Source organism: Python bivittatus, unplaced genomic scaffold (assembly GCF_059951505.1).
Source record: "Python bivittatus isolate LINGU-HERP-01145 unplaced genomic scaffold, Pbiv_v1 ctg000960_np1212, whole genome shotgun sequence".
In the NCBI taxonomy this organism is placed as follows: Eukaryota; Metazoa; Chordata; class Lepidosauria; order Squamata; family Pythonidae; genus Python; species Python bivittatus.
This window is the reverse complement of record NW_028277124.1, coordinates 20,242,094-20,372,196: the sequence shown is the minus strand read 5'-3', so window position 1 is coordinate 20,372,196 and position 130,103 is coordinate 20,242,094. Positions and strand designations below refer to the sequence as shown.

The window sequence follows — 130,103 nt, the reverse complement described above, 5'->3', positions numbered from 1 at the left end:
TCCCGGGGGGTGGGGGGGTGGGGGGGTGCTGAATTCCTGCAAAGAGTCCCAGGAGAAGCTACGGGGGAAATGGACTCAGAAGTCAGGATCGCTGCCGTTCTGCGACGCGACTTACTCAGAAGGATGTTGCAGGAAAGCCATGGGGCAATGCTACCCACTGAATGGCTGCGTAAAATTGGCATTGAGCCGTTGGCTTCGTTTAGGGAGTCGCACAAGACCTGGCTGGGCCATCAGGCCTGGGGGTCTCTGGGAAGCGGAGACATTCTTAGATGGCTCCGCTGTAATTGATACTATATTCCGCTCTCTCCGAGGGGTTTGTCTATTTTAAAATTTGGATAACATTTTTATTTTAGTAATTACTTTTTATCTTTTTATAGTGATTGTTTTTTTATTTACTTGCTGTTTTATTTAATTGTTGCACGCTACTCAGAGTCGCTTTGTGTGAGATGGGCGGCTATAGAAATGTGAGTAATAAATAAATAAATCAACCAACCAACCCTTTCTCGCTGGAAAATCGATATAATATGGCACTCCAACCCTCAGCCTCTCATATTAGCGGGTGTTTAGGGTTCTCTGCTCCTTTTCTCAAATCCTGGTCAACATGCAATTGTGAAATAACAAATCGGGGTGGAAAAACATCATGAAAGCAAGTTCTGTTGCCAAAGAAAACTATATAAGCCTCTGATGAAATGAGCTACAGCTCAGGAAAGCTGATGCCCTTTAATAAATTGTCTTAGTTCTTTAATAAAATGTGTTAGTTGAAAACGTACCCAACTCCTTCTAATAGCTTTTATCACTTTTATAACATTTGTAATTGTTTTTATTTTATTTTAATTCTGTTCGCTGCCCAAAGTCACTTGTTGATATGGGCAGCCATAGAAATTTGATAGATAAATAAAGAAATATTTGTTGTCGGGGCGGCTGATGAGGGAGGGGGTCAAAAAAAGTAAAAATGCATTTAAAGAAGTAACTTTCCCCTTCATCACAACAAGCATAAACAATTTTAACAATTTATATATTCCTTTTCTTTTTCTCTGCTATATTTTTACGTCTTTTCTTTTCCTTCTTCTGCACTATTTTTTCTTTTCTTATTTTTTATAGTTTGTATTGGTTTTTATCCATTTATCTATAATGCTTAATAAAATTACTATAAAAAAATTAAAAAGTAAAAATGCCCACTCTTTTTTACATGCATTGGCACATGTAAAAAAGGAACAAGAGTTCAGTCACATGGACATAGCTGCCATCTTGACTTTTTGACCCCCAGATGCCCCAGTGAGCATCTCCATGAAGTCATCACAGCTGAGCTTAACTATAGAAAGTCTTTTCCTTTATTTATTCCCAGCAATAATGAGGAATGAGGTTACCAAATGGCGAAAGGAAATCTGTTGGCCACTGACAAATTTGTGTGCCGCAGAAAATTATACCATATGTCTTCTCATGCCACGCGGAACCACAAATTGGCTCACCGTCTTTTAGTGTAGTGTGTTTTTGGTTTACAGACCTCTGTGTCCTGCCAATCCAACGAATTAGGTTAATTCCTAAATGTGGATCTTGCAAAGCTTCTCTTACTACAGAGATCGATAATTAGCAGGATATACTTGCTTATTAAGTATCAGTACAAGCAAAGCTACGAGGGATGGATAAGACTTGCAACTTTAAAGAGAACGAGAGCTAGTATTCAAGAGCCAGTTTGATACCATGGTTAAGGCAACAGGCTAGAAACCAGAAGACTGTGAGTTCTAGACCTGTCTTAGGCACAAAGCCAGTTGGGGGACCTTGGGCCAGTCATTCTCTTTCGGTTCTAGAAAGGAGGCAATGGCAAATCTCTCCTGAAAAAAACTTGCCAAGAAAGCTGTAGGGATTATCCGGGCAGTCCCCAAGAATCAAGACTTAAAGGAAGCCCTTCACAGCATGAACCAAACCACTGTTTGCTTTGTTTCACTGATTTCAATCACAGACTCACTTTCAGGTTCAATGGCTGTGAATTTTGCAGCTGGTTTTGCTTGCCTCTGCAATGTGAAGCGGCTGCAGACATTGGAGCTTGATAGGATGTTATGGTGGTCCAAAGCGTGAAGGTTCTTGCTTTGTCCCAAAGGTGCTTTCAAAGCTATGTTTGATCAGGAGGGTCAAGAGCTGGACCCCTTCAGGCTGAACGCTGTGGTCCCTGCGTGGAGGAGAACGAAACCAAGGACTCAGAGTGTAAACTCCTGATTGGGAAGGGCACTCAGGGCTGCAGAATAAGTTGCCATTCAGCTTCCTTTGTTCCAGCACGGAACTGCTCACACTTGGGCTTTTAATGCAAATGGAGCTTCCATTGACTAGAATATTTATTTGCATGACAAATGCTTTGTCTTTGCTGCCTTTTCTACTTGATCAGATGCTAACATTATTAGCACTGATCTCGTACTTTGATCCTAGCTCTCTCCCACCTTAATCATCCCTACTCACCCATCATACTAACTGGAGTTGCAGGAGGTCACTGTCCAAAATAACTGATAGCACCAGGTTGGGGAAGACTGATGTAGAATTTCTTTTACGGGTTTTCCTTCTATATCTCCCTCTCTGTAATCCTTTCATAGTATTTTCCAAACTGTTTTCACAAAGGGTTGTGTTTTCTTTGGTCAAGCTGCATGTCATAATGTTCCAATCCTTTTTGAAAGTATGCTTAAATTGGTCACTTTTGGTATGAAGCAGATCCAGAAGCAGAAATGTGTGTCACTATCTCCAAAAAGGCAGATGCCAGACGTGCCATCTTGCAGATCATGGGTGTCCACAGGGGATCAAATGACAAAGAACACCTCATGATGTAATGACCCCAATACTATGTCTTATGTACTTAAGGGTGAGATTTGAATCATGATGTCACCACCCATCTCAACTTTCTTGCATCATCATAGTTTGCTGTGGATGCCACTGGGGGATGATATGAAACAACCGAAAGGTTTATGGAATGGTATTGGTGTGAACTAGATCTAATTAGATGTCCTTTTTTTCCTTTTCTTCTACTGTTTTGAATCCCAACTTTCTGAATTTCTAGCCAACTTGGCAGATATAATGGGTCATTTGTTATAAAAGGGACTGACAATTAGAGAAAAGGTACTATTCCAAAGAATGTGTTGGGTGTACAGTCTTCATTTATTCAGAAGCCAAGTGAACAATTGTTACCTACATCAAAGCAAAGTAGAATTTTTATGCCTGTGACATTAAGGGACCCCTCCCAAAGTGTTAGATCCAGCCTCCCAAATTCATTCAGCCCTCTAAGTGCTGCAGAAATATTGATTTATTTCAATTTATATGGCCGCCCATCTTACCAGTGCAACTTTGGGCACTAACAGAATTAAAATATAAATACAATATAATAATAATAATAATAATAATAATAATAATAATAATAATAATAAAACATCATTCCCAACTGTCTAACATAAAGTGGCTCCCGAACACACCCATTCACCACTAGTGTGAAATAATTTTCAAGGTGACAAAGGGAGAAAATGATTACTCCCATGAAATATCAATTACTGGACGACTCAAAGGAGATAACACTACACTAGATAAATGACATGAAAAACATATTTAATTTTTGGCCCGGCATACTTTAGGATTGCAACACTTGGAACTCTACCCAGAGGCTAATTAGAGCCCTCTTGCAGAAATGCAAAGGGTTTTTGATACCTTACCATCGTTAACCGATAATCTGCATAACCACCCTGTCTTCCTCTCTTTCCCTCTCCCACCTCTCCCAATTTAAATCCTACACCAGTCTACCTTATGCATCTGATGAAGTGAGCTGAAGCTCACAAAAGCTTATGCTTTTTGATAAAATGTGCTAGTCGCAAAAGGTGTACCAGACTCCTCCTGATTTTTTGCCCCTATAGACCAACACAGAAAAAACAGGTTAGAGAGAGATCCTCATAGAGAAAATCTATCTCTGTGGTCACTAGTAGTCAAAAATGACTTGATGGCACATCATGAATCAATCAAGACTCGTACAGCTGTCCTCCTATAATGTCTATAGAGATAGGAGAATGTGGATTGTAGACCCAAAATCTACAACTGCTTATTGGACAGAAATCTCAGTATGAAAAGTATTCATTGAGAGAAAGTTTTCTGTACCTTACAGGCCTAAGTGGGTGATCCTGGAAAATTAACTCCAGCAGGAACTCAAATGCCCCTTCTCATCTTTCCTTCCTCATATGTAGATAGGAATTGCATCTATTCATGCCAAAGGACTTTTCTCAAGGATGAAAGATGTCCCCAGATGTTGTGGCTGCGTTGGTCATGGTGTAAATAATTTAGTTGTGAACCTCCATTGTTGCTATAATTATACTAGCATTCTGGATTTCACTCACTGCATCTCTGAAAAATAAAATCATGCAAAATCCTGGGAGATGAAAAGCTGTTATAATTTTGATTTTCCATTCTGTTCTATTACAAACTCTTGCAATAGAAAGAAGAGGGTTTCATGTTTTGTTCTCCACTCCCTGTGATTAACAATACACAAATGCCCTGATTGCCATTCTGGAGACTCATTTTCATGACAAGAGGTTGGTAACACCATCAGGGTGCCCTGAGGAGAAAATAGGTGTGCAACACCCGTGCTCCATCTACTGGCCACATCTTGGTGGTACTCTTCCCTTATCTCAAGTTCAAATTGCTAACAACTTCTGGGCTCATGGGGGCTGCAGCCAGGGTTTTTCCATGCGTTCCTGGGACTTCTGCTTCCCATGAAACACGAGGTGTGCAGTCTATCAGCCCTCAGTACAAAACCCGCTGACCAGAGAGAGTTCTCATGTGCGCTCCACATCTTGACCTGCTTAGTGAATTCTTCCCAGGTATTTGTTTCACACTTCCTGTTACTAGTGCTGTCAGCCTAGCCAGGAAGCCAACCTTTTGGCTTTAATGTTCGTTCTGTGGCTAAGCAGCACAAAGTGAGACCTTCTGATGTCATACTTTGGCCTGGCTGTCAAGTTCCCTAGAAGGCTTTAGCCACCAGCCACCCTAAAGTCTTTCTAGGCATGAAAAAAAATTAGCCATGGTAGAGAAATAGAAGTAAAAATGGTAGCCCTGATGTTCCACTCCCAGTTTATCTTGATGGGGAAACTCTAATCAAAAGTATGGATCTTGAATCAGGGAATTTGAATGTTCGAGTTTTTATGGGCTGTGAACATGATCCTCATTTAATGACCACTCAGACTTACGATAGTGCTGAATGAGTGGTAGTTATGACCAGTCCTTGCAATTATGATGTTGAGAATCCTGTGGTCACATGACTGCCTTTTGCGACCTTCTTTGCTGGCTTCCTATACAAGCAAAGTCAATGGGGAAGCTGGCAGGAGGTTACAAATGGTGACCACGTGACATCCTTGCTTAATAAATTGTGGTGATTTGCTTAATGACAGCAACTGGAAGTGCCAGAATTTCCGTTGTTAAGCGTTGCAGTCATGTGAGGTCATGCTTTATGACCATGCTGCTTAGTGACAGAAATTCCAGTCCCAATTGCTGTCGTTAACTGAGGACTACCTGTATACAGTGCTTTGAACATTTAGGACAGTGTTTTTCAAAGCTGGCAACTTTAAGGTGCGCGTATCCCAGAATTCCCATGTTGGTAGTCCTGTAGTATTATATTGTAGTAGTGGGAATTTCCTCTTGCCTTTGTATGACATATGGAATGATAATTTATTATTATATATATAATATTTAGTATGAGAGCTGGTTTGGTGTAGTGATTAAGGCACCAGATTAGAAACTGGGAGACTGTGAGTTCTAGTCCCGCTATAGGGCACAAAACCAAGTGAGTGACCTTGGGCCAGTCGCTCTTTCTCAGCCCTAGGAAGGAGGCAATGGCAAACCAATTCCAAAAAATCTTGCCAAGAAAACTGCTGGGACTTGTCCAAGCAGGCATCAGGAGTCAACACGGACTTTAAGGTGGAGATATAATATTCAGGGTCAGGTTTAGATCCATCACCATTTTTAAGCAGTGGGCATTAGCTAGAGCAGATTTACACAACTTGGCAGTAGTAAGGGCTGAGATTAAATAGGCTAAACTTTTTCCGGCCGCAGATAGGTTTTTAGCGCCTCACTTTCCAAGTAAAGTTATAATAATGGGATCATAATGTTTTTTATTTGCAAAATAGTTTAACCATTAATTGTACTATAATAGTATCATTAACGATTAAACTCTTTTGCAAATAAAACAAACCATATTATAAAAAAGGGAAATTTCAATGATTACACTTATTACTTAAACAAAAATTACTTTGGTAAGGTTGAATATATTTTTAAGGTCTTCTTACCGTTTACATTTCATTAATGGGATGTATCACACTTCTTGTCAGCGATCAGTTGATCGATGTTCTGATTCGATCTTCCGCTTCTTTGGATCATCCATTTTACAAAGGTATTAGTCTTGTAAAATTTACAATGATCAAAATAGCCATTCTCCCAGAGATGCTTCGGTGAGTAATTTTGCCACCCTCGTCACTGTCATAACGTGTCAGCACCGGAAATCGCCCGTGACAGTTCATCGCGGAAACTTTATTTAAAAAAACCCCACATACTGCATTTTTGGACCTCGCGCTCACGAGCAATGCGGGCCACATGAAATCCTTTGGCGGGCTGCAAGTGGCCCGCGGGGCATTTGTTTTGCAGGCCTGAGGTACAGGGAAATGAATGATGTTGCATCAGAAGTAATAAAAATGATGCAAATGAGTTTGGCCTTAGCATATTGCTTGAACAAAGTGTTCTCTGTACTAAATGGACTCAGGGAATTTCCCATCTGAGTAACTTTACCAAATGCAATCAAGATTTTCTATTTCATCTCATAGTGGGAGTAACTAAAAGATGCCTGCTGAGTTCAGTGTTTGCTGTGACGTCAAAAGTTACAGAAGTGGCCTTTATACACATGCTACATGCTAATTTCTGCTAATTTCTTCTGCAAAGCTGCAAACCATGAGCCCGGAGCATAGGATCAGGATGAAAATTGCATCGACATAGTACTTGTATTTACTGGTGGAAAATGTGAATTCCGAGAAAATAATATTAGAAGGCCGTTGATTTTATTATGGAGTTTATATTTATTCATACAAACAATGTGTACACAAGACAATATATTGTTGAAGACAGTAATAGATTTCTAATTTAACAACCCTGTAACAAAATTTAACTAAATTTAACATTTATGAAAATATAAATCTCTGACAGGGGTAATTCTTCCCCGACAATACAAAGTTTACATAAAAACATTCAGTATGATCTATTGGTTGCAAACAATTTAAGAAAAGGCATTGAAGTTAAATATATATATATATATATATATATATATATATATATATATATAATTTCATTCATTTATATTCATATTCCAGACTGGCTTTTACATAGAATAATTATATACCATAGTAATTCTCTAAGTTGAGTATTTGTTTCCTTACAAAAATGGTCACTAAGGTTCAAATTGCAGACAATTTTGGAAGTCCAGTTGGTTAAACCCAGGTCTGCTCCCATCTTGTTCCAGGTCTGTCTAGTGGCAGACAAGTTACTTCTCTCCTAAGGAAAGAAGTGAGCAGCAATTTCTGCCAATCGGTGTGACAGCACAACTGAAGGGAGAACAGGGGACGTTAACAATGCAGATCATACAATATCCTCTGCTCTAACATTTAAGCCGTTTGCTCCCATTTCATACACTGCAACTGACAGAGAACGTGGCACCCCCAGGCTGATGGGTGAAAGGTATTTTAGCTGTGTGACATCTATGCTAGGTGGGAGTATTGACATAAAGTCTTCAGGGTTGGCTCCTTCAGGTATATATCTGCCCACATGGACTCGTGAAACCTGAGAGATCTAGATGCCTCCTCCCCACGTCATCTGAAATCACAGGATCACAGATTTCTGGAGTTGGGATGGACTACAAGGGCCACCCAATCTTTGTAACGTACAGGAAAACCAACTGAACCATCCATGGGGAGAGCAACTCTGCAGAGATGCACCAAAAGCGAGAAGACCCAGCATTTTTTTTTTTGGTGGGGGGGGGAGGGCAAGCTTTGAGAGCCTGAAGTCAGTTTATGATATGCAGCTGTTTTAATTTGGTTTTACTGATGTTTTAACAGTAAATTAATGCGGTCTGACATTTAAGACATTTAAGACTCAGCATGAAATGGCTGGGGTTTGATACGTAAGCAGTATACAATTATTGGGAATAAATAAATTAGGGAGCAGATCCTGGTTTAAACCTGGCAATCATGTGTAGTTTGATCCTTAGAATTTTGTAAAAACAAGGAAATTGTTTTATTCAATTTTTAAATATCTGCCAAGGACATGCCGTTTTTTAAAAAAAAAATTAAATTTCTACTTCACCTTTATGCTTATATAAACACTCAAAACGGCTTGCAATAATAAAAACAGAATAAAATTTATAAAACAAGAGCATCAACCCAACACAACTAAAATCTGTTTTTTAAAAAATCCATATAATGAAAACTGACGAATGATTTTTGAATGTTAAAACATTTGATGAAATAAACTGTAAGGAAACACCACTCCACAGCTCAATTAAAGTAAAGTACAAACATATTTGGTCAACGGGCACGCCTACCCTAATATACAATTTATTTGCTGTAAATTTCAACTTGATTAGATGGGGTCATTGCACCACATAGCTGTTTCCATAGTCCATAGTACACAAGTATCTAGGGCAACTCCTTTGGACTTAGTCACACTCGGACACACATTTTGTTTGCCTCGTGTCATTTAGTGATTCAAGACTTAGTGACTCCCAGGAGGCTCTATGCAAGATTTTATTCAAAAAAGTGAATTGATCCTGAGCGGGTGATGTGAAACTTCCATCTGTGATTAAGTGAATGCGCAAGCCTGTGCAAAACAGCTCGAAGGGCTTCTACTCCTTGGATTTTTAAAAGAATTCTACTTGGAGATGCTAACATAAAATACTGGCTGGCAAAACTGAAGCATGCATGTATTTTTCATATTTCTATTATAAAACACACATGAGCTGGGGTTGGACTAGAGCGAGAACACTGGTCGCCTTTATTTTAAAAGGGGAAACACGCCCACACACACAAGCCATTCACACTCGGGAGGCAGTGCACAAACTCTGTACTTTCGGTAACTAGTGGGAGGAATCGGCCACCTTAAACTTGAGTACTTTATCTTAATTGAGCTGCGCATGTCAAGCGGGGCATCGTTCAAACTCCCCCAGTCAAGGGCTCTCCAAATGTGTTTGGACTCATCATCTCTAACCAGCCTGGCTATCTGGAGGGCTCCAGGTTAGAAAAGGCGAGGATAGAAGGAGCATGATGAAATTCAATGAGATGAGCCAAAGAACCAGAGTGAAGTCACCCTTTTTCATAATCTCAGGCGTCAAAGTGATAAAATCCTATAAAAGGCCATGAACGGTCCCAAAGCAGGAAGCGAAGAGTAAGATACCGTATAGAGAAGTAAGAAATTTATTACAAAGTGTAACAGTAAAGAACCCTTTAGGTAGCCAGATTTTTTTTTCAGCACATATGCAAACGTAACATGAATCCCCGAGTATTTGGTCATCACATCTGTGTTTCACGCCGGAAAGAACAGGAATGACAGTAAGGCAAACACTAAATGCATCGAGAAGAATACCCAGCACGTGTGAATTCTTTCCATTCAGATTTCTGCGAGGACTAGGATAATGTGGACCTTCTTGTGACAGAATTAATCATTAATCATTACGTTATCTTCTGACATAATCATTACGTTGTCTTCTGACATAAAAAGAGAGAATGGAATGGGGTGGACAGTCAGTCCCTAATGCTCTTTTTGCTTGAAAAAGTTATTTCTTAAGCACAGTACTAAAATACACTGTGAATAATATAGGAAACGGCACAATTTCAAGACTTAAGTTCCTTCCTTACGTGATCTAGATAAGCAATTTCTAAAATTTGTACTTTTGAAATAGAAAACTTTAGTAGACATCTAGACTGTTATAGCTTTTGAGTGTTTTTAATTAAGAGACAATTTCCTAGCTCTTTATGTCGCTACTTTTAGATGAACTCACCTTCTACTCTATGTCCATCAGATAAGAGGAAAAACCAAGCAAAATGAAGCAATGCTACATTTCACTGATTTTAGTGAAAAAAGACTTACATTAAACGTTAGTTCTGACTGAAATCTGTGAGAATTAGTGCTATTCGCTGACTGAAATATGCCTCTACCCCCCCCCTTTTCTGGATGTGTGTGGGGGCACTAATAGCTGCTATTTCAAATGCTTATGGAATGCATCAAACTCTTTCAGGGTGACGTGTGTCATCTTGTTTGCACCATCAGAAGGGAAAAAAACCCCAATTTTTTGCAAGTAGTATCAATTCAAAATTGCTTCTGTCACCTGGATTTAAAAATGCTTGATCTGCCTCATTCCAATATGAAATATAGCTTCACTGCTTATTTAAAAGCCCCCTCTCCCCATTTTTAAAATGGCAGAGTCCATATGATGATATTGCTCGAAAGGTTCAGTCAAGCTTGCGGATCAAGCCTCCTATCAGAGTATTTTCTCTTTGCCCCATGAATGATGTTCGTTTTAAGTCAGCTCTTTGAAAACTGGTTTATACCAAAATAGAAATGGAATATCTGCTCTGCAGAAGGGCAAACTCGCTTCTCCTTGATTGATACTCAGTTGTCAGCAGTGAACACTCTGCAGTCTATGGCAGAGCACACTTTGTCATAGCAATAGTTGTGTTTTTTGGTTGGGGTTGCTTCACTCGCTTCGGCATCGGCCACAGTGATGGGACTGTCTCTTGCAAACACTTCTGTTGATTCTCTCCATATGCAGTCGGCGGTCACCTTGAAACTATAATTGTGACACTTCGGTCTAATCACTTGAGTTGCATTGCTGAAAATCTGTCGGCTATTTGAAGTAGCAATTTTAATTTTCAGCGCTGCATCCACTCGATCCACCACCGTGTAAGTGGCAATGCTTCCGTCATCGAAGCCTACAATGATGTTCAGGTGCCTCTGGGAGAGCGTAAGGAAAGTGGGGGTTTTGTAAAGGGAACAAGCACCAATGTTTTTGCCATCTGCCAACCTCATTACAATTAAGATAGAGATTGCACTGTTATCATCATCGTCTTCCCCAGTGCGAAAACAAATGTATACAAGATAGCGGCCATCCTGAGACAGCTTCTGCCTCCAGATAATACCAGAAGCGTGGACCACTCGAAGCTTGCCACTGTGAAGGTCCAGGACATTGATGTTCTCATCCCCACGGGACATAATCCCCAGTTTCCCATTGGGTGATATTTCAAAATCCTCCAGAGTTTTTAAGAAACTGTTAGGCAGCTGTACACGTCTACAAATGACTTCTTCTGTAAGACTACAGATGTTCACAGTTTCAGCAGATGTTATGAAGACCACAATATCGGGGCAGTCTGGGATCAGTTTAACATCCACAACGGCGATGCCATCATCGCAACAAAACTTCTTGGTTATGCTTCCAGTCCACAGGCTCACTGCTAATACTTTATTTTTTGTCATTCCAACGACAAATGTGTTCGCGGTGGTGATAAATGCATTCTGCAAAGCAACAAGAATGTTGCAAACCCGGTGGCCTGTTGCTAGTCTCCAAACCCTCGATGCGTTTTGCTCACAGAGGGAGACCACAAACTGGTCATTGTGGGTTATCAACAGCTGGCATATCCTTTGCCCATTTATGCGGAAGAGATTTTCGCCCGAACCCGTTTGCCACACGTACTGGCTGCATTTGTCATCAGACGTAATCATCAATTTCCCGCTGGAAGTCAGGACACAGTTTTCGACTAGGCTCTCATGCTTAAATACTGCTTCAATGAATCCTGTGCTGAAGTTCCACTTATGTATAGCTTCGGATCCATCCAGCGTGTAAATCGCTTCACCTTTGGCGGGCAAAACCAGTCTTTGGATTGGCTTGCCAGTCTTGTCAATGTTGGACATCGCGGTTATAATATCGATGTCCCATATAGAAAGGACACCACTGGTAGATAAGGAGAGCAGCATGTTATGATGACTTGACTTAATTAATCTGACAATGTTTCCTGAGATTTCTTGTAAGCTCGCCATGCACTGCCCAGTATCTCTCCTCCAAACAAAAATGGCAGAGGTATTTTCAATAGAAGCAACAATACAGTCCCCGTTTTTGGATAACACTGCTGATACAAAACGCTCATTATGTTTCGCTCTAAACTTTTCAGCGACTTTCCACATGCTAGTGTCAAGGAGCTCAATACTGAGAGACTTACATATTAAAATTGCACTTTGGTCTTCAGCAAGTTCAATACTGACAAATTCGCTATCCCCCCTCTTGCAATCAAAGTCATCGGTTAACTGGGGATGGGCGATTTCCTCTGTGTTCCAAATAGAAAGGCCCCCTTCGCTGTCCACCATGACCATTTCTTGAGCTGCATCTAAGACAAGAAGAAACTTGACAAACCCTCCGGAAAATTCAGAGGTCACCGTGGCTAGCTTGTCCCCACTGCCTAAATGGAATATCGATGCAGTATTCAGATATTGTCCACAGAAAGCGTACATCCCATCTCCAGAACACTGGACGCAAGTTACTTCATACCAGCAGTGGAACTGATAAAGTGGCCATCCATAAAGTAGGTCTATCACTGTAATGTCTTTACTAGCTTCTAGCCAGGAGAGTACATGGTTTACCGACAGGGTAAATCCATTTATAAAACTTGAACCAACTCCCATTCCACTATGCTTTGATCCTTTAATTTCCACCTCAGAGAGAAGACAAGAATTTAGATTGTCATATATCAAGAGGGTGTTCTTGGTGGTGGCCACCACAAGATATTTTTCATCGCTCGTCAGCTTCATGCCCAAAATGACTGATTGGGCAGTTGTAATTTGCCTTAATAGCTGGCGAGTCTCTACATCCCAGGTACTGATTGAACCATTTTCTAGAGCAACGATGACTACACTTGGATTAAAGGTAGGCAGGATTTCAGTCACTTGAGAGCAACTGGAGGATAAAGGCAGCCTTTCAGGGCTGTAAGTTACATCCATAGAAGAATGCAGTGGAACAATGGAACAATATTTAGGGCCGTCTTTGTCACATTCCAAAAGAAGCTGTCTCAGTTTGGGCAAGGAACTCACTACCGGAAGAAGCCTCTGTTGTAATTCAGCAGAGAGGGTCCCTGGATACTTTATCACTTTGTATTTTATGCCACGAAGCGTGGTGGCAAGAAACTTCAGCTCTTTTTCTTGGGAGTAGTTATAGGCCAACTCCACATCAGAAAGGGCTTTGTCAAATTGCCCAATTTTGATCATGGTGTAAAGCCAGCTGAAGTTCATAATGACGCCATACAAAATGTCTTCCGTTTTCCCACATTTTGTCAAGTGGTGCAAAAGCTCTGTCATTTTCCTGTGGTTAATGAAAAAAATGTCCGGCTCCAAAGGGTTGCACTGGAATACCCAAGGCTGATCTGGCGACTGCCTATCAAAATTTGTCTGGTCCATCATGTGTTTATCCTCATCACTCATGCTCCTGTTGTCACTGTCCAGGCAGCCATTCAGATACTGGTCTTCACCATAAAGAGATTTCCTTCTGCCTCTGGACCAAACACCTAGAAAATACTCTGCCATTACAGTATGCATTTCATGAACATCTTCTTCATTGTGAAGATACATCTTTTGGGCAATAAGCTGTAGGTGCCGATTAGCCCAAACTAGAAGAGTGACATTTTTAACTTGTCTTTCTATCAGGTATCCACTTAACCCTTCTTTTAGTTTTGCAATATAGATGTAGGGTACTCTTAATGGATTAAGGTTTCTGATGCTTTGACTTAGTTCAAGCATAACAGTATTGTCAAGAGCTAAAATGTCTTCCAATTCCATTTCACTCAATCCAGATTTGGACATTGTGATATAGCCAAGGGCTCGGGATAAAAGTTTTGGCCCACAGCTGTTCTGTAGTGACCAGAACATCTGTTCTATACTGTCATGAACAGTGACACAGAGAGAAGACCCATCAACATCTTTGTGAGATCTCCAATTCCGAACCTCTCGGAAGGTTAAGTTTACAAACATAGGCAGCGTGCATTTGGAAAAAGCTTCATTGACGTAGATTTGTTGACCTGATGTTACTTTTCTCTTCACTTGGAGCAACTGATGTTTGAGGACTTGACTGCACATCTTCCGGTCCCTCGCTGTCACTTCAATGTAATTATCTTCATCATGAATAAGGCTCTTCAGTTTTTGCAGTATTCCATGTTTGTTTGGCAGTGTGGACAAGATAATTCGCACTGAACGGGGCAGGTGAACAGGGAGCCACCATAATTTCCTAGCGTCATCATTATCAGCAAGATGCTCTAGAGCATCAAAAATCAAAACCAGAGGTCGAAGAAACGAAGATTCATTCAAAAGGTTAATGAACAAGTCTCGGAGATCCTGGATCTTCTTCGGGTAGCTTTGCACAAGGCATCGATAGTTAGCGGCTAACTGTTCGCAAATACTTTGAAGCAAGTTTCTAATGTCTGCACTCATTTCTGTGGTTCCTATAAACCTTATAATTACTACAGGATCAGACTCTGGTCCCATTTCTTCCTTCAGCCAAGCGTAAGCCTACAAATGTAGAAGGGCAAATAGGTGAATTGTTCGAACTAGCAGACCTCATCAAGACACACAAGCAAGAAACACATAAGCAAGAGACATAAGCAAGAAAATATATTAAGCAGTTTTACTTAGGGGCTATTTATTAAAATGTTATAGTGTTTATATCTCCTTCAAGTAGGACAAGGTTAACTATTTGAATTTTCTGCATCATGGAAGTAGATACCACAGGCTATTTTATTTTTTTCCCGGTTTTCTACACTTACTGGAATACAGTAATCTCTTTTTCACTGGGCGAACAAAATATTATCATACAACTGTGATTGCCTATTTGTGCTAGCAACAGAGGACAACTCATTTCTTAGTTATCTGTATAATACCCAAAACAATTCTGGGAGCATTACATTAACAAAAAGCATATTCTATAAGTCGGTAGCCTGCTATTTCTAATATAAATGTCACTTTTATTATTTTACTTCTCTTTCTGGTTTGCTTAACAAGTGGAAAGTTAGAGATGTACTAGACAATTCTAGATATTATAGAGATGAATACATTTTGTTAAACTATGCTTGCTTTACAAAATTATGGTTTAAATTCAAGTTTGACCAGTATAAATAATGGTTAGGACTATTCTATAGGAGCTTAAAGCCACATTGGACAGAAAGTTACAATGATATTAAATTATAGCAATTCAAGCATGCAGATATCTTTCAGAAAAAAAATGACCAAATGGTTTGGAAGAAACATTCTAATTTTAGAGTTGGAAGCCTGAACGTGAAATGACTCTCTTAAAGTTGTGTTTCAGTTAGGCCCCCAATCTTGAAAATACATAAATTTATATAATGTCTATGACTTGTCCTTTAGGTCTACTTTTGCAGAACCATCTCCTTTCAGGAAAAGAGAAGATCATAACCAGGTTGCGATAATGATCTGTCAATAAATAGCATAAATGGCATTTATTTATTAACAGTATTTCTAGGTTGCACTACAATAAACTTCTCAAAATATAACAATTACAATTGCAATGCAGTACAGTAAAGCTAAAGAGAGCCCTAAAGCATAATTTTGTAAAAAAAATTGGGTTTCCACTTACTTCCTTGAAATTATGATGTCTTGAAAATCAATTATATAAAGATAATCTATGCTAATGGGAAAAGGGTGTTTGTAGGCCACAAAAATGTCAAAAGCCTAGTCAGAGACGCCAGAGTTGCATGGGACCTTTCTTGTACAAATGAAATAATTTCGACAAATTATTAGCAACATTGCAGCCATTATTTTGCCTTGGAAGATGACCTTCTACAAGCCAAAACAGGTGAATCTTTCAACGTATATGAGGAAGGTGATAAACAGATCCCTTTTCTCACCAATTAGTACTCCAAGGAAGTATTTTTCAGAACCTTAGGCTTAAATCCATCTCTGCTATTGGTTCTGGGTTGCGACAAGCCAAGATTTTATCAAAATGGTGATTTGCCACACTGGTATAGAAGAGGCAAAGCTTGCATCCTGATGTTGTAATGCACCTTTTATCATTTGTCCCCCCTCTCCCCATAGATGCCCAGGATGTTGCATTCCATTATCTCTCTCTCTGTATCTATCTATGGCTGTACATGCTTCGAAATAGATTCAGAAGATTGACGGAAAGAAATGCTTTTTTTTCAGGCTTCTTTGTGAGTCTGAAATAAAGTTGTGCCTGCTTTAAGAGTCCCATTAACTTCAATGAGTCAAATCCTTTCTCCTTTCTGTATTCTACTTTAAGAATAGGACAATTAGGGGAAGTATCTAAAGAAAGCTATAATCATAGGTTGCCATAAATAGACTTAAAATAAAATGGAGACGTGTTTTCCAATTAGGTTTAAAATAGCAGGGAAAAAAAACATTACAGGAGTGCTGATGGTTTTTACCTTCTTTGCCACTTCTGCTAATAAAAATGTTTTTCCAGTGCATGGTCCTCCATAGATGATAAGAGGGTTAATGTGGCCCATTTTCTTAGGTAGGAGGTATTTGCGCATAATATTTCTAGCATCACATCTGTATTCATAGAATGAAGAGTAGGTTTTACATAGGGAAGAATGTTGCAGGACTTCATCATAGATCCAGTCTGTCTCTATGTCAAAATTCTGTTGTACTGTTGCTTGGATAATATCAACCATGTCTTCATAGAACTGTTTCCCAAGCCCTTCAATGTAGTGGTTCTCCACTTCTTGGGTGTACCCATATTTGATGTCACAATGGGTAACGGAAGTGTAGACCCTCAAATTTGATGAAGCAACAATGGTAGGAACAAATTCATCCCTGAGTTTGATAAGTTTCTCAAGTGCTTCTGGGTCCCTCAGAAATTTTCCACCTGCATGAAGTACATCCATATATTTCTCCATCTCGGGAACTTTAACAAAACGTTCAATGTTAGCAATCTTCCGAATATAGCAAACACACTTCTTTAAGAAAGCTGGTGTTTGTTTTCCTAAGGCGAAATCGAATTCATCTTCGATAGCTGGGAGGGGGATAAAAGAATAAGAGAAAATCTAAAGATCGTAGAAAATAAAGTTAAATGTGCTCTCTTGAATCCAAATCTTTACTAGCTCTTCCAACCATTTCCCCATATTCTGTTCTTGGGGTCAGGAAGACAAAGCACTGTGCTCCATGCCTCGCCTTTCCGATCTCTTCATCATTCAGGAGTGGGACTAAGAGTCCGAACGTAGGAACAGTTACACATATGATGAATAATTGCATACAACTAATGCCTACAGTTAAGATGAAATGAAATTGCTTTCCTTTTTTGCACATACTTCACTGATCATGTGCCATCCTATCACTGATCACCAGTATTTATCTGTCTGTGCACTGTGTGCCTGTATTTAATGTTTACCAGAGGAAAGATATCTCTTTGCTTGACTGTGTTTCATTTTCCCCTTTTCATACAGTATCTTCACAGCTGTCTTAAACATCACCTTAATTTCTTCTGATATCTCCTGCCATTTGCTCTCACTGACAGGGTTTGAAGAGGCTTCCATCTTTAAAGCAACAAGAAGAAAAGAAAAAGAAAAAAGATCAGTGCCAGCATTCATACAATTGCAAATAATCAGGGTCAAGCGCAAGATGAATTAACTTAGCGGATCATGCAAGATAAGTTAGCAATATTAAGATAACTGTTAACCGCATAGCACATATTCAGGATAAAGAAAGGCTCGTAGAGGTGAGTTATCCAAGGCTATTATAATGACTGCATGCCATTCTCTCTTGCATACCCACAAGCTAACCTTAATATTGATTTATGTCACTGGAAATGCAGTGTTTTTAGTGGACCTGGTGAACTACTCAGTGCTGAAGATAAACCTCCAAATGCTACTATTAGTATTCTACTCAGCCCCTCTATGCAGAGTTACAGGAGAAAATCCAACTCCTTCCTGTTAGGTTTTCCTATTTAAAGGGGACTTTAATGTAGGGAAAATTTATCCGCAACTCAACTGCACCTCAGCCTTCTACATTACTAGCTTACTTTATTGCGTGCATCTATTACTCTTTATACACATAGGTCTGATTTATACACACATGAATGAAACACATAAAAAGGACACCTTTTCAGTGGAAGATGTGTTTATGTGGAGTTAAATTTCTCCAACTGAAGTCAACCATGTCAAAAAAATGCGCGTTTGGCTACATAGGGCTTCCAATGCCACGTACGCTGTTTATCAAAATGTACAGCCCACCGTTTGGCAAAGGACTCAAGTTGTGATCTCTAACATGAATGAGAAGGGTAAAACATGTAGGCACAACATCAATAATCCTGTCATCTAATCTTTAAATTATAGCAAACTGAAGTAAAAAAGGCAACATTTACAGGAGATGCCCTTCAGCTTTGATGTGCTGCTTTGCCAAAATTATTTCCAAATGCAAGTGTTGCAAGACAGACGGACGTTTAAGAAATGACTACAGCACCGTTTTAAAGTAGCTATTGCATCTTCGGAGAAAGGGGAATTCATGCGACTGCTTCAGGTTCTTGTTTTGTTGAAAAAAATACTTCCGTAACAATATGCACCGATCTGAAGGAAGGAATGTTTTTTAAATGGTGTGCTTATTCAAAGTTGGGCAGTGGTGTAGCTGTGTGATGCACAACAGCATTAAAAAGTAAGGGTTAAGTGTGGATTTCCCAGTGGCCAAAGGAGAAGGTAAGGAAACATGTCTCAAACAGGCTTCTCAATAAAATATCTCACCAACAAGAGCAGAAGTTCATTACACGCCATTAGATTGAGACTGGGTGGCTTAGTGGAATTATATTAAGTAAAAACCCCACAATATATTTTTTAAAAATTTTATTGGATTTATTAGTTTTGGTAGACTCTCAAATGTCTCTGGCCAGCTTATATAGTTAAAAGGGGGTAAGGAAAAGAAAAAACAATTATAAGAGAAAAGGATGTGTATACTGACTACATTACAAAAACCCACCAAGGATTCCAGGCCTGGGAGCAAAGCCCTGTTTTCAAAGATTTGCTGAACCCTTTTTGGGTGGGAAGAAATGGAATTTGAAAAAAAAGAGAAAAAAACAAGAGAGTGGGCCGAGGTAAGCCAGCCATCACAGTACTAGGATAAAATCTTAGTGTGGATTAGATTTAAGCCAGGAATTTCAAACCTTCCCAAAATACTGTAGTTTGTTTCAAACTTGATCTTCATATTCTGTTTTTCATTTGAAAGTCTCAAGACAGCTTATAAAAATATATAACAAAAACTGTTAATGCTGTCTAGTTATGCATCAATGGAAAATATTAGAATATGCATACATGTGTGGGCGTGTGCTTGGGTGTGCACGCCATAGTTTATTTTGCCCGTTAAGAAGAAAATCTAAATTTCTAGCCACTCTCCCATATAAAAATTCTACTCAAAATCTAGGGGATTTACACTACTCTTTGTGCCCCATCTGTTTCCTTTCTGAAAATTGTCTCCATGGCAATCATCAGCAGGGAGGGACATGGCTTTGCACAAGATCTTAATGATGGAAAGTTTCCATGGCAACTTTCCCATGCTGTTATTTCCTCCCCATCTCCCCCCAGGGCTGATAACTTGAAGGACTCCTAAACATAAAACAAGAGTCTTGGATGGGCAGATGAAGGAATGATTAATCTCACTGCACCCAAGGGGAGTGGGAATGTAGACCTGAAAAAGTGTAATTTCTCAAATGCATTCCTCAATTTCTAGGTAAGTTCTCAGGTTTAGCCTTCAGCTTCCTAGATGAATGTTTCTCAACCTTGGCAACTTTAAGATATGTGGACTTCAACTCCCAGAATTCCCCAGCCAGCTTTAATGTACTTCAGCTGAACCAAGTCAGCTACTCTTGCATCAGTGGAAAAGTACAGTAGGAAAAACTACTTTCCTCCTTGTGCTTGACTAAACATTTATGTGATTTCACTTTAAGATGTGTTCAGTTTGAAATACAAAGAAGGTTGTTGGCAGATGATACTAAAATCACTTTTCCAATGAGCTAAAACTCCTCTTGCATTTATTGGTCTTCAGAAGGCAACCTAGCAAGGAATTCTGAATAGCATTGGTTTAGGATCTCATTGTACTGTACCCAAACTCCATAGTTGAGGAGTAGGATAATTAATTCCTATAAATGACTGATTCTTCTCTCGAGTGTCAGGAAGGATGCCAACTAGAATTGGTTGTATATTTTTGTCTGTATTATGGGCCCTTGCCAGCTTAGAACTGGATCGTGATAAACTATTTATTACATTTTACAGTTGATAGGCATAAATCTCCATCAACCAGTGCAGCTTTTGAACACTTTATGTATTTTAGGTCATGCCCATAGCATTGTCCTGGTCATTTAGTAGAAGGAGAAAGAGAAAAAGAGAAAAAGGGAGAAGAAGAAAAAGAGAGAAAAATAAATATGGGGAAAGGCTGTGGAAGTTAGAGCAGATTAGCATGGAAGCCATGATTTGCATCTGAACTACAAAAATGTAAGACCTTGATTTCAATTAAACAATCTTGACTTCCTGCAGTGCTTTTTCATTATCAGTGTTCTCGCTCACAAGGAGGGCCACATGCGTGCAGCTTTATGTATGAAGATGTTCACCAGGTGGACACTGATATCTCTAGGCGGCCCACATCATTTGAGATACGCTGACATGGGGTGAAGCTTAAATGGAGTGCTCACAGGTTCATCAACCTGGCTAACATAATTCCTGAATAAGGTTTATATTTACAGTAATTGATACCAATTTGCCATGGCTTTTCCAAAGGTATCCTGGGAACTGGAGTTTGTTAAGATTTTTGGGTCAGGTATCTTTAGCCTCCTCAGAGAACCTCCATTCCCAAAGAAGATTACTATGAAACAAACCTTCTACATATAGACATATCCTAAATCAACATCACATGAAGAAGATTTACCATATTGGGATTGCTCTTCAGCATTTCAGATTTTGGTTTGAGGTAATAAGCTGGGGGTACTGCATTCTCATCTCGGCAGTACCATTCTTCCAAAATCCTTGTCTCCAGCTTTGCCTCAATAGCTGCGTCCAGAATCATTTCAAATTCTGAGGATTCCACTTCCCCTGGTATTCGGATACCTCCATATTTTTCTCCCAAAAGGCCCTGTTGTACACACAACAGAGAGTAAAGTTTAGTAATGATGCTAAAGACATAGTCCGTAAAAGCTTGGATCCTAAGGGGGAATGTCCCACATGCCATGAATGTATCTGGTATCTATGTACTGTATTTATTGGTGTATAACATGCACAGGTGTATAACACACACCTTAATTTTAAGAAGGACGTTTGAGTAAAAAACCTTAGATTTAAAATAAATGACTTGGAAGCAAAATAAAGGGAGCTCTGAACTTTTTGTTTATTAATATTTATACCACTTATGAAAGGAAAAGCACCTCTTTGAACGAAGAAAACTGGCGCTCCCCATCGCTTGAGTGAGCGCCTGAGCTCTGCAGACCAGGAGGTGAGCGGCGAGTGAGTGTAAACCGGTGCTCCCGGTGCTCTCCAGCGCTTGTGCGAGCAAAAACCTGCGCTCCCCATCTCGTGTGAGCAAAAACCGGCGCTCCCCAGCGCTCGTACGAGTACTGGAGAGTGCTGGTTTTTGCTTGTGCGAGCACTGGGGAGTGCAGGTTTTCGCTTGCACAAGCGCTGGAGAGCACCGGTTTTCCTTCGTGTGAAATGGGGAGCGTTTTCACTCGCTCGCTCCGGAGCTGCCCCGGTTACAGCCCTGGCTCAAATGAAGGCTCTGCTCTCCCAGCCCTGCTGCTTGAGTAACGGCATATAACACGCATCTAGGATTTCAGCCCCAGATTTTAAGGGAAAAAGTGCATATTATACACCAATAAATACGGTACTCTATTTTATTTTTTCCTGGAATCATCAGCAATGCTAAACACGGCTGCAAGAAGAACAACTTCCTTATTTCACTGAGATGGAACGTGCATAGAATCAAGCTCGCTATCATCTTATTCACACTTACTTGCGAATATTAGGACTTCCCACAAAATGCCTATTTCACTCAAATTAAAACTGGGGATGCTCAGAGCTGGGGATGCTCAGAGATAGATTCACATAAAAGGAGAACGCACACGGTGCCCTTCCACACATGTACAGGATGAAATATAACAAAAACCAGAGATCTAGTTTGTTTATGCAAATGCCAAACTGATAGGACTCTGACTCACTCAGAGAAATTCCCTTCATGAAGGAAAACATGTGTGGGTAGAAGGAAGAGAGAAAGGGGGGACTGTTCCATAACTGACAAGCTTAGCTTTACCAGAACTCTTCGTTTTTCACCACTGATCATAGTCCTTTGGTAGGGATGCAAAAAGCATGTTCAGAAGCTCTTTCAGTATTTTCACCTTGCTGATGAGACATATAACAGGTCTTAAACCAGGTCTTTATTGTACACTGCCCAGAGTCAATTTGGAGTTGGGTGGGGTCTAAATTGAATTAATTAAATTAAATTAAATTTGTTATTTCCCTGCTGCCTCTTCAGCTGACATCAGTATTTCCCCAGCATGTCTTTGTTAGCGTTGTTCCTGGATCCCCTCTAAAGGACCAGGTATAGAGTTTGGGAGCTCACCTGGACTAGATGCTTAGATCCAAGTGGATGTATACACCATCAATGCTTTTTTACCAGCTTCAAATGATTCAACAGTTTCAAGCTTACCTAGGAAAAGCTGTCTTCATCTTAACATCACATGTCATATTGCTTCCAATCTTGTTTACTGCAATGCGCTACATATTAGAGGAAACATGGTCCAGAAACTACATCTTGCAACAGTCAGAATGCTACTTCATTTCCATTAGGAATCCTACCTTACATACACTGTTCTTGATCCCATAGTCAACACTGAGCCTCCAAAATTTAACAGCCAAGAGTCTACTGCCAACACAACTCATCCCATTGGTAAAGTGGGGGGTGGGGGGAGTGGACAGCACTCTATAGGGTTCTGCATAGGGGCCCAACTATTTTAATCGCTGATGTATTGCCCTGTGTCAGTGAGGGACTGCTCCATTTGCAGAAACTTATTTCCCAGGATGTGTAGATAAAAGTCGCTCCCCATTTCAGAGCAGATAGTCCTGAAATGAAGATATGCTCCCCCACTCAGAATGGAAGTTCTGCGATATAACACAATGCATCTCACCACTCATTTTCCAGCAGTGGAAAACATTCTTCGTATTCAGGACTGAAATACTACGATGTGGAATAATACTTCTGTAATACAGAGATAGGTGGTTAAAAAAACCACCTCTCATTGAACTGCAGAGTCTTCTCCCCCCAGCCCCTTCTGCAGATTACTTTATCAATTTTGAAAGGCATCAATCCATTACTAACTCAATATATTCAATTATACATTCCCACAATGAGAAAGGGCCTTTTAAAACATTTTCCATGATTTTTTACATCATTTGGGAGGGTTTATACCATGTTTTTTTTTTATTTACAAAATTAATAAACATATTCCATTCATCTACCTTTAAGTCTAATTTTGCCCAATTCTTAATTACCCAAAATGTAACTGTCAGCTTTTCTGATAATGCAATATTCGAAACTGTTGCATACTAATCACACAAATGTGGCCCACTCAAATTGTTCCAAAATCCTGCTGTCACATAGTGATCTGTCATCATAAAATGTTCTACAACAATTTATGTTTTAAACTCACATTTGAAAGGACAAAAATGTTTAATAATGTGAATGGCAGAATCATATCAATTTCCTGATGAGTAATTCAGCTTACTTTCATGAAAACCCCTTTCCATAAAGTTCTTTCCTTATTGCTTGTCCACCATAAATTAAAATATGTTCTTTTAGTTCTGCATCCCCTCCAACAATTTAACGAGATGATTTTACTAATGCTATAATATACAATAATCTAAATGGGGTATAATGAATAATTTTTGATGACAATTCTTTGACTTGACTTGACGAAATGGATTTATGAGGAATTTTGTTAGGCACTATTTGTTCTATTGCCCAATCCAAATGTTATTTCTAAATGTCTGTCCCATATTTTTCTTAATATATTAGAGTTCCCCTTTCCCAGATCAATCTTGGATAATATTTTATAAAATACTGATATTAAACTCAGTTCAGTTTTTGTTTTTCCCATTTAATTTATACTTTTACATTCCTGTTTCTGTTATTTCACCTTTTAAAGGAATCTTCTGATACTGTATCATTCCAACTAAGAAACTGAGATTCCTTTCAGGAACAACCAAAGAGTCTCCTCTCTGATAAGACTTCTCTCTGTCAACTTCCTGCAGTCAGAATAAACCTGCCCTCTTCCATTTATTTAGTGCCTCTGCATTGTTCTGATCCATAATCTGTGTTAGGCAGAAGAACTTCTAGCACTTATATTGTATGTACAAGGGTGGGTCTTGTGTACCCGTTGGAGAGCCTTTCAGGTAGAAAGGAGAAATAACTGGAAATAACCTATTTTCGATAAGCCTTAGGTATCCTATAGTGAATAAATACTCATGTTCTAGTGAAAAGTTTCCATGATGCTTATGTTTGGATTCAACTAATGTTCTGCAGAACCCTCAGGTCTGGAGTCTCCAGATGTTTATTCAGGCATAGAGAAATGGGCATCTGAAAGGTAGAGATGGTAGGTCAGGACCCCCTATACTCTTCCAGCCCCAGTGTCTCTAATCATAATGACTTGAAAAGAGGCTGAATGGTATTCTGCATTCATTTCTCCAAACTGCATGGCTGCTGGTTTCTAGCAGCGCATGTTCTGCCAAATGTCTATTAAGTAGCTCAAAGTTGTGCCAATGTAAAAAAGAAAAGAAAAGAAAAAGAAAAAGAAAAAGAGGAGAATTTATACAATATGGCTGCAGAAAGATGAACTGAAAGAGATCCCCTGCCAATTCTGGCATCTTCAGAGGCAAAGGGAATATATGCAATTAGATTTTGACAGCTGAATTAATGCAGACTTTTCCTGAAATGATGTATGCAAGGAAAATGTATGCCAGTGCTCCTTGGTGACACGGCTACAAGTTATAAATGTGATAATGGTTCAGCCAGAATGTTGAAAGACAGACACAGATATGGCAGTAAAATAATTCTCAAGATTTTGCAATCCAGACTTCAGCAGTACATGGAACAAGAACTCCCAGGTGTACAAGTAGGGTTCAGAAGAGAGAGGAGCATGCAAAATTACACTAGTAAATCTGATAGATAATAGAAAAGGCAAGGGGGTTCGAGAAAGAGAGCTGTTTTTGCTTTATCAATTATACAAATGATTTGATCATAGATCACAACCACTTAAAAACATGGCTGTACTGGGCCACCTCATCTGCTTATGGAATACTTTGTATGCTAACCAGCAAGCAATAATTAGAACGGAGCAACTGAATGGTTCAAAATTAGGAGAGCAATATGCCAAGATGGTGATCTGTCACCTTATTTAAATCACACACAGAATATAACGTGAGAATGCTGGACTAAAAGAAATAGAAATTGGAATTAAAATTAAAATTGCCCAGAGCAACATTGACAACCTGGGATATGCTGATGGCTTTGATGGCTGGAAATGAGGAAGACTTAAGGAATCTCTTGCAGAAGGAGAAAGAAGAGAGTGCATACACTGGTCTGCTGTGCAATATTAAAACAACTAAAGAGCATGTCAACAATGCCAGCCCAATGAAAACAGAGTAAAAGTTGAAACAGTACCAAATATTTATCTTCCTAGTCTCAGAAATTTACAGAAATGGTGACTATACCCATGAAATACAGCCATATGCTATTTGAGTATAGATGCAGATGTAGAGAAAAGATTAAAATGTGCAAATACATCACACTGACAATAAAGGTACATATAGTTAGACCATGGTTTTCCCAACTGTAACATAAGGATTTAAAAACTACAACCTCAGAAAAAAAGCAGTGCCTTTGAATTGTGTTACTGGAACCACAAGAAGAAGAAATCATGCAGTACTAGAAGATGTAGAGTCAGACTGCTCACTGGGAAGATGTTTAATGAAACTAAAGCTTAAATATTTTGAAACTAAGGGGAGAGTCATTGGAGAAGACCCTGATGCTTGGAAAAATCAAAGGCGAACAAAAAGGAGCCAAGAGAAGTTAAGGTGGCTAGATACTAACACTGATGACACAAGATGAACTTAGAAGAACTCAAAGAAGCAATTGCTGAGAAACAGATCGGTGGAATGATATCTGTTTGTTCAGCTGGAAGTGGACTGAACGGAATAAGAACAAGAAATGGGTCAATCGGTATAAAATATGTGTCCTTAAAAGTGTTTTTGATGCATTAGCTCATGAATCCTCTAGATCAGGGTTCCTCAACCGTTGCAACTTTAAGACGGGTGGACTTCAACTCCCAACTTCTGGGAGTTGAAGTCCATCCATCTTAAAGTTGCCACGGTTGAGGAACCCTGATCTAGATGACCTGAACTACAAATCCCAGCAGCCCCCATTAACAAGTTTGAGGCCTGATGTGGGCTATTGCTTGATAACACCTAGGAAGCCATAGGCTTAAGCAAGGTATGTAAAAAGTCTGGGTTTCCCCCCCCTTACATTCTAAAGACAGGAGTGATTAAATGTGATGGTTCCTCTGTTTTTTCTATCTTTTTTTACAATTAGATTTTTAGCAATCCTGTTATTTCAACTTACATGCAAAAGCACTAATTTAAATTGTACTCTTCATCAGAAGTGCTGTGATGGAAAAATCACAAAATATATATGCATATTTTACAGCATAATTTCTTTTCATTTGATTTAACCTCCTTTCAATTTCTAATTGATGTACATAACTCAAACAGAATTAACTCTTTCTTTTCCCAGCTGTCAGTTGCAATGCAAGAGAATCATGAGGCAATATGTAGTATTTTTATTAATTCCTCCATTGTTCACAGTGAATCTCAATATTCCCACCCACACATCCCAACTGAAAGCAATGTGTACATTAAGCACTATGTACAGTAATGCATTCATGGGCCTGGAAATTGTTAGATCTAGCCACCAGATGGCATTATTTGTTCTAATAATTTGTTTTTTTAAACCATCATATTTACAGTAACAGAAAATTAGAATATATGATTATTTATATTAGCAGGTGTTAGACATAAAACGTTGAACAGCTGTTGGACCAATAATTACATATTCTTATACATTCTTAATATAACTCAACACCTGACTTATTGACTTGAAAAATGATTTCTTTTTTTACAATTTTGTTACATATTAAGCCCACTTTTCCTCCAGATGAAATAGAATATAGCCTAAATTAGGCCAGGGCAACGAAATTAACTAGTTCAGTGACTCATGATTGAACAAGGATGTGAACACAAATCCCACTCTATTACCCTCCACTATGTCTTTGAAGGAATCATTTTAAAATGACTTCTAACAACAACAAAGAATTGCCAATGATTATATTCATTTTTTTAAAATAAAATTTTAACAACATTCTGTTTTGGAAATATAAAATTCATTAACCAAAATGTGTCATGTAATGAGAATTAGCTGTGAATAAATAGGATGAATTTGAATCCACCCTCTTAATATTCAATATCCCTTTTGTATCTATTTTATTCCTAAGCATTTAACTAGGAGTTATTTTTCTTTTATTTGAACACTATCTAGCACATTTAGTACTTTACAAATACAGTTGAGTATTTTACAGAAATCCTGTTCAATTGTAAAAGATTTCTCTCTTCATTTTTGGATCCTTAAACAATTTGATGCATATGATTTCTTTGAGGTGGTCTACAGAAAGCCAGAGTATAGTTTTATGACTTTACTTCCTATCAAAATCAGAACAAGTTATTTCTTGTTGTAACCAGGAACTCACAGACATGATCCAACCAGCTATGAATGTTTGCGGGTATGGCTCATAGCTGCGTATTAGAAGCTGTTACATAGGATTTGTTTTATGGAAGTATATCTGGTTTCTAGGTAGCTACTGGGCCACATGGTATCCAGGTGCCAGAAAGTTTTGAGAGCTGCATTCATAAGGGTCAACATATCAGTGCCTTGACATTCTGAAGTAGAATTGGCCCAGTACTCTTCTAACCAAAGATATGACTGTCAGGGCCCTGCGAAGGGAGGAGATTTCTTAGGCCAAGGTCAATGCTTTGCCTCCTTTTGTGGGCAGGCTTGTGAAGACCACAAAGATTCTACCACCAACACGGAAGACAGTGAGAGATGTTAACCTAGATTTGGATTAGCTAAAGACAGAAAACATGGTAGAATGCATTCTTCCCTGTCAGTGTTGTTCAATTGTCTTAACTGATGGCTAATTTGCTTGCAATGAAATCTAGAGCTTGCTGTCATGTCTCCCACTCGCTTCAACAGGAAGACACCTTGCAAACCATTTTTAAGGGACATATTATCATAATGTCATCTTCATCTCTTCCCCTGCCAGCATTTGAGGCAGCTTGAAGTCAGCTTAATGTGTTCCATGGTTGAAGCTGTGCTTCTCCTCTTCTTGTTGCATGAACAATCAACAGTGGTTTGGTAATCAGTCTAGGGAAAGACATGCTCGGGGGAGCAATCTGGCCCAGCTCTTGTTGTTTGCCTTATCATAGGCACGCCTTGTCTCCAACAGTTGCCATTTTTAAACCATTAATATATATCAACAATTTGAATGTATCCCATATTCATACCCATTCATACCCATTCATACCCATATGAAAAAATATGGGTCCAGTGAACATGGGGTGTAGCAAAAAAGGTTACTCTTTGGGATGGATTTACAGTTGTGGACTGATGACAAGTATTTGCTCGGCTTCTGAATTGGGTCTCCAATGATGTAATGGAAGTCTTATCTATACTGCTTTGTGGTGAAGGTTTAATGCTATGACTGAGCTATTTTCTACGTTGATGCTTTTGAACTTTTTCTTTCTCTATTCTTTTTCTTCTGCATGTTTTCTGTTTTCTTTATTTCTGTAATATTGAAAAGCAATTAAAATGATATCAAGAAGTGGCTCGGATTTGTTGGACCGCAGATACACAGCTCTGTATCACAGAAAGAATGTGTGGAAAGGAATTTAGCAGAATAACTTTTGTAGGAAAATATTCTTGGGGCTGGTGCTTAGGTGAAAGAAAATTAAGAAACTTTATTCAGGAAATAACCTACGGATTGGAAATCCTAAGTTATACAAGTCTATCTACAGTTAAGAGCCTTTAGTGTGCTCTACTCCATTATGAAAAGAAAGTGAGTTGGGTGAGAACCTGAACTGCATAGGTTACAACTGGAAGAAGAGGATTTAACTGAGAGAGAAAGGTGATAAATTATGGTAAGCCCTGAGAATATCCATCTAATCAATAGGAGGCACATTATGTAGAGACATGGGAAGCAAATCCCTTTCTGACTTCCCCTCCATCTACTGCCCCCAGTGGTCAGTAGATTTATGGCTACAGAAAGTCAATACTTGCAAAGTTGAATTCCAGTTAAGTTTCACATGCTGCCTAGGTTGTTTTTCATTTAGATGAACATCTGCAGAAGAAATGACCAAACAGTGGAAGGATAAGATGAGAAGGCCTTTTTAAACGAACAATGCAAAGAAATCGAGGAAAACAATAGAAAGGGGAAGACTAGAGATCTCTTCAAGAAAATTAGAGATATCAAGGGAACATTTAGTGCAAAGATGGGCATGATAAAGGACAAAATAAGGCAGGGACCTAACAGAAGCAGAAGAGGTTAGGAATACACAGAAGAACTATACAAGAAAGATCTTAATGTCCCTGATGTCCATGCTGGTGTGATCACTGACCTTGAGCTGGACAGCCTAGAGAGCGAAGTCAAGTGGGCCTTAGGAAGCATTGCTAACAACAAAGCTAGTGGAGATGACAGTATTCCAGCTGAGTTATTTAAAATACTAAAAGATGATGCTGTTAAAGTGCTGCACTCAATATGCCAGCAAGTTTGGAAAACGCAACAGTGGCCACGGGATTGGAAAAGGTCAGTTTATGTTCCAATTCCAAAGAAGGGCAATGCCAAAGAATGCTCAAACTATCGCACAATTGTGCTCATTTCACATGCTAGCAAGGTCATGCTCAAAATCCTACAAGCTAGGCTTCAGCAGTATGTGAATCGAGAACTACTAGATGTACAAGCTGGATTTTGAAGAGGCAGAGGAACTAGAGATCAAATTGCCAACATTCGCTGTATCATGGAGAAAGCATGAGAGTTCCAGAAAAACATCTACTTCTGCTTCATTGACTATGCAAAAGCCTTTGATTGTGTGGATCACAACAAACTGTGGCAAATTCTTAAAGAGATGGGGGTACCAGACCATCTTACCTGTCTCCTGAGAAATCTGTATGCGGGCCAAGAAGCAACAGTTAAAACCGGTCACAGAACAACCGATTGGTTCAAAATAGGGAAAGGAGTACGACAAGGCTGTATACTGTCACCCTGCTTATTTAACCTATATGCAGAGTACATCATGAGAAATGCCAGGCTGGAAGAATCACAAGCCGGAATTAAGATTGCAGGGAGAATCATCAATAACCTCAGATATGCAGACGATACCACCCTAATGGCAGAAAGTGAAGAAGAACTAAAGAGCCTCTTGATGAGGGTGAAAGAGGAGAGTGCGAAAGCTGGCTTGAAACTCAACATTAAAAAAACTAAGATCATGGCATCTGGACCCATCAATTCCTGGCAAATAGAAGGGGTAGAAATGGAAGCAGTAACAGACTTCATTTATTTGGGCTCCAGGATCACCGCAGACGGAGACTGCAGCCATGAAATTAAAAGACGCTTGCTCCTTGGGAGGAAAGCTATGGCAAGCCTAGATAGCATATTAAAAAGCAGAGACGTCACCTTGCCGACAAAGATCCGCATAGTCAAAGCTATGGTTTTTCCAGTAGTAATGTATGGCTGTGAGAGCTGGACCATAAAGAAGGCTGAGTGCCGAAGAATTGATGCCTTTGAACTGTGGTGCTGGAAAAGACTCTTTAAGAGTCCCCTGGACCACTAGGAGGTCAAACCAGTCAATCTTAGAGGAAATCAACCCTGACTGCTCATTGGAAGGACTGATAATGAAGCTCAAGCTCAGATACTTTGGTCGCCTAATGCGAAGAGAGATCTCTTTGGAGAAGACCCTGATCCTGGGAAAGATGGAAGGCCAAAGGAGAAGGGGACGGCAGAGGATGAGATGGTTAGATAGCATCACTGAAGCAATGAGCATGAAACTGAGCAAACTCAGGGAGGCAGTGAAGGACAGGAAGGCCTGGTGCGATGTGGTTCATGGGGCCACGAAGAGTCGGACATGACTTAACGACTGAACAACAACAACAATCATCTTTCTAGTGTGCTCCTTCAAAACTTTTTTTTTTAATTCAGGTGCTATGAATTTTAAACAAACCTTTAATTGCGTTAAATCAACCCCTCCTGAACTATGGAACACAGTCTTTGGAGAAAGGAAAGCCTGCACAATACTATATTAATTATTTCTTAATATCCCTGGACAACGGCAGTAACTACAGTTCTTTCCCCATATTGTCTGGCTGCATGCTTTCTTAATAAAAGGAATCTATTGCTTTTAACCTTATCCAAAATGTCAGATACAGGGAACAATATAAAACACAGAAGAGGCAGTTTTGCATATGACTAAGACAGAAGATTCTCTGAATGTGAATATTTTTAAAACGATCTCTGGATTCAGTCTGCATTATAAATTGTAATGCTTTTAAAATCCAAAATGTGATTAGAAAATTGTTAGAAATGAGCTACAATTCAAACGTGTTGGCAAAACCAGCGATTAGGAGCAAATGGTATGTCTACATAATAGAGAAACTGCCAACAGGAACAAAGACAACATTTTTCTTTTAGGAGTAAAAGCATAGGGAACTTTTTATGGATGCACAAAAAAAATTAGAGAAGTTTTCAATGAATTGACTGAGGAGCATATATTTTAATTGCCCTTGATGTGAGATTTATACTGAAAGGTCAAAAGACCAGACAGTTTTTCAACTTTATAAAGACAGAATTATTTTGTGGAACTGTCTGAAGCATCTTTTTCCAGGTAAGAACCTTATGTTGTTTCCCTTAGCCTATTTGGTGAAAGCAAGGTAAGTTTGCAGAATTCTGCAAAGTTTCTCCTAACCAGAAATGACCAAGATCAACACTGTCTGAAGGTAATGAGTTAGCTATTTCTGCAAGAGAGACACTTGTAGAAATAAGGGAATCTCTCATAAAATAAAACATGCAAAAATGCAAAACACACAAAGAAACCCAAGAAAATGAAGTGACAGAAAGAACAAGTAAATAAGTCGAAAGGAGGAAGGGAGGGAGGGAAGAAGGTGATATTGGCTAGTTCTAAACCAGGGTTTTTCAAACTGTGTTCTGCAGAACCCTAGGCTCCATGAAAACTAGATGGAATTTTGTAACAGACTAAGGGTAAAAAAAGTTAACTTGAATGCAGCCAATTTTCTATCATCAGAACTTTATCTCCTGATCAGGGGTTCTGGAGATTTTTTTTTAAATGAACAGGTTTCCCAGGCTGAAAATGTTTGAAAATCCCCACTGTAGATGAAGGAAGACAACTAAGCTGGCATATGGAAGAGCTCTGTGGACTGATTACATTTAGTCTATTTCAGGAATATTTGCAGTTGGGCCAATGTAAGTTGGGTGCCCTTTGCGGAAGCCAAGCAGATGAAGCTTGCAATTGTAGTTTGAACACTTCTAAAATGGAGCTCATGAAACCATAAGCCTGAAAGAAGAGCCACACATAGGACCATAAAGTAGTACAAGGTGTGATTTCTTATAAACAATCTCCCCGGCTGTAGAAAGTTTCAACTCATTGTTCTCACTGTATATCTGCCGTATGTATGACGCACCAAGACTGCAACTAAGAACTTAATTAGAAGGCTACAAGATTGATTTTGAAGTAGCAGACAAGTTACTTCAAGCAAACATAGATATGGAGCTTCTAACCTTTACTGACTCCCTAATGATGTTTTGAGAGTCTTCTAGATCCCATTGACCTCATTTTCCCTAGCATCTCTCCTACATGAAAACTTTTGCAATGATAAGAATTGATTAAGTAGGTTACTTTAGATGAACCACTCTCTTTCACTGTGAATTCCACTTTCTGCAATACAGCAATAATAATTAAGACTGAATTTAGCTGATTCTTGTAAGGATCGCCCAATAATATGCACTAACTGGGCTTGATGTTCTAAGATTTCCCACTGTCTTGAAAAAATCTACCTCACATTGTGTACTTAATTGCAGATATACAATGGAAACATTTTCTACATAATAGACCTATTCAGATTCAGTCTCCAGAAAGTACTTCCAACCATGAAGGAGGACCAATGTACCACCTGTCTGCAACACTTTAAAGCATCTGTGTCTTTTCCCAGGTTTGTGTGGCTGCTTTAAGGTATCAAAGACAGGTGGCATGTTTGTGCTCCCATGGGTGCTAAAGCACTTTTCCAAGACTGAATCTGAAGCACTGCCCAACCCTATTGTGTTTCATTACATGAAAAGAAGTCAGATCCTACCACTTCACTGAATTTATTTTTTTTAAAATTGGCTTTGCATTAACGTGACATTGCCTCATATCAAGCCCAACCATGTACTGTAACTCTCTACTTCATTATTGTTCCAAGCATCAGTGAAGCTCCAATGTGTCTGCTCTGCACCTTTCTCTGGTCTTCCTCCCAACCTGGCTAGAATTCAACTAAAGTTTTCTGTATGCAAAGCAGATGCTACGATACAGAGCTATTTAAATACTGATGTCTGCAAAGACATTTCCATCTGTTAAACTTAGACTCAGAGTTGTGTTGGAGTCATTCTGGTTTAAACTAACAGTAAGTATAATAAGCTGGGAGAAATGAACTCCCTAGTTTAAAAGGATTATCTCAGCAAAAAGAGGGAGGCAGCCATGTATAGCAAAAATATGAAAAAAAATCAACAGATGAGATTTCCTGCATTCAGTCATTTCTGCTAATGTTAATTCTGAAATCTCACTGTAACCATGAATGTATCAGATGCTTTAGACAAATCACTTCTTAGCTCAATCTCTCCATCTCCTGATCTGCAATATAGAGATGATGATGATGGTGATGGATTACATATTATATAAAATACTGAGAAGCAACTATGGAATCTGTCCCAAAACAACAACAAAATCTCTTAGGAGATATTATGTTAAATACGCATCCTTAAGAAAAGGCCCACAGCTACATTAAAAAGATTAGGTGGATTAGATAAAACTTTATTTTATACCCACAACAAAACATGGACCTGCTGATGTTTTCAGGCAATCTTCTAAGAGCCTCATACGAGTCTTTTGGAGCTCTGGGCTGTCCCATTCTTCTGGTTCTACTCCCCAGTATAGGTCAATGACCTGGAAAGCCAACAAATAATATTATAATGGTGATATATAGTATTATGCAACTCAACATTCTAAAACATAACAATAAAAGCAATAGTTTAAAGGTTGGGTGTGTCACTTCATGTATTTATGGATAATAGCAAAGGATCAATTCTGTCAAAGGTTAGGACCAAATTTGAGAAGATAATGGGAGATCCATTCTTAAAATGTATAGGTTATGGGAGCACGTTTAACTCCAAGTATCACTAGTTTCAGAACAAGCTTGCTTAGTACTTATGGTGCAGGAGAAGTAAAACAATGCAACAGGCTTTAAGAGTAACTTACAGATACACACACACACTACATATACAATACATAACTGATAATATATAATCCCACCAAATGTGGTTGATCTCAAAAAAAAAAAAAACACAAAGTAGGATCGGATTGAGATTGGATTGAGAAGTCAAGAAAGAAATCTGGGTGAAAGCAACAGCAACCACTTCAGTAGTGTTGTCATGAAAACAACATGAATGTGTTTACTTAGCCCCCAGGAATTGAATTTATTATGACTACTATAGGCACAGTAATTTTAGATGCTGAACTGTTTACACCTTTATTTTGAATTTACTCCATTCACATTCTTTTATTTTGGGAATGTGTGTCTAGATGTCTTTCTGTGGAACAGCCTTTAGGCCAATATCAGCCCCTACATCTATGAATACAGTTGCAGTTCCTTAAAGTGTGTGCTTCTTCTTACATTCGCTTATATGACTCTGTACATCCCTGCTTTATTCTTGGGGCACTGAGGAGGACAGCAGGGCACAAGGGCATTGCAGTAGGAAAAGTAAACCCTTTCCCTAATATTCTAGAGATTCTCAGTACGCCGAACTAATTGTCACCATAATTGTAACAGTGAGCACTAGAATATTTTTAAACAAAGCATGCTGTACATTCAGAGTGCCTTCTAAAATTCTATGGGAAAAATAGTCCCGCAGTACGTTTCGCATCGGCCCATGTTGAGAACTGCAAGAAAACAATCTGTGCTGAAATAGATTTATCTTTGAAAACTCTTGGAATAAAAAAAAAAAAGCTATGACTTGGAAGAGGAAGGAATTAAGTTTGTGCGGGTCAAAGTGGGGCAAGTATAGGTCGAAGGGCATTTGGGTCTAGGACTTTTGGACAGGCTGAGAGACTGGATCCAACCATAGCCTATCCATCAAAAGATGGAGCTCTTGGCCCACATGCAGCCCTCCATGGATACCCACAATCCTCTGTCTTCTAAATTTTTTTTTTTTTATCCTGCCTTTATTATTTTTATAAATAACTCAAGGCGGCAAACATACCGAATACTCCTTCCACCTCCTATTTTCCACACAACAACCACCCTGTGAGATGGGCTGGGCTGAGAGAGAGGGACTGGCCCAAAGTCACTCAGCCAGCTTTCATGCCTAAGGCAAGACTAGAACTCCCCGTCTCCTGCTTTCTAGCCTGGTTCCTTAATCACTAGACCAAAGTGGCTGTCTTCTCCCTTCATGATTAAATAATATTAACTGATTGATTGAACTGGGTCATATATTCATAGTGCTATTTTTAAAAACCCTGCTATTTAATATTTTGTTGTTTGGGTTGCCATAGTCTTGATGACTTTAAAATAGCAGGTGTTTAATTGTTCACATTTTCTTTTGTGCCTACAGATCCAATTTGAATAATATTAAAAGATGGAAGAAAAAAAGAGAAAAACTTGATATGTTTATTTAAAGAAATGAAGTGATACTGTGTGGTTTCACATCATTTTTAGGCTTAGGTGGATAGAAATATGTTATGGCAAGGAACTATTTAAAGGAGCAAAATCTAGTGAAGTAATCATTGGACTGAGTTATCTGATATTTTGGGGTTCTGTGCTGCTTTTTTATTGAAATTCTAAGAAACCATTTTATACATTTGGACCCAATTTGAGATTAACCAAAAAGACTTTCCTTTGCAGGGAATGAAAACTAGTGTTACAGAGCATCACGAATGGAGAAATAGAAACATGAGAAAAATAGACTCTACATGCAAAGTTCAGAGAAGTACCATTGCAAATGCCATTATCATGTTATTATTTGTTTGGTGCTGACAATGTCCTATTCAGTGAGTCATGAAAGGAAACATTTCAATCAGGAATAGGTTTCAAACACCTCCAATGAACCTTCCGTCACTCGTGCAACGTTTTAACAGTTTAATTCTATATATGTCAACCGAGCAAAAAGCCCTACTGAATGGAATGGAACTTGCTCCTAGATAAATGGGCATTGGATTGCCACCTAAAAGCCTTGAAAAATATTAGCAATTGAATGTATTTTTGGGGTGTATGGATGAGGATGCTTAAAGCAACACGTAGGTCATTGGATCCTTGGTGGCTCTGGTCTCTTCCTGTTGCTAATAAATGCCAGGTTGGTGTATAATAAATCCATCCTTATCCATGATTTGGTCATGAGGATAACCAAGACCTGGGTAAGCTTGGGGTGGTGGTGTCCCCTCTCAGAGTTGTTTCTACCTGGGTTCATGCTTGGCATCAGCTGTGAGTCCAGGGTAGGTGGGTATAGGTGGCAGTTGTCACCCCAGAAGCTATGATAGTTCTAGAGGATCTGCAATGCAGATAGCCAGGTGTGAGACCTTATGGCTGAAGTTGGGCTCTAGGGAGCAGCTGGGTTTGTTGCTGTTGTACTGCTGTCCCTGCTACTATATGAAGTGACACCTCTGCCTGAATTGCTGAATTCCATTGCCAGACTGGTGGTTGAATCTCCAAGGCTGATAGTCCTTGGGGATTTTAATCTAAACCTGGGTAGTGTTGACTTTGGAGCTGCTCAGGAGTTCATGGCCACCATGGACCTCTTTCAAATTATTGAGGGTATCAAGCATGCTAGAGGCCACACATTTAATCTAGGGGCAGTTGTCTCAACCCAGTGATCTGAAGGTGGAACACATTACCTTAAGCCCTTTGTCACAGGCAGATCAATATCAGATTGCTTTTCAGCTTACTGGTGCTACCCTCCCAGCAGAGAGCTAAGACCTATTAAATCAGTCGCTCCAGGTGCTTAATGTACCTGGAGATATTTGAGAGCGCACGGGGTCTTGTCTGAGGATCTAATGCTTCCCCCCCAGCTGTGGCCTTATATGCTGCCTAGAATGGTAAGGTAATGGCAGGTAAGGAGGGCCTTGGACTGGATTACTCCTATGTGGCCCTCCTGTATGTCAATACCCAGGTGTGTGTGTGTGTGTGTGGCTTGGTTCTCTGAGGAACTTCAGGAAATTGAAAATCAGAACAGACACTTAGAATGTCATTGGAGGAAAATGAAGAGTGAATCCGATTAAGCACAAGTTAGAGCCATGTTAGAGATTACATCAATAAGTGTAGTGAAATATAGTTATTTTTCCAATCTTATTGTGTCCATTGATGGCCAACCAGTGGCCCTTTTTCAGGTGACCAACTTTCTATTGGGCAGGGATGAGCCTCAGGCTGCAATGAATGGTACTCTAAGAATCTAGTAGACAAATTCACTCAGAGTTGGACTTTGACAAGGCAGGTCCAGCTGAAGTGGCAGAGTCGCGGTCTTGCTTGGATGCTTGACCCTCCTAGTTCTTGGGACCTTCCTTCTGGTGGGGTCCCAAATCAGCTACATCCCACCTAGTAACTCAGCACTGGTTCACAGCATACCAGCATATAAATCCATCGTAAGAAGACCGTAACTGAGGAGACAACATTATGAGAAGGCTTAAATATCATCTCTATATGCATTACTCATAACATTTGCTGAGACATGCTGAGTTCATCTGTATTACAACTATATGAGTTTTATAGCTTTCCTCTAATACTCCTGGGAGTTGTGCTTTGAAAAAAATGGGTAAAGATCTTTTCAAGCCTTGCAAAATGGCGGTTTCAAGAATTCCCTGAGGGAAAGGCGATGATTTAATCCACTTTGGCAGTACCCACTGAAACCTTGTTAAGGTTTAGAAAAATCTGTCAAGAAAAGATGATAGAATCTTTGGTATAAATTCTGAATCTAGATATGCAACATTTGACAGACGGGCTGGTACATATCAATGCAGCAAGATTATCAAATCGTATTGCAACCATACAGTATCTATAACTGCCGTTTTATTCTATGTATCAATTTTATTTTCAAACTGAGCTATTCCTTTAAAAAAGAATCTCTCCGAAACCAGTGTTTAGCATAAGCATTCCCTTTCTAAACCTCAAAAAATTAGCTGACCTTTAAAAATCAAGGAACTTACAAAAGAAAGACCTGCCTTCAGCATAAGCTGGCATATTGCTGTCCTACTTCGGATTTTCATGTGCCAGGCATAATCACAGCATTGCAATTCAATATTTTTGGCCACTGAACTGCAATAATTTGATGCCTGATTGGGTATGCACACATTCTGCTGTATAAAATAAGAATATTTCCCAATTACTCTCTTCCTTCCTTCTTTCTTCCCTCCTCTCCCCCACTATTGTGCATAAAATTATGCAAAACTGCCTGTTTTGTATATAACAAAGCATCTTGACTCAAATATTGCCCAGTGCTAGAAGTAGCAATATTGATGGCTAGCACTGGGCAATATTTGAGTCAAGATTCTTTATTGCTAGAAAGTCTGTGCTAACTATGATGATTGAAAGGCTCTGTGGCAGGCAGCCTTCCCACTTCGATACCTGCAGGCAGATGAGCACGTATGGATAGCATGGGCTTGGGAAAGCATTGATAAACCTTAAGGCAGTGTTGTCCAAACTTGGCCACTTTAAGATGAGTGGACTTCAACTCCCAGAATTCCCCAGCCAGCATGGCTGGCTGGGGAATTCTGGGAGTTGAAGTCCACTCATCTTAAAGTGGCCAAGTTTGGACAACACTGCCTTAAGCGCAGCCTAGGAGTTGGTGAATACTCAAAAGATATCACAGGACAAGCAACTCTACCAATGGCATAACAAGAGCAATAAAAAGCCACTGTAAGTTAAGGGTGTCTAGCATTAGAAGGTGATAACAGTACAATGGAAATATCAAGGCTAGAACATTAATGGCATATAATTATCTTTGGCTGTAAAATCTTCTGAGGGCGCTGCCCTGCTGTTTGATTTTGCTCTCTCTTTGCACAGCACAGTAACAGAAACCACCAGATATAATATCAGACAATCTCTTCCTACTGTGATGGTGATTTTAAGTTCGTACCGTGGAGATAGCAGCCAAAACATAACAGTGATGTTCACATATTGATTACGTGGGCGTGCATTTAGCCTTATGACCCAGAAACAAATGTTCTAGGCATCGTATACTTAGTCACAGAAGAGAATCAACAGAGAGGAATTAACTTTCCAGCAGTCCACAAATTCAGCTGCCATCATTGTTCCATCAGCCCTTTCCTCAAGTTGAGAGCAAGGACATCCATGTGGCAAATTAGTTCCTACAAAGGCCATATGGATTATAGTGGTGCTAGATGGTCCTTTCTAACCTCCACATTAAAAAAAGAAAAAAGCCAAAATATTGAGAGGTAACTAAATTTTACAAGATCTCTGAGTTCTCAGATGAAATCAAGCAAGATTTTAGCCATCTAGTTTTATTTAGTTTTTCATTAATCCTTTAATTGGTCCCAATGATATCGTGTGAAATGATGGGGTGGTGGTCAACTGCACAACATGAGGGTGGCCTATCCTGGTTCATCAAGAATGGGAGAAAAGATCTTTGCTGTATTTGTACTATAGCACGCAATCACACTCCAAAGTATACCTTCACATCAGGGGAAAAAATCTGTTCTGCCCCCGAATCAGTCAACATTTGTTGATGCTGAATGATTACTAACACGCAGTTGTTGGGAAACATATTAAGAATTAGATCCTAGGTCCATCTAGGCCAGCATTCTGCTCCCACAGTGCCAACCAGACATACTTAGGAAATTGTATGATCATATTTTCCTACAAACGGTATTGAAAAAGACATTACTGTTTCTGAATACTGGTGGTAAAATGACCAATCATGAGTGATCCTGACTGGCAGCCAATGACTTTATAGTACATAAATTTAGCTAAATCTCTTTCAGAGCTATCTAGTGTTAGGGTCTTCATTACATCTTATGATATCAAATGCTACAGTTTTACTAAGTGTCTATGAAGACGTATTTCCTTTCGTTTGTCATCACTTCCCATTATTCAGCTTGATAGCTGCCTCTTCAGCTAAAAGAGAGACTACTCTGGACATAAAAATCTCCTTGAGGATAGCTCAGTATGCTTAGGTGACATGCCAGCCAGATCAGGCCACTGAGTTAAGGCAAGGAAGCTGTACCTCTATGTAAAACTTTTTGTTTGACAGCAGCTCATTGCTGGAAGCAATATTTATTTCCTGCAAGCTATGTATGCTTTCTGAGCCTTCCTTGCTTGACAGATCTCCCAAGGTATGGATCTTTTTCACCTGGACTTTAACTTCTGTTCTCTTGCTGTCTTTCTAGAATCATTACTGTTTGGGTTTGTGGATTACAGTTCTGTGAATCTCTCCGGCCATGTCTTTTGGGATTAGACCTTGAACTGTATAACTGTGCTGCTAACTTTCCCAGGTCCTAACCCTGTCTTGACAGCCAAGAAAGCAAACCAATGGATCATTGGACAAATCAACCCAGAGTTCTCACTCAAGGCATAAATGACGAGGCTCAGATTGTCCTACTTCAGACATTATGCGAAAACCCAGTTCTCTGGCAAAGGCTCTAATGCTGGGAAAGGGGAAGGAAAGAGAAGAAGAGGGTGACCAGTACAAAGGATGGATTCAATTACAGTGGCAATGAGTGTATTGTTGGCAGACTTGAAAGAACTTGGTTAGGGATAGATCATCATAGAGCAAATCTATCTATGTGGTCTTAAGGAGTCGAAAACGACTTGATAGCACATAATCAATCAATCAATCAATCAGTCAATCAATCAAACAAACCCTGTCTTGGGACAAGCCACAACAAAGGTGCAGAGAGAGCTATAGCTAGAGCTACTAATACCTGTAGTATTTGCTACAGGTGCAGTAGCAGCTGCATAGTGATGAAGTTGTTTGCACAAGTTCTGCATATGATATATCAACATTCATACTACCGACAGATTTTGTTTGGCAGGCTTATGAACATAACAGTTTAAATTTTGAATGTAGAAAACACTACCTGAAATTCCATCCCATAGTTTTCCCTGCAGAATTCACGTAGCTTGGGATACACATGTTCTCGTAAAGCATTTCTTTGTGCAACTGTATCTGTAAGCAAGGAGGTGAAAAAGTTTTAATAAAATTGGTGGCAACGGTATATTTATAGCTCTGTAGTTTTATGTAGAAGAGAACACTTATTTTAAAAATTGTGAACATAAGCGTAATGCAGAAATCTGATTCTATGCTCTAGGGAATAGCTTGCTGAACAGAAACACTTACTGTGACATTTACCCATATTTAGTTGAACAGTTATTCCAATAATTCAGCATAATGTTTATATAAGACACAGATTTTGGATTTTTTTTTAGCTAGCAGTAGCTCTAGAAAGGTAAGACCAGGAGCAATCAAGCCGTCATAAGACACCCTTCAAGACTCTGATTGTGACATAAGATAGGGATAATGAAATGTGATATTTTAAAGTATGTGTATTTTGAACAGTATGCTCTTTTTATTTCTCTTTGTCTCTCTTGAATATTCTGAGGTTGTTGTGTTTCATAGGATTACCATCTTACTCAACAGGAAGCTATTCTGAATCATACAGACCATGAAGTTCTAATGAGACAGAAGCAGATCCCTCTTTGGAAATTAGAGCATCTTCTGACATCACCCAACCTTCAGTGAGATGATGGAAAGTTGTACTCAGTACTATTATTTTGGCACAACAATGGTTGAGTGACTTTAGAAGATGCTACAAGTCCCTAATAGGGTTCCTCATCAAGGACGTTTAGCCACCACAATACTCATCAACCTTGCAGAGCAAGCTGGCTACACTGGATGAAACCTTTTCCTTTTTCCTTTCATGTCCAAGACCTGAGTATGTGACGTTTTGTGACTGAAAATATTTAAAGATGTGGTATATTTTAAACTGTTTTAAAATAAAACAACTGAATTTTAACTGCCAAAAAACAAAGTTCGTCATTATACAGATTTTGCGGTGGCAAGAGGAAGAGCAGTACATAACATTGATTATAACAACACTCAGTTTTGAGATATTTCTGTTATGGAAAGTGAGATAAAACTGAATAAATTTAGTATGATTGAGCAGGAATTAGCTGATAATAAACAAGCAAACAAACAAATACACACACACACACACACACACACACACACACATTGATGATAAGGACTGGCTATGACGCTGTTGAGTGCATTTTTATTTTCTCCAACCCAACATGCTTTGGACAGGATGTATAAGGATTCAGAACTCTGTATGGGTGTCCTTCAGCAGGGAAAGGGTTCATTTCTGGAAACAGAACAAGGCCAAATTTAGTATGGCAGGAAAAGCTGACTGCTCCATTTTAAGCCTCTCTCCAGAGTGGAACATATGCCATTCCTTTGTACTTCCTGAATTGACAATGAAGATATGGAAATGATTGACAGCTTCTGTCTTTTAGGACTGACTATCAACAATAAAGGAACCAGAAGACGAGCACTTGGTAATGAAAGCCTTGGAAAAAATATTCAGAAGCCACAATATGTCTGTATCAACAAAGATCAGAACTATGCAGACAATGGTTTTCCCTGTGAAGGGAAAGTTGGAGCTCAAAGAAGCAGTATGAAAAGAGTATGGACACTTTTGAATTTTCATGCTGGAGAAGATTCCTGAGAATATCATGGATAGCAAAGAAAACAAATAAATGTAAAAGAAAACACTCAATGCACAAACGACCAGGTTCAAATTAAAATACTTTGGACACATTATGCAAAGACCAAGTTCTCTTGAGATGTCTCTAATGCTGGGAAAGGTAGAAGGAAAGAGAAGAAGCTGGCCAGCAGCAAGGTGGATGGACTCGATTACAACAATGTTGGTACACCACTGGAAGATGTGAAAGGCCAGACTGGGGACAGATCATCCTGGAGAATGTCTGTCTGGACAGTTCCTGAGAGCTGGCACTAACTCGATGGCATAATCAATCAATCTTGTGCTCCCCGTAAATACATACACACATTCAGACCCAGCCCAAAGGGAAAATACACACACACACACACACACACACAGAAATACGCACACAATATGAAGCGAATACAGATTCTTTTATGGCCACCCCTGGTAAAAGCATTGAAAAGAATTCAAGAAGCCCCACACTGCTTGCTTTCCCTAATTTGTTAACAACTTACTTAGATTTACCATTAGTGATGCTGGAAAATTCTCAGTTGTAAAATAATGTGGCATGATATAAGAAAGCAAAATAATTTTTCTTTTCATAAGTGAGAGTTTCAAAATGTAGTAACAGATTTGTATTTATCTGATTTCTTTTTCTTCCTAGCATTTTTCCCACAGGTGCAGGGTCTGCTTCTTTTTCAGATCAACCAAATGTTGATTCGTTGGTGGCAAGAGGAACTGACCGACCAGCTTGTCGCCCAAGCCTGACGTCATAGGCTGAGAAAGAGTGACTGGCTCAAAGTCACCAGCCACCTTTCAAGCCTAAAGCGGGACTAGAACTCACAGCCTCCTGTTTTCTAGCCTGGAGCCTTAACCATAGGGAGAAGGGCAGGAGGGCCATTGAGAATGCCATGTTTGAATTCAAATGCAGTGGGAGCAGCTAAGGGGAAGACACTGGGGAAATTGGCAAGGGGGCTGGTAAACAGGCCATGTGGGGAAGGAGGATTCACAGAGGCAAGGTGCACCAGTCTTGCTGTGCAGGTGCAAACTTCAGATTTTTGTCTCTGGAACCACCCAAATGATCTGGGTTTAATTTGGCTGGTGCCATCTGGCTAGACTTCCAGCCATAAGGTGTTTGTGTCCTCATGGAACAGAAGAGTTTATTTTTCATGAACACTCATGAATTTGGCAGTATAGCCTAGATGGCAAGAATATCGGGAGGGGGAAAAGTCTAGCTGGTCACTAAAAGGCAGCATCTCTTCAGTGTCACCTAGTGGCTGTTTGGAGTTTGACAACCACATATGGTGATTATATCACTCTATAATAAAGACACTGTGATCTCTTAATAAATCTTGTGGAATTTGCCTGGGTACTTTAGCGGTAGGATAAGTTTCTTTATAGAACCGTACAGCATGAACAATTATGCCTACTTCCCCATATCTATAGAGACAGATCTGTGGGTCCCCACTCTCTTCCTGTATCATCCTTCTTAAACCATAGATGGCAATATGTCACATCAGGCCAAAATAAAAGCTGGCTTTCTTCCATAGAATTCAGGATGTAACATTAAAGCTGAATCCTTTAGCAGCTGCAAAAATATTTTGACATTCAGTATCTAGTATACTCTGTTCTACAACTGCCTTATAATACTTTGATTTTAGAAGGCCTCCAGGCTTTAAACCAGTTTTCTATAGTGTGATGGAAACAGACTTAAACAGGTCTGGTTTTCAATGATTCTACAGGAGTAAGAGAAATCAAATGCTTTCAAGTAAGTTGTTTTAACCATCAGTTAATAGCTAATACCATATTTTCAATTCAGCTGGTATCATTTCTGCTTTCATGTGTAAATGCATAATATACATATTTAGATACCCCAAAAGTGCCAACAGGTACCTGGATTGGACTTTTCCTCCATGATTAAAGTTTGTGATATCTAGAGAAGGGATCTTTGCCTTCTTTCATGTCGGTTCAGAGATTTATTATTTCTTTAGTACATTTATATCCTGTGTTTTCCACTAAAAATAGTGCTTCTACACTTAACTGCTTCCTCTGTTTGAGTGAGCTATTAAGTCAATTAATGGCACATCTTAACCAGCTTCTCTGGGGATCAAACATTGTGTTGACTGGATGTCTACCCATTGCAGTTAACAATGAACAGAGAAGAATTTATGTAATTCTATTAAATGAAGGAGACAGACTGAAAATTAGCTAGTTAGAGTTCAACAGTTCTTGCTCTACTCCTGTATCCATGGAGTTTCTTCAGCCTTGGAGCTAGATGTGAACTATCTTTACATTCAGATGAATGCAGTTATTTAGGAAACCATTCAAAGAGCAAGAAGACCTCTTTTTGCCTAAATGTGGAAATTTATTTTTACTAGAATAAGTGTGAAACTCAGCAGGTATAATACAGAGTGTGTTAAGAAGGCTAGCAAACCCACTTTACCACGTTCCTCCATATCTTGGAGTGTGTTTGAAAAGGCAGTGACAATAATTAAGAAGGAATAAACTAATTAGGATGAATGACAGGCAATCTATTTTAATTATATAAATTTCTAACCTGCATTTTTGAGGCAGGATCTCTCTAAAATGAGTCTGCTTTATAATGAAATAAAACAATTTAGTTTTTATTTTAACGTAGGAGGGGGTTTTAAATATCAGCCCTTTGAGAAGCAAAATAATGTTTGCTTCTTGTTGCTAAAATTGAAAGGAAGAAGTTATTTTTGTATCGTATGAATTAAATACTCTGATAGCACTCTGTACTAAAGATAATATCTGTAAAAATGCAGAACAAAATAACAATCTTTATTTATTTCAAAGTCATAATGATTATATGATTGTGCGTTCAGAGTCTGGGAGCATAATCTTATTTATTATACAGTATAATATTCAGGGCTATAGATATGGATCCAGATATGTACATTTCTAACTGTTTAAAAGGACTGAGCCACTGTTTTGGGTTTTAAGCAAAAAGGGGAAGTGAGGAAAAATCCTCTCTCTTAATCCAGAATAATTTCCCACAAGCTAAGCTTGCATCAAGATTTATTCCCCCTTCCACAAATACCTACAGTGGAGCCGTGGATTATTAAACTAATGGACTTGGCTCAAATGGCAAAACTAACAGCCTTAATAAGAGATAATACTGTTTCTAAATTTGTCTCCTCATGGCAACCCTTCCTAGATTACATGCTTGGGTTGGGAAAAAATGAAGCTTTGATTGTGGGATTTAATGATTAGATGGTTTGTATTGATAGAAATAATGTGAATTAGGATTAAATAGTGGTAAGAGATTAACTTTTTTCTAATTTATACTTATATCTGTATTGGAGATAGTCGGAAGTCACTTTCTGTTTCATCTTCCTACTTGATCTCACTTTTTAATCTTTTTGTCTTTTTCTTTTAGCTCTATCTTCTCTCTCTTCTATACTTTCTGATTTGTATTTTAATTGTACTTTTTATATATCTTAATAAAAGTTTGGATCAAAAAAAGATTTATTCCCCCTTCCACCATTTTGTTCTTAACCTGGAACATTTCATAAGAACTTTCATAGTGTTTTGTATTATAATGGATCAAAACCCCAAATATTTTTGAATCTCTCTCCATGTAGAATAGTGGAAACTCAAAACAAGGTTCCTATTTTCTCTTTTTCTCTATTTTGGACTAAAGCCACGGAAGTAGGTGGGATGAGAGTGCTATCTACTACCCAATTTACTGAAAAATTGATCATGGATATGATTTTTAAAACATTTAAACAATATAAAAAGTTTCTGTAGCAATAGCAACAATTGAAGCAATAGTTAAGAATGCTTTGGAACAGGGGAAGCCTAATTCTAAGCTCAGAACATTTGAAACTTGGAGTTCAGAATATATTGCATACTTCTTATTAGCAGTTGACAGTACTGTATTTCACAAATTCAGTGGGGTTTATTTATTTCTTAGTAGACCTCAGAAAGATCACCCAGATCCTGCAAGGTGGTACACAATGTTTAGTCCCTTCCTCTGGTGCCCAAGACATAGTTCTGTACTTCTCAAACTTAGTGGGATTACTAAGCAAGCAGCTGTTGGTTCATTCACAGAATTACTCCTGACTCCATGATTTGAATAATAGGTACATATACTAATGGATTGAATGAACCATTCGATCATTAATTTTGCCTCCATGCTCCTGGCCCATTAGGAACTTTTTTTTTTAAAGTCCCTTTTCTTAAAAAAATTAAAACCTTTTCTTTTCTGTATTTCTTTTCATCTATTTATCGATTGCTTTGAGAATGTGTACTTCCTGGAGAGATCATGGGCTTTAGCTGAGCCGTGTATTCATAATTAGTATGCAAACATACTGCTTTTATTGTTTCAGAGGTCAGTACTTTAGCAGAAAGATCAGTTTAGGCTGAACACGGAGTTTTTCCAAATTAGTTCCACTGCTTTAGACATGTTTCATCTGTCCATGCTAATTATTTAAGAGTATTTTCCTAAACAAATATCTTGGATTGCAAGCTGAAACAAATGCAGGAAAAGCTTCTGAATCAACATACAAAGGAAAAATAAGCTACCGCTAATTAAAAGGTGAATGAGGCTCGTTAATTATAGTCCTCAATATATTTTGCTGTGTATCTTCCATTGTCTCCATTGTCTATACCTGGGAGTTTGTAATAACATTTGCTTAAATCAGTGTTATCCAAACTTGGCCACTTTAAGATGAGTGGACTTCAACTCCCAGAATTCCCCAGCCAGCCATGCTGGCTGGGGAATTCTGGGAGTTGAAGTCCACTCATCTTAAAGTGGCCACGTTTGGACAACACTGGCTTAAATACATGGGGAGAGGGAGGTTTCAATTTCATACAGCCATATCCCACAATAAATCAATCCCACTAACCACATTTCTTCCAGATAAATTCCTCTGAATTGCTGTGCATTTCTTCTGTTCCAAAAAGCTTTTGGCTGAACATTAGCAGAGAAATGGAGATGTTTGAGTGTTAACAGCGATGTTGCCTCCACCTATTATGTTCTCCAAAAACAACCACTGTTTGCAGTTCTACCTAGACTGTCATCTGATTACTTTCCAAACATTGTGGAAATGAAACTATTGTGTTTCTTACAGTTTTCTTCTCTGGAGGACCCCCGAGCAACAAGCTCTCTGAATTGGATAATACTTTTACCCACTGGCAAACGTACAGCATCTGTTACAGCCACAGGAAAGTTCTCTGGGGGAGGAGGAAACCTTTCAGACTATGCGTTGTTAGCACTGTCTTTATTATTCTTCCTTACTTCCTTCAGATGTATGCTGTTTTAAGCAGGTTATGTAAGTACTAGTAGAAGCAGAGGGACAAGGAGATGATCCTGAAGGTCACCAGGCAGAAATGCATGCCCTATGATTTTTATTGGATCCTGCCAATTTAGAGACTTCCTACTGTGTTGCAATCAGGAGGCTGATCTTGTACCTTGCTGTTCTATTCTATAGCTTGAGGCATTTGATTCAAAGCTTGTAGTGATTTTGGGGGGGGGGGGGGTTGGGAGGGCAGATAGATTTCTCTGTACTTCTGTTAATCCAACAACATTATTCAAATGGATTCGGAAAGGTAACTGATTCTCTTTCCTCTTCAAATACACAAGAGCATGCTACAAAATTCAGTCAGCTGAATAGCTAAGACTGCAAGGAATTTGGAAAAGGAATTTCTACATATTAATTCTGACATCTCTGGTTCTCGCCTATGACTATTCCAAGGCAATGGTGGCTTGCTCTACATTTCTAAACTTCCTTGCTAGCATTCTTTTAACCTTTAAGGCAAGCGCAACAGAGATGGTGCAAATTAAGTTTTAAAATTGCTAACAGAGACTATTGTTGTTGATTGCAATTAAAGGCTGCAAACAGCAAAGTCTAGAAGGACCAGAATTACTGTAATCAAAATTAATTTAGAACAAGTACTCTCGGTACCCTGAATATGTTTCCTGGGTGATTTCTACAACAATTACCACTATAATCAGAATCAATATTACAGTTAAAATGCAATGAATGAATATGTTTCCTGGTGATTTCTAGGGTGATTTCTATAAAAAATATAAGCAATATTACTGTTAAAATGCAATGAATCGGTAACTCTCAACATATAATACATTCTTACTTAAAATACTGAAAAAATAGAGTTGTTGAGAATTTGGCAGCATACATATGACAACAATAACAATAATTATAATAATATCATCTAGAAACCTAGAAGACTCTATCTATCCATCATGCATGCATGCATGCATCCATTCACACACACACAATTTTGCATAACATTTTGTAGCGGTGAGAAACCTCTACATAAGGGACTTGCTGGTGTATTCCTCAGATACCATATCTATCTAGTTATGTTGCCAGTAATGCTTTAAATATTTATTTGTACGTGAAAAGCTGATTGCACACAACAAAAAGCAACAGAAATACAAATTGCTTTACATTCTTTAAAAATAAAATGCAGACAGTCCCTTTGAAGCACTAGGGAGGGACAAAAATGATGGGTTCAGCCACATTAGGCTTACTAGTAGGATGCATCTGAATCATGCTGTCTTCTTCATATTATTCCACATACGAGAACAAGGATGGTGCAGTAGCCAAGGGGTTAGACTAGGAGTGGGAAGACCCAAGTTCTAATCCCTCCTCAAGCACAGAAGCTCACTGGAGATTTTGGGTCAGTCACAGTCTCTTGGCCCAAGAACCAGTGTGGTGTAGTGGTTAGGTGGACTGGCCCTGGATTCAAGTCCACGCTTCTGGGACCAAAACATGTCACGTCCTATAGGGGTTCATAGACATAAAAAACGTGGCTGGCTGTAAGCTAATGCTTTGATTGGACCTGGTATATCTGTCTGGAAAAAGGATAAAATTAAGGTAGCATGATAAAAAAAACACAGACACACACCCTGAGAACAAAAGGGACAGTGGGGAAGAGTTCAATGATTTTTTTTCCTCCCCAAATATGCCCAGAAGCCCAAAAAGATTGCATCCCCTTATGCTGATATCCCTAGGGATCTGAAATTGCTGTATAACTGTCTGTTCTCTCTAGTCTACTGAAATATTTGTAAATATACAGCTTGTTTAAAAACATAACAAGGCTCCGGGGCTTTTTTGCCACAAGGAAACTGGTTCAGCTGCTTTCAGACTATTTCAGTATCTTTTCAAGACTACAAAATAAACAACAAATAAAGAATGCTGGCCATAATCCAGTTGTAATAATTACAGATAGAGATATAAATAACCTTATAGATTTTACAGAATCACAGAATTGGAAGTAGGTAATTAAAAGCATCTTTGACAGATGGCCTTGTACAATTCATGGCCATCTATGTGTGGAAGACTGCTTCTGTTTGCTTGACAAAAACAATGAGATATCTAATGGGTTGGCACAATGCTAATTTTTGATCTCACCTAAGATATGGGATTTTCTGTTTTACCTTAATTTCTCTCCATATGCATCTCCAAAGGGGGGGGGGATGCTTTTCTGTGAATGTGTCATAGATAGAGAACTTCTGGTCTGTAGATATAGTCCATCTTGTGCAAGGTCTCCAACTGGCCCAGTGGTGTCCTCCTCTTCATCAAACAGAGCTTGCCATGTTGAAGTGCAGGAGGCAGCTTTCTGTTGGGAGGGGGGCTTGCCTCTTCCCATAGAAAGGGGAGAGACCGGGTGGGGCAAGATCTGGGGACAACTGCATACCCTTGTTCCATGAAGACATTGTGGAGCTACAGCTGTACCATGAGGTATAGCTGAAAACAGTTGGAATGCTTGCAAAGATGACTCTGCTTTGGCCATTCCCATGTTTTTCTTCACCGAGGAAGGCACAGAGTAACCAGAACGAAGCTGTATTACTGTGGTTCTGAGCCCAAGATGCCTTTGCCCAGGAAGGAAAATGCAACCATCATCCTATGCGTCCCCCTGCACAGATTACAAACGATGCCACAGTGATAATGCAAAATCATCAGGAATGGATGAGAAAGCCAAGTAAAACTTCAGGCAATTTCTTGTGCTAAATTAATGTAGCAAACATTTTAGGGAGAACGACAAACAGGAAGCATGACAAGGAAAAGTCAAGTTTTAGTTCTGGCTCAACTATGTTGTAACCTAAATTGACTTCCCAGCCTTTTATAGCATTGCAGAAGGGAATCTGGTGAGACTTTGATATCACTGGAACAGCATATCCAGTATACGTTTGGTTATTTTCTGCCATTTTGTGGGTTTAATGATGGAGATTGGAATCACTTCCTTCAGTAGAATTAAAACCTGGGAAAATGAGCTGAAATTGCACTACTGAAATTCAGTCATTTTCCCACCAAATTTGGGAGCATAATTTCAGTGTGCTGGAAACCATTAAAAAGATGAGTTGAGCTGTATGGAGCCCACAAGCTACGGGCTTTTTCATTCCTGCTTTATAGTGAGTCCAATCCCTACAGCCTAAAAATTATGTATGTTGTTTAAACCTCACCACCTGTCCTCCCTTTTAGTCACAACTGCGGCCTGCAACCATAGTTTGAGGCATTGGGGGAAAAAAAGTAGTTACAAAACTAATGACATATTATGCATGGGCATTTGCAAAGGGAGGCAGTGACAAAATGTGCATTGTGATGTTGCAATGCCAACTCCATCCTTTTCGTACTTGCGTCATGTTCTCACATGCAAACAAGGCATGAAGCTTGCTTTGTGATGTCATGATGAATGTTTCATTGTTTTGATGAAAGCTCGGTCTGCTACAGAAGTCCATGATCTTATGCCTCTTTCCCAGTTCTCAAAAGGACTTTTAGTATAAAAGAAATGATGCTTGGTAGTCAGAGAACTTCACCCAATTACAAACATACAGATCGATTGATCTATCCTTCCTTCCTTCCTTCCTTCCTTCCTTCCTTCCTTCCTTCCTTCCTTCCTTCCTTCCTTCCTTCCTTCCTTCCTTCCTTCCTTCCTTCCTTCCTTCCTTCCTTCCTTCCTTCCTTCCTTCCTTCCTGGCAGTGCAGGAAAGTTGTTTTGTTATTCAGGATCAAGTACTACCTTGGGTGGGACATTTATTGAATTACATCTTTTGGAGGCTTCTATTAGATCAGATGGAAGGATTGCATGGATTGGTCATTGAGTTCTCAGTGATAAGAGCTTGGCAGGAGTAAACTGCTCTATGGGAGCAGCTGGAAAAGATGCCATGTAGAAATGCCCTCAGGATTGGGATTGTCAAAACAAAGGAAGTGAAGTCTAAGCAATGAAAAGAACTTTCAGAGAGCTTGGCGTTACTTATCGAAAGCCAAGGTGTTGGAGACCACAGAAAGTTGTTGAACACTGGCATTATTATAAACGTACTAACTATAAGACCACATATAAGACTTAATTTGGGGATTCAGTGCAACAATGATTCAATAAAATCTCCAAATCAAATCAACTTTCTAAATCATCTCAAACTGTCAAATCCAACTAGATATTTCCAAATCGGTTTTGAATCAATTTCACAACTTGATTAAAATTTTTGAGGCTTGTAAAGTTTGCAACAGTCTAGCTGTTCCTCCACAGATGGCCAAAGCTGAGGGTGGGTCAAGTGTAATGGGCTCTCTAAGGATAAATTAGCCAGTGAGTTTATCATCTCATTAAATGCTGATCTTGACTTAAGGAAGGTGGTAATATTTTGGAATTGGACTATTTTCACATCAGGGCTCTGGATGGCCTAACTGAAATGTTTCCCTTGCTATTTTACTAGTATGGTAAGACAGTCTAGTTACCTGAGAAACATGCATTAATCCAAGCAGTGACCAAGTCATATTTTAAATAAAAGTAACTGCATGACTTGTTTTGCTATTTTGTCCTTCTCTGCTTGATTCTTTGGCCCAGAACATAGTGGGAAATTGTGAGCCACAGACAAGCCTAAGTAAAGAATATGATAGAGCAGAAATGTAGAACGCTTTGGATTCAACTCCAAAAAGATGCTTCAAACAGCTGTGTGGGTGAACAGAGAACTGGTGTGCAACTTCTTGAAGCAGCTGTGCCTTTTGCACCTGCCTTGTGAAGTTGCTGTGTGACCTCGAGAAAAGGAGCAGCTAATTTAAGAAAACGTTTGTATTCCGAAATGCTCCAAAGCACTTTCCTGGAACTGAGTGCAAAACATTGCACACCTCTACAGCCCCGTGTGTATGTGATGAGAATCGTATTTTGATTCCCTGTGTTACAGATGGCACGCCTGATTTTCCTGTGGGCAAAATTCCTTACTTTCTTAATTTAAAAATAATTACCTCCAGCTTCAAAACAGACATAGACAGAAATACGTCTCAATATACAAAACGTAGGAACCAGGCAACAAAATCTATTCAGCTAGTCTTGCAATTGTATGTCTTGTATGTTCTGATGATTCAAATCTAGGAAGAACGGTTTGATATTAGATGAATAAATCCTCAGGGAGTATGGATCATAATAAATAAACAAAAAATGTAAAGGAAGTTCAACCAGTACAATTAAAAAACACAACTAAAAAACCACTTTTAAAGCGCATACTTTAAAAAGTTGCCAAGCTCCGCAGATACTGTGTCTAATGAACACAAAGAACTAATCTTCATCACCAGGCTAAAGTATGTCTTTCCGCATATCAAAGCAAGTAAGTAGATCAGGCCTAAAAGTTACTTGCAATATTACTTATTAATTTGTTGCTTGTCGTCATAGCACTTAGTATCAAAATGGACACCCAATCTCCTTAATATAGTAGATGTGAGATTGTGTTAGTCATACTAATTCAGACCGTGCAAAGCTTTGAAGGCATGCTTCCTTTTGACAAAACTTTGAATTGCTCAGCAGATCCTGAAGGGGGAACCAGCTCCAGAGCAGTAAACAGAACAGGTAGCTTTCATGCGCTTCATAGTCGTTTGGAGATTCAATCACTTTTCTACTGCTTTGGGGGTAGTTACAAACCATGTATGTCGTCACAACTTCCCTAAATGGAGAAAGCCAGAAGGACCTGAGTTGTATGACAAGATGGGCTCTCTGACATTAAAGTGAGTCATGAACCAATGAATGTTCTCATCTCATTCAATTCTGCCTATCCGGGCTATTTTGGAGGGGTAGGAAAACTAACCTTGCTTTGGGCTTCATTTATTTCCCAGTTCTCAACTTGGTCACTATGGCCAGCCACAAGTGTTGACTTTGCTTTCATTTGTGCTAAGAGAAGTTTCATTTCCATGATATTCCCCCAATGCAGCTGGGAATTCAATGGAATTATCAGCACTCTGATTATGGACCAAAGGCTGTCCAGGATGCTGTCTTCAATCAAACCTTACTTTGACTGGGGAAACACAGATGCAAGATTTACACAATTATTTTTAAGAATACAGGGTGGCAAAGGTGTGGCTACCATTTATTTTGTGCCACCCTCTTTCTCTGGGGCCTGCTTGTCTCCATGATATTCTGTCGGCCTGCTTAGGGTATATCTGATAACACAACTGGCGTGGATTCAATGCCACTGACTCATCAGTAGCTCATGAACTACAAGGGGGCAGTGGGATGTATCTAGAAAATTATGGGTTTATTCTGTGTCCCATCTTTGCCTATCACTCTGCCTGCTTGTTGATTGAGTGGTTGTTAAACTGAGGTCATTTTCCTCTGCCTTCTTTCCTAGGCACACATGTACAGAGCACATGCTCTTTGACTTTCCTCCTGGTAGGCTGTAGTTAGCTGGGTGCTAGGCTTTGCCTCTTCCTGTAAATAAGTCTCTGTTCTATTATCGTCATAAAACTTGCATCACTAATCATTGTTCAGGTCATATTCCAACTCTCAGGAATGTTCACACAGAACACTTCAACCTCCAGCAATAATCAATGCTACTAATAAGGTGGTCCTTTCTAGGAGAGACCAAGCTTGCCAGCTAGATGTGCTGAGGCTTCTGTCACTCCATTACCCCAGAGGCAGAAAAGTGTCATAACCCCATACAGTAAGTCAAGGCTCATTCTTCCAGGCTGTGCGTCCCAGAAAACCCAGTGATCAGAAGCAGTAAATCACACTACTCCACAAGGAGAAAGCAGTGATCATTCCTCAATGTTATGCCAAGTGCCAGTTCTTTAAAATAAGTTTTTATTTCACTGACACTGCCAATGTGAGTCAGCCCTGATTCAGTCCAAACTGAAGAGACTAATAGGGGATCTTTCCACTTCTGTTTGCAGCATGAGCTTTGAGGGCAACCTGATTTAATATGAGCTGTTTGGAGTCCAGATCAAAAAGCATGCACCCACAGGCAATATCCTACAGCTGTTTCCATTTCTGGCTGGATGGGAAGAAAACAGCTTTAGAGGATTCTTTGCAGGACATGAACCCTGCCTAGTTTCTCCTGGAAGTTTTCAAGGCCTTCACATGTGGCATTTTGGCAACACTTCCCACTTCTTAAAGCAGGGAGGAGGAACAGGCAATACAGCAGCACCGAATGGTGCAACGAAGAACCAAGGATTTGCTGACCCCATGCTGGGCTTCTGGAATCAGATATGATTACCCTTAAATCTCCACACTGAATTGAATCAGGGCTGATTCTTACAAGCCTGGTAAAGGTTCATATATGTCCGTGATCTAGATTATGAACGTCATGTACAGGAATGAGGTGTAACGCATCTTCTATGCCATTTTCACAATAAAAGTTATCCCCTCTCCAAAAGCTACCATTAGCCACAGCAGTTCTATACTGTGAACAGTAGCACTGTGTGTATATTTGTGAGGAATGAATTTTGCAAAGAAAATATCATAGTTATTTCATGGTCTTTCCAACCCCACCCCAATTCTGAACAAAGTCCTCATCTTGTAGCAGTTATCATTTTAAAATAGAATAAAAGGTACAAATAGTTCTTTCTCGTTCATCCTGCATTTATGGCTAATTTGGGTAATCCCAGTTCTAATGGGAGATGTAAAAATAAGTAATTTTATAAATGCAATCGTTTTTCTAACTAAAAAACCCAAATGATTCAACCTTGAATTGAAATTACTCAGGTCTTTGATCATTTTGCTTGTTCTTCCTTCCCCCCTTTTCAACTCTAAATGCTTTGTTTTATGAGCCAAGATCAAGAGGTTGAGACAAAGGCTTAATGGAGAAGACAGAGCTCAGGGGGGACTTGAAAGAAGAGAGAAAAGTGGTCTTAGATTTTCTACACAGAATTCCAGGCAGCAGGACAAGGAAGAGATAAGGGACAAACTGATGTAATAGACTACTAGATTTTGGGGATACTTGGGGTGTCTAAATTGAGAGAATGAAAGTAAATTGATAAGGGCAGCAACACTGGATGCACTTAGATTGAGAAGAAAAGCAAGTCTTGATTAAGTGGTCTCTCCTAAAGCACGCTGTCCCCTTTTTGATCTTCTAAAGCATGCTTAGGTCTCTTTTTGGTCTCCTAAAGCACGTTAAGGTCTCTTTTTGGTCTTTTAAAGCATCCCAAGATCTTTTTTTTTTTTTGGTCTCCTAAAGCTGTCTTATTTTTGATCTTCTAAAGGATGCTGAGGTCTCTTTTTGGTCTCCTAAACCATGCTAAGATCTCTTTTTGGTCTCCTAAAGCATGCTAAGGTCTCTCTTTGGTCTCCTAAAGCATGTTAAGGTCTCTTTTTGGCCTTTTAAAGCATCCCAAGGTCTTTGTTGTTGTTGTTCTTCTAAAACGTGCTGAGGCTTCTTTTGGGTCTCCTAAAGAAGACAATACTGGAATTGTGGATGACGGTATTGCACTACCACCCTGCCTGTGGTCACTCCGTGAATCTGGTGACCTAATGGGAAAAATCTGCATAGCTCAAAACTAGGACTGAAAAATTGTCCATAGATCAGCAAGCATGGTTGTTCATTTCAAAAATGGGTAGAAGAGTTATTTTCATGCTTTAAGACATAAATGGAAGAAAACTAAGCTGCCAATTTTTAGTGTTCTACTGCTGAATTTTTGGAAGTATATTCAGAGGAATTCAGTGGCAGCATTTAAAAAAAAGTTGTTTGAAAGCTACATGCAGCTATGGCTTCAGGTTGCCCATTGCTGCCATAAGAGAATAATTAAGCATAACCCATTCAGGCCATAGTTGCAGGGAAGTGGAACTAATGATCCATCAAATAATTTCTAACTTTATGCCTATATGAGTTACTCTACATTTATAGGAATTTCAACAGGATTGACTGCATTTTGATCTGCTCTGTTATTTTCCTTCCTTAACGGAAGGAAAGGACAGAACTATTTTAAATTCTTCCCCCAGTAAAGAAAATGCTTCGAATTTTAAAAAGATTACTCTGGCTGGAACAGTTGGCTTCCTTCTATACCCCAGTACTATCTCAGAGGCATATAACATAGAACAACAGACCGATAGGCCTAACATTCAATGTGCTAATTCTTCTGCTGTCAGCAGAATTAATACTCCTTGGGACCAATGCTATCTTCCACATCTTTTCAAGTGTTCACTTCATTAGAAATAAATCTGCTGTGCTTTAACAATCTTAAAACCAATAAATAAAATAATTCATGTATATGCACATATACTTGAATCCTGATAATATATTTTCCAGTATTCAGTATACAGGAGAAACTTTCATAGAAGAAGAAAATTCACAGCCAGTGATGGTTGACATTTGATGAAGTATGGTGTAAGGCTTCAAGTCAGATGTGTCATGTTTAAGTGTTAGTTAATTTAAATTCTCAACTTGTACTTTAGGAGAAAAGGAAAAAGTCAGCATTGATATTACCATGTCTCCAGATGCAATGTCTGACTGAGAGTCATTTATAAACTTTGGCTTATTAAAAGCTATTGACTACATTGACCAACTACTAATGTTTGTACTTTCCTAAGGATTGGGGTGGGGGGTGGACAGAACTTAGCCTGGATCAGAATACTGTTGAATATTTGCTATTTCTTGCCGATCCAACGACTGAAGATTATCCTTTGCAAAGGGACTTTAACCATCCTCAGGCTGCTATACAAATCTCCCACCTTTTACTTCTTAGTGTGATCTCCGACAAAGGAGAAGAACATTATTTCTGTTCTGTGCTCAAAGAGATTGCAATATTGGAAACCATGTATGGTTGATTGCTGATTGATTGATTTAAATGATTTATATAGCTGCCCATCTTATGTGACATAGCACAAATGACAGTAAAAACCAACACATAACTGAAGCTCACATTCAACTATCCAGCTAATTAAGCTAAGTTACAGTTTCTCAAACCATTGAATGGTTAGATCTTAATTGATTTTTACTAACTCTTGGGATTCAAGTGTGCACGCACCAGTTTTCTGTACCTATAAATCTCCTAACCACTGGGCAACAGAAAATTAGCATTTTTATCTCCTTTCCTTGTCTAAAAGACTTACACTGCGTATCTCTAGGTAACATGCATCTTATCAGTTAGACTGATATTCTCAGGGCTATTGTCACCTCCTTCCCTCCTGAGTTCAATCCGCTTCTACTTCTGATTCTAATTTGTCCACTTCAGATTCTCACCTGACTTGCATTCTAGGAGAGCACACTCTAGGCTCTTAGCTGGAAACAGACTTATGAAACTAAGGCTTTATCATAACCATGCCATATCCTAAATAAAGTTCAGCTTTATTTTCTTTCACCCAGGCACCAGCTGCAGGAATATCTTCACACAAAAGTTACACACCTAAGTTTAGTGTTTCCTCTCCATTTATTCTTCCCACTGTATAAAGCTATCCACCACTGTATACCTGTTATTCACTGGTTCTAAAAGAACCAAGATAACCAAACAGCTGGTACAATCACGGTTAAGAATAGGTTTCCACCTTGGGTCTGCACACAGAATATTGATAGTTTCATAACATTATAAATCAGCTAGCCTGAAAGAGGTGGATGAGGCAAAAACAAAAATTGTGTCATTTCCACCTAATTAAAATTAAAATGGATATGATTTATTCTCCAATCATGAATTTAATGGTTTTTCTTTTCTGCCCTGTAAAATTTACAGCTTTGGGAGACCTCTCTGGAGTTGCGTGGAAGGCTCTTCCAGGGGTAAACACAATCTGTTTTGATAAAGGAGCCACAGGAACCAAATTCTCCTCTGAAATGTTTTAATTGCCTTTCTGGACATATAGCTCATACATGAAATAACAAAGTATGAGGTCAAATCCTTTTGTGTTTGTGCATATTGATCTTTAGGGATGTCTCAGAAAGCTTCCTTCATTGGCTAAAAGCGGGCCAATAATTCGGCAGAAAAGGCACTCTGTGGTAGGGAAGACATCTTGTTGGCCTGTAGCTATGAGCTGCCAGAAGAATTTGTCAAAGTGCCTTGTAGCTTTCTATACATTTGGACTTACCTTTGGGAATGGGTTTTCTGAAGTTTCCACTCTCTGTGTAAAGAAAGATTGACCCTGAAGTCTTTATCACCATAAATCTGAACAGTAGCATTTGCTACTGCTCGAAAGTACTCTTGGGTAAATTCCAGGGAAGAGCTAAAAGAATCTAGAAACCCTAAAACACTCAGTTTTATACTTTCTGTATATCATGTAGGAGTGTGTAAATCACACACAGGAATTACACTTCTGCCTCAACATGATTAATACACTAAACCAAAACAGATTCCTGTCCTTCATGGTCAGGAGGTAAATATGGTTGTAAGAGGCTTGAGTAATATAATTTACTCTATCTATAACATATTCTAGCCCATTACAAATGTTATACTAATCTGAAGTAAAATTGCCATTTTTCCTCCTTCCAACAGAAACTTACCTTCTCAAGAGTAAGTAAAATTGTGGTACTAACTCACAGGTTTTATATATAGGGCTGAAACCAGAGGTTTGAACATCTACTATATCTGACAACCTAGAAGACAAAGGCTCTCAAACTGTAGTGCATGATATCTTGGGGAGTGGGAGGACTGTGAGCAATTTTAAGACCAGATTGCAATTTTTGTAAAGCTGATCAGGGTTATGCAAGCAAAATAGAGAACAAAGCTTGAGGAAGCTGTCAAAACTCACTTCTGCCTTTGCATGGACAAAGTTCTCAATAGATGGACCTGCTAGGGCAAAGTTTGAGAACCCCTGTGATACATAGTTTAAAATGTAATTATTAACTGAAAGTGGAATACTTAATTTTTGCCCAAACCTAACCCCTGTGAATTTTTTATTCAAGGGGAGGGGGAGCAGAGTTACACAAATTCAATTATTAATTACATTTTAGGGGTTGCTATGCTGCAAAAGAGAGAACACTTGCGGGAAGGACGATGCTGGTAGAGGTAGAGATGGGAGATGACATAACAGTTAAATGTCAGCCATTCACAATACTGCTAAGGCCAGAACAGGTGGCAATCCTTATCTGATTGTGTTGCAAAACCTTCCAACTGCAAGAAGGAATAGAAAATTAAGATCAGAGAGGCCAGATAGCAGAAACAATTCATAACTTCCTGACATAAACTATTAGTTGAGGATCTAATAAACACTGACACACCATTTTAAAATTTACTTTCACACTTTTTGTTCACATGCATTCCATACAGTCATGCATATTAATTAGCTGCTTAAATCACCGATATATAAAGCGTGCAGTGATAGGGGGTTTTATGACACATGAGCAAAGTCAGAAACCTCTGGCAATGCAGCTTATGTGCCTTGCACTGTACATTGAGAAAAGGGATTGTTTATCAAATCAACAGATATCTGTGACTTTCTGTACAGATGTAGGGACACTAGTCAAGATAATTTTGACCGCTAGTTCTGTACAGTAAACACAACGAGCCTTAGAGCTGGCAATGAAGATATTGAAGTGGTGGAGAGCTTCTGCCTTTTAGGATCAACCATCAACAGTAAAGAAACAAGCAGTCAAGAAATTCTCTGCAGACTAGCACTCAGTAGAGCAGCCATGAAGGTTTTGGAAAGATATTCAAATGCCGTGATGTATCTATACCTACAAAGATCAGAATCGTGCAAGCCATGCTATTCCTTGTGAGACTGTATGTTGGACTGTGAAGAATCAGAAAAGGAACAGTATTGATGCTTTCTAACTTTGGTGTTGGAGAAGACTCCTGAGAATACTGTGGACAGCCCCAAAAACCAAACAAATGGGTTTTCAAACAAATCAACCCAGAGCTTTCACTCGAGGCACAAATGTCAGGCTCAAATTATCCTACTTCAGACACATTATGCAAAGACCTAGGTCTTTGGAAAAGGCTCTAATGCTAGGAAAGGTGGAAGGAAAGAGAAGAGGATGGCCAACAGCAAGGGGATGGGCTCCGTTACAGTGGCAATGGGTGCAATGTTGGAAGACCTGAAAGACCAGGTTAGGAACAGATTGTCATGGAGAAAATCTAAAAATGTGGTCCCTAGGAGTTGAAAATGACTTGATGGTACATAATCAGTGATCAATTCTGTAAACAGTTACCTGGGTTGAAGTCTCGCTGATTTTAGCACAACCTATTCTTAGTAGACACGTTCAGAATTTCATTGGAGGTCCCTAACATTTCCCCAAAATAACTTTTCACATTTCTGAATGTGGGAAGAAATATCTATTCATTGGCTGACTCTTTGAGACCAGATGGGCTAGAAATCAAATGTTACTGAGAGAGAACAATCAGGTTCCCTTTCAGGGGTTGGAATTGATGGCCTGAATGGCACCACCTGTCTGATTCTATTTTGCCAAAGCAATTAAATGCACACTTAAAAGTAATGAAGAAACAGGACCTATTAACAGTTTCTTCAGGCCATGTACAACATTCTCATCTCACAGATCATATCTCCTTCCCATTCTGTCTTTGACCAGATTGCAAATGATTTTAAATAAAAGGCAAACTGTGCATTTAAAAGAAGCAGGTTGGCAAAGAGCAACTCAGAACACAGCAAGATCCCAGAGGTTTGTTGCATTTTTTGTAGTAACAGGACAATGTCCTGTTATTACCATGATTTTACCATTAAAACAATGATCATTCCCATGAGAAAAGCTGATTTAATAGCCATCCTAATCTTTGATGAAAGGGAACACAAGAGAGCTGAGATTTTCTGTTTTCTAACTGAATCCAGCTTTAGGTTCAGCCCGTCCCTGACCCTGATTTAGAAAAGTGGAATGGACTTAGCAGTACTTAGAAGGGGAAACCCCAGGAAATTTCAAGGCTTGGCAAACTACTTCCCTTTCGTACCAAAAAAACTACATCGCTGTCTCCACATCGTTGCTGGGAGTCCAGGTGGACTTGGGAAAAATGAAAGCAGGGATTGGAACAGAAGAGTTCAGCGTGGCTTTTAAAAAGTTGGTCCTGACCGTTGGACTCTGCTTCTGCTAGCAAAATATCTCGGATTTATACTTCTGGGGAAAAGTGACTGGATGCTTTAGACTAACCTTCTTTCATAATAAAATAGATTTAAAGAGACTCTAGAACAGGGTTCCTCAATCTTGGCGACTTTAAGATGGGTGGATTTCAACTCCCAGAATTCCCCAGCCAGCAAGGCTGGCTGGGGAATTCTGGGAGTTGAAGTCCACCCATCTTAAAGTCGCCAAGGTTGAGGAACCCTGCTGTAGAAAGTGTACTCTTACACTTTCCTCATCGACTTCCTTGTTTTGAATCTCTCTTTCTCCAAGAAGCTTATTTGGGTCCCACTGACTTGGAGAAGGGAAAGATGGCAGAAAGAAAAACACATTAAAACTGGATGCCATGTTATTTTTTGGGAGTACAGATAGGATCCAGATCCAAAATGGCACACCATTCAATCATTTCTTAGGAGAAAACAATAATAATATTAATGTATCCTAGAGCAAACAAAGAATTGTAACTTTAATGCTGTTGTTAATTATACATGGCAAAGCATGTCCTTGTTAATTATGCATTCTAATGGGGTTTTGGGTGCTAGAAATACCGACAGAATCATTTTACTTATCTGTGCCATTCAAACTGCTATCCACATCTTTTGGGAATCTCCCTATTAAATATTTCATCACAACTTAAATTTAAAGGATGAGGACCAAATGTTAACATCCCCAAAAGAAGGAGGAGACCAAAACACAGAGACACAAATTAAAAAAAACAAACCGAGCAGTGTCTAAATTCTCTAATTTGCCACCTAGGATTGCCTCACTTGGAAAACCCAATCCTTGAGATATTCCTCCCCAATTGCTATCATATTTATTCATATATGTACTCATGTATAAAAGGGCAAGGCCAGGACAAAAGTCTATATATGAATTGAATGTACAGGTAGTCCCCTGGTTAAGAATGTCCGGTTTACGGACAATCCATAGTTAAGAACGGAGCCTACTGTAACAAAATTTGAGTCAAATACACAGTGATTTGAGTTAATTACACAATATTCCTTATACCGTATACCTTTTTTGCTACTAAAAGCTCTCCTGAAGAAACAAATATTTAAGTCTAGATTTCAAGGACACATTTTCTTTAAACAGATGAAAATAACATAGGGCATTTCGTTTTCATGCCAATAAAGCCACATTCTTTTAAAATATGATAATACTCACACTCTTTTTTAAATCACTCTGATTCTTTTACCTTACAATATCTCAACAGATGAGGACCAATTTGGTCTAGTGGTGAAGGCACCAGGCTAGAAACCAGGAGACCCTGAGTTCTAGTCCTGCCTTAGACACAAAGCCAGCTGGGTGACTTTGGGCGAGTCACCTTCTCTCAGCCCTAGGAAGGAAGCAAGGGCAAGCCACTTCTGAAAAATCTTGCCACGAAAACTGCAGGGACTTGTTCTGGCAGTCTCTGAGAATCGGACATGATTGAACGGATTTAAAAAAAAACAAAAACCCAACAGATAACAGAATGATTTAATTTTCTCCAAATCATTTTTAAAGAAAAAACAGGAAGAGCTAAACATATGCTTTATATGTGCCCTTTTTTCATTTGGCAGGAAGAAAAAATATATTTTTAAAAAATCTGTTCCCATTATCCAGGAAAACCACAAGTGGGGAGAATATACAGTGCTAAACTAGAAAGCACCATGAGTTTATTCACATTTCATAAAATAGTTTCATTTCTGCTTATTTTGCTTAATAAATATACTGAATCTTTGTGTATAATTTTAATAACTTTATTTTTTAGGAAAGTATAGCAACTAAAAAATTGCTATACTGGTTTTATAACACTTTCGAATTTATAAACCAAAGGTAAGTTTAAACAGAATGCGTGTACTTAGCAGGAAAATAGCTTGAAAAAAATTCTATGATACTTTTGAGCTGTCAATATAAATCAAATAATTAGATCTGGCAGACCCTTTTAAAATACTTTGGAGCTGGCTACTACAATAAAAAGCAACCGTTTACAGGCAGCTAGTCAACAGGTAATCCCTTTACGTACAATTGGCCTAATGTACACATTTCCGCTGAAACCAGTTGTGATATTCTCCCTAAACACATGTTTATTTGGAAATAAGCAATGTTGGGCATAATGGGAATTAAGGAGAGTCTCTCGTGAGTCTGTCTCAATTCCTGGTGACTTCATGAACATGTTCTTGCTTTAACTCTACTGATGTCAGGTTCAGCCCAAAGAACTCCACGAGACAGTACAGATACAGTTCTGTTGCGTTTATTAGCTTTCACCTCCAAGACAGAATCTCCCCAGACTGAATATAAACTTCCCAAGCCAGTAAGCCACGACACTGTGAATTCCTTAGGGTGGTGCCAGTCTCATCTTCTTCACCTTCCCATGTTCCTGCTGGGGGCTAAGGGAATGCTTATCTCCCCGAGCGCGGCCTTCATCAAACCATTCCATCATAATTGATTTCTCCAGATACGCTGTCCAGAGTCACAATTGTTCAAGTTGGGTGGCCATATAAATTTATTAAATGCATTTATTTATTTATTTATTTACAGGATTTATATGGCCACCTATCTTATATAATGATTCTAGGCAGCCCACAACGATCTATAAAACACAGCTAAAAGCAAGAGTACCCTTTCCCCAGGTGCCAGTCAAACAGCCTCCAACTCAACCCCATTCTAGCCCAATGCTTGGGGGAAGAGCCAGGCCTTCACAGCTCCCCGGAAGGCTAAAAGGGTAGGGATCCTATGCTTGGTAGCGTCCAACCACAGACAACTTTCACTTTTTAGTATAGCCTGCCGAGACCAGTGGGGAGATACAAAGCAGGCTACAGAAACCTATGAACTTTCATTTTTATCGAGACGGTATGAAGCGAATGTTCATGGATCTCTGCCGTTTAATTCATGCCACGTTATTGTGACTAGGCTGAGGTCAAAAGAATCCAGTGTAACTGCCAACTTTTATAATGAAGATTGAGATGTTGATTGTTCTAGCTGAAATGTTTTGCAAGGCAATTTAATAACCAGTAGTTAGTCTAGCGCTGCCATGTCTGAGTTGAAAACGCTACACAATTAGGAAATGGCAGCAAAGACTATAGAAAACTATACCACTGCTTGTTTAAAATGTGCTAAGCTGGTGAATGCTTAATTATGCTGACATTTATAGAAAATCAGAATCCAAATGGGTTCCTATAGGTGCTGCACTTTATCTTTAAGATGCACCACGTAAATAGATATGATTTGGTTCAAGTTCTTATAAACATCTGCTAACATGTTGAAAAAGTCTGACTTTCAGAAAGAAATGCTAATATTTGGATTTTCAAATACTGGTTGATACGGTAATGAAAATGGCCTTCAGCTAAATGGTAAGGAAACTTCCTCCTCTTTTCCATGTACAGTGGAGTCTTACACTTATTCAGAATAATTCCTGTTGAATAGTGGAGCTTACTCTTAAGTAAGTAGCCAAGAGAAGGTAGCGGCTTTACAGGAATTGAAACTTAGCATTCGTGCAACCGTGATGTGTTATTTGATCGTTTCAAGTATTCTAAATATCATTTGCCCCAGTAAGATTTTTTCATTCTTTCACCAAAGGAAGATTTTTCAAGGTAGTTTATATACAGTGCTCTCACTTAACGTATCTGAATTTATTCATCTCAACCTTGTTGTGAAAGAATTAAGAAATTTATATCCATAGATATTAATGGGGGGGGGGGGAGAGAAAGGGGCTTTTAAAAAAAGTCAAGGTGATGGATTCAAGTAACGCCTCCATCTTTTTAATATGCATCGTATTATACACATCACACAAAAAGCAGAGAGGACTGGGAAATATATTACTTAGGGCAACTGATTAGTGAGTACTGCGTATCACCAATATGACTTACGGGCTGATTTTATATAACATTAGGCTGCTATTTAATAGGAACAAGCAGATGCAAGGATTAGATCTGCCTTTTTTTAGGGAATCTTACCCCCTCGGTCTTATCCAATCTTGTGTGGTCACTTTTTGGTTATGGAACTGAAAAATGATGATCCTGCTACACTCTTGCAGAGACATATAATGCTGTGTCTCTTGATCCCTGCTTATCATGTCTTATTAAAGGGACCGGACTTGGACAGACAAGCAGAGGTTGGTTAATTTATCATTCACCAGACTGTTCCTACGTGCCTTAAAGAAACTATTGTGTAAGACCCCTTCTGTAAAAGCCCTCTGGAGTTAGGAGATTTTTGACGCATATTGTCTTGTTGAAAATACCCCTTTCCTGGAGAGGGCGAGAATAAGCCGTTGGATAATTCTGTTCATTTGGACATGTTTCAGCTTGGGTTCTGGGATAGAATTGATCTGGTTGCCCTGATGGAGCGGGAGGAGGAGGAGTTGCCCTGTTGTTTCTTCTGGTTGAATGCAGCTTATGAATCCAATTATGAAAAGTGGCCTTAAGAAATTGGGGCCTGGCCAGGATGCTCCAGGAAACCGCAAAACACTCCTTTATCCCCAGTGATATTTACTATCTATCTGAGTCATGACAGGATTTGAAGCAATGTGTCATCAATATGCTGGTGACACAGAACTCTGTTTCTTCATTAGATATGATGTGATGCTAGACGTTGTGGTGGGCACAGGGGAGAATTAGGCTGAGAAAGAACAATGAAAAGGTAAAACGAGACTTTTTGGGTAGGTGGGTCCCAGAGCTGGGAAGCTTATTTGTGCTGGAAGCGGTTGCATTCTCTACGAAAACAAGACCCAGAGTGGGGGCACTTATATATTCATTTCATCAATGTCAGCCAGAGTGGCTTCAGTGGATAAGTCTGCATTTTGGCCAATATGATATTTACAATCTCTCCTGAACATGGATACCCTTGCAACAGCAATCCATTTGTTTAGATATCCTCAAGATTGGATGGTTATAACACATTGGGGGTCAGCTTCTCTTGAAGGGAGTTGCATGGTTTCAGCTAGTATAGGATGCTAGGACTAAGTTAGTCAGTACAGCTTTCTGACCCATTTCCAAAAGTTCTTAAACAACTTGGAATCAGGGCATATGAAGAATCTTCTGTCTCCATATAGGACTACCCACTCTGGACTGGATGCCCTGTAGACCAGGGTTGAGGAACCCTGCTGCAGGCCACACCAAAACTCATTGATTTTAACTGAGCTCTGGTGTGGAAGGATTCATTCACTTTTGTGACACTTGCCACGTGAAAGAAATTCTTCCTGGATGTTACCTGGGCTCCCACGTGCATCATTTACACCATAACCTGAGCATCTAGCTGTTTGCTCAAGTCTTTCATTGATTTTTTTCCTCTGCCTTTTTGCCAGTTGTCCTAGTAATTATTTATTATTGTTGATTTATTGTTCTGACTCTTGTTGTACTTCTATATTTCTTTTATTTATTGCCTAATGTAAATATTTTATGCAAATGACTTTGATATTTCTTTTAATGTAAAAGAATATATTAATCTCACAAACAGACAAGCAAGGTATGAGGACAAGACAAAAATGGTTCATTTTTCACAAACCAGTTTGCTGTTATATCTGAAAATGCTGAACTGCATTTATCACTTAATCATGCTTTATTATCAAACCAGAGCTTGATCTTCACTTTTCAATTAATTCTAGTTTAACCAGGTTGTCATTTTAGCATAACAAACTGCAATGTAAAAAAAAAAAAAATCACTTTTTATCATCACCTTGCTTCAGTCAGTGTTATGACACAAACAAACCAGAGTATGACAGATTCCTCTACAGCTATTACTTTTTTAAATAAGAAATTCTGTTCAGGGCATGCAATGTAATAAATTAAAAATCCATGTGTATGAATCTATACAGTATGTGGTAAAACAAGTTTGTACTTTTAATAGCTTATACTTTAGGGTTAGAATGGAAATGCTCTTCATGTTGGAAATCTACCACATCTGAAATCTCCATGTTGACATGGTGAAGAAGTTGGGCTTTGCCTTCGTTGAATGTTGTGAATTGCCTTTGTCTTTATTATAAACTATCTTTGGGCCTATTAAAATTGGAAAATGTTACATTAATATAGTAACAAAAATAACTAATGTATATGTTTTTGTTTGTACTGTTAGTTTTTAATTAGTGTAATCAGTATTCTACTGAACCTTTAAACAAAATAATTTCCCTTTTTTTTTTTTCAGTTTTGAGCATCCCTTGTAACTCCAACAGCCAGTGTGAAACTCACATTTATTTGTTTGATTTAAAAGGAAGCAGGACTTTTGTTTATAGGAGAGAATGGTGACAGGTATAATTTTCTGAGCAGAGATGAGAAAATAGAGCAAACTAAGATTTCTAATCCTGCACAATTTTCGATTTTGCCAATTAGAATGTTTCATCGCCGTTGCTTTTCAAAAAGTAAAAAATAAAAAATAAACCGCAGAATGAGCCACACCAACACCAGGAATCAGCTTTGGTTATTATGGTCCTCAGATTAGGCACCAGGTCAATAGATTAAGTAAGAAAGGGGATTTAAAAGCTGCTTGACGTCTTCAGAAATGTGATGATATAGAAGCTGTATAAATGAATAAAAGGCGAGGCTTAAGTTAATGGTTCTGTCTTTGCTGCTGAGATTCTTTGGATTTGGCCCTGTCACTGCTCTAAGAAATGAAAAGGAAAACCTTACGTTTCCCTACCACAAGTATTGATAAACTTTACGTGTGAATACGCTTTCCTATCTCAACGGGTCCCAATATTGATTGCTAGTAGATAATGTATTTGAATTTAATCAATGAAGTGAATAGTTAAAAAGCAGTTGAAGAGTGCTGGGAACTGTTTTCTATTTTTTAATGTTTCATAAGCTATTCAGACCCATTAAATAAAAAGTCCCTTGAGCTGAGCTTCCTTCCTGAGGATTACAGACACTTCTTTATCGTTTTACTGGAAACAATAAGGAAATGATTTGGCACTGCTTTTTTCTAGAATGTCTTTCTGACTTCCCAGTCAGCCTGCAACCCTGGGATTTCCCTGTAGTCTTCCATCCAAATACCAGCCAGACCTGACCATGCTTAGCTTGCTTGAGATCTGTCAAACACGGCTAAGTGCTGCCACCTTCTGTTGTTAATTAAGACATATTGCATTTGCTAATTAATGCCTACATTTTATTTGTGGCTTATACTATCTAGACGCTTCAGGTTTGAGGAAAGAAATTCGATTACTCTGAGCTAATCCTTTCAGCAGTTTCTAATTAAGATAAAATGATAACATTTAATAAAACAGTTTCGTTGCAGAGTGCAAGAAAGTTAATCTTCTTTCTTCCAAAACGCATTGTCAGAAATTATATTTTCATTAAAACCTGTACCTTCATCACACAATGCTTATCCAGGAAGTTGTACAATCTATATACAGCCTCTGATCCTTCACTGAGATTTCAAAATAATCTCTTAATTTAAAAGCTCCTGTTCTTTCCGGTATTTATTACAAGGTTGCTAATCTTGGGTAGATTGCTTGAGTAAAATAAAATATATGAGATGTCATTCAAAATAAATAACAAATGTTGCATACCTTATGTAGATCACTTTATTCAAGGATTAACAAGAATTATTTAAGAATGATTAAATAAATATTAAAGTAGAATATGTTTTGTAAACAATTTTTACTAGTTTTTTTTTAAAAAAAAAAACCCTAAATGCTTTCATAAATAAGTACAGGATAACTGAAATTCTGCATCAGAATACATGTATATTTCTAGTCTATACTACCAGCACCCTTGAAACGTTCTGGGAATTTTGCCTTACCTCTTTTAGATGTAAGTTTTTATCAAAAGTTATAACGAAAAGTAACAGCTGCAACTCTAAACTAATTAAGTTTGTAGTAGCATATTGTAAAAATTTAAAGTAAATGACTCTCACACATGTCTGGTTTTTAACTAAAGTTTTTGCCACAGCTTACAGCCACAGACATTCATGTTAAGCTGGTCTTGAAATTCTAACTGTGGCAACCACCTCTTGCTAGTGTGGAAATACTAATGATCTTCTCTCGCTAGTGTGGAAATACTAATGATTTTGGAGCACCGTCCGCTGATTCCGCCCCAGCTTATTTTCAGAACCACGGACAGCTCTATCTGCAGAAGGCTTCAAATGGTCCTCTCTGTAAAAACCTACCGAGTCTGAATCAGACAGTGATAATTAGATATAAAAGAGAAAATGAGTTAAGACCTCCTGTGTAGAGGATGTGAGGCTTTTTTAATGAGTAGCCAAGCCTTTGGTGGAGCAATAATTCAGCTGACGGCTGGGGGTTTCTTCTTTGGCAATAAACAAGTCAGAAAGATCTTCTGCATCTCTGCATGGCTACAAATAAATGCTTAAAACTCTAAGGAGGTTTTGCCAAAGGAATGAGAAGCATCTTTTTCTCATCCTCCATTGCTCTTCTTCTAAGTAATGGGCTACCTGCCAGTTCTTCCTGGGACACCATGTACATCTATTGCAGACTCCAAGCTTTAGAGGACTGAATCTCCCCTCCCGCTACATTTCAACAGAGGGAATGAACATACAGTAGTAATAAAAAAACAGGTAGGAATGTCTTCTCAGGCAGGCTGGAGGGCAACATAATTTAATGAACTTTTCACTGAAGGGCGAAGTAAAATGGGAATGGGGAAAGTGACAAGAAGCACCTCCTTATGCTCACTGGAAACAGGCAATTCAATATGGGTTGCATTGAAATATATATACTTCAGCTTGAAAAAGATTTCAGGAGGTATTTAATCTACTTTTTTAAAAATATGATTCTAATGTGTAACATCTTAAAGAGGGAAAGTACTCAACAAGACAGTGTTTTCTTTCCGAATCCTTATGATAAACTAGTAGACAGAAAACTCAACATATATTTTCTCATTTTAGAACGTACTGACACACATGGCGAAGTGGAACAGGAAGGCAAACTCTTTCACTTTAAATACTTGGTAAATCCCAAGGCGAAACCTGTTCTCTTTGCAGAATTGCCTCATATATGGATGCTGATGTTACAATTCTTGGAGTATTTGGTTGAAGCAGGGAGTGCCTTAAATGGTTATCTGTTATACAGAGTTCAAGACTTCCCCAATTTCTACAAAAGGCTTTTCACAACACCCCTCTGAGAGGTGTACAACAAGGAGGGTAATCTATTTAAAAAGCCCTTTAAATTTGGCAAAAAATAGCACCCATCAGAGTCACCACTCTCTAATTGCAAGGAAATGCAGCAATTTTTCCCTAGGGCAAAAAGGGTGTACCGCAGGCCGCAAGGCCATCTCTCTGGAGGCTCCAGAGTGGGAGAGATCAACTTTTTCTTTTTTTACTTCTTTTTTTTAAAAAATCGGAGAGGGTTTTGCAGACAAAACAGATGCCTTAAACTTTGCAGACACCCTTAAACCCCTCTCCCCCGAGACTGCCGACCCTGCCTGCTTTTAACCCTGGCTTTAGGACCGTGGCAGCCCTCAGTCTGACGGAGGCGGTACCCTCCCTTCTGCTAGATTATCTGCGCTAAGAAATTAAAGCAGAGAATCTAATGTGAGGTCCGCTAGGAAGGTGGTGCCGGCTTCTTTGCACAGGGGGCTGGGGGCAATCTGTGGCGAGCCTGACCTTTTCTTGCCTACTTCAGGCCGGCGTTGCAGCCGCAAGCAAGCCCGGCCGGGCACGAGACATCACGCTGGTCCGGCGGCCGTGGGAAGGCGGCCAGCCAGAGCCCAGCCCTGCGTCTCGGCTGCCCCCTCCCCTCCGCTCCGCTCCGCTTCCCTCCTCTCGCCGCCCCGAGGGTCCGGCCGACCCGCCAGCCCGGGCTGCGCTGGGCAGCGCCAAGGAGGGCCAGGCAGGCAGGAAAGGGCGGCTCACCCCCCCGCCCCCGCCCTCTCCCCTCCCCTCCCCTTACCTTCGGGGTTGGCGCTGATGAACACCCGCACGCTCCTGCCGCTGGGCGCCAAGTGCAAAGGCAGAGCCGACAGATTGCCGGAGAACGCCGCCCGCCGCAGCGCCGAGTCCCGCGGACCCGGCAGCTTGCCGGCCGCCCCAGCCGGCCACATCGCCGCCGCCGCCGGCTCCTTCCCTCCTTCTGCGCCCTGCCTGTCCTTCCGCGGAAGGGCGACGCCGTTCGCCGCCGCTCGCCACACGGCCGCGCTTCCTGGCCGCTCGCCCAGCGCGCAGCCCCCGGCGCTCTCCGGCCGCGGCCGACGGGAACCCCTCGGCCTGCCGCGCCGCCGCCCGCCCCTCTCCGGCGCCGGCCGAGCGTCGAGCTTTCGGGCGGCCCCAAGAGGCGGCGAAGGCCGGGCTCCGCAAGCGGCGGAGAAAACTTCGCGTCGGCCGGCAGCGCCCGCCTCAGGGGGGCATGGCGGCGCCGGGGCACGAGGCGGCGGGTCGCCCTCCTAGCGCGCGTGGCCCGGCGGGCTCGGCCGGGAGGCGCCCGTCCGCCGCCCCTTCCCGCCGCGGAGCTGCTCTCGAGGGTTCTCCGGTGTTTGGGCGGTGGAGGAGCGGGAGGGTCAGGGCCGCAGGCGGGGGACGGCGACCCTCGGCTCCGGCTCTTAGCTGCACGCGGCCAGCCTTGGCAGCGCTCGCACGGCGTACGCAGGCTCCGGGAGGGTGACGGCGTGGATGAGGGACCACACGGAAATCCCGGAACGGGAGGCTACCTTGGGAAGTCGGAAGAACATCCCGAAAGCAAGCGACGGCAAGCCATTTCTGGGCTGCTGCCAAGAAATTCCAGGAGGTGTCCAGGAAGGGCCGCGGAGTCGCGCTGGACTCAGCGGAGGGACTTTGTCTCCTGCTTCAGCATCTCGGCTGGCGGCAGCAAAGCCGCTTCTCTCCCCTCCCGAATCCTTCGCTGCTCTTCGAAGTTGCTGAGGAGTTCCCAACCCTCACACCCGAGGCGTTTTATAGTCCTGGGCGGCTCGGAGGTTTTTTTAAAAATCCTGGGAAAAAAAAGCCTTCCGATCTCTTCGCAAGGACAGGATCAGAAAGACGCGGGGAGGCGAAAGGTGATTTATCCACACCAGCGTTCCGCCCGGGGTTGGGCAATGAAAGGGGCAGAAGCGAGGGAGGGAGAAAGGAAGGAAGGAAGCGGGCGGCGGGCGGAGCAGCGAGCCGCTTTGTAGCGCTCAGGAGCGGGCCGTCCCGGCGGGCGGCTCGGATGAAATATTCAGAAAGGTGGGGACGTCTGGCCGCGCTGGCATCCCGCCGCCGCCGCCGCCCCCTCGCCGGCCAGTGCGCAGAGCCCCGCGCTCGCGGGCGTTCCCTCAAGGGGGCGGGGTTGCCGCCGGGAGCCGAGGCGCAGGCGGGGGCCCCCGCGGGAGGGGGCGAGCCGGCGCCCCGGGACTTCGACGGCGGGGGCTGGCCTTGCCGCGGCTGCGGCTGCGGCTGCGGCTGCGGCTGGAGGCGGAGAGGACGAGGGACAGGCGCGGCGATACCTGCCCGGCTTCCGAGCTCCTACGGCAGCGGCAAGTCGCAAAGGAACTCCTTTGCGGACAGTCAGTCGAAGACTCAAGGTTAGGTCGGGGGAGCGGGGCAGCTCCCGACGCGTTTGCTTCGCAGAAGGTGGGGACACCTGGCCGGCTTGATCTTGGTTAGGACTGGACTGCAGACCACCTGGTCAGCTGGAACAGGTCTAGAATTGAAGTCCAAAAAGCAACCTGGAAGGAGCAGGAGAAATCCCTGCTCCAAACCGAAGTGGATGTCACTATAAAGTCCCCCGAAACTGAACCCAGACCGATCTTGGGTTGACATGAAGGAGGAGGCTATATTTCTGGAAGGTGTTTTGGGGCGCCAAGGCCTCATTACTTATTCATTTCTAGCTACTTTGAGGGCGAGGTGGAGCTGTAGTTAGTGGCTCTGTGGGAAGAGAGGGGGTTTGGGGCCAAAGGAGTTGGAGGTGGGTGGGTTGGAACAACAGTGACATCTCCTTCAAACTGAGTTCGACTCCTGGTGACCAAATGGACACATCCATGTGGTTTTCTTGGCAACAATATGGGAATAGTGTGCACCACCATTGCGTTCTTCCAAGGTGATCTTTGGACTCTGGGATTCTCTGAGTGTCCCTCCAAGGAGTAACCAGCTCATTTTAGATCCAACTTTCTCTACAAGTTTAGAGCATATTCCTTTTACTGATTGGGTAGTCTTCCAATTCTCACCCAAAAAACTTACTTACTTACTTATTTATTTATTTATTAAATTTGTATGCCGCCCATCTCCCCCGACAGCATACACATTTAATAAATAAATAAATTACTAAGCGGAACGGGTAACTGAGTTCAAATTCCAACGTCAAATTCCAATTACTAATTGGAATGAGTAACCAACTTCCCTGAGAAGGATAAAGAATTCCTCTCCCCAAACAGTGTTGGCAACACTCAACTGATTTTAGAAGGTTTTTTTTTCTTTTAACCCATCACTGCTTGCCTTCATACACCGTCTTTCCATGTAACATTTGTAAGGGGAAACGTTACCTCTCAACCCAAATATCCTCTTTACATTCCGTTTTTTGGGTGGAGAAAATGGAAGAGACCGAGTTCTTGACGAGGCCTTTTGCACTGGCTAAAACATGCATTGCCCTCTAAAAGGTCTCTCTTCTTTTAAAAAGTACTCCAAAAGGTTTTAGGCTTACTGATATGGTGCCACCAGAACATGCTTAGGCTACAATATCAAATGTGGATGTGTGACCTGAAACCACTTGTTAATAGGCAACCATTGAAGGGGTCCATTGGCCTGATGGATGATAGAATCCGACTAATGTCGGCTTTCACTTTCCTTCAAATGTTTTATCTGAGAAGTAAATCTCACTGCGGGATTCTGCATAAAGTTTGGCCATATGTTTAAATGTTGTTATGGAATAGAATATTTCCCCTATAGCAGTGTTGTCCAAACTTGGCCACTTTAAGATGAGTGGACTTCAACTCCCAGAATTCCCCAGCCAGCATGGCTGGCTGGGGAATTCTGGGAGTTGAAGTCCACTCATCTTAAAGTGGCCAAGTTTGGGCAACACTGCCCTATAGGAATCTGGTATTAAGTTTAGAATGGATATTCATGGCTATTTCATCTCAACCTTTAGAATGGGATAACAAACACCCACAATTTTGGGTGTCACTTTATTTTTCACAACTTGGACAAGGGAGTAACTATTTTCATAAGAATTAACCAGTTGATAACCCAAAGAAGGATTTCACAGGCAGGAACTGGATGACTTGAGGCTGTTGTCTGAGAACTATGTTGCAAAATAATATCAGCGATATTAATTGCTATGTTTTGCTTTACAGCAGACCAGCTTTCTGGTTTTTTTTAATTATTATTTTTATGTGCAAAACATGTTTTTTTAAAAAGATAGAGCAGGGGGATTAATAGATGTGAAGAGAAAAATCTGTATCTTAGGTCTACTTTATATTCTATTCACAGGTGCTAAAAAAAAAATTGTCAGATACAATATTTGATAATAGTATATAATAAAAGAACAGGTCTCCTTCATTCCTGAGGCCAACTGGAAATGATTTTATTCATTTTGTGACAGAATCAGGTATAAAAATTATTTTTCACTTGCCCTTCATCCTAGGATGTTAGGCTAGTAGTCAAGAGGCAAAAAATAATATAATCCAATAAAATTGTGAAACCCTCATCGCAATAAAAACTCAGAGAGTACGTCCAAACTAAGCAGACCATTTAAACTTATCTGGATAAAGAAGTAATTTTTGGCAATGAAATGATAGCATTATTGGCATCAGGGAGGATTCAGTGGAAAGATATTCCAGAGAAAGTTTTTTGTTTTATTCCTGTTCAGTGAACTTTCGTGGCAGAGAAAACCAAACAGGAATTCCCTTCAAAACATAGACAGGTAGCATATAGGAAGAAATACTGAAATATAATCTTACCTGTGAAGAAATACCATGGAATTGGTTTTCATTAAAACGCAGATAAGTTTATTTTGAAAAAGCAAGAGTTTGGCAGATCCACTAGATCAAATAAAAATGCCTGGAGGGCTAGACTTGGCCCATGGCCTCCTCACACATACATAAAAAATAAAATAAAAATGCTCAGGATGCTGCAGAACACTCCAGGTTAGCTTTGTCCTCTATTCTGAGTAAATGTGCACCTCTCCAATCACAGCATTGGACTGCAACCAGCCCCTATTTTTCAATTTTTCCAAATACTTCTGGGGCCAATGTGAGATTCAGAGACATTCAGGGGAATATAAGTGAGGTTAGTTGCTATGCTTTGCTTTGCTGCAGACCAGGTTTCCGTATTTTTTAAATTTTTGTCAAATACAATATTTGATAATTGGATATACCCTTCAAGTCAAGCTTGACTCCTGCTGGGTAAATGGACATGCCCATTAATTTTCTTGGTAGAATTATGGAAGTGGATGCATTTTTGACTGCCCCAAGAGGTCCTAGTGGTCTCCTATCCAAGTACTAAACAGGACTTAGGCTAGACTGAAAGATTGAAAACTTCTAGGAAAAGTCACCAGAAGTCAAGCATGACTCAGAACAGACCTTCCTCTCCTTAGAATAAATATTAACTGTTTTGTAAGATACCCCTAATTAATGATAGGCTCTTACATGGCCCTGGGCCTGAGAATTGCTAAAATGGAGGGATCCTCAATATTAATGCTAAACTAATCTTTGCTTAGTTTTAGTTATGTAAGACACATGATCGCTTGGTGGTTATTCAAATGTAAAGTAGTCACTGGGTTAAGAACGCCTGGGTTACAGACGACCCATAGTTAAGAACGGAGCCTATTGTAGCAAAATTCAAGTTAAATACACAATGGTTCAAGTTCACTGCACAATACTACTTATACAATATTATACAATAATACTGTTCTGGCTTACATATAAATTCGACTTAAGGTCAGACCTTGGGAACAGAACTCATTCTTAAACTGAGAACCACCTGTACTCCATTTCATTCTGCAGCTTGCATTCAGCTGTGGCTGCTTGACAAAAAGTGTCCGTCGCAAGTCATTTTGCAATATTAGTAAAGCTACTTGGCTAAAATAGCTTACGTGTATCCCCAGAAGTAGCTTTAGTTGCCTCTGATTTAATTTTATTTAGGCTTTTGTAGCCTTTACAAGGCCTCTTGGTGTTCTGCAAAGTGAAAGGTCGCCTGTATTAGTATGGCAGAAGACATGGGACGGGGGCTCTGATTCAGAGAGTCCAGCCCGGGGATGCAGGTAGGTTTCAGAGGCTCCCGTCTTTCAGAATCAGCTTCCACCAAAAGTGGCAGTCATTTGTTAGGCTATGACAAGCCCAACTGGCTGCATTTCATGATTATTTTAGCCATTGGTACCAATTAAAATTAAGTCCTAAGTCATCTCAGGAATCACACTGTCCACGAGGTAACAGAAACGTCAGAATATTTCAGCTGTGCCATTTTTAAGTTAATAGAACAATTACTTCTGTCCAACACAGAACATAGTCTGTTCTTAGGTTGTAGATTTTCTCTCTTCTAGGAACTCCTTGCATACTGAGGAATATTCAAGTACATACTATGGAACTTTTGTAAGGAGACTTCCAAGGAGTTTACGCTAAACACCAGCACGGTTTATTTATCTAAACCACACATCGCTTTGTGTGAACTGAGAGCAGATCCCAGAACATCTAAGATTTCCGTGGTGGCACACACAGCAAGCCAGTTCAGAGTGAGGGGCAAGTCTATTCAAACCCTTACGGATATTTTCATTGACAAACTCTGGAAAAGCATCTAGGTCTCCCTGGAACACCATTGAAAATCACTTGTATACTTGATACACGTGATTGATTGATTTATATTTCATATTTAGTCACCACCCATCTCACTCAAGAGCAACTAGGATATGCCAGGACTTTAAAGATAAGATGGGTTGAGAAAGACTTCTCTGATTCTTTCTTAAACTGTGGTGCCCAGAATTGGATACAATATTCAGGTTGAGGTCTGATCAGTGAAGCACGCAATGGATTTTCACGTGATTTGGAAATAGTACTTTTATTGATGCATCCTAACCTTTCATTTCTCTCTTTCTCTCTCTTTTGGCAGCCATGTTACGCTGCTGATTCATATTCAGCTGTTCCAAAATCCTTTTTACATTGCGGTCACCAAGCCAGTCTGATGAGGAACGCAGCACTAACATTGATGGATTTTGTCAGCCTTATTAATGCTTTCACCGTTGCATTTCCCAATCTAAAGGTGATAGTATAACATCAGGAATAAGAAAGAAAGAAAGAAAGAAAGAAAGAAAGAAAGAAAGAAAGAAAGAAAGAAAGAAAGAAAGAAAGAAAGAAAGGAGCAATGAATAAGTAGAAAGAAAGGTATTGTATCGACTGATTTCACCAGATTAAACAATCCAGATCTGTTATTTACAAAACAGCTGCAAGAGTTTACTCGGAGGATAACGTGTTGCTTCTGCACTGTTGACGCTGCAGCTGACTTTTCTTCTGAACTGGTAGTACAGATGCCAACTAAGTGGGCATTGACTGCCAACCATTCTAGGACTGTAGCTTTATTAGTTTCCACTTTGGATTGGATAGGTGAGAAGGGTTCCTTTAGATCAAGGCAACTTCAGAGTCCCCAGATGCTTTTGGTTTTTATACTCCCTGGTGCCCACGCCAGACTACAGTTGCCCAAAATGGATTGCAGGGAAGCTTGGTATTGTTTTGAGACAAGGATACACCCCAAAACGACAGTGTGAGTCTTCAAATAGTTGTAACCCTGTGCCAAAGAAAAATCCTGACCTTCAGCCTTCATTTGCCAAAACCAGACAAAGGAATTAATAAAATTACTCTATGCCAGTGTTTCTCAACCTTGGCCACTTTAAGATATGTGGACTTGGACTCCCAGAATTCCCCAGCCAGCCCTGCTGGCTGGGGAATTCTGGGAGTCGAAGTCCACATATCTTAAAGTGGCCAAGGTTGAGAAACACTGCTCTAAGCTCTTCTCAGACAGTGAGGAAGCTGGGTGGCAAAATTAGTAAATAAAATGGACACAATCACTGTGGGCACTTCAAGTGATAATGAGGTCATTTTTTCCCCCAAAAGTTGTTAAACTGATAGGGATTAGATTAGATTAGATTAGATTAGATTAGATTAGATTAGTTTAGATAAATAAATAAATAAATAAATAAATAAATAGGAAAAATAGCCAATCAAAAGAGCAGAAAGCATTTCTGATCTTAGCTACTCCTGCTGAAATGCAAAGGATGAAATATTACCATTCATTTCTAAGGTCTATTATGGGATGCCAGCTGGTAAGAATACAAGTAATGCTATTTAATCTTTGTTTTTTTTTTTGTTTTAAAAACAACTCCCGCATCTTTTGGAACTGAAACCATGTTGGTAAAGTGTCAATAGAACTGTTTCTTCTCAGTATTTTTTCTTTGAACAAGATGTCAGCCTGAACATTCTCCATCGCTCAGAAGCTAGATGAAGAAAATCTCATATTTTTAAAAGTTCTAAATGGCTATGTCATATCCTTGTTTTTACATCCAATCGCTTTCCTCCACCTCCCTTACCATCAAAATCTACTATCAACTCCAGCCAAAATTAAGAATACAACTCTGCCAATGGAAGATAAATATGGGGCTTGGCTATCTGTTTTGTAACCCATGTCATTTGGGGCTGCATATTTTCTGTTCCTATACTAGTTTCAGCCTCTATGCCTTAAATACACGAACATTTTCTAGATCTCCCCAATAGTTGATGTTCATAGTATCGTTATGTTTAGTTTTAAATGAACAAAGGTAGTAAAACCCTTTGCAAAGGTTAGGCTTTTGTCTCATGAGAAAGGTTAATATTCACTTTTTGCAGAAGAAGAATGATGCTGGAGAGAAATATGCTCATGATTACGCCATCGCTCTTTGCAAAGGAAGATCCTTCCAGATCCACATCCATTTGAGGCTATTGAGGTCTCCTTCAAATAGGACTTGGCTTCGGGTGACTTCATGAACATGTCTGAGGAAACAAGCATTGTGGTGTTACGATGCAAGCTTTACCCTTTCATCCTGGCGTTGCGATATTGCAGGGAAGTCCATAAGGGGTAGAGTTGCATTGTGACATTATGAAGCATATTTCATCACTTGACCTCCCTTGTCCCCCCATTTCCGTGCAGACACCCATGGACACCTCCATGTCGTTTTCTTGGGAGTAATGCAGAAGTGATTTGCAAATGACTTCTGGGAGTTTTTCAATTTCCCAGTCCAGCCTAGAGCCCTCCAGTTGTCTCCCATCCAAGTATTAACCAGGCATGAGCCTTCTAAGCCCCATCAAAATCAGGCAGGTTTTTTGAGACATATTTGGAGCTGTTATTTATTTCATATTATATTATATTATATTATATTATATTATGTTATGTTATGTTATGTTATGTTATGTTATGTTATTTATTTATTCGGCTTGTATGCCGCCCATCTCCCCCACGGGTGACTCTGGGCGGCTCACAATAAAAAAGAAGAAATACAATTCTCTCCAAGATGGCTAAAAACTATAGATAATTAAAAAACATATTAAAAATACCCTAAAAAACCTCCTCTAATTTTGGCCCTATAAAAATCTGTAAGATGCTGGGGGGGGGGTGCAACCCATCATCCCACCAGCCATCTCCACAGGTGCGGGCCCCCCTCTGGCCCCCAGGCCTTCTGGCAAAGCCAGGATTTGATCCCTTTCCTGAAGGCCGTGAAGGAGGGGGCACACCGGACCTCAGGAGGCAGGATGTTCCATAGGGCGGGCGCTGCAGCAAAAAAGGCTCTCTGCCTAGACACCACCAATCGAAATTCCCTGACCGGTGGGGTCTGCAACCTGCCCCTTCTGCTGGACCGAGTGGGACGGGCTGAAGTGACCAGGGCGAGGCGGTTCCTCAGATAACCTGGTCCCGTGCCATGAAGGGCTTTAAAGGTGATGACCAACACCTTGAATTGGACCCGGAAACAAACTGGTAACCAATGCAGCTCACGCAACAATGGTGTTATATGTGCCCTCCTAAGGGCATTAAGAACTGTCCGCGCCACCGCATTCTGCACCAGCTGTAGCTTCCGGATACTCTTCAAGGGTAGCCCCATGTAGAGCGCATTACAGTAGTCCAACCCAGAGGTGACCAGGGCATGAGTGACCGTGCGGAGGTCCCCCTGATCCAGGAAGGGGCGTAACTGCCGCACGACACGAAGTCGTGCAAAGGCCCTCCTGGCCACGACTGCCACCTGCTCTTCGAGCAGGAGTTGTGAGTCCAGGAGAACCCCCAAATTACGCACCGGGTCTGTCTGGGGTAGTGCAATCCCGTCAAGAACCAAAGATGACAAAGTCCTAGATCTTGAGGCTCCCCGTATCCACAGCCACTCCGTCTTACCAGGGTTCAGCTGAAGCCTGTTGTCCCCCATCCAGGCCCCCACAGCCTCCAGGCACCGCGAAAGGGTAGTCACAGCATCACTTAAGGCACCTGGGATGGAGATGTATAGTTGGGTATCATCAGCATACTGATGACACCTCACTCCATGGTGCTGGATGATCTCACCCAGCGGCTTCATGTAGATATTAAATTATACCGCACACATTCCCTAATATGGCATGATACAATGCCAAAACCTGGTAAGAATAGAAAAACAGAAAAGTGAAGCTCATCAGCATTTTCGCATGTGTGCTTTCCAAGCATTTTATGTTCCTACTTTTGAATAAAATTGTTACAACAATTTGAATTTGAAGGTGCAATTGAGAAGATGCTAGACTTGGTGAATATATTATATGCCTTCGGTCAAGGTAAGAGAAGATCATTTGTTTCAGGAAATGATCATTTCCTTCTGGTTTAAGTGACCTCTTGTGTATTTGGTAGATAGAGCAGCAATGGGAGGCACCCTTATGTCAAAGCAAACTCTTTTTAAACACACGGATTTTATTTTGAAGGAAACTAGGTTAAGATTCGGATTTAAGTCTGAATCAGGAGACTCAGCATGACAGTGATTATTCTTCAGAGCTGACCTCAAAAAATGAGGCATCACCCAAATATATCTACTATACAGTATCTATTTACGTATATGAGGATCACTAATAGCATATCACTGTTAAAATAAATGTTCTATAACTTATCAGAGATTGTTCATGTTATGCAGAGGGGCCATCACTCTGTGAAAAGCAAATGCTTTATGTACAGAAGATCTCAGGTCAGTCTCTAGCATGTCTGCCAATCATTCCTGATAACATTAAGCTAGGCTAGCCATGTTTGCGTGACATACCGAATCACCCAGCCCATATTATTTATGGTTCAGCGTGTGGTAAGCACTTCTGAAAATTGGATTCATTGATTAATCCATGCCAAAGTAACCATGGTTTAATATGTTATGCAAACCCAGCCAGAATAAAGCAGGTTTCTATGTCCTATTTCTGTGGGAACAGGTTCAATGGAATTCAGGGAGGTTTAACTATGGTGATTAAAATTCTTAGTGAAAAAATATATTTAAAAATAATAAAAAAATGGAATTCAGGGAGGTTTACTTTCAAGGAAATGTGCTGGACATGGGTGTGTAAATCAAAACTGAAGATCAGACTGCAGAATAGATCTAAGCTAACAGCATAACTAGGGCAACCACATCCAGGCTGTCACGTTCCAGCTGACCACTAGGTGGCAGCCAACAGAGACATCCTTGTTGCCACCTAGGGGTCATCTGGAGTTTTGCAGCTAAGGAATGGTGGTTTAAGCATAATCCCACTGAATTCAAGTGCATTAAACCATGGCTAAATTAATCTCAACCCAACCCAGTATTAGCCAGAATCTCTTGATAGAGTTTCTAAGAATGTGTACAAAGCAGAACCATGTGATTATAATAAACATGATCTGCCTATCCAGTAATATATTATCAGCACAAGATTAGCTAAGTTTTCTATCATCAGTAAGGGATCTATGGAGCACCTGTTAGTATTATTGAAAGTGGGATTTTTGTCTGATTGCTTTCATGACTTGCTGCTGATACTGTGCCAAAAAAACCGCCCCACGTGTTCCAAATCTAGAACAAAGTGTTAAATCTCAAAGACGAGCCTTTGAGATCAGCTAGGAATGTCACTGTATTACTACCGTCCTCCCCCACTTTCCCTGTGGCTGAAGTGATAAACAGAAGGATTTCTGGCTCGCTTCTACTGCCTCGAAGCTGATGAAGCATGCTGTACAGTGTTACAAATGCCATTATGGATATGTTCTGCAAGGGTGGCTGTGCCCAAGATGTTTCCTGAAATGTTAGAAGGAAGGGCATAGGATGAACAATTGGCCTTCAAACATGCAGACAGGTTGGCTTACTTGCCCAAGAGGCCTGGACAGGATATCTGCTTCCAGAGAAAATTGGTAGAAGGTACGATGTGCCAATGCTGGTTTCTTCAATAAAACCTGTAAATGCATAATCTGTAAGCGTTTACTGTACAAAATAAAGCCAAGGATCTTGCTTAAAAAAGAACATCTGTGATTTTCCAGCTTTTTGCTTAATCTATTGAATTGGAAATTATATTCCCCACTCTGCACAGTCATAACAGGTGTACAATTTCCCAGATTGTGAGTTCATTGCCTCTGGAATGAACTAGAATATTTTTAGATTAAGAAATTAGTTGGCATGAATAGGTCTGCCATAATCTTCGTATTAACATGAGTAAACATATATGCATATATTTGCTTGGCTACATTTCAACCAATTTCATCTTTGGACATCTGAAGTGCTTCTGTAAAAATGTGCCTTTTCAATACAGAAGGGTGAAAGCCTGTTCAGTATGGCTATTGATTCATCTTCATTAAAGGAGAACACAGTCCACCCACCTTAAAGGAGTAGCTGTTCCCCCTGCGCCAGATTTCACCTTATAAAACTATTTCTGAAACAGTTACATAGTATGTCCTTTTAGGACAACTGAAATATCTGATGGAACAGAAACAATAGACTTGTGGCACTTTAACAACTAACAAATTGATCATGTTCCGTTTATCAGTCACAGGAAGTGTGGCAATGAGTTGTAAGTACATGTGAATTTGGATTGGAGCTGTGCAAGAAATGCTCAACCCACTTTATAGTCAGATTCTCAGCTGGGAATGTAAATGTATCTGTCTGGGCTGGTCTACACATTGACTTATTCCTGCTTTGGAACATTATTTAAGAAAACCCACTTAGCATAGAAAGAGAAGTGCCCGTGATGTTTTTTAAATTTGTTTTCACCAGAACGGGATGAAATTTACAGGAAAACATAACCATTATGAGGGAAAATGGCATGTCAAGAAATCAGCATAGAGAATTTTATGGTTAGATGGGACTTGTAGCAAATTCTTGTTCAGATCAATTCTGCACCATTTCCAGTAATTCTTTCCAAATGGAATTTGACTAAGACCAACCCAGTCTCTCCAGTAAAATGGTCCAATATTGTTTGGGTTAGTACACACAAAACCACACAAACACAGACATTCATCTACCAGTAGGTTCAAAATGGGATGGGTTGGGGGCAAATACCGCTTACAAAGACAAATGTCAGGAAGAAGACAGAATCACAGATGCTTACAATTAATTAATTATTAAATTAAAAGGCTACTAAGCAATGAGTTATATGTATAGTGTGAATAAATAAATGAGGGAGGAAGAATCAGTAAAGCAATACAATTTTAAAAATGGTTCTTTTAAACAAAGTGAAAGATTGGAATATATTGTGAAATGACATGAGAGAAATGCTGCAGTTTTTAAGAGGCTTTTTTAATCAAAAGAAGTTGGCTTTGTGTGTGTGGCTCTCAGACTACTCAAGGCTAAGTCTTTGGCTCACTTTGATATGAATTATGGGTTAGGGTCATAATTCATGTAAATTCTTGAAGTCAGTGTTCCAAATTCTTAAGTGGATCTCAACCATCATCTTGTGCTAGGGCTCTGATTTACCCAAGGAGACAAGTTGTGCTTGTCTGGGAATCTTGGCTAAAGCTTAACTTAGTGGACTTGGCTCCCTTAATAATTCATTTCATTTTGATACATTTCATTTGGTCTGGAAGAAAACGCTATTGACTAAAATGCCAATTTATGGCCTCTCCCTTAGGGCTTTGCTTCTTATGGCTCAGTGAATCCTAAATATTGATGGTCAAACTAAGCTAAGTCTAGCCTGTAATGATGCTAGATCCTGGAGACTGAATCCAAGTCTGCAGCCAGCTAATCTGGGAATTACCCAACCACTGAGGAGCTTTCTCTTAGGCTCATTTTAATGTCTTCCCCTCTTCTTTGGTCCAGGGTAAATTTGCTAGGATCCCTAAGGAGGAGCGTACCTGCCATTTAGGCTCAGGAGCAGACAAAGCAGGAGGCATGCCTTCTTTATTATGAGATGGCTGAGGGGAGGGAGAGAAGGCTCTGGGAAGATTGGAGGTGGGTGACCAGAGCAGCAGAGGTGAGAAAGATGACAATGTGCACCAGCCCCTTCTTTCTTTCCCTGAAATCACACCAGCATCCTCCTGGATTTGATTCCTTCCAAAATACAGAAAAACCAATTATATTCTGGTTTGGGTGTCTACTGAACTGCAGCAAACTGTCTTTGAAACCCACTCAGAAACTATAGTTGGTACATGATGATCACATGACACTCATCTTGCAGGCTCTGCATTGGTTACCGATAGGTTTCCAGGTGCAATTCAGTTGCTCTATGCCAGTGTTGTCCAAACTTGGCCACTTTAAGATGAGTGGACTTCAACTCCCAGAATTCCCCAGCCAGCATGGCTGGCTGGGGAATTCTGGGAGTTGAAGTCCACTCATCTTAAAGTGGCCAAGTTTGGACAACACTGCTCTATGCAGAGTTCAGAATAGACTCCTGCTGTTTCTGATAGCATAAACCTTTCCTGAATTCAGTTATGTGTTGAGTTTGTCCACTCTTGTTATTTATAGTCTTTTCTGTGAAGGCTGTCTGCCTTGCACTTCTATCCTTCAAAGAGATTAGGGCATCTTGCTTCCTTTCACTGACAGTGGTTTTACAGACAAAATCAGAACATGCTTGCATGTAGACTGATTTATCAAAGAAATTGTTACCTCAATGGCCACTTCCTCAACAATCCTTCTTTCATTTCTGATATCTAATTAGTGCTCAAGGCTGAATTAATGGTTCTCAGCTCAAGATGAGGAATTTAAACTCTTGCCCTTCCAGAGTCTGACTATTCACATGGGAGAGATGCAACAAAACCAGTCGCTGGAAATATTGGTTGGAGGCTTAAGTGCTGCCAACAAGGTGAAAATTTCAATATCCAGAAAGTGGTTCAGTGCATAGAACAAAGAGGAGTGGAAGGGAAGCCCATAAATAGCTCAGAGATTCAGTAGAATTGCCTTTTGGCTGTTTTCCTGGCATAACGCTCAAGCAAAAGAAGGTTATGAGCACAGAGCTGTAAAGCTGAGAGCAAGTACATGATTAATTCTTCGAGTTCTCAGATTCTGTATGGCTTGTGATGCTAGACGTTCCCCAGATAACAATGGCCATTGCTAGAAATGGAAATGGCGTGACAGCCAACTTGTGGATGCTTTAAACATGGCTTTTTATAGAATTTTTCATGGGGGAATTCCATCACAGCCATGACCCATTGAGAAAGGTGTTCAATCCTTTCCCTTTGCATGATAGTTTTGATTAAAATTGCCCCCTGGGGACCCCCAAAGTTGCTATGTCCTATGGGGAAATAGCAGCTTTTGAGCAATTTTAATCAAGAACATAGCATGGGAGGAGTTAATGTTCCACTTGCATGCCACTTACCTGTAGATGTTATTGAAAAAGACTCATTAAACAGTCCTGTATTTTACCAAAATTCAAGGTGACCCTGAATTTCAGATGACCTCCCTTCAAGTAAGGAAGTTTAAGTAGAAAAAACCCACCTGAATCCTTTACTCAATAAATGTAAAAAACCCTCCTGTTTTTAATATAAATTATTTTGGGGTGGGGGAACATGCCTTGCTTTCATACACATACAGTCTTCAAGCATCTACTTGGTCCAAAGGTTGCAGTTTCAAACCTAGATTCTTGGAGGTATATCCCATGGAAATAAGTAGGGCTGGTTTCTGACCAAACCACAGAGATCTGGTGGCTGGAGTTTGGGACTGAATTCACTCAAAGTTTCATTTGATCAGAGAACAGGTAATCCTACAGTGAAACATTTAATGGGAACTCTCTTGCCTTTTAGCAAGATTAGTGTCAGCCCCACTAGATAGATCAGACCAGGAAATCAGCTACACAGGAAGACTAGAACTACTTTTATTGAGACTGGCTATAATAACAAATTCTTGTAAGTCTGATTGTGCTGCACCTCCTCCCCACCCTTATACTTCAGTGAATCAGGGAGGTGTCTGCTTGAGTTGCTTCACAATATTATCTCATTTCTTAGGGCTCAAACAATGTTTCAGCCCCCTTGGCCTAGGTAATGGTTCTTGCATATTTCCTTCAAGGCCATCTTCCTTACTCTCTACGATTAGTGACATTACATTGTCTCTATTTTACCTCGATGAGACAGCAAGGGCTGCAATTGGCAAGCCCTTCAAAATAAATATATGAGAAAGAAGGGGATGAGAAACTGATGCATCTGAATTTATTGCACATCCATGTGAATACAATCTGCTAAAATGCCACTGTGTCTCAGTGTTGCTGAATCAGCAGCAAGATATTGTTGGAAAGACAACTAGCTTCACTGTGACATGAAACCATGGATGAATATTCTGTAACCCTAATGTTCTGTCACTTTAAAAACCTATGCAGGGTATCTTATTACAACCAATGAATAAACAGGGAGGTTAGCTGGTAGAAAATGGAGCTATTATACCTAGGCTGCAAAAATCTAGGGAACCACCAAGAGACAGATCTCTATCTTTGGATACTACCTGGTGGTCACCCAGATTTTTCAACCTAGATCTGCAATCCTAGCAGAAAAGTGCCAGTGTGTAAATGGAAGCTCCAGGGGCAATGATTTTGATATTCCTATTTTCACCTGTGAAATGTCAAAAGGGAATGGATGTCACAGAGGTTGTTTACTTAATCTTCAGTGAAGAAGGCTGCCCAGATGCTTATGCTACGCCATGCTCTCTGCCCAGGTAATCCATTGAACAAATAGCGAAGGTTGCACAGCAATCATTGCAGGGTTTAGATGTTATAACTGTGAGCAGAAAACATTACTACAGAATGGCTGGAAATGGCAGGGGAGTAGAAATCCTTTTTTTTTTTTAACCAATGAAATGTTAAGCTCTGCAGGCTGTTAACTACTTTGAAAATGAAGAGTTCTAATTAATGAACAGGCATCGTTTTTCTGTGTGTTAAACACACGTGTACAGACATAGAGAAACACCTAAACAAGCAAACCACCTATGGTTCTTATAACTTCATTATTATGACATGTGAAATCAAATTTCAAGAACTGGGCCTACAGGTAGTCCTCGTTAAGTGACCATAATTGGGACTGGCAACTTGGTCACTAAGCAAAGTGGTTGCTAAGTGAAATTGTGACTGTGCTGATCTTCCTTCAGCTTTCCTTTGCTTTACAGACCTGTGAAGGTCATAAATATGAGGACTGGTCATAAAGTTACTTTTTTCATTGTGTCATAACTGTGAACAGTTGCTAAACGAGGCAGTCGCTAAACGAGGACTACCTGTATTTGATTCAAATACACAACTGAAGTATAGTTCTCTACAATGAGCATAAAAGTGAATTGTACTAAGGTAAATGAGTCATATTCCCAAATATGTGTCCAAAAGAGTGCTCAAAACAGAGGTCTTTATAGGGAGGGGGTACAACACATGTAAAAATGGAATGGGGCTTCGAAAATTTAATTGCAGCCACCATCTTGACTTTTTTGACATCTCCTGAAGATGCCCCTGATCCAATTGATTGCAGTCACTATTATTGGTTCTGGATGTGAAAGGGCTCTTCACATGAACAAGGGTGAAAGGGTGAGGCCATCTGGATAGATATCTACAACCTTGGAGATAGGCTAAGATTCTTCTCAGTGAAATGTCTGCTTGGTTGTTGCATACAACGAAATGGGAAGTTTATCTGTGCACTTCACACCGATGTTCATCTGTGTTGAAAACCGGAACTTCACGGCATGCCAGAAGTTTATCTGTACCTCAGTCAATATTTTAGTCCACTTCTGGGGCTGCATGAATCCACACAAAAAGATGCAGCAACTGGCATGAAGTGTTCATGGATACCTCTCTTGGTGTCCACAGCCACCTGATCCTCACGTGTATTTTTAAAAATGCTTCTGGCCTCCTTGTAGGCCCCAAAAGCATTGTTAGAAAATAAACAGGGTGGTTGATCAGACTCTAGTACTTTTTGTATATGTGTATTTGTGGGGGTGTGTGTGAAGACTTTTCTCTCTGCACAACACGTCCCAGATTTGCACCTTTCCTCACTCCAACACAAAAGAACCAAAGAGATCAACAGCAGCATCCTTAGCTATTGCAGACCCATTTTTGCTGGTGTCGCTGCCCTGGATTTGCTGTTCTAGTAATTTATTCAGTGCTGGAGTACCCTCCCTCGGAATAGCCTGCAGTGCTTGAAGGGGTGCTGAATAGCTATGGCCCCAGAGCTCATGCCAACAGCCTGGGTGCTGCTTTTTCCTTAGAGACATCTGTCCACCCATTTTAAAGAAAACCCTCTGCCTGTCTTCTTACAAGGAAGGAGGCAACCTCGAATCTGGAGTTGCCATTTAGGACTGGAACTCCCTCAGATCTGGAGCTTGGAGTTTGGTGTTTTGCTCTATCTGGTGCTTTAGAAAAGAGAAAGAGGAGAGGAGAGGTCCTGGAGTCCCTTGCACCCATCTTCTGGATATGCAGAAAAATCATGGAGACCTCCCAAAGGGTTCTGAGGATACCAGGTGGGCAACTTTTCACTGAGCAGAAGTCGCCACTCAGCAGTTGGTATCCCTCGTAGCTGGTAACGCTCAGTAGCTGAGGGTAATAGTAGGTGGCATGGTAATGGAGCTGTGGTATGATGAGACAACTCCATTTAAATTCTTCCTTGTATCGATTGGTGTTTTGATTGCTTGATCTTTCTAACCCACCATTTAGTTCAGCAGCTAGAGACAATTGCTGCAGGTAAGAAAATGAGTTTTTGGAGGCAATTTCCTCTGGCAAACAATGAACTGAAGAACGTATTTTCAAAGCAAGCAAGGAAACCATTTCCAGCTTCAAAAAGTGCTATAGAGGAGGCATTTCAGCATTAAACCATTGCTGCCTGAGTAAATGTAGCACTTACAATAGCTCTATGAAAGAAGATGTCCAGGTTTCTTATAGAATTTTTTTTGCTAAATTCCTTTGAACAAAACTCTGAATGAGGTTGGCAGAGCCTTTTGAAGTTCAAGTGACAGCTCTTTCAGCCTCATTTTTAATCTTAGGCCACAATAAAGCAATTTGTTTTAAAGTGGGCGAGATTCTGAGATTTGTCTTAAACATTCTTCAGCTCTCAAAATACGAAGATGGAATTGTCCTGCTTTCTCTGCTTTTTCCTCTTTTCCTCTTCTGCCTACAGCAAGATGTTAATATTCTTAATATTAATTCTTAATATTCTTAATTTCAAATGATTTCAAATTTGGGTTTTTTAAAAAAAAAAAAAGCACAAAGCTAGTGCCCAGCATGAATCAGTAAATCCGGAGTTTTATTTTTATTTTTTTAAAATAAAATGTATCACGTTGTAAAACACCTAAGGTTTAAAATAATTTTAAGAGTTCAGTATTATATATTGGAAGTATCATTTTTGTTGTTTTTAGATTGTAGTTTATTTTTTCCAATAATCAAACTATATTAAAATATGATCATTTAATTTTTTCTTATAGGACAAAGTGAGTGGTCACTTTTAGCTTCAAGGCATTATTATTATTTTCAAGGAATAAAGTAATTAGTACAAATAACAACAAAAAATCATATGTCTAACTGGTGTTCTTTGGAAATTTGAGTTCAGAATTATCCAGATAATACCCTGAGATATCATACATGCCCATCAGTTTTACAGTTGTTGTCCTTCTTATTATTATTATTATTTCCCTTTTCTCTTAAGAAGACTCAGTAAATACTAATAGTTTAGGGTTTTATCCCAAACCTAAGAATGATCCAAATACCACTGAAATACAGATGGGATTCCAAGCAAAAGTATTTTTTTTAACTAAATGTTATGAGGTCAAGTAATTCTGATTATGCTCCTATAATTATGGGGAAAGCTTTTGCCAGTTTATTCCATAATTTCAGTATTTCAATTGTTGTTGTTGCTGTTCAGTTGTTAAGTTGTGTCCGACTCTTCGTGACCCCGTGAACCATATTTTGCCAGACCTTCCTGTCCTTCACTGCCTCCCTGGGTTTGCTCAGTTTCACGCTCATTGCTTCAGGGATGCTCTCTAACCATCTCATCCTCTGCCGTCCCCTTCGCCTTTTGCCTCCAATCCCAACATTTTGCAATCTTTTCCAGTTTGTTTTAAGCTATCGTAGTGTAATTGGGTGTTGCCACATTTATGAACAGAGTTTGCTTTTCTTCAACTACTGTAAGGTCTGGCATGCTGAGTTCTAGATGTAAGCCTGTCTGAATTAGAAAATCCCATAAATTCTTTATGTAGTCATTCTGGGGCACTTTTTCAAGATTATAATCATACTAGAACTTGGGATACCCAATTCATATTTTGGTATAAATTCCAATGTTTTGTTTTTGCCATGCGATTGTGCCTTGCCTTATAATCTGGGCCACTTTGCTATGGCTGCTGATTAGGTGGGGAACAGTCATGTCTTTCTCTTTCCATAGTCTACATTTGTTGTTTCTACTTTTTTAAATGTTCATTTTTATGGCATTTGTTGCTCCTGCTTCTTCTTGTGCTGCAATATTAAGCTTTGTTTCCTTCTGGATGGATCTAATCTGAAGCCATTGCAACATTTTGTTGATATTCACCTTGCCTTCAATTTCCTTCAGATATTGCCTAGGCAGCCGTTGATCTTTCCAGTTGTTCATTTGCCGTTGTAACTGTTCCGATCTGAATGCCACCTTTGATTCTGTCACATTCAAAATGTTTCCCTTGCAGACAGTTATTAACATCTTTTCTTTTCTTGCTTTTAGGCAGTAATTTAGATCTCTGATTTCTGTTTCACTTGCAACAAACTGTGACCACCAATTTTCTTTGGTAAATACAAATGATTTATGTCATGGTTTGGGGGTAGCACCTGGTGCATTGTCACAAGTTTTCAACTCTTGTGGTCTAAAGCATCTAGTTCTGATTGTGTTCACTTAACAATACCTGCTGTGTAGCATATTACAGGGACAGCGCAAATCTTAATGGCTTTGATTGTATTACTGCCATTCAGCTTCCACTATAAAACTTTTAAAGCTCATTATTACATATTCAGTGCTGGTTTCTTTTTCAGTTGGGCATGCAAAATATTGCTTGTTTCTAAAACGTCCAAATACTTAGGGCTTCCTCCATTGTCAATGCTTTGATTTTTGTGCCATTCCGTAGTTCGAGTCCCTCAAAGTCTTCAATCTTTCCTTTTTTTATTGCTAGTGTTATACGCTTATCTGATCCAAATTCCATGTTGATGTCATCACTAAAGATTTGAACTATATCTAAAAGGGATTGTATTTTTCAAGATGATTTTGCATATAGTTACGAATCATCCTTGTAGAGTGAATGTGAAATGTTGGTCTCTTGTTTGGGTAATTCAGAGCCTGTTGACATTTTATTCAAATTTACATATTGTCAGTGGAATCAGAGCCAAATAAAAAAGCAATGAAGACAGTATTTTGGAAAAATTCCTCTTCTGGTTTTGATTTCTTCAACTGCTGAATTTGTTATTAGGGTTGTTTTCTATTTTTTTTTTCATTCATTTGTTTAAAAACGTTGTAAGTTTCTGATTAATTCCAGAAATTTCCAAACTATTGTGAGGTAGTAGTTGAATGCTGTTTGGTAATTATCTAGGTCATATAAGAGTTTGCTTTATGCATTTTAGAGCTTTCAGATAGTTTTATCAATCAAAAGTTGGTCTTTTGTAGCATTTTTTAAGTTCTTTTTTTTTTTTGTTCTACAGGGTACAATGAATTTGAGATCAGGTGTTTGTAGATATTATTGACAATGATTCCTGTTCTTGCAGGCAGTCAAATGATTGGACAAAAATTGTTGGGAGCCATTTCTTTAATCCTGCATGATCAGAAACATTCAGCATATAGTGAGCGAGTTATCTCTTGATCCTTGCTGCAACGTTTAATTGAAATTATTTGTAAGATGAGAACGTAGAATGGATAGATGTTTGGGCCAACATTCATGAAGTTTGTTTGTTTGTTCGTTCTTGAGGAACTCAAATTCTTTATAGTTTGTTCTTTTACAATTTCTGTTGTTACTACAATATTTTCTATTTGTTCAGGTTTTTTTCCTATTTGTGAATATTAGATATCTATGTGGCCATTTCAGTGTGCTTGATTTGGAAAATGCTTTTCCAAAATTCCAATATTTCTTTCTCATTTTTAGGAGATTCGGTTGGTTTTGCTTTCCATTTAAGCTTCAGGAGAAAGATTGATTTCAATTTATATGGAATTGCCTATTTTGCTGGAATTGTATTGTTTCTAGTTTCATATTGTTCACTTTTCTTAGAAGTTACCACTGCTCTGTTTTAATTCTTCCATTCGTTCTGCAGTCATTTTGCTGTTCATATTGTATCACTTTCAAACTCATCTTTATTTTCTCATTTTTCAGTTTTTGTTAATAAAAATGTTGTAGGTTGATAATAAACTGAATTATTTTACTTTCCAATCTAATTCTTTACTTTGGCATCTGATTTTCAGTTGGCAGCTTGCCTTCAGTATATAACACAATTCTATTGCTATTAGATTTGTGAGGCTAATTCATCTCTTTAATTGTTTTAACTGTAATTGATTAGGCAATTACATATTTACATCATGCATAATTTTACTTAAATGTTTCTTATGAGAAGATTTCAAAGAAGCTAATCTCTGTCTTACAGTGTCTCCAAAACTTTTTTTTTTCTAAATTGGTGTTGATGTTGAGACAGTTATAGTTTTGTTTCATTATTTTGAATTGACTGTTCAAATGTTTTATTTTCTGCATCCAAATGGAGGTTGACATTGGCTTGTTTTTTTACTGCTTTTGTGGCATGTTTTTCTTTTACAGTTCAATATTTTTTAAATTGGCATTCCAATTCATTACGTTCAGTATCTGTAAATACCTGCCTCCTTCCTTCCTTTCTTTTTCTTTTTTAGTATGAAACATCACTGATCCATAAGTCATTCAGTGATATTTGATTCTGGAATTTTTATTTTCCAAATTTCACCCATTTGTTTCTGAAACCACGAGTCAAAGTGTTTGATTAAAAACAGCTTTTTGGGAGGGCAATTTCCTCCTCATAGTTTTGCTGTTCCTTGCTCTAGTTGCATAGTAGAAGGAACCCCACCCTTTAGGCCACTTGCCACCTGATACCCAGGACCCGTGGCTTCAAATGCGGCCCTTGTTGAACCAGGTGACATCTGATCCAGTACGGAGATTTGCATTCTAGTTTGATTTGGGATGGGTCATTGGGATATTCTTGGTTCAATTATCTTGGTTAAGGCCTGTCTGGCTTTGGAAATCCTACCAGTATCTACATTATCACCAACATAACCCTTAGCTTCATTAAGTCTTACGATAAGGCGAGATCCTATGGTGGAAGATATAGATAGAAAGGTGATAGATAGATAGATAGATAGATAGATAGATAGATAGATAGATGAATGGATGGATGGATGGATGGATGGATGGATGGATGGATGGATGGATACTGTAGATAGAATAGGTAGAGTATAGAGATAGATAGAATCCTCTGCTATTTAAAGTTTTCAGAAAAAATATTTGGAAAACAATGAAGATAGCATTCAGCCATACAAATATTGTATCTGCAAAACTTGTAGCAGGGAGCTGCATTTAGCCCTGCACAGCACCCCAGGGATCCCATAAATTCTTAGACTGGTCAGCTGGGTGAATGCAGGGCACCCCTCATTCACCCACACCCTTCCCCCTAATTCAGGGCTTCTGGTACACCATGCGTGCACACACAATTCACCCTGCAAGATCAGAGAGGAAGAGAGACTTCAATTTCTTTCTTTAGAGGATTAGAATCTCTTTTCTCTTAATGATACTAGTGACAACCAGCAGGAAAACAGGATAAGGAAGGAGGGGAGGAGGGGGGAGAGGAAAGAGCTTAATCTCTTCTCCCTAGTGATCAAATAATTGGCCAAAGATCTTAATGTAGATTTATTCTTCTCCCGTGCCCTTTCTGACCCCAGCAAAGAAGGCTCTGGTGAGTCTGTAACTGTACAGTGGAGAGCCACACACACCATCTTCCACAGCACAGTTGTGGTAGTATCAGGGAGGAGGAAGAGATGAGCAGTGAATAAGGGAGGGATTACTCTCTGTGTTATGTACTTTTATCAGGACCTGGCCAAACATTTAACACACGACTTCTAGACACAGCTTAATTTAACCCCTCTGTTTATTTTTTGCAAATCTCCCCATGTTTTTCAAGGGAGAGTCATGGCCTCCTTTCTTTATACATTGACCCAACTCTCTCTTCACTGGTCCTTTACAGGCCATGTACTAACACCCTCTCATTTGTGTTATTGCAGAGTAGATATGCTAAAATGCCTACAGCCCATCCCTTGTGACCCAAGTGGCAGGAAGAAGGTTGAACCAATCACTCATTGTTAATTTTATTCAGATTTACAGCACAAGCTGATTTTTCCTTCTTTAGCAGTGACTCCAAACCGGACAGAAGATTTTTAGGCAGCTTTTATTTTTGCCAATAAACATTACTATGTTACATATAATGTCACCAAGTGTTGCTATTTAGCTTTTAGAAGATGGCAGATGATGACCTTGGTAGTTGAAAAAACTAAGATCATTGCTAGTATTTGCATTTTAATTATGACATCTCTTAATGTTTAGGTATTTATTTATTCCATTTATATGACTGCCCATCTCAACAAGTGATTCTGGGCAGCGAACAGAATTAAAATAAAATAAAAACAATTACAAAACATTACAAAAATTAAAATACAAAGCAGCTGAGAAACATCAACCCCAAATCACTAGTATGTGGGTTATTCGTGCATCTGCTTCTTTGTTGCTAAGTGTTTCTAATGCCTCAGGCCATAATAAAATTGAACTTGAATTTGAAAAGAAAATTTATCTATTTAATCATTAGATTTATATCTTGCTTTTCCTCTAGGAGCTCAAGGTAGCTTATATTTTATTCCTCCAAGCAACTAACTGGTGAAATAGGTGGGGCGGAGAGAGAGGGACTGGCCCATATTTGCTCATTGAGTTTCCATGGCTGTGATGAACATGAATCTAGGTCTCTGATCCTATTCCCACACCTCAATCATTATGCTGTGTCACACTGCTCTACCTACACAACTGCCCACCTACTCAGTGGTGCAATGAATAGCATATTGTATGGATTGAGTAAATGTGGATTGATATTTCCTAGGGGGAACATGTACAATATATTCTTACTCAACAGTGCTAACCCGGGGATGCAAACTGACATAAACGTTCTTTTCCCTTTTTTTTCCCCAGCTGAGAAAAAAACCTTTGGGGGCAAGGGGGAAGAAATAACTGCTTTGTTTTACTCTGTTTCTAAAATCTATCATCAGATAGGAGTCCAGGGGAAGGGACAAGGGAGTGCGAATGACTAAAACAGCATGACTTTGTCATGACATGAGCTCTGCCTTTCTGTACGTGCACCATGACGTCTCCTGCATGTAAAATAAAAGGTGGGGGGGGGGAGTGGCATTTCCACCCTGATGACACAACACTGTTTTGGTCAGGTTAAAAAAATGAATTCTGCTTTTCTTAATTGGATGCAAAAAAGAGAAGCAATAAATAAACAATACATGAAATTAGGAAAAAAGAAAGAATACAAAACAGAAAGAAAAAAAAAAGTATACAGGGCAAATAGCCATGTTGAAGAAAGTGTTGGGCCTGCAAACATCTTTGGGTGTCACTTTTTTAGAGGGTAGGCAGGTTATTAGAATTATGTTGGCATCTAATCTGGCATCTTCTGCTGTCTCCCAGCATCTTGGGGTTATAAGACTATTTCTCAACATAGCATTCATCTTGGGAAAAAAAATTTTCCATGCCAGAAAACATATCATTGTATATATGTGACTGTGTGAATTCAACACTGCAAAAGAGGTGAAAAATATAGGAAAATCTTACTTTTATGCACCCTTCCTTGCTTCAGTAGACTTCTGCTTCAATGGACACAGTATGAATCCAGGCTGTCTCGTAGACAAAGTCTGTGGATGGGGACTGAGTCCAGACAATGTTTGTACAATTTATGTAATCGATGTACAGTTGAGGTACATTATGTCAATTGAGCTTGAATGGACATTCATCTTTGATGGACATCTCTCCCTGCTCCCCATTGGTTCATAAAACCAATGTTTTACTATATTTTTCCTAGTAATTCGCTAGATCTTTAGTGCCCAGTGAGGATTTGATACAGAACCATTTCATTGCTAAGATGTACAATACAAGCAGACCAATGGGGACTCATTTGTTTGGAGAAGCAGTGACATTTTGAAGCACTAAACGGTTATTTCTCCATTATAATTGTGTGTGTGTATGTGTGTGTGTGCTATTTTGGGTGTAAGTTCCTTCCTTTAAAAAAGAGGCCACACACTTCATGATTAATAGACTTGCTCCACAGGACTGTCAGCAGGAAGCCAATCTAAATGTGGGGGATGCCTGAATAATTGAAGGGAGGAAGTGAGGGAGGCAGCAGATTCCTTATCATTGATAAGGATAAAGACCAGCTGGCTAGTCAAAAGGGTGGCATTACTGAACGAGATTTGCCTTTGTGAATGCCATAGTCTGCCGGGACATGCTTCCAAAGAGAACAGCTTTAAAATGCAGAGATCAACACACTAGAGTTTGGAGCTCAACTTATTTACAGCAAGGTGCAAGTAAGTGTAGAAAAGCTACCCAAGTTTCAGGTATCCGTGAAGGACAAGTAAAATGTCAGCCTCAAGTTGAGCTTGGATCCTGGGGATTATCTGGATGTTTGGGTTTTCTCAAGAACAGTCTGGGAGTGGTTTGGTTTTCTCATTCAGCGGCAGTCCACAAACTTGCATTTCTGAGGTGGTCTTCCATTCAAGTCCTGACCAGGACTTTCACTAACAGTAGACCTGTTTCATTAAAGTACTGAGTACTGAGGGTGCAAGAGATACAGAGGACTCATTTGGGAAGGGAATTATCTCCTTTGTTTTCCTGCTCCAGACAGTGGCTGTGCTGAGGCTTTGGGATGGCAAGCAGGCCGCCTGCTTTGATCTGGGCTTCCATGTTGAAGTCCCATTTAGGGAGGAGGGGGAAGATGAGTCTGAGTCTGTCCTTTTTCATGGACAGAATATTTACACTTTGTGCTGTCTCTGTAGGGGGAAGATAGGAGCCAATTCTTATCTGCTTTGCAACCTGATTGAATACATGAATCTCAGTGTCATCACTAGGGCTGGTCTGTGTTCTTTTCTTGGCTGGGGATGGCATACATAGGCTATGGTGGCTAAACCAGAGGGGATGAAAGCAGTCACAGGATGGGAATGTGTACATGGAGCTTGTAGAGAGTAAGGAAGACAACCTTGACAGAGATCCATTACCAAAGCGACATGGGGAAAAACATGGCTTAAGTCCAAAACAAGCAGAAGGTATATGAAAATGGCTCAGGCAGAAACCTAATGGTCATGGTGGTGATCATTGTGGTGGAAGTAAAGCACACTCAGACTTGCAAGGTACTGTTACAATAGCCAATATTATTAAGAGTAGTTTTAGCATTCCTATGGAGTTGATTTTCTTGGTCTGGTCTATATAGTGGGGCTGACATAGCTGCCAGCTGGTCACCATTTTGTCTCTTTCTCAAGTACTAACCAGGCCTGTCCTTGTGTAGTATACTGAGAACAGCCAAGGTGGCCTAGGTGCTGCCATCTGCCAAAGACAAGTTGCACATACAACTAGCATATTATCAGATCAAAGTTGTGTATGTTCACTTAGCTAGCTAGAGAGGGATCCCCCACAATGGTGTCCTGTAGGATCCAGATGTCTTTGAAGAATAGGTTTGGCTGAGCCTGGGGCTCACCTGAGATTTTGCTATCAACGTCTTCGCTTCTCCAGAGCTAATCTGCAAGACATCCAGGCTTGTTCATCTCAGAGGCTATAAGGCCTCCAACAGTGAGTTACTTGGGTCCATTGTGAATCACTAGCTATATTTGTATGGCCCTTCCATATGTCTGTTTTTCTCCATTATGATGGCTTTCTACAGACATAATCAGCGCATTTAAGTCTCCTTCATTTGAATGGGGAAAAGTTACATCACTGATACTGAGTGAATCCTTAATGTATCAACATACATTTCTTGAAGGCACAACCCATTCACTGCGTACAAGAAACACAAGCATGTCCTCAAGCTCTGCCACTATGCCACAATATGTAGGTCTTAAAATGTTCTTGAGTGGCTCAAGAATGAAGCGAGACAAGTTTGAGTTGTGAGGCATGATTTAAGAAAATAGCTAGTATGATCATAAGCAGCATAGATAATGGAGTATAAACTTCTAAAAAAGAAGGCTTCTTGAGCATTTACTCTCTGTAGTAAGTGTCAATTGCAGCCTTAAAGACAGCTGTGTTTCAGGAGCAGGTCCTATATAAGGAAATGATATTCAAATCTTTTTGCACCCCTTACTCATACCTATTCTACATAACAGACCACCCACCTGTGAGCGGTTTTGAGGAGCCTGAAGAAGAAACAAGAGGAACTCTAGACATAAACAACAGATGTCAAAAATACCCTGGAAGAAGAGACTGTAAACGTTGAGGACTGAAGGTTTCTACTGCACTTTCTAAAATTCTGTACCTTGCCTGGAATTTCTGCATTAAAACTTCTTGTTGATGTCTATGATACTTGCTTCCTTGATCATTTCCTGTGGTACGGGGTTTGACACCAGTCCCCTCTTTGACATGGGAGGGCCAATTTCTGTCTTTCTCTGAAATGGTCAGTTTTGCTAACATCTTGTTTTTTGCTGACTGTATGAGACTCTTACATCTGTAATCAGTTGCAACTCCAGTTGAATTATTCATTCCCTGGAAGGACATGCTGCATGAAGTCCTCTCCTTTGCTGCTCAGAGTGTGAAGATCAGCATCTTAAAACAGTCTCCAGAGGTGGCAGCATCTAGCTGACCTTGGCTGATCATGGAAGATAAATAGAGTTAAGAGTGGTTTGTACTTGGATGGGGGGGCCATCTGGAAATTCCAGGAATGATGGCTAGTCTGGGAACTAAAAAATCACCCTGAAAGAAGGCAGTGGTGAACTACTTCCATTACTTTGTGAAAAAAATTACATGGGTCTAGTCTTCAGGAGTTGAGCTTGATAAGAAGGCACCTTAAGCTTTCTTCACTTGCATACAACTGGAATCCCCTAAGGGTTCATCGTTCTGTGCTGAAAAATGCCTTCAGTTTTAATTTAGAAAAAACAAGTATTCTGGTTGTTAGATGCTTACATACAATAAAATATAGCTATTAATAAATAAAACGTAATTAAGGAAACATGGGTCTCACTATCCTTCTGACAGTAAGGTTTTGTGTTCTGCTTTGTGCCAATTTGTCAATGGGCAAGAGTTAATGTTCTGACTAGTTATCTCCTGCTAGGAAGTAAAAAGAAACTGTGTGGGCTTCATATGCAGTTATTTAAAATTCAAAAACTACCGTCGGGCTCTTCATAGCATCTGTTGGCATGCTTGAAATTATTCAGAAATATGAGAAAACAGCTGGTAAGAGGGAACGAGCAGTAAACTACACATAAAATAGATCAATGATTTTTCCCCTGTGGGTTTCTTTTCTTTTTTTTGTAAATTGTTCACGTTGCAGAATGTAGACTGATAACAGCTGATAGCAACATTATATTTATAATTGTTGATCTAGGATTATCTTTTTCACTCACACAAGCTGCTGTTTGGTGTGAGAATCAATAACGTTATGAACTTCTCAGCTTATCTTGAAAACTTACTGTATAGGGTTATTTTTTTAGTTGTTTATTTCTGTTTAGTCTTTAAAGACCCTGACATTATTTGGCAGATAAGCACAGAAAGGAAAATATAACTGCATTGCTCTTAATTGATATTTCCTTCTTTATTTAGAACTTACACTGAAGATTGTCCTTTAGACATATTCTGCTCAGCGGTACATCTTGGACCAGAATATCTCTCTGTGTGTGTTTATGTGTGTTGTTAATGTTAATAACGGAGATAGCTATTCTAAGATTAAAAACCAGTTAATAATTGTAATTTCAGTGTAAGGGAAGTAAACCCCATGAAATTCACAGCTGAATCATCAGCTTATCTCCAGACCTAAACTACCAATTTACTACAATGTTAATATGATCCAAAATCTAACCTCATTTATATGAAATTGTAAAAATTATCTTTTTTTTCCCCCCTTAGAAACTATGGTGTTTTCTTTAGAAAAATGGATATTATCTACTTTGGGTGGATTTATACCCACCAGCATTAAAGATACTAACACATATGAAAGAGAAACATAACCTTTTAACTCTTTAGAAAACTTGCCTCTTTTGTCTTTGAAAACTTATTAGCAAAACATCGTATTAAAACAAGAGGATGAATCAGCTTTCTGTCCCAAGGGTCTGATAAGCATCATATTGAAACACTTTAATAATGACTTTAATAATGCAATAAGAACCAGTATCTGAACTAATTAGGAAACAGCTCAGTTTTCTTTGATCATTCTCAATTCCAGTGAGGGACAGTTCCACTGATTCATTGGGAAAGATGGTCTTGTTCATGAAGATTAAGTTTATGTTTGCTTTGTTGTGATCCTGCCAATATCTGTCTGGTTATTATGGAAACAGAATTCTTAATTAGAAAGGCTGTTTGCTCTGATCCAATACAGATATTCTTCTCTTATATTTGATATCCTTTGGCCTGCTTAGATTCACAGTCCATTTAAAATGTGGACTTTATTAAGTCTTAATAAATATCTAAGCAGAGGCAATCATTTTTTCCTCATAAATGCACATTAGCCTCCTTTCTTCAATAAAGTAATTTTCAAGGGGCTTTCCTAGAAAGATATGTTGATTTTTTTTCTTCATCTGAGATTTGCAGACTCTGGAATAAACACTTCCTGTAACTCACATACAACAACCCTTTCCCCCCCAAACCATTTGGAAGAGAAATTATGAGAGAGAGAGAGAGAAGGAGGGAGGGAGGAAGGGAGAGAGGTAGGTTTAATAGTTAAGGTGCTGGATTAGAAGCCAGGAGACGGTGATTTCTAAACTTGCTTTTTGCATGGAAACTGGCTAAGTGACTTTGGGCAAGTCACTCCCTCTCAGCCCTAGGAAGAAGGTCCTGGAATGCCACTTCTGAAAGCTTTGCTAAGAAAAGGAGACACAGCTGACTTGATGGAACATAACAACAGTTTCTAGAAAGCAGTTTTCAACTAAGCTCTCCACCGACAGAAATGACGATCAGCAAAGAAGGTGAGGTAATTTCTCTTCTAGTGTAGTATTCAATCAACTTAAGGATAAGTTGAGAGTCCTTTTACTCAACAGAGGGGAAGGTCCTTACAGCAGGAAAATTGGTGATCAGAAACTATCTGTATGATTTCTATTGATTTATCAAAATAAATACTGCAGATTTGAATCTCTGGTTGATAGTCCACTATCAAGAATGGAAGCAACTCACTGTCATTCTTTAGTTCCCACCATCTGAAACATATTTGGAAAGGACATAAGAAGTAGGAGTCATGGGTATCTGTGGGAGTAGGGGGACTAAATGTGCATCACAACATTGCAATGCAAACACCATCTCTTTTATATGTGTGTTGTGACATTGCAGGCAATTATGTAAGGGTGGGACTTGGGTCATGACATCACGAACCACTTTTTGTCATTCTCACAAAATCTGAAGGTGTGAAATTGGCCATCCTCTTCCAGCCTCTACTGCCTCTGTTCCCAGTCATTGCCAGTCCCCTGACTTCCCTCTAGGCTAACTGGGTGAGCCTAAGAGTTTTTACACATCTTGAGACTGTTTCTGGATTGTGTCAGAATAAGGGGAAAATTCTGCTTTAACACCAGTACAGTAAGGAAGACTAAACCCATCTTATGGCTTAAAAAGATGGTAGACAGGGAAAAAAGCTGATAGGAAAAAAAGGTGTTGCCAAGGTATATTTGTGCCTTGGTTAGGGGCAAGAACAAAATGTCCCTTAGACTAATTCAGGAAGTTTTGTGATTGAAATGTTCTTTCAAGATCCCCAGAAGCAAATGACTAATGACTGTAGATTGCAGCGTGTACATCAAGAACAATGAGAATCTGTTCCAGATGAGTGATAACTAAGACACCCAGTAATTTCAACAGATGCTACCATGAGGCTGTAGTGACACATTTCATAATCCTGTTGTACACCGTTTGTCTCCAAATAAGTGCTCCACTGCACATCTGCATGGAAGTTATTCATCTGGTTTTGCTTTGACAGCCCAGTTGAATGCCAAAAGGTAGAGACAGCAACATTTACAGTAATTTTTCTATTCTCTGCAATAGCTTACATGTACTGCAGTTATTTCAAATAACTGTTATTCTTTGAGTGGTTTTTGGAATGTACATGGTTGACAAGGTAAACTAAAGACTCTGCAGAGCTGTGGATCATTTTAAGTGAGAGCCTTCTCTCTCTCTGTCTTTTCCCCCCAAGAAATACAACTTTTAAAACGAAGGATTTCACTATTTAAAATTCAGTCTGCACCAAAAGATCTGCAGTGGCTACTAATGGACTTACTGGGCACAAATGAAAGTGTCTTCAAGGTGACCTTTCAAATCCTAAATGTCTTAGGTCTTGTCTGTAGAACCACTGCTTCCATTATGAACCCGCCTGGTTACTCAGAACTTCAGGAGGTCCTTCTGAAGATGCCCTTCTGGCCGCAATCTTGAATACTGGTTACACAGGAAAGGTCCTTCTCCTGTGTAGCCCTGTGCTAAGAAATGTACTCCCTACAGTGTACTGTACTGTATACTGGGAGAGTGGAAGGTCCATATATTTAGGAAGATGGTAAAAATGCAACTCTTTAACCAAGTTTTTAACTGTCAATTGCTTTAATGATTGATTTTAAAGTTGGCTTCAGTTTTAATGGTCTTAATTTTTTTTTTAGGTTTTGTACTCTTCTTCTTCTTCTTCTTCTTCTTCTTCTTCTTCTTCTTCTTCTTATTATTATTATTATTATTATTATTATTATTATTATTATTATTAGCCTTGAGTGTTGGAAGAAACTGAAATCTGGGATATAAATAAAACTGGGATATAACTGAAACCTGGGATATAATAAAGATAACTAAAGAAATAACAGCTGTGGCCAAGAAAACAGGGATTTGCCCATGTAATCATCAGGAGTCAAGCTTGCCTTAAGGAGGACTTTAAGTAGCTGAGATAAAGACTGCAGTTTTAAGCACATGAAATGGAGAGCGACAGTAAACACAGTTGGATGTTACCAGTAAATATGCATTTGGTTGTGATAGACGTCTTTCTGAAAGCAGTGGAAAGTACAAATAGCCCTTTTTACTGATTTCAGCTGGACTGAATTACAGAATGATTTTGACAGTGTTCCTGAATCTTGTCACCAAATGTTGGATTGGCGCAAGTTCTCTATTGCTGGGCCTTTATTTATTTATTTAGTCAATGCCTGTAGTGGTCCATCTTGGCGAATGACTCGGGGCGGGGAACAATATCTCAAATCCAATGAAAACAATCAAAATCATTACAATCATAACTTTAAACATTAAAATATATAGCAGTCTTTAGCATAACCAGGAGATGGGTTCCTTCACACACTTGGGGCCCCAGACCCAGATACAAAGGCAGGTCTTCAGGGCCTTATGAAAGGCTAGCTGGGTCATGGCTCACCTAAAGTCCAGGGGGAGGATGTTCCAGAGGGTGGGTGCTATGGCAGAAAAGGGTCCCCTTCTGGGCCCTGCTGGCCAACATTCCTTAGCCAATGGGCCCGGAGCGTGCCCCTTCTGCTAGACTTGTTACATTTATACCAATATTTTTCAAACTTGGCAAGTTTAAGATGTGTGGACTTGGACTCCCAGAATTCCCCAGCCGGCATGCCGGCTGGGGAATTCTGGAAGTCCAAGTCCACACATCTTAAACTTGCCAAGTTTGAAAAACACTGATTTATACAATCTAATCCTGAGTAAATATATTTCTATATCCTGTTTTAATGTTCTTCCTTCTTCATTGCTGGTGTAGATTTCATGAGACTCCTTATCTTCAATGACTTTTCCTTTGTGGCTCTAGAGAGGTAGAAACTCTTGCCCACATCGTCCTACATTGTCCCTAGGATGTCCTGAGGTTTACTTTGCTCTCCCCAATTATTTCCAGATTTGAAGGTTATATAGATTTTATCTTTTATGCTCATTATTTTTAAGGGATGTTAAGTCTTCACTTACATTTCAGGTTGCAAAATACCTCTACCGAGTCATATAATAGCGGAAAGCTTAGATGTGCTGTTCTTATTTATTTTATGACAATTTTTGTTGGTAATGGGTTTTTCTGTAGCAAGCTATTTTCTTTTTTCTTTTTTTTAACGTTGGTCAAAGACCATACTAAAGCAATTTAGTTTGTAAAGGAAATTACAGCTTCTTTGTGGGGGACTCCATAACAGTGTCCTTCAGACACTTTGCCCTGCAAGTGACAATAGTTAGCCAATTTTTGCTGATGACAAAAAAGGGTTGGAATTTGTTACAACCTGGATGGGAGACCACCAGCAAATCCAAGGGCTGAAGGTTAGATTGGAAATGTGAAAAAAAGTCCCAGAAAAAACAATGTTTTGTATTGCTAATAACAAAAGTATGTGGATGTACCCATAGCTAAAGCAAACTTTTTACCTTTATCTTTTAGATCCTGTAGCGCAGATGTCAGATCTTGATTTAGATATTATGAAGAATGATTTGTACAGCTTTTTTTGCACTGTGCTATTTCAAGTAGCAGAGCACAACGTGCTGCAAAGCAAATTGCACATGTGTCAAGTTTTTTCTTTTTCTTTTTCTTTTTTAATATTGCACTTGAGACATTTTTAATGTGAAAAGTGTTCTTTAATTGGCAATAGAAAGAAAAGAGCAACAACTAACGTGACCCTTGGATATATATGATAGTCAGCAAGGTTAAGTTGGATCAAGAGGAATAAATTTCAAGGATGTGAAACAGTCTTCTTTGTCTGTTTTTATGGACATTATTTGTGCCAATTTATTTCCTCCTAATGAAAGAGGTGGCCAGATTTAGGAGATTTATTGAGTCCATCAGAAGTGGCATTAGAAGCTCAAGTGGCAACCTCAAAAATGGATTTCTGGAGTCCCAAAACCACTACGAGAGCATGAGAGAGCCTGTAGTAGTTTGACATAGAGAAATATGCTATTTTATGACATAATCTGGTTTGAATTATGATCGCCTAAGTATTACGGTAATCCAGGGATTATAGGAAAAAATAATCCATCAACAGGATCTTATTTCATGTATATTGTTTAGATATAATTGGCTTTTAGCTGATGGATGGATAGGTTATAGAAAAAAGTCTGCATTGCACCAAACAATATTATTAAAATCATGATCGCTGCATCCCTTTCAGGAGAAGAACCTAAGAATCCCCCACTGCCACTTTGTCGTAAAGGTGCTACCAGTCTGTCCAGGCCTAATGGGAATTGTAGTTCAAACCATGAAGGCTACCATCATGGGAGGTAAGGGAGGTGAATGACAGCCTACGTGTGTATGGCATTATCATGCAGATACCACAATTTACGCATGTTAGTCAGACTCTGGGACACACATACAGTACATAATAGTGGGATTTGCAGAATGAAGCATGCAGAACTTCATTCTGAAATCACTGCTGTTTTCTGCAAATTTGCTAATTACCACACGGGAAAGGCTGGCTTTCTGTAAGATGGACTTTTCTTTTTGGACAGCTTACTCCATAACCATTCTTAAATTCCAGTTATATTCTTATAAAAACACATCATTTATCCTTCCCTCAACCCCCCCCCAGCTGATACATTTTAGCTTTGATCTATCACATTCAATTATCTCACTCAACATTTATATTTTAAAAGGCAGGACATGCCATCAGCCTGCAGGGGTTAAACAGAAGAGGGCCTCTCGTTTGTCATTCTCCTTTTTTAATGTTAAGAAAAACAGATACTAACTCATGTCTGAGATATGTATGGTGATAGACAGTTTTCTGCATCATATTTAATACTTAGTCATACATCAAATTGAAAAGAGACTTGTATACACCCAAACAAGTGAGCTTCAGAGACCAGGATGAATTGTAGTCAATAAAACTATGAATGTCAGGTTGGAGGTTGAGGGGGGATTACTAGGTTGAGGGAGGTACTAGGTTAGGGGGTTACTAGGTTGAGGTCTGCATTTGGTTCTTGAGCAATGTATTGGGGGTTAACAAAGAAATAAGGAATTGGAAAAGCTACTGAGGCCATCCAGGCCAACCCTCTCCTTAGGACAGGAATCCAGATTAAACCATTCCCAAGAGATAACTGTCCAGTCTATATTTGAACACTTCCAATGACAGGGAGTTCTTCAAGTCCTGGAGTAACTGCTTCCACTGTTGTAGTTTTTGCTACTGTTGTTGTAGCAAAATACATTCCTTTGGAATCTCCCTTTGTATAACTGGAGATGTTCCCAGCACTCTGAGATAACACAGATCAGGTTCTGACATTCTTCTCTGTGAAACCCATTCAGGTTCCTAAGGAAAGCCATCTTCTTCCCCCTCACTTATCTTTTCTCAATGCCAAATATACCCAATTTCCTGATCTCTCTTCACAGGACTTGGTTTCTGTTTCTCAGTTATATTCTTTGTCCTTCTTTGCACCTGTTCCAGTTTGTCTGAACACTTCTTAAAATATGTCCAGAACTGGGCACAATACTCAAGTTGGGATATGATTGATGGAACATATAAGGGAACAATTACATCCTGTGATTTGCAATTATAGTTTTATTTGATGCAGCCTAAACTTGTATTTGTTTTTTTTTTTGCAACCATCTCACACTGCTGATTTGTATTCAGCTTTTGACTGGCTACAATTTCAAATCTTTTTCACATTTAGGATTACTAAGACAGGTAACTCACTTGCTATGCCTGTGCATGTGATTTATTTTCCATAATTGAATAACTTTGCCTTTATTAATCAATTCTGTTCCAAAGAACAGAATCAAATTATTCAATTAAATTTGATTCTGTTCTTTGGAACTTAAAGATCATTATGATTTTTATTTTTATTTCTGTCTCCCAGGGTATTATGTAGATGACTCAATTTGGTGTCATTTGCAAATCTGAGCGGTATTCCCTTTATCCTTTCACAACATTAATAAAAATGTTAAAGAATAAGGGCTGAACTGTATAAAATGCAATTTGGCACACACTTGATACTTTCCTCCAGTTTGGTGAAGAACCATTGATGAGCATTTGTTGACTATGATTTTCAAGGCTACCGTGTATTTAGTCAATTGTCATGTCATCCAACCCACAATAACTTAGCTTGCTAATCAGAATTCATCAATGTTTTTCCATTTTACACTTTCTGAAGGAGGAAGTTGTTAGAAAGACATGTCAGAAATTGTTTGGCACAGTTTGTCTCCCAGGGCTAGTGGGACGTTCTCCAACAAACAGAATTTATTAAAAGGCGTAAGCTTTCTTAACTCTCCCTCTTTGAGGCCTTTCCTTTCCTTGAGATTCCTTGATGATATTTTCATCATCTGGAGCCATGGAAATGAATCTCTCAACAAATTCTGTCATGACTTTAACAGCTTCCCTCCCACTATCAACCCCCGTTTACACCCATCTACAGAAGAAATCCATTTCCTTGATGTCACCATAAAACTACACAGTGGACACATAAATATAATATTACACAGGAAACCTACAGATTGCCATGCATAACTACATGCTTCCAACCTCCACCCAGAACACAACATCCAATCCATCATCTATAGGCAGGCTTTATGCTATAACCACATTTTTCTGACCCACTTGACAGAGATACTCCACTGAGGGAGTTAAGCCACGCATTCAGGAGACTAAACTACCGACCCAACCAGATCGATAGACAATGCAATACAGCCAGATAAACTTCCAGGGAGGACCTATTAAAAGAAAGATCACAAAAGCAACATTGCTGGTTTTCATCTACAGTTCTCACTTCAAACCACTCAAACATATTATTAATAAGGCACATTCCACACTGGACAATAACAATGTACTTTCTCAGGTGCTGGGTGGCAGGCCCATCCTTGCATACAGACAACTACCCAACCTGAAGCAGATTTTCACAAGCAACCAGAAACCACACGATTATACTGTCAACGTGGGAACCAGACCCTACAACTAACCTCAATGTCAACTTTGCCTCCCCATCTACACCAACAGCACCATCATAGCCCCCAGCAAGTACATGGACAAGGTTTGAGGTGCCTTCACTTGTTCTTCCTCCAACTGTTGAATTCACATACATCAAAAGGTTGCAGGCAATCTCAGAAGGTATCAACGAACACAATGGGTTTTTAACACATTACAATTGATAAGGTCCTTGTAATCTGTCTCGGGTAGCCTGCGTATGCCTCACCAAACTGCCTTCCCCTCCCTTCCCCCCACCTCACCCCAATTTAATCCTACATCAGCCTCGGCACTCTATGCATCTGATGAAGTTTGTGCCTTTTCATAAAAATGGTTAGTTCAGAAAAGGTGCTCCCAGATTCTCTCTGACTTTTAGCTATCATAGGCTAATGTAGCTCCCCTCCTACAAACCCTGGTGGGGTCGTTAACATTTCCTATCATTGTTACTTCATGTCCCTTTGAAAGATCTGCAGCTTGATTTTGGGAAGCATCATTAACATCTTCTTCATGGGTTGGCCAGTAGTGGAAACTTACAGTGGTACTGCTTTTAGCCCTGAGGGTTCCAGAAGTGTTGTCCAGTTCATTCTTCTAGATTTCTGCCCTGACGTGGACATTTTAACATGCAATACAATGTGTCTTTCCTTTCTATTGCTTCTGTTATTTTTGAACAAATTATATCCCTCAAATCCTGCATGCCAATTATGAGAAACATGTCATCAGGTCGCTGTTAAATTGATTAAATCATCTTCACCTTTCTGTAATAAGATTTCAAGTTCATCTTGTTTATTTCCACTATTCTGAGAATTAGTACATAAATAATGCAGACCATGAATTTTATGAGTCAATGTTGTTCCTAAGCTTTCACTGAGCAGCTTAATAGGCCCCAGTATAGTTATTCCTTCAATTATTGCTGCAATGGAGAAGCCCTTATCTGAAGTTGATATTTCTCAGTCTCCATGTCCAATTCCTGCAGGAGTCAGTTGAAAACACTTCTGATCAACATTCACTTCCTTCCAAGTCTTCATGGAATGCAATCCATTCTATGCCAGTTGCTGGTCATCCAGGTAACATGGACTGTTGTCTCACAAACTGCAGGTAATAAAGAGAAAGTGGGATATGTCAAAAACAATGGTCAGTGTGTGCTTAAGTAATACTATAGATATGTTAAGCCACAGAGGCATGGAAGAGATTGGTCAGGCATCAGAATATTCTGGTTTTTTCCAGAACAGGCCAAACTAAGTGTGTGTGGCTTGAGCATCTCTAAAAATGTATTGTTTGGAACAGGAAATGGTTCACGGGGTTGGAGCTGGAACAGTGGGAAAATACCACAAGTCACATCCTGTTCTGGATACCGCACTTATGGAAATGCATGGCTCAGCCTTCAAATAAGCCCTTCTAGAAGAAAAATAGAATTTTCCAGAGCCAGACCTCTCTGTTTTGTATGTTGCTACAAATAAACTCATCTAAACCTACCTACATGCACAACCCACACAGTCTCTCTCTCTCTCACATACACACATGTGCCTCTCACAAATCCTTAAAATCCATCTTTAGAATAAATTGTTCTCTTCAACTTGCACTGAAAAATCAGTTCCTATCTTCTTCCAATTCATCCTTTAAAAAAAAAGATGTTTGTGTTTAAAATAGTCTTTCCCCCCCAGTCTAACTTGACATTAAACTGCCTCCGCCTCCTCCTCCTCCTCCTCCACACCTCTTAATACATCCATTTTATTTTTGCTGGCTGATGGGCTGAATGATCTTTGTGGAAACTCCAGGTTCTGCTGGTGGATGCTGTGTCAGCTACAGTCGAAAGTCAGGAAATGAATATTAAAGATAAGGAAGGAAGAAGTCAGTTACAAGTTGTAGTGGCTGCAAGTGGAATTAGAAAAGAAAGCAAACTTTAAAGTCAGGGTTCTAGGCTTACGACCCAAGGGACTGGAAAAAGTCCATGTCACTCACTTCGAAGGAGGTGGAATATTAAAGAGATGGCTACCAGTTGTTGTCAGGGATGTTTACATATTGGATGAAAGACTGACATCAGATAGAAGACGAAAAGTGAAGGCACCAAAGGTTTTTAACAGCAAACTGTTGTTGTTACTGGTTTTAATCCTACATTCACCTCCCAGAGTTGCAACTGTTAGATGGATGGCTATATAAATCAATATAATCAATAATAAATAAAATGTAAATAGTTGAGAGCATTTTAGCTAAAAATGGGGCTTCTGGGAACACGGAGCTGCAAGGGCACATGGAAAACCCTAAGGGAAAGAAAGAAAGAAAGAGAGAGAGAGAGAGAGAGAGAGAGAGAGAGAGAGATCTTGAGGATACAACTACTCTCTCTAGACATCCAATGAGACTATATTTAATTCTGAATGCCTGTTGGAGGAAGAGGGGGAAAAAAGCAAAATGGAAGATAGTATGTTGGCTTGGAGTGTCTTGGTTGAAAGAGTCAACACCAGACTTCCACTCTCCTACTTGTTCTCCCCAAGCTGCTAGTAGTTTTATTTTATTTGGCCAATTCGATCTGACAGTGTGTAGGCTGTGCAAGGAGATAGGGAGGACAGAGCGTGGATGAAGATAAGATGAAAGCATGAGATTATCTCCTTTCTGATTTTAACCGTGCTGATGTGTGTCCGGGTCAGTGTGAGAGGTGAACATCAGAAAAAAGAGAGATAAAGCATCCCCCACTCTTTTTCCTTTTGCAGTTTCTTCTCTTGTGTAGAAAGTATGACAAGGCCAGAAGTCTGGAGTAAAAAATGGAAAGTATAAATATTTAATTGTATCTATAGATCTCTCTCTCTCTCTCTCTCTCTCCCCCCCACCCCCATCTCCATCTGTTCTGGCCTTGCTGGAATCAGAATGTCCAAACATACATTTGACTATTTTGTGTGTCTGTATTATTGATTCCATGTTTTAAACATTGAATAAAATGTTGTCAAATCATATTGTTCACGTTGTTCTCTAGAGACTGTACAGCCTGAGATAGTTGAACTTGAGTTAGAGCGGTCAAAGCATTGCTTCTTTCTTAGAACTATTGCAGTATTTACTGTACTTCAACCCCATCGGTGATCAAATAAGTATTTTCAGAGTTGGATATTTAATTTAAGACTAGTGGACTAACAAATGGCATTATAGGTAGCTTATAGCACAGTTAGTTTCAAACAAGACAAAGATTCCTTTTTTTAGCATGGGGAGTAGGAGAAATATTAATAGTTCTGAGCAAAAGTTTTGGCATTTTGTCTCACTGCGGAAAAAGAAACTTACAGGAATGAAAAACTTGCAGATGCTTGACCTTTGATATAGCAGCCAAACACCCTGAGAGACAGGCTGGGGAAAAGAAAATGTCTTCAGAGGTCATCTGATAATAGAGACAGCAGTGGGAATACTCTGTTTCTAGCGACTACGTAAACATTAAATTAAACATAGATCAGGAAAAAAAAAAGACTCATGTTATATAACATCTATTATATATTAAGCCACTGAAGGATCATTTGGAGATGTGGAGTTCATTATCAACAGTATTCTGATGATATTCGGTTATGCTTCTTCGTTTTGAGCTAGGTACTGGGCATCTTCGGGGCCACTGAATATCTTTAGACTTTTAGGGATTGAATGTAGAAGAACAGACTAATTCCAGAGGCTGGACTTCAAGATTTGGAGAAAATGCTCCTTCTGAGTTGGCTTGACCTCCTGCTTAAGGAACAAGCTTTCAGCTTGCAGATCTTCCTGAATCCAGCCTTGATCCTAGACAGCCACATAAAAAGCCCTCATTGTTAGCAGTTTTATCAGCTGTGAGAAGAGACACTTGCTTGGCTCATGCAAAGCTGGATTACCATAAGGGGCTCTTCATGGGGTAGCTTTGAAGAGAGTCTGGAAATTGCAGCTAGCTCAGAATGGATCAGGATGGGCGATGAGTGGGTCTTCTGAAATTCCCACATTACCCTTTCATTGAAGCAGCTTCCTTGGTTGCTGATTTACTTCTGAGTCCAATTCATGGTACTCAGGCCCAAATTACTTACAAGACCAGCTACCCCATTATGTCTGCCCTGTATTCATATAGCATCAATGGGACACCTTCAATCAGTCCCACCATAGATACATTGGACATCTATGGTTAATTCTGCTTTCTGTATGGTGGGGTTCATGCTGTACAACAGACTGCCATTGAAATGGAAGCAAAACAGACTAGTCTACCTGGATCTTTTAACTGTTTGCATTGTTTTAACTGTTTCAACATTTTCATTTTATTTTTTTAATGTTTTGCTTTATTGTTTAAATATATTTTAAGATTTGTTGTAATTGTATTTCCCTGTTTTAAATCTATTAAGGGAGTGGGTGGCATAGAAATATTCCCACTAATACATACCTAAATAAACAATGACTTCCTCTTGGGTGGTGGAATCTCCTGTTGGCTAAGATTCTATGGCTCATGTTAACATTTTAAAGCAGCCCATAATAATTATCAATTTCATATTTAAATTATGACCAGACGGGGCTTCAGAGAAATTCACCAGGAACATTCTGTAAGCTACAGTACTAAATAATCATTATGAAAACTGATTCAGCCTGTCACAATTTACTGAAAATATACAGATAACAAAATTAGATGGTATATTTTTGCACAACAGGATTTCTACAAACAGAAGAACTTTATCAAATTTTGAACTCTGGCAAGAGTAAATGGCTTTTTTCAAATCCGAGCTTTTCATTTGGAAAACCTCGTGCCAGTTTCAGAGATAGAGGGGAGGGCACCAAAGCTATTATGGCAAAAAATAAATGTAGAATGGATTGGCCTCTTCAGTTCCTATCCCTCCCCCCAGTTATATCAAGTGGGAGGAAAGTTTCATGGTATGGCTATTCATGTATTGATTTTCTAGCCTTTAATGGGCATTCCAAAGTGGGACTGGCTATCAATCTGAAATGCTTATTTTATTAAAAACTGTAAAAGATGCCATGCACTGAGAGTTTTTTGAGAGTCATCATCTGAAACTGGGCAACAGGTTTTGTCTGGGGTTTGTGGCTTCCAGGCACAGATCCCCTTATGAACCAAATGGTGACCAAAAAGAGTCCTTATGAATCCTATAAATATTAAGAGCAGATTTACTACCATCAGAAACACAGTTGTAAAACTGAGTTATCAGAAGAGTTATTCAAACAGAGTGGCATTTCAAAGTAACCCATGAGTTTTATTGAAAGAAGAAATCAATCAAAATGACCTTGAGCTTTTAGGAAAGGGCAGACTGGGATCTCTCTATAACACCAAAGAGTTTTTATTTTCCCCAGCACATTATATCTGACATTTCATCTTTATAGGCTACTATTGCTTTATCATCTTTAAATGACACTTTTAGCCTAGAATGGCAGATATGTTTTTCATTAAGCAGACTAGTCTTCTCTCAGGAACGTAAAATAGAATGATGTAGTGATGGCCATCAAAAAAGTCTAGGTGAATTCATGGAGGACAAACTTTCAAAGGCTACTGGTCATCATGGAGGCATTAAACTTCTCACTACCAGTTGCTAGGAAACAAGAGTAGAAGGATATCAATCAATTTTATTTATTATGGCCTTTAGCCAGCAATAGTAGAAAGGCATTACATTTGTGTCCTGCCTGTGGAATTTTCATAGACATATTATTTACCAACCACCCTGAACAGAATCCTGGACTTGATAATCCTTTGATCTGATTCAGCTCAAGTTCACTTTTGTTTAGAAGAATTCTAATTCTAGCATCATAACTTCAAAACAGTATACATTCTGAATAATGCATACATCTGGGCAAATAATATAAAAATAACTTTTTGAGGAAAGGAACAATCTTAATCTAGCTTTTGCTATTGACAAAAATAGGAAAAAGTCTGTTATATTTCTTTTTGTAATTTAGGATGTGTAGTCTTAAAATGAGGCACGATCAGAAGGAAAAGGGCTTCAATAGTCTCTTGAGGGTTATGTGATATATATTAAAATAATAAACTTAATAAAATTTAATAAAGTGTTGGCAGGCCATGTTTGGAAAAGGAATATTGGACCACGTAGATATTTATGTTTGATCAGGTCAGACTTGTATAGCTTTAGTAATATATCTTGATTCAGCCAATCCCAGAATATTCCAGGTTAGTTCACAAAATTAAAAACAGCAAAGCAAAAATAATAATACAAAAGTCAGTTGTACTGAGAAACAACAATAAAAAGCATCAGAGAAATTAGATTGAATTGCTTTAGAAATTGTGATTATTTTTTTTTGAGGTTCTATCCTCACCAGACAGAAAATTCTACTGGTAGGGTGTCAACGCCACTCCCCAGCTGCCATCTGCCTTACCTCAAACAATGAAAGCATTGTAGTAGAGTGAACAACTGAATATGGCAACAGTGTGTGGGTAGACTAGACTAAATGAAGGCTTTTTTATTGCCTGTGTGTATCCATGAAATGGATCAGTCTGATGTGAAACACAAGTTGGAATGGTTCATTTCACAACTGGAACAGTTCTAGTAAAGTTGAAACAGGTCATTCCAACGTTGGAACACTTCCAGTAAGGTCATAATGGGATGTTCTGATTTTGAAGCCATTTTGAATACCTTGAAGCATCTCCTAGCTTGCTACTTGCAATCTAAATCTCCAAAAATAGGGATCTAAGGCAATCTGCTTTACTAAAAAGTAATCAAATTTAAGTCTAGCCAGCTTTATTTTTGCCAGTGGGCACTACTTCATAGATAAAGTTAGTTGGGTTGGAATTAAAAAAAAACCAATATAACCTCTCAATTTGCAATCTAATGGCTATTGCACATTGAGACCTTCCTTCCTTCCTTCCTTCCTTCCTTCCTTCCTTCCTTCCTTCCTTCCTTCCTTCCTTCCTTCCTTCCTTCCTTCCTTCCTTCCTTCCACAGATATGTAATAATTGGCCCACATTATTCTACAAAACTATGCTGTAATTATTAGCCAGCTACACTAAATTAGAGAATACAGTAAGATATTTCATTAGACCTATTACTTTCTCATAAGTTCCTAAGGTATCTATATATAATCATACAAGTCTATAGAAATGTTTGAGGGTGGTCATTGTGTTATCTTCCTGCTGCTCTAATCAATGGCTATTCTTTAAATGCCAATGCTCTCTTCCTATCCACCTCCAGATGTGCTATTCTAAACTACTTGCTCTCAGTGTGTATGACTTAAGTGAACTTTTGATACTTACCCCCCATTTGTTATGAGAAACCAAAAATAATCCTTTCCCCAGTGGTTAGTACTTTCTGAACTTTACTGTCCTTCCCCAAATAAAGTATTCTGATCAGCTAAACTGATATACTTGGTTTAGCTGCAGTTTGATTCTAGCTTTCATTACTTCTGAATATTGTTGCTGTCTTTTGCTCCCTGATAATGAATCCTCAATTCTAAATTATTATTACTATTTATTTATTTTTCATTAGATTTGATGTAGCCACCCACTTCAGTGGACTAATGAACTCAAATGAGTTCCACAATTGTTAGGAAGATCCCATTTGTTATGAAGGATGAGGAGATCCAACTTGAGCACTAGATGTGGCATCCCTAAAAGTTGAGAAAACCCAAATTACTTAATTTAAATAATATGTCTATGGTACCATGGATTCCCCTTCATGGATCACTGCCTTGTCGTGGCGAAGGGGCTTGCGTAACTCAGTGAAGCCATGAGCTATACCGTGCAGGGCCACCCAAGACGGACAGGTCATGACAGAGAGTTCTGACAAAATGTGGTCCACTGGAGAAGGAAATGGCAACCCACTCCAGTATCCTTGCCAAGAAAACCCCATGGACAATGTCAAAAGGCTAAAAGATATGACGCCGGAAGATGAGCCCCTCAGGTCGGAAGGTGTCCAATATGCTACTGGGGAAGAGCGGAGGGCATTTCCAAGTAGCTCCAGAAAGAGTGAAGCGGCTGGGCCAAAGCCGAAAGGACGCTCAGCTGTGGATGTATCTGGAAGCGAAAAGAAGGTCCGATGCTGTAAAGAACAATATTGTATAGGTACCTGGAATGTAAGATCTATGAACCAAGGCAAGCTGGATGTGGTCAAACATGAGATGACAAGATTGAACGTCGACATCTTGGGAATCAGCGAACTGAAATGGACGGGAATGGGTGAATTTAATTCAGGTGACCATTATATCTATTACTGTGGGCAAGAAACCCTTAGAAGAAATGGAGTTGCACTCATAGTCAATAAGAGAGTGGGAAAGGCAGTAATGGGGTACAACCTCAAAAACGACAGAATGATCTCAGTGCGTATCCAAGGCAAACCATTCAATATCACAGTCATCCAAGTCTATGCCCCAACCACTGATGCTGAAGAAGCTGAAGTTGACCGCTTCTATGAAGACCTACAACACCTTCTAGAACTAGCACCAAAAAAAGATGTCCTTTTCATCATAGGGGATTGGAATGCTAAAGTAGGAAGTCAAGGAGTAATCGGAATAACAGGCAAGTTTGGCCTTGGAGTACAAAATGAAGCAGGGCAAAGGCTAATAGAGTTCTGTCAAGAGAACAAGCTAGTCATAGCAAACACTCTTTTCCAACAACACAAGAGACGACTCTACACATGGACATCACCAGATGGTCAATACCGAAACCAGATTGATTATATACTTTGCAGCCAAAGATGGAGAAGCTCTATACAGACAGCAAAAACAAGACCAGGAGCTGACTGTGGCTCAGATCATGAGCTTCTTACTGCAAAATTTAGGCTTAAATTGAAGAATGTAGGGAAAACCACTAGACCACTCAGGTATGACTTAGATCATATTCCTTGTGAGTACACAGTGAAGGTGATGAATAGATTTAGAGGATTAGATTTGGTAGACAGAGTGCCTGAAGAACTATGGACGGAGGTCCGTAACATTGTACAGGAGGCAGCAACTAAAACCATCCCAAAGAAAAAGAAATGCAAGAAAGCAAAATGGCTGTCTGATGAGGCTTTACAAATAGCTGTGGAAAGAAGGAATGCGAAAAGCAAGGGTGAAAGGGAAAGATATAAGCAACTGAATGCAGATTTCCAGAGAATAGCAAGGAGAGATAAGAAGGCTTTCTTAAATGAACAATGCAAAGAAATTGAGGAAAACAATAGAATGGGGAAGACTAGAGATCTCTACAAGAAAATTGGAGATATGAAAGGAACGTTTAGTGCAAAGATGGGCATGATAAAGGACAAAAAAGGCAGGGACCTAACAGAAGCAGAAGAGATTAAGAAGAGGTGGCAAGAATACACAGAAGAACTATACAAGAAAGATCTTAATGTCCCTGATGTCCACGCTGGTGTGATCACTGACCTTGAGCCAGACATCCTAGAGAGTGAAGTCAAGTGGGCCTTAGGAAGCATTGCTAACAACAAAGCTAGTGGAGATGACAGTATTCCAGCTTAGTTATTTAAAATACTAAAAGATGATGGTGTTAAAGTGCTGCACTCAATATGCCAGCAAGTTTGGAAAACGCAACAGTAGCCACGGGATTGGAAAAGGTCAGTTTACGTTCCAATTCCAAAGAAGGGCAACGCCAAAGAATGCTCAAACTATTGCACAATTGCACTCATTTCACATGCTAGCAAGGTTATGCTCAAAATCCTACAAGCTAGGCTTCAGCAATACATGAACCGAGAACTACCGGATGTACAAGCTGGGTTTCGAAGAGGCAGAGGAACTAGAGATCAAATCGCCAACATTCGCTGGATCATGGAGAAAGCACAAGAGTTCCAGAAAAATATCTACTTCTGCTTCATTGACTATGCAAAAGCCTTTGATTGTGTGGATCACAACAAACTGTGGCAAATTCTTAAAGAGATGGGAGTACCAGACCACCTTACCTGTCTCCTGAGAAATCTGTATGCGGGCCAAGAAGTAACAGTTAGAACCGGTCATGGAACAACCAATTGGTTCAAAATAGGGAAAGGTGTACGACAAGGCTGTATACTGTCACCCTGCTTATTTAACCTATATGCAGAGTACATCATGAGAAATGCCAGGCTGGAAGAATCACAAGCCGGAATCAAGATTGCAGGGAGAATCATCAACAACCTCAGATATGCAGACGATACCACCCTAATGGCAGAAAGTGAAGAAGAACTAAAGAGCCTCTTGATGAGGGTGAAAGAGGAGAGTGCAAAAGCTGGCTTGAAACTCAACATTAAAAAAACTAAGATCATGGCATCTGGACCCATCAATTCCTGGCAAATAGAAGGGGTAGAAATGGAAGCAGTAACAGACTTCATTTATTTGGGCTCCAAGATCACCGCAGACGGAGACTGCAGCCATGAAATTAAAAGACGCTTGCTCCTTGGGAGGAAAGCTATGGCAAGCCTAGATAGCATATTAAAAAGCAGAGACGTCACCTTGCCGACAAAGATCCGCATAGTCAAAGCTATGGTTTTTCCAGTAGTAATGTATGGCTGTGAGAGCTGGACCATAAAAAAGGCCGAGCGCCGAAAAATTGATGCCTTTGAACTGTGGTGCTGGAGAAGACTCTTGAGAGTCCCCTGGACTGCTAGGAGGTCAAACCAGTCAATCTTAAAGGAAATCAACCGTGATTGCTCATTGGAAGGATTGATAATGAAGCTCAAGCTCAGATATTTTGGTCACCTAATGCGAAGAGAGATCTCTTTGGAGAAGACCCTGATGCTGGGAAAGATTGAAGGCCAAAGGAGAAGAGGACGGCAGAGGATGAGATGGTTAGATAGCATCACTGAAGCAATGAGCATGAAACTGAGCAAACTCAGGGAGGCAGTGAAGGACAGGAAGGCCTGGCGCAATATGGTTCATGGGGTCACGAAGAGTCGGACACGACTTAACGACTAAAGAACAACAACAACAACCATGGATTGGAAAGGGTATTAAACTTTTGTGTAAGTGCTAATAAATCTAATATGTATTATTAGGAGTAAAGAGTATGACCTTGAGGAGGAGGGGAGAGGAGAGGAGAGGAGAGGAGAGGAGAGGAGAGGAGAGGAGAGGAGAGGAGAGGAGAGGAGAGGAGAGGAGAGGAGAGGAGAGGAGAGGAGAGGAGAGGAGAGGAAAGGAGAGATCCATTACCAAAGCAATGAAAAGGAAAACATGGCTTAAACCCAAATCATGCAGAAGATATATGTAATTGCCTTGGACAGACACCTCCCTAATTCAGATGAGTGTAAGAGGTGGAGGAGGTAAGGCATAATCAGACTTGCAAGATTCTGTTACTATAGTCTATCTTAATAAAAATAGTTTTATATCTATTATTTCTAATAATAGAAATAAAGTCCATGGAATTTATTTCTTTGTCTGGTCTAGTTTGTGAGGCTGACAAGTATAGAATATGGAAAAAATGGCCTGGAGTATGCTACCATTAGATGGATACAGAGCTGACTGATCACTCACACCCAATGAATGTACATGCCTCAAGCTGGAAGGAAGAATCAAGTCGCCTATTACAGGGCTCTGCTATGGGTGCTGTGCTGTTCAGCATGTTTATAAATGACTTGAATGAGGGGTTAGAAAATATAATTATCAAATTTTCAAATGAACAGAAATAAAGGGGGATAACAAACCTCTTAGAGGACAATATCAGGATTCAGGAGGGTCTTGACAAGCTGGAACAATGGAGCGAAGCTAGCCAGATTCATATAAACAAGGTCAAATCCAAAGTCCTACATTTGGATAGGAAAGATCACAGTATAGGGTGGGTAGACAATAAATCATTGCTGGGTAGCAGTACATGCCAGAAGGGTCTGAATAAGCATTGGTGGTACACAAGCAGAACTTGAGCCAAAAGCATGATGCAGCTAAAACAAACAAACAAAATAAATTAAAAAATCCCAACCCTTCCCCCCCCAAATGATACAAATCTGCATTGATAGAAGCATGGTGTTAAATCCAGGGAAGTCATTGAGCCTTTTTATTCTGCACTGGTCAGACCACCTCTAGAATACCGGATCCCATTCTGGGCAATCAAGATAAGGGCCTTGGAAGGAAAATCTTAGGAATGACTGGTGGTGTTGAGTATATTTAGTCTGGAGAAGACTGCAGAAAGATGTAATAGCCATCGTCAGTTATCTGAAGGGCTATCATGTAGAAGATGGGGCAGAACAGTTCAACATTATTCCAGAAGACAGGACAAGAAACAAAAGGTTTAAATTACAAAGAAGGAGATTTTGGCTGGTCATCGAGAAAAAAATTCTAATAGTAAGAGTTGTTTAGCTATGGATGGCAGGTTCTCCTTCACCAGTGATGTTTAAACAGAGGCTGGATGGCCATCCATCAGAGATGTTGTAGCAGTGGACTGCTGAATTGGGCAGGAGTTTGGATTAAATCATCTCCTACTTTTATAATTTATGATTCTATGAAAAAAGAGAATTATGGAAATTGTTTAAAGCATCTACAGGGCACGATGCTTTTTATCCTTGATGCATTGTACCACAACCAAGACTGTCAAGTCCAGAAGCTAACGTTACACTTGCACTGCTAGGGCAGTAGTCCAACTCTATATAATACGTTCCTTCTTGAGCTTGGCAACCAGAGCCAACATTATATTTCAAAGCAACATCTGCATTCACTCACTAGAAACGGATAGATCAGTCTGTTCGTATGATCTGTTCTATTTATCTATTGATGTGCCTTCAAAAAAACAGGTCCCAGCATTCCTATCTATTTTTTAAATGCTTTCAGACCCCACAAAATATGCACTTTAATGTTCTAGTATCCTACAAGAAGCATTTTTACAGATGTTTAATTTTTTTTCTTAAGAAAATGTATTATAAAGTTTCAAGAAGTGTGAACACTAAAAGAGAAGCGAATTTATTTATTTATTTATTTATTTATTTATTTATTTATTTATTTATTTATATTTTTAAATTAAATTTATATGCGGAGAAGGGCAAATCAGGTCAATTCAGTTAAAAATGGGAAAGAGACCAGACAGGTGAGTGCTCCACACTTACCCATCCTGAGTTCCTTTAGGGATTTGTAAAATTCATTGTAATTCCTATGAGAGAGGTGAAAAACCACAATGGCATCATTGCCTGCTCATTTTTTAAAAAAATGGATTCAAAAATTAAATTCATTTACATTATTCCCTGGTCATCTCCCCAATATTTCCATAAAAAATGGACTCAGGGTGATTTCTGATGCAGCACAGGTATTGATTTGATAGATTTACATCCTGTCTTTCTGACAGGAACTCAAGGTGACTTAAGTAGGTTCCCCTCTTCCAATTTCTTCCCAGATTAACATCTCTCTGAGGAGGGTTGGACTGACAGAGTGACTGCCCCAACTCACCTAGTGAGCTTATTAGCTGAGGGTGGACTTGAACCTGGATTGTCTTAATCCTAGTCTAACACCTTAACTTCTAGACCACCAAATCCCCTGAGCCATTAATTGGAGATGGAGATGACTACATGGGATCACTGGGGTTTGAAGATGATCTGGGAGTGACACAGATGACACATGGGATCCTCTGTCTCACCCTAATTTGCCTTATGAGACTGTTGTGATGCTAACATGTAGGTCATCCAACCCTCCTTAGAAGAGGAGTGGGATGACATGTGATGAATTAAATATTGTTAAGAAATAAATCTTTCGGAATGCATAACATGTCCACATCTCCCATACTGTGTATTTGCTTTGATCCAGTTCAGCCTTTGGTTTCCAAATGGTTTACAGCTAACTGATGATGGGTGACAAATATTAGGTAGATGTCACTTATTTTCACCAAGGAAAGGTATAAGGACAACAGCATTTGGGGTTGGCAGTCATTTTGTCATCTCAAATGAGCTTGTTATGTAGATAAGCTCATCAACAGCTCAGACTGGAATCTACTTTAGAATGTTAAAATTAAAATTAGTATTCTAAGAAAGCTTTTCCTTTTATGCTAGGGAAGACAGGTCCTCTGAAACTATCTAACTACTGATGCCACTAAAAAAAAAATCACCTGTAAATTATTCCTTCTATGACCAGGCAGAACCATATATTCTCAGCCACTCTGCTATGCCAGTGTTCAAAATAGCATTAGTTGGACTGGTTTACTTGCTCTTCATAGCCATCTATAGAGAGTTGAAATGGTATGAATCAAAGTTAATTTTTTTTAAATAAAAAATAGCATTTGGGGAGACAAAGATTTGCTAGCCTTTACTCACCATAACTTAAAAAGGTAAGGAAAATGATAAGATAGAGGAAGTGGTTCATTAGCAAGCTTATTAGCTTAGCCTTTCCTTCTTCAAATAGATGGAATTGAAAAGTTTTCTTTAAGCTTATTCTTTTGTCTGTTTGAGAGAGTGGATTTCCCCAATCCTTCCATTTTTATTTTGTCTTCCATTCAGAATTGTATGTTATTTTCTCTACTAGTTACATCCGCTATCTTTTGTGATGTAAACAGCAGTTTGGCTCCTAGGAGATATTTTCATGAGCTGAAGGAAGGAAAAGGATGAGAGAGAATCTGCTCAGGTGGTCTGGGCATGACTATTGAGAAGATGTCATGATATCCTGTCCAGCACTTCTGCTCATGTAGTACAGGTAGTCCTTGTTTAGTGACCACAATTGGGACTGACAACTTGTCTGTTAAGCAAAGCAGTCACTAAGTGAAACCGTTGCTGTGCTTATGATCTTACTTCAGCTTTTCTTTGCTTTAAAGACCTGCAAAGGTCATAAATACAAAGTTTGATTGTAAAGTTACTTTTTCATCACTGTCATAACTGTGAACGGTTGCTAAACAAGGCAGTCGCTAAAGGAGGACTACCTGTACTCCCAAATTTGACCCATCCCACCCTTCTGAAACTAATTCTATTTCAGGATAGGCTCACTGATGTATTCAATTTCAAATTGGTCAGAGGATTTATTAGTCGAGGGTTACCAGCTTAGGCTAACATTTCCCTACACTTTTAGCTTTAAAAACATGCCAACTTTTTAGCATAGATGGCAAATCTTGAGAGTGGGGTGTACTTCCTGTGATACCATCCCCACTGCTGTGTCATATCATCATGGATCACAATGACGCAGTGCACCTGTCTTTGATAATGCTATATTGATTGACCACCATCACAAGTGAGTGTATCAAGCAAACCTGCAAGACGTAGACTTTGCTGTGAAGGTATGAGTGGCAGAAACAGCAATATCAACTACAGTTTGGAGAAGTCTGAATTTTGCAGCTCTTGCTAGTCTTCATCCTTATGATTTACCAGGACTGAGCCGTACCCAACTTTACATCTCCTCCCTGAGCGACACAGGTGAAGCTGTCAATGTATTGATCCAGCATCTGCAGACTGTTCATATCTGGATGGGGCAGAACAGACTTTGGCTCAATCCTAACAAGACTGAGTGGCTGTGGCTGTTTGGACCCCCTGGGTCAGAGATGTCGCCATCTTTGGTCTTGGATGGGGCTGCACTTTCCCAGTCAAGACTGGTGTGCAACTTGGGGGTCCTTCTAAACTCAGAGCTACTGCTCAAAGAGCAGGTGGCAGCTGTGGCCAGGAGGGCCTTTGCACAGGTTCATCTTGTGCACCAGTTGTGCCCTTTCCTTGACTGGGAGTCCCTTCAGACAGTAACACATGCCCTAGTCACCTCACAATCAGATTATTGCAATGTGCTCTCCATGGGGGTGCCCTTGAAGACCACCCAGAAGGTATAGCTGGTTCAAAATGCAAGCAGTAATGAGCACCTCTGGGTGTGCCCATGTGTCACCACTGCTACAAGAGCTGCATTGCTGCCAGTTGGCTTCCGAGTGCAATAGGTGCTGGTTATCACCTCTAAAGCCCTGTATGGCATAGGGCCTGGATATCTCAGAGACTGCTTATCTCCAACAGTTTCTGCCCACCCAGTACAATCCAGCAGAGTGGGTGCACTCCAGGCCCTCTCCATTAAACACTGTCATCTTGTGGGACCTTGGAAGCATGCCTTCTCCGTTGCGGCCCCCACCCTTTGGGACAGCCCTTCACTCCTGGGGTTTGGGAAAGCTTTGGGACCCTGGCTTTGGTCCCAGGCTTGGCATTGATATTTATTATTTGTTTGATGGCCCCTGTTTGGTGGTGTTGTTTTTTGCCATCTATTAGATTATTTTAGCCTGGGCTGCCTGTGTGATTCAATGTTTTTAGCAGTTTTTATGTTTTTCTTTATTTTGTTCACTGCCCAGAGTCCACTGGAGTTGGGTGGCCAATACATTTGAATGAATGAATAAATAAATACTGATGTAGGACATCTTGGTAATATCAACCATGCAATGTATGTAGAATCAGAGAGATAAGTGATTAGCTTGTGACCCACCCTTCCTTCCTTCCTTCCTTCCTTCCTTCCTTCCTTCCTTCCTTCCTTCCTTCCTTCCTTCCTTCCTTCCTTCCTTCCTTCCTTCCTTCTACAGCCAGCTTACAGTTGAGAATACTTACACATCTCTGCAACTTTTCTAGGTATAAAAATTTTTCTAGGTGGCATGATGCTGGACTAGTGGAAGACAAGATTCTCAGGGACACTTAAGAGTGCAATGCTCCTAATGTTCTCTCCCTTCACCACAGTGACTGTGGCTATGATTGCTATGAACCAGGACAGATTTTTATTGAGTAAATCTCCATGGTAACCACAGCAGCAATCAAAGGAAGGAAGGACAAAAATATTCAAGTTATTCCCTAGAGCAAAGATTCTTAAACTGATCAAGCTCCATTCATTCAGTTTGCTGAAAGGATGTAGAACAACCAAGGATATGTGTACTTGCTAGCTTACTTTTTTCTTCTGAGGGAGACTGTTTTAGTAAATTAGAAAACAGGATATTGAAATGTTGGCTGAGGGTCTGTGGTTTTTTTGGTAAACCGTTCCATTATCAGTGGAAAGGGCATTTTTAACAGCCCTTCCTGGATTTTCCGTAAGGCAGCACTGGTTTTAATTATGATGCAGGGAATGAAGAAAACCACTTGCTAAAATCTGAAGTACATTCTCTCTGATTTGTGAAACAAAGACATTTATTTAAGGGGTCTGCCAAAACTGCCAGTGATTTTTGATTGGCAATGAAAAAAAAAAGTTTGAAGATACAATTTGCATTGACCACACCACAAAGATTTTTTTAAAGAGAAAAACAGATATTTGCACAGTCACATTTGTGCCAGGGTGAAATTGCAATGAAGAGGACTTCCTAGGAGTAACTGGTTGCTTCTCTCTATAGCTTTTGTGCAGGCTTATATATCCTTAGTGGCTCTAAAACATGCCAGGATGCTTGTATATTTTATGAATGTCAATTAGTTGCAATAATCCCGAGGAGTTAATGTCAGGATCTTCAGAATGAGCCTCTGCTTCTAAAAGTTGAATGAGTAAATGTTCACTTCTTAATAGGTCAAGACCAAGAGAACTGTCGATATTCCCTACCCATTTCTTCCAGCATTTTCAGCAAATCCTACTCATCTCTCCTTTCCCCTTTCTCTCCTTTGACATTACAAAGAGCAAATGTGGCTAGAAAAGGAATAAGAAGAAAAGATCCCCCCCTGCTCCCCTCCAAAGGAAACCAGTTCTATGAACCTGAGAACAACCTGCAAGAGATCATAGCATTGTAGACTTTCTCTTATTTTCTACCCCCTGCTCTGGATGAACATCTGAGACCATATTCCAAAAAAGGAAGTGCACAAAATACAGTCCTTGTAATATTCGAGTTGTGACAATTTAGCATCCTTCTTGATTGATTCCTTGAAATGGAGGAATTAAGTGACAGTTCAGCAGGGAGTCTTTGTCCTGAATAATGCATGTGATTTTGTGTGTGATTGGATTGACCTCTTCGCAGAAGAGCTGCTGAATCTCTAGATGAATCACAGAGTTGCCCATTCCAGTTAGGCTCCTGCTTAGCACTACAATTCAGCCAAAAGATCTCTTGCAAGTCTCAGGAGTTGTGACGAACCTTACAAGGACCACCATACTGGGTGGGGTCAAAAACACAGTGTCTGCCTAAAATCAGTAGGAATTTGAGGGTAGGAGCATTAGAGCATTGTGCATTGTAAGTATTGTTAAGCCAAATACCTTCATGCTTGCTTCCTTGCACAGAGTGCAATGGAGTCATTCTTAGTATTCCTAACACATGTACTGACCTCTACGCACATTTCCGAATTCTTTAATTCTAAATCTTTTTCATTGCACTGACTGCTTTTTAGTGAATCTGGGAGTTCTAATAATTAAACAAGAACCTGAAATCTGATCTCCCCAGCTCAATTATTTCCCTTTTAAACTGTTCTCAGTCTCAAGACATCGTATCTCATATTCATTCAATAGCTATCCTCTTTGAACATTAGACTGAACTCTGACATCTGGACAATGTCTTTTCAACATCTCTGTTTCAGTATCTATTCCCCATAGCATGTGGCAGTGTCTAGTCTATTTTGGCTGATCTTGTAAAGCTAATCAGAATCAAAACCTTTTAGTACTTGGGTGGGAGACCATTAGTAAATACCTAGTCGATAGGCATATCTGTCAGCCTTGCAAGGTAGTCCAGACAGGAAGCACACCCATATGAACTAATTCTTCTTTATTGTAAGGTTATATTAACAGAATCTTGCAAGTCTGAAAATGAATTTCTTCCCTGTGGCTTTTAAAGCCCAAGAAACTAGGGAAGGTCTCTTCTGAGACATTTGTCATACCCACATTCCTGCTGTGGGCTTAGCTGCCTCTTATCCAACCATTCCCCTGGTCGCAGCTCTTCCCCCTGTCTCCCAAGGTCATTCCCACATAACATTACAATATCTTAGTAAACATGCATAAGTTTGTGATAAAAATCTGTTTGAAAACAATGGAAATTGCCCATAACTAGTTGTATTAGTTTCAGGTGCACTTGATTATAGCTTATTTCTATAGGACCTTGTTAGTTCTTAGATAAGAAGCTACTTGGAAATACCAGGGTCGTTGGCTAGAGTGGGAAACTGAAAAAAATCCCAGAAGACAATGGCAAAACATGTCCTTATGGTTGCCAAGAAATCACCATGAATATATCTTGTAGTCACCAGGAATCTAGCACTGCGTCAGGCTTCACCCAATCAGTCAGGACTGGAAACACATAACAAGCTCACAAGAAATTCAAGGAATTTAGCATAAAGAATATTTATTGAAGAAAGTCATAATCAAAAGAATGTCCACAACTGCTGTGATTCTAGAACTAAACGTGTTCATAGAAACAAAGTTCCAACCCTAAACTATGACCTCATCAAAGGAATTCCAACAGAAGACTTAATTCCTTCAAAGCCAGCTGGCCTAATGTTTGAGTTAACTTCTATAAGATATTTAGATTATCAACACAATTTCTTTTGAGTTACTTAAAGCAAAGGGGAAGCACAATGCTGAACCAATATTGTACATATTGAACAAGTTCAGCTGACAACCAAACTACTGAAGAAGAAGCTATAGTGACAGAAAGGGAGACCTCAGCAATCCTACAAAAGCAGCAAACGTTGCAAGCATTGTCACTGTGGCAGATCAGTTGGATATTTCATGAGTAGGCAAACTTCTCATAACTACATTCCTTAGGATAAAGGGTACGAAAACTGTATCCTATATCTGCAACCACATCTTATAATGAACATTGCAGGATTTTAAAAAACTGAAATGAAGAAAGAAGAGACCATAAGATTACTTCCCACCCACCCCCCTTCTTCACAAAGCAATAAACAGCAGCAGAAATACTGCCCAATGTCAGACTAAATCACGGGAATGCAGAGAAAAAGAGAATTAACACATACAACTATGTGAGCAGAAGCTGCTTTGATCAATATGTGTCTGCTAGGCACATTCGTTCAAAGTCTATGATATGGTTAATGGCCTCTGAAAGAAAACACATTTTTGAACATTTTCACTGTAAATCTGAGGAAAAGCCAGTCAGAACAGGAATCATAATCAGAGAGGTGTGTTAATTTCTGACACTGTGGAGTATAGAAATCCACATCTCTTTCTGGTTGTGACCATTGCTGTTGGTTGCCTCGGCAGTTGCCTCGTCTGGCCGACTCCTTCTGGGCTCAGAAGCTAAGCAGGGACAGACCTGGTTAGCACTTAGATAGGAGGCCACCAGAGGTCCCAAGGTTGTAGGCTAGACTAGGAATGAAGGAAACATCTGAGAAGAAGTCAACGGCAAACCATTTCTGTACTGTTGCCAAGAATCCTCTTCAGGTGTCCCTGAAGCCACCAGGAGTTGAGTTTAATTTGAAAGGTCTGAAAGGATTCCTGTTTGAGCCCACAAGAATTCAAAGAAGGGCTTAAGACTCGGCGTGCAGTGATGGACAACTTGCTGTGCATTGAGTTGAAGCACATTTCAACGTTTCTGAGTCTCTCTAAACCTGGGTTAAGATATCTCTCACTGTGTCTCAAGCATCAGGTGCATTAAAGAGAGTCAGGACTTGAATAGGGACATCTCATATCCTTCAGCACCCAGTTAAGCAAGAGGTTAAACTCCATCCTTCTAT

General features: G+C 39.7%; 1 protein-coding gene across 1 annotated transcript; it reads right to left on the bottom strand.

Annotated features, from left to right (window-relative positions):
• Positions 1-10,659: 10,659 nt before the first annotated feature.
• On the bottom strand, positions 10,660-72,371 carry NWD2 (NACHT and WD repeat domain containing 2). Its single transcript, XM_088131562.1, has 7 exons — positions 72,221-72,371; positions 41,526-41,614; positions 34,275-34,391; positions 20,962-21,165; positions 17,447-17,591; positions 16,482-17,071; positions 10,660-14,592 (listed from the first exon to the last, which is right to left on the bottom strand). Exons 1-7 carry the CDS (start codon positions 72,369-72,371, stop codon positions 10,660-10,662), a joined length of 5,229 nt encoding a protein of 1,742 aa, XP_087987688.1.
• Positions 72,372-130,103: the final 57,732 nt, after the last annotated feature.

Bases quoted from the DNA above. Each gene is read 5' to 3' on its own strand.
- NWD2 (XM_088131562.1), bottom strand. From the start codon at position 72,371: ATGTGGCCGGCTGGGGCGGCCGGCAAGCTGCCGGGTCCGCGGGACTCG. The intron at 41,615-72,220 runs GTAAGGGGAGGG...CCTTGCTTACAG, and splicing joins CATCAGCGCCAACCCCGAAG to ATACAGTTGCACAAAGAAAT. The intron at 14,593-16,481 runs GTAAAAACCATC...CTACATTTGTAG, and splicing joins TAGCAGAAGTGGCAAAGAAG to GCTTACGCTTGGCTGAAGGA.